At 39.6% G+C, this 144,179-nt stretch overlaps 1 protein-coding gene across 1 annotated transcript; it reads right to left on the bottom strand.

Annotated features, from left to right (window-relative positions):
* Positions 1-65,292: 65,292 nt before the first annotated feature.
* NAF1 (nuclear assembly factor 1 ribonucleoprotein) lies at positions 65,293-122,426 on the bottom strand. The gene is made up of 10 exons (XM_056119021.1): positions 122,415-122,426; positions 122,069-122,170; positions 111,577-112,241; positions 107,005-107,173; positions 90,135-90,228; positions 85,263-85,345; positions 77,228-77,388; positions 76,491-76,542; positions 73,661-73,763; positions 65,293-66,387 (listed from the first exon to the last, which is right to left on the bottom strand). Exons 1-10 carry the CDS (start codon positions 122,424-122,426, stop codon positions 65,924-65,926), a joined length of 1,905 nt encoding a protein of 634 aa, XP_055974996.1. The 3' UTR covers positions 65,293-65,923.
* Between the last annotated feature and the right edge of the window lie 21,753 nt (positions 122,427-144,179).

Below are 144,179 nucleotides of genomic sequence, written 5' to 3'. Positions count from 1 at the left end.
TGGGAATGCCGGCTGGTCCAACCCATTTGGAAAACAGTATGGACGACCCTCAAAAAATTAGAATTTGATCTGCCATTTGACCCAGCTATAGCACTCCTGGGAATATATCCCAGAGAGGCAAAAAGGTATAGTTGAAGTGACATCTGCAATTGTTTGTTCATTGCAGCACTCTTTACAATAGCCAGAATCTGGAAAAAACCCGAGTGCCCAAGAACAGATGACTGGTTAAAGAAACTTTGGTACATTTACACAATGGAGTACTATGTAGCTGTTAGAAAAGATGAAGTTATGAAATTTACATACAAGTGGTACTACATGGAAAGTATCATGTTAAGCGAAATGAGTCAGGAAAGAGCGGGATAGACACAGAAAGATTGCATTCATCTGGGGAACATAAAGCAACAAAAAGGGAGACTAACACCCAGGAATGGCTGAGATTAGTACCAGGAATTTTGCTCCATGAATGGAAGGCCAGCCACACGTTCTAGGTGAAAAGGAAGCTCAGATAGAGAAGAGAGCACCAAATGAAGGGTGTTGTGAGGACCCTCCCAGGGTGGGAGAAGCATGTTAAAAGTAGCCTATAGACCAAACATGATTGCCACTCAATGCCTCTCTTGCAAAACACAGTACCCAAAAGAAGAGAGAGAGAACAAGGGGGAATACCCTGCCACAGAGGCAGGATGGGACGGGGGGGATGGGGGTGGGGGGGGATGCTGGGACCCGTGGTGATGGATAACGGGCACTGGTGGAGGGATGGGCACTTGATCATTGTATAACTGAAACCCAAGCACAAAATTTGTAAGCCTATAACTGTACCTCATGGTGTTTCACTAATAAAAAAAAAATTTCAAAAAAATATTTTATCTAAAAATATTTTATTGTAGACATGACAAGGCAAATAGACAAGACAAAATATCAATTATGCCAGGTAGCAAGCTGGATTTAAAAATCACAGCTAATGTTGCTTTGGTCTCTTATGCTCTATACTCTTTGATAGCTACACAATAACTTTTTGTTACCGTTGAAACTGCACAGCGTTTTTTGAAGTCCCTTGCTTTCTTCTGGATGAATATTGTTGCTCTTTCCACTTAGGCTCTTTAAATGGACTCGAACCAAATAATTTCTAGAACATGCTGAACTGTAATTCTTCCTGTAGTTGCAGCCTTTTCATCTCTACTCTCATCTTCTATTCACCAACAAATGCTCTTAGACTGACTTTTTGCTTTGTGTTTCAAGTACACAAATGTATACTGAACATCTGCTCCACTCAAAAACTATTCACTGGTGATATGACAGCTTACAGAGTAACTACCGTTACTGAGCTTTCTGACAGCCGTTCAACAGAGTTCTTTCCATAGGCAGAATTATAAACTGTTGTTACGGTAAGATGCAATACTTCAGCAGATAGTCACGTGTTTCTATTGTATATTGCATTAGTAGCAAACATTCGCAGTATCTACATCAATGATATTTTTAAAGAGAAAATCAGGAGAAACATAACCCCAAAAATGTTTATCAGGGGATTCACCATATACACTATGCCCAGTATTATTTATATAATTAATGACAGGTAGGAACACAATTTTACTTTATATTTTCCTAAGAAATGTTTCATGCATGCAAAATAAATAATTTCTTATATTTCTGAGGTGAAACTATAACAAAGAAACAAGCAAACTAATAACAGCTTATTTTGTTCTCAAGTCTTTTTATTTGTTTTGTTTTGTTTTGAAGCCATATCCAGCAATGTTCAAGGGTTACTTCTAGCTCTGCATTCATGATATACAACTGGTGGTGCTCAGGAAAGCATATAGGATATCAGGGATCAAACCCAGGTTAGCCACATGCAAGACAAATGCCCTATCTTCTGCGCTATCTATCTAGCCTCTGTACACAAGTTTATATTGTGCTTTCATTTAGGCAGAGTATCATAATATAACATGTTGGATTTAAACACAAATAATCTTTTCCTGGAATATATGTTTTGTTAGATTGATAATAAAAGACTATAAAACAAAGCTCCCAGAAGTTTTGTTTCTGACCTCTTACAATCTAGCCCACTGACGTACCTAAAGCAGTACACATGTATTTGGTTTTAACATAGTTGCTTGTATGTACAAGCTTAACCTTCGTCCCTCTCAGAAAGCCCGGCAAGCTACAGAGAGTATCCCGCCTGCATGGCAGAACCTGGCAAGCTACTCGTGGTGTATTCAGTATGCCAAAAACAGTAATAATAACGAGCCTCATTCTCCTGACCCTGAAAGAGCCTCCAATACAGCAGCGTTGGGAAGGATGAGTAAGGAGGGGCTGCTAAAATCTCAGAACTGGGATGAATGGAAGCATTACTGTCACCCTCTCAAGCAAACCAATGAGCAATGGAACAACAATGATACAGTGATACAGTGATAATAAAAATATAAAAAATGTTTAAAGTAATTTTTCTAAAATAGCAATTTTTTTAAACACAAGAAAATAAAAGAGCTACTTCCCTCCAAAATCAAGATATACTAGCTCTTGTTTTCAATTTGATGAATCCTTAAATGACAATAATTAAAAATGAGAATAGAATAAATTTATAAATACGTTTCTCAAATTCTAATAAAAAGAATAGGATATCTTAATAAATAAGTTGCTCAGATACATCAAAGATGTATCTGAATATTAGCAATTTGTGTGTGTGTTTGTGTGTGTGCTAGTTTGATATAATGCTCAAACTGCTAAAGGAGCTTCATTAAAACCATGAGTCATTGAAAGTTTCAATTAAAGACTTCCTAAACTACTAATAGCATTCAAGTTGTCACACAAAATAGCTTGGAATGTCACCTATAATATATGATTATTTTAATAATACACATGGTTTTAACCCTTAACCCATTACAACTATATAAATTACCTTGAGGAGCCTACATGATTTCTCTGATTGAGAGTATCTTCAATTATAAAGTTCCAACACTATTTAGCACATTTGTGTTTAGTTCCTTATAGAAAGCATACATTAGCACATCCAAGGGAAGAAGATACACTTAAGAACCAAAAAAATAGCTCAGAGGGCTAGTGCATATAACTTGCACACAGAAGACCTGGGATCAGTTCCTGGTACTACATAGTCCTCTGAGCAATGTGCCAGGAGTAACCCCTGAGCAATTCTAGATGTGACCAAAAATAATAAAACAAAACACAAAGAAATAGTTTTGTCTTTTGTTACAAATTGTAAGAAAATATGTTGTCTTTGAATATTGCAAGGTGACTAGAAAAACACTCTTGGAAAGTATCAAAAGGAAAAGATGAGAATTATAAGAAAAGTAAACATACCCTGATATCATTAGAGTCAGGACCATTCACGTACTGATCATCAAATTAAATAGACTGTATTTTTGGTTTGTTGTAGTCCCAGTTTCTATGTATACCACTATAAAAGTTTGAAAATACCACCTAGTATAAGACTGCCTCAGGAAAGAGTAAAGCAATAAGGATATGCACTTTGAATAAACACTGAGCCTCCTCCTTAAATGTGTGAACTAATCTTCATGACTAAGTGATGCAACAGGGAAAAGGCAGGGCTTGGGAATGAGACAACAACTATTATTTAGCTTCTCTGCCCATATAGATCAACTGCCCCTTTCTATATAGATTATAATTCATTTTGTGATTATTATTTGAATGTAAACTAATTGCCATTTAACACTCATCGAAGATTGGTAAGGTTGTAAGGCATTTGATATAACTGAAAGTTGAGTAACCTCTTAATTATGCATCTTTTCAAATTCTATAATTTTACCCAGATTATCAATTGTTAATATTAATTATATACCTTTCACTTTGCACAAATATTTCATCAATTAATTAGACTATTAAGTACTGTGGACAAATACACATAATATATATTTATGGAGGAAAAGCCATTTAAAAGCTTACTTTATAAACTTTTTTATCATTCATGGGTAAATTCTTTCTTACCAGCTCCTAATTCTTAAATTCTTGTTAGCCTGAGTCATTTAATTAAATTTCAGAGATTGTAAACTCCTTGAATTGCTATAAAATATTGTTCTTTTTTTTAGATAAATTGGACATAGATATCTCATATTTTCCTTTTATTCCTCAGAGTACATAATATTTTAAAAGCATGATGACTCACTCTTCTACTTGGAAGTACTAGACTTAGATGAAAGGTTAGTATATTGTAAGCACAATTTGTCTCTAAAGAATATTCTCTGTGGTTCAATGCATACAGTCCCCCCTACATTCTTTCCACAATGAGAGAAATAGTAGTTTTCATGTTATGCATATGAGAATGTAGTGTTTAGGAGTGAGAAAAGGTTTGGATAGGAAGGAGCTTCTCCATTGATAATCATTACCTAGTAATTACAAGTCATTTTAGAATTCTGGGATTCTTGGCTTAGATAAATGCGCAAAAGATTGGGGAAAACACAGCTGGAATTGTGATTTGTTCCTCCTTCTTTTGGATCTTTTGTACATAATTACGTCCCAATTGATAATCATGAGTTAAGCTTCAGACTATATTCACACAGGTTGCCATTATACATCGGAATGCCCTCTGCATTTCAGAAAGATAAATGAAGAGAGCAGCGATTGTTCTTTGCCTTCACAATACATGGCACAGAATTTCCCACCATTTCCTACCTCAGTGTTCCAATTCAGCCTCCTATCTTTAACTAGAAATCTGGTGTTTACCTTCACAGCTAACCATTCATAGGTTAACAATCTAAGGGCTCACAACAGTATAGAACTTGCAGAGTGCTAAGGTAGATATTATTTTTTTAATTTTTTTATTTTTATTAGTGAGACACCATGAGGTACAGTTGTAGACTTACAAATTTTGTACTTGGGTTTCAATTATACAATGATCAAATACCCATCCCTCCACCAGTGCCCGTTTCCCACCACCACGGATCCCAGTATCTCTTCCATTCCCCATCCCCCCCCATCCCTCCCTGCCTCTGTGGCAGGGCATTCCCCTTTGTTCTCTCTCTCCTTTTGGGTGTTGTGGTTTGAGAAAGAAACATTGAGTGGCAATCATGTTTGGTCTATAGTCTACTTTCAGCATGCTTCTCCCATCGTGGGAGGATCCTCCCAACACCCTTTATTTGGTGCTCCCTTCTCTATCTGAGCTGCCTTTTCCCCTAGCATGTGTGACTGGACTCCAAGCCATGGAGCAAAATTCCTGGTACTAATCTCGGCCATTCTTGGGTGTTCGTCTCCTATTTTGTTACTTTATGTTCCCAGATGAATGCAATCTTTCTATGTCTATCCCTCTCTTTCTGACTGATTTCACTTAACATGATACTTTCCATGTAGGTACATATTATTTTTAAGAAAGGAAAAAGCAGGAGGATTTTTTATTTCACTTTTAAAATTTTATATTTTGATATAATTTGGATTTTAAACTGGATTTAAATATCCAATTGTTAATTGAATTCAGTTGGATGGCTGCTTTAATTTTCAATATTTTGTAGTTGACAGACAGCTAGATGAGATGTAAGTGTCATAATAAAGGGTTGTCTTTCACTCAAACATTAGTGGTGGTAGCAGAATGACACATATAAAGAGGTGTGAATCTAACTTCCAGGATTTGTAGAGCATTTTAAACAAATGAAATGAATAAACTGTTATTTAAAAATCAAGTTGCCAGGGCCAGAGATATAGTATGGTGGACAATGCAGTTGCTATGCACATAGATGACCTGGGCTTGATCCCTGACAACACATATGGTCCCCCCAGCATGTTTACGAGTGATCTCTGAACATTGAGCCAGGAATAAGCCTGATAACTATAAATAAATAAAGTTGCCATTATCTAGTACTATTGTCTATTTGCCATCACATGGAAAAGCTCAAAGATAAACTATTCCAAATCTTAAATCACAGCTTTTTGTTTGCTTGTTCATTTGTTTTTATAAAATCTCCAACATTTTATCAGCTTAAACCTCACAAGACAGGGTAGCTCATATCCTAGGTATTCTAAATGTTGTATGAGTGTGCCAATACTAAAATAAACTTGGAAAAAACATTGGCACCCTTGAAAGACTTTAACCATGCTCTAGAGTTTATTATCTACAAGTTAGATCATGCCACTTAACTTTATATTCATTTCATTATAATTTTGAATTTATTTTCTCAAACTACTGGTGTAATGTTCAAATTCTCAAGTTGCCTTCCAAATCCATGCCAAGCTTCCCAGAGGACTTATCCTTGTCCATGAATCATTCTCTGATACTAAAATAGTAGTAGAACAAAGGTTCTAAGTCCTAAGACAGTGTGTTCCGTACTATCACCCCACTCCACCCTAGTGGACAGGATATCCCTTGCCTCATTTTTTGTATGGTGGTGAGGTACCACTGTCACCACTGATGTTGTCAGTTAACAAGGAATACAGAGGGGCAATTTTACATAATATTCAGGCAAATATTCCCTGGTCTAAGATGCCATGGCCCCCTGCATATGCAGCTATAGTGCTTAGATATTTTGGCTGGGAAGGTAATAGAGGGGTTGAGGCACGTGCCTTGCATGAAACCAACCCAGGTTCAATTTCTGGCATTTCCTTTCATGTGAATCCTACCCTGAGTATACACGCTGAGAAGATATGAAGCTACTTCAGAATAAATTGCATTTATGATAAGTGCAATTTAGATGTCAGGTTTGACACATAAATTCAATCAATTCCCCTTTCATTCAAAAGAAGAAAGAAAAATACCCATGATTTCACTCATTTGTGGGATATGGAGAAGCACTGAATGGGAAGAAACAAAGCCAAATAAAAATAAACCTCTGTTCTCAAACTGCAGCACTGAGGTTATTAGAGCAGAAAGGTGGACCTGGCGTTGGGGGTGGGGAGGGGAACTTAAAGGAGTCGGTCTAATGACCTGTGGTGAAGATATATTTGGAGATGGTTGTGGTATAGTAATATATTTTAGACATGTGTGTAATTGTACTCCTAAAATATATAGTCTTTTCAACTACAATTTAAAAAATGGTTTTGTAATTTCTGTTTTTCATTACACTTTTCAGCATGCATTAATTGGAACTATTTCCACTGAAAGGATTCTGCTACATCTTTAAATTTTAGGGCAGAGGGTAATTCAAGGGCCAAACTCCAGTTTTGCTTTGATCCAAATTTGCATATTCAAATTAGTAAAGGGAGTTTAAATATTTTTTCTCTCTCAAACACAGCAAAGACAAGGGAAAGTGAAATATATTTATTCAAGGATGGAAATATCATTCATTGGCATTTCTGTGTAAGAGGAAGCACCACCAAAATATTGGAATATATCTGAATGAAAATTTTATATCTGTTCACAAATCTGGATATGCTATAAATAATGTTAATTTTTTATACTATTCAAATTAATTTATCTTTAAGCTTTATTCTGTTACAATGGTTTACACCAATTCCATTTCACTAATCCTTTCCTCCTTTGCTTCCAAAGCATATCTAAATTCTGGGGCATTGATAAAATGCTGGGAAATTAAACAGTACACACTTGTAACTCGGTATCATCTGTGCAAAACAAGCATCTGGAAAAACCATCTTCATGTCTAATCCAATAGTCCCTTAAATTAAGGGTGTCTACATTGCTCTTGTGCCCTATAGCCCTAAATAGAGTGATTCTGCTCTGATTCTGTTCTGATCCCAGGGAAATAATGGGTGCCCTAATCACGCCCTTAAAGCTCTGCCCTTCTTCAGTGACTAGCTGCACCTTGGAACTCTGACCACAATTCAGGCCCCTCTGCCACCAGGCTCTCCAAAACTCCAGAATCTTCTCCATTCCACTCTGGGGTCCTCTGACATTGATCCACCCTTGCTTAGTACTGTAGCACTGTCCTGTTGTTCATTGATTTGCTCAAGCGGGCACCATTAATGTCTCCATTGTGAAACTGTTACTGTTTTTGGCATATCGAATACATCACAGGAAGCTTGCCAGGCTTTGCCATGTGGGCAAAATACTCTTAGTAGCTTGCCGGGCTCTCTGAGAGGGGTGGAGGAATCGAACCTGGGTATCTGCTATGCTATCGCTCTGGCCCCTTGCTTGGTAAGAGGCTGTTAAATGGAAGGAAATGGAAAAGTAACTCTCAAAAAATCTGTATTACCTGTAGCATGCTGAAAATTTAATAAGGGTAGGGTTCTTAGAAACTCAAATATTTTCTTATCACAAAAATTTATTTTAAGAAAGCTACTCTGAATACTGAACTCCCTCAAAGGGAGTTGGTATGGAGCCTAAGGAACATCCTGGACCAGAGCCAGTTGCTTATTTTCCTGGTAAAAAATCTTTGTGTTACCGTTCCTGTTTCATCTGGCATATACACAACATAAAAAGAAACTTTCTTTCAATTGGGCTGATAAAGTGGATGAGCCATCGCTATTCAACCTTCTTTCCTTCTCTTTCTCATAAGATGTATCCTTTAATATTGAGCAGATGTTTGAAGAAGCGTCATGTTTTCTCTATATTTTCTCCACATGGCTCATCCTCTTTCCCTTTTAAAACTGCATCCCTAGACAACCAGAAGATTGTAAAATAGAAAAGGCCACAACATCTTTGAAGAAAGGGATGATGTACCAACAGTCAAAAAACTATAAACGCAAAGTCACTGGAGAGATAGAAGATTGAGTCACAGAGCACACCTGGGAATACTCCTACAGCCAAAACATCAGGCAGGGCACTAGTCATGGTGAATCCTGAGGGACCCTGTTAGTTACTTGAAACAAAAAGTATGGGATAGATTATTGATAGATGCTCTCTGTGAGTCCTTTCTCTAATCCTGCTGACACCATACTGAGGACAAATCAACCACCACTATGTTTAGAAATACATCCCAAATGGGCCCCAAAGCCCCAACAGGAGTGATTACTGAGTACAGAGCCAGGAGTAAGTCCAAAACAAAACAAAATGCCCCCCCACACACACACAAAGAAAACAGGAAAACAGTGCCCTGAAGTAAAATTCATAAATAAAACTATTCCTACTAACTCAAAATCAGTAATGAAAATTTGCATCAAAAAAGCAGGAGTTTAAGAAAGATGAGTTTAATGAAAATTAAAAATAAACTTATGAATAAATGAAAAATGGCATGGGGGTTTATGAAAGGAGTAGAAGAAAAGCAACACGCAACACAATAGGAATATTTTAAAAATTCAAGGAAACTTTCTAGGGTTATAGAGATAGTATAAGAGGTAAAAATATTTTCTTCACATGACCAATTCTGCTTAGATCCCTGTCACCATATTGGTCCCTAGAGCACTGTCAGGAGTGATCACTAAGCACAGAGATATGAGTAACTCTGAGTACTGCTAAGCATGCCCTGCTCCCCAATATAAGAGAGAGAGAGAGAGAACTTCCTTAAAACAAAAAATAATGCTTTTGACAATTTAGGTTAAACAGGACAGGGCTGGAGTGATAGCACAGTGGGTAGGACATTTGCCTTGCACATGGCCAACCCGGGTTCGATTCCCAGCATCCCATATAGTCCCCTCAGCAACGCCAGGGGTAATTCCTGAGTGCTTAGCCAGGAGAAACCCCTGTATATGGCAGGGTGTGAACCAAAAATGAGAAAAAAAAAACAGGGATACCAACTGGGGACATTGATGTAGGGAAGTGTACATTGGTAAAGGATTGGTGATTAAATGAAAAAGTTAAAACACACACACATACACAAAATAATAACATGTCAGAAAATACAGATACAGATTTCTAGGTCCTCTTTATGTACCAAAATTATTGACATTACAAGAAAAGGAAGCTTTGAAAAATCCAGAAAAAGGGCACTAGAGACAAAGAGAGGGAGAGAGAGAGAGAGAGAGAGAGAGAGTTCACTGCCCGAGCTGTCTTACTTAGACATCTAAAGCCACGCACACAAAAAAAGCATGAAATGTGACTACCCAGATCTTTCTATTAATAAAACATAGTAGAGGATAAACTAAAGTGACTGGAGAAATCATGTAACAAAATTACTGACAAAACACTGAGTACATACACACACACACGCACATATATATCTACATACATATATATGTATACATACATATATATGTATATATATACATATATAGATAGATATAGATATATATCTGGGGCCTGGAGAGATACTACAGTAGTAGGATACTTTTCTTACAAGCAGCCCTCCCAGGTTGGATCCCCAGCACCACTTATCCCTGAACACAGAGCCAGGAAAAAGCCCTAAGCACAGCCCAGGTATGGCCAAAAAGCAAAACAAACAGATATCATGTTTATACAGAAGTTCTTTTAAGTTAGAAACTTCAGCTCTGGAAATAGAAATTTTAACTGGTGAAAACTGGGATAACTAAGAATATTGTTATCTTTATCTTCCTTTGAGGGGGAACATTGTCCGGGGGTCATCCGCCGCCGTGCTTAGGAGTTACTCCTGGTGGTGCTTGGAGAACCATACACAGTGGTGATGATCAAACAGGAAACAACAGAATATAACGCATGTGCTCCAGTTCTCTGAGTTATCTCCCTGGACCTCTGTGTCTTTTGAAGCTTGAAAATAAAACATAGAGCTTGAAGCTGATAAAATGCATGAGACATATGCTCAAAGGTACAAAGATAGAATACAAACAAAAATCATTGGAATATTGTATGACTGAAAGTGAATTATGATGAGATTAAAAATTTTTAATGAAAAAAATACCATAAATTCATATACCAGATGTATAAACATCAACAATATAGTAGTGTTACCTTAATAAGAAGAAAAAGTAAAATCTGCAGATATACCCCTTGAACAAGTATCACAACTGAAAATCATTAACAATATAAAGTCAAGTAAAATGAGAACAAAAATAGACAATGGATGGAATAGAAGTAGGACATCAAATTGTGTCATCTTTTATTGCAGAGTTTATGACATCAATGGAAAAATAAGAACAAAAATTATAGAAAGTGGTAATGATAAAAGTAATTGCTTGATGAACTAAAAGTAAACTGAAAAAACTCAGAATATCAGAAGAATACATAGATCCAGAGAAAGAAAATACATACATGTTTTTCTCTCTATATTAATGAAAAATAAATAATTATATCATCAATGGAAAATATTGACTACTCGTGGAAAATACAAATAATTTCATAAAAATTATTTCATATAATTTCATATAATTATTTCATATATTTCATATAATAATATAATTGTAGTCACAAAAATTTTAATTATATGTGCCGGTTCATTAAGCTAGCTAAAAATAGATAACCTTTCTTGTATAATTTTAGGTAAATATTGGACAAGCATGATTCATATTAAATTGAGACAACAGAAGTGACGCAGTAATGATTACACTCTGGGACATGGAATACACTCTGGCCTTTTGGTGCATTTGCTCCTTACAGGAGGTTGCTGCTTTTCTATCTTGCTTTAAGGAGCCTCTGCCCAGCCTGTATCTCTTCTAGTACCACAGTAGTATCTCCTTCAGTTTCCCCAAGTGAAATAATAACTCTGAGTCTAGTGCAAAAAAAAACAATGGCAACTTCCTGCAGCATTTTCTGCCTGACATTAAAATACTGGAAGTGGTAAAAGGCAGGTTTAAGGTAAATATTCTCAAAATGTGTCATTGTCCCTCAAGAAAATCCAGAACTTTAACCAGTGTATATAGTCCCTGAGTCATTCCATTGAAAAGTATGCATGAGATCTTGTTTCCCTTGAAGAATAATAGCCCCCCTTCCCAGCTAAAAATTAATTCTGTAAATTGAAGCTCAACAACAACAATAACTAACTACAACTAACTCCCAAAACTTTTTTTAAAAATGGGAAGAGTAAATGAACAGACACTTCTCTGAAAGACAGACTGATGGTCAAGAGGCATACAAAAATGTGAGTGTCATCGCTTATTATGAGGGAAACCCAAATTAAGAAAATATTGAGCTATCTCACACCAATAAGAATATCAAAGTAGCACTGTTCATTGATTTGCTCGAGCGGGCACCAGTAATGTCTCACAACAAATTGTGAGACTTGTTACTGTGTTTGGCATATCGAATATGTCACGAGTAGCTTGCCAGGCTTTGTTAACTCAGCAGCTTGCTGGGTTCTCCTAGAGGGGTGGAGAAATTGAACCTGGGTCAGCCATGTCAGCCGCAAGCAAGACAAACACCTTACTTCCTGTGCTATCGCTCCAGCTAGTAAGAAACAACTGGGAGCAGTCTGTGTTGATGAGGATGTAGCAAAAAAAGGAACTCTCATACAATGCTAGTGGAATGTTGTCAGATTCAACCCCTGTGGAAAATAATACCGAGTTCCAGGTGATGTAGTCAAGCATATAGAGAAAGGAGCCCACAGCAATGTAATTCCTGTGAAGAAATAAAACTGATAGTGCTGAGACTGCCAAAAAGTCCACCTTGCCAACACAGGAACTAAGGCTTGAGACCCAGAGAAATCTGAACTCCCTCGGAAGATGAGGAAAAGCTCCAGCCGAAACAAAGACCAGGAAAGGAATTTCAAAGGGGATCATCCACTACTCGCAACTCTGCACCCCTGGCAACCACCCTGGGAACCAAACCCTTATCTAGTTAGAAAGCCCAAGATGGGCAGATTGGAGAAACCCTATAAAAGTCACCTTGAACAAAGGAAGCGCACACATATGCTGCCTGAGCCCATATGCTGCTTGTGGACATGGGGCCAAGCACATGTGGTGCCTGAGCACATGCATTGACTGTATCTCTCCTCTTGAAATGTGTACTGGGGCTCTCTACATCTCTGGAGAAGCCCACTGTTCTCCCTTTAGCATGTTACTCTCTCTCCCTTCACTCTTCCTGCTTCACCCTTCTTAAAAGCCGCCAAATAAAATCTGTTTTTACTTCACTGCTAATCTACGTCTGAAATTCCTTTCTGTAATACAGCATAAAGATCTGAAAATCCTGGGAAGACCTATGACTGACTTTCCTTTCCTGCAAAGAGCAATTCCTTGCTCCAGCCTGAGTCCATTTCTCCATGGGAGAAATCATGGCTCCCCAACTCCTGGGCTGAGAAGACCAAGCAGACATCAGGTGTGGACTGATGGGTCACTTGGTGGAACTGGCAGAGCTCTGGCCCATTCCTCACAGGGGCTCATCCACAGACTTTACGAGTCCTCGCATTCCCAACCAGTCCCAAGAGAGCAAAGGTAAATTGGGAGAAAGTGACCATCTCTCTCCTCTTCTCCTCACATAAGCTGCTTGTGAGGGTCCACCAATTTCACCAGAAAAGTAGGGACTGAGCTGCCATATGGTCTAGTAATCTCACTTCTGAGTATTTACACTTCAGACACAAAAACACTCATTAAAAAGAACATATGCACACCATTGTTCATTGTAGCACTTAGTATAATGCTAGTCTTGGGAATTAACGCAGGTGTCCGGCCACAGATGAGTGGATTATGACTATGTGGTATATAAAATACTAGGCTTCTCAAGCAATGCTGAAATCATGCAATTTGTAGCAAGCTCAACAGAATTAGAGAATAAAATGTTAGGTGAAGTAAGTCAGAAAAAGGTCAGGCACACAATTATCTCATCTATCTGTGGTATAGAGAATAACAGAATAAGATAATGCAATATATTAAAGGGGGTTACGTATCTCATCTGTGGCCCTAGAGTATATAAAGGAGAACTAGTAAGGAAAAAAATCAATATGGGAAGAAAGAAGAGGTAGATGGGAAGTAACATGGGCAGGGCTCAGGGACCCCTCAGTAGGCAGGTATGGTCTATCTATATATACGTAAACCACAGAGCCAATAATACTGAAAGCAGGAAATCTGAAAATGTGCCTGTCACAGAGATACATTGGAGGGTATGTGAGAACCTGGGGACATTAATGGAAGGAAGTTGACACTGGTGGCAGGATTGGTGCTGGAGCATTGTATACCTGAAACTTAACTGAATAACTTTGTGAATCACAGTTTCTTTACAACAAAATAATATTTTATGGAAAAGATAGAAACAAGGGAATAGACAGTAAATGATAAACCCTGTGGCCTGTATTACAAAATTGAGATTAGCAAGTAGAGAGGAATAAAAGGGTAGATTTACTAGAAATGACATAAGGACTTTGGTGGAAGGTAATGGGTTCTTTGGTGGTGATGCAGTTCAGTAACTATGCATCAATGCCATAAAGAACAGTATTCTAAACATTCCACCTAAACTATAATCATAAAATACAATGAATAACAAAAAGTTAATTTTCATTGTATACTAATACTTCACAATTCCTCCATGAAAAAATAATATAGTGTTTTGGTTACTTGCATACTGAGTAGGAATTAGTTGGAAAGGCAGGCCATATATTTAATACAATATAGCTCCTTCCAACCTCCATTGGGCTCCTAACATGTGAGCCATTGTTTAAACTCAGAGAAAAGGACAGTTAGGAAACACAACATTCAATAGGTAAAGAGCAGGGGCTGAGGAATTTCACATAGCCTTTCAGAAGGCACCTTAAAATATAAATTCCTGACAGTTTTCCTATTTCATTTTTTCCCATGCTGCTCTACATCTAAAAGACCCCAAGAAGTATTATTCTATGCTTGCCTTGTGTATACTTGCAGCTGGTATGTATCTGTCACTTATTCTATTTGTTTTTTTGCTATTCCATTCTTTTCTGGGTGCACACTTGCAAACTCTTTGCATTCTAAGACCTAAACTATTTTACTAGGGTCATATCCTATTCTTGAGGCGGTTCTGTTTGGGGGATGATAATTAATTTATTTATTTAGTCATACTTATCTTTATGTGCACAAATATATCTAGAATAATGTAATCAGTAACTGGTTTCTCTGAATTGCCAAATATGAAAATGTATTAATTACAAAGAAATTACATGAGATAGATGTCCCAAACTCTCTCACCCGTTTGTAGACTATGGTTTCATATTTTCCTGGGGTGTAAAGGTATTTTAAATCACGTTTGGTTGCTCATAAAGGAAATTTGTAAATGAATTATTGTTGAATTTGTGTGAACAGAGAGGAAAAATGGGTCCAGAATCAAGTGCCCTCTTGAACTGATGCTACTGAAATTAACATGTATAATTATAAAAACTTTTAAAGATAATTTTTTAATCAAGTACTGTAGTGCTGTAGCACTGTTCTCCCATTTTTCATTAATTTGCTTGAGTGGGCACCAGTAACTTCTCCATTGTGAGAGAAGTAAATAAAATAAAATCAAAAATTCAACAAAAAGACTCTTTGCTAGGCTGACTTGTACCCCCATAAAATTTATATGTAAAAAACCTAACTACAAATATCTCAGAACAGAACTTTATTTAAAGATAAGATTTTCAAAGAGGTAATTAAATAAGTGCAAATGAAGTTACTAAACAGTGTCTTAATTTTCTGTAACTGATTGCCTTAAAAGGAAATGAAACTAGGACACACACTGAGAGAAAAATATGTGAAGACATCCGAAGAAGACTGTTATCGAACCTAGCAGGAACTGTGTTCAGTGTAATAAGTCAAAGACAAACACAGTATGATTTCTCTCATATATGGTATATAAGGAAAACAAACTGATGAAATTTAAAAGACAAAAATGAGTTACTAGTCTATAATATCAATCAGTGGTAATAAAGGGAGAAGAAATGTGGGTAAATCAAGAAAAGGAAACAACTATTTGGTCAAGAAAGAAAGTCTTTTAGTTATTAATTAAATGTAATATATATGTTTGTTGGCCTTCACCAATGCACACCTAAATCTTGTATAGTTTCATAATGAAATGTATTTCAGAAAATTAAATAACTGTCAAAAATATTAAGGGGCCAGAGTCTTTAAGTAATGTGGGTAGAAATTGCCTTGAACACTGTCAATATGGGTTTGATCCCGAGCACCCATAAGTTGTCCCAAATTCTGCCAGGAGGGATCCCTGAGCACAAAGCCAGGAATAATCATTAAACACTGTCAGGTACGTCTCCTCATCAAAAAAAAAAAAAAAAAAAAATAGCCACATACAAACCAAGAAGCGAAGACTTAAAGTAACAAGACAGATATCTTGATCTTGGAATTTTAGTCTTCAAATTGTGAGACAAATTAATTTTTGCAATTTAGGTTACCATTCTGTGATATTTTATATGGCAGTTATAGCAAACTAATATACCTATTATCATTAAATCCATTCAACATGGCATTGAAAATCCTAATCTTTATAGTGATAGAAAAAAAGATAACAAAAATCATGGATAGTAAAGAAGTAATAATAAGCATAATTAAACACGTTAGTTTACACAATGAAAGGCAAAGGAATTGACAATTATGTTTAAAAATCTGATAAAACCTGATAACCCTCGGAGATTTTTTATATAGTTAGGAAAAACTATGCTTCTAATAAGAATACCACTATTGTAGCAAAAAAAAAGTAAATAAGGTACAAAAATAAATTTAAATACATTTACATAATAATCCCATTATAGAAAATAAATTTTTAAATACATGAAGGATATGAAAATATGCTAGGGAATTTAAATGGAGAGGAAAACAAAGAAGACTACCTTCAGAAGTGTGTCAACTTCTGTGATCAACCCACTTTAGTCACCCAGTAAAGTGTAGTTATTGGTTCAGTTGTCAAAGTCAGCTACATACACATGGCATGGACGGTAATGTCTCACCAACCCAAAGGGCAGCTGCCAAGTTGTACCTAAAGTCCACTTCATCTGCATGGTATATTTACAGGTTTTCTCACCACCTGAGTTCTCTGGGAGCCATAGAGGAAGGAGTGAGGAATTGCTTTTTCTCAGGAAAAGGCAAGTCAGTCCTCACCTTTGCCTGGGTTTTCCAAGATTATTATATTCCCTCACAGAAAAAAATTTCAGAAGGAAATAAAATGAGAATTATAATAATTTTATATAGAGAAATAGTGGAGGAGCAGAGTGGAAAGGAGAGAGAGAGAGGATAAGAGAGAAACAGAGATGTTCAAGAGTGAATGGCCATTTATAATTAAAACCCTCAACAAAATAGGGATAGAGAAAACTTCCTCAAGATAACACTAGAGAGTTACAACAAACCCACAATAAAAATTATTTTATTTTTTTAATCAAATTTTTAAAAAAATTTTCAAATTTTATATAGAGAAATAGGGGATTTTTTAATCAAATTTTATTCAAATTTTAATCAAATTTTATAGAGAGAAATAGGGGAGGAGCAGAGTGGAGAGGAGAGAGAGAGAAGATGAGAGAGAAACAGAGATGTTCGAGAGTGAACAGCCATTTATAATTAAAACCCTCAACAAAATAGTGATAGAGAAAACTTCCCCAAGATAACACTGGACAGTTACAACAAACCCACAATAAAAATTATTCACGACAGTGAAAAAAATAACAGCCTCTCTTCTAAAATCAGGCATAAATCAAGGTATTTATTTTTTCTACTATTATTCAATAAAGTATTGGAAGTCCTAGCTGTATCAGGTATGCAAGAAAAAAAAATCAAGGAAGTCCAACTTGAAAACAAAATAAGTCCATTGAAATCACATTCTTCACAGTTTTCAACATTCTCTAATAAAGTTTGTGTGGAATCATAAACACCCCTAATAGTCAAAGCCATTATGACAAATCAGAAATCATATTACCTGACTTAAAACTATACTAAAAGGCTAGAATAAAACAAAAACAAAACAAACCAGCATGGTACTGGAAAGACTCTCAGACCAACGGGCAGGAATTGAGAATTCAAAGGTGAACTCTCAGATATATGGATAACTTAATACCACAAAAAAGTTGGGTCCATGGAGTGGATTAAAAATAGATTTTCAACACGGCAGAGTCTGGCAAACTCCCCGTGGCGTACCCAATATGCCAAATACCAGTAACAATGATGGGTCTTATTCTCCTAAAGAGCCTTGAATATAATTTCAGGGCTAGGATGAAGGAGACGTTACTGGGGCCTGCTCGAGGCAATCGACGATTAACAGGATCATCTGTGATCTGATCTGGTGTTGGAAAAACTGAGTAAGTAGGTGATAAAAAAATAAAAAAGAAATTGGATCCATATCTCACACCTTACACAAAAGTCAACTCAAAATGGATCAAAGATCTTGAGATTAAACCAGAATCCATAAAATAAGTTAAGGAGAATATATGCAGAATGATCCAGGATTTGTAGCTCAAAGTTGTTTTCAATTGTATGATTCCATTGGCAAAGGTAACAGAAACAAAAATGAACAAATGGGACTACACTAAATTAAAACATTTCTGCATAGCAAAAGAAATGCAGGCTAGAATTAAAAGGCACCCTACAAAGTGGGAGAAAATATCTGCATGCAATATGTCAGAATAAGGGTTAATACCAAAAATATACAAAACACTCACCAAGATCAACAGAGGATCCGATAATCCCATCAAAAATGGGGAGAAGAAATGAACAGGCCTTTCTTTGAAAAAGACAAACAGATGGTCAGTAGGCGTATGGAAAAGTGTTCCTCATCATGTATTATCAGGGAAATCCAAATTAAGACAACGATGAGATATCACTTCACACCAGTTAGAATGGCATATAACAAAAACACTAGAAACAAGTTGTATTGGCAGAATGTGGCAAAAAAGAAACTCTCATGTACTGCTTGTGGGAATGTACTGCTGGTGGGAATGTTGTTTGGGTCAGTCCTGAGGGCTTAAGAGTCTTCAAATTACTAAGATTAGAACTCCCATAAGAGCTAGTCATCCCATTTCTCGGTGTCCATCCCCAAGATGCAAAAACATTCATTAGTAGCAATACATGCACACGTATGTCCATCTTAGTGCTTAGTACAATAGCCAGGATATGTAAACAGCCCAGGTGTCCAATGACAAAAAAGTGAATATTGGAAGTTGTGATACATACATATATATGTGCATGTATATATTTATATGTATATATATACAGACAAATACACATACATATATATGTATGTATCCATACATACTATATATAGTATATTGCATAATATACTATTGCATGGGCTGGAGCGATAGCACAGTGGGTAGGGCATTTGCCTTGCACGTGGTCGACCCGGCTGACCCAGTTCAATTCCTCTGCCCCTCTCGAAGAGCCTGGCAAGCTACCAAGAGTATTTTGCCCACACAGCAAAGCCTGGCAAACTACCCATGATGTATTCGAGATGCCAAACGCAGTAACAACAAGCCTCACAATGGAGACATTACTGGGCCTGCTCGAGCAAATCGATGAACAATGGAAGGACAGTGCTACAGTGCAGTGCTACTATTGCATATCTACATATATATGATAAAATGTTATCAACCAAAAGAAATGATAAACTGCAATTTGCTGAAAAATAAAATAAGACTGAAGGGTCTCATATTAAGTTAAATAAATCCGAAAAAACAAGGATAAACTCCAGATGTTCTCATTAACCTCAATCTATAGTATATAGAAAAGCATGTTTAGAGAATGGAAGTTGTCAAAGGTTCATAAATAATTGGCTCTCAATTACAGAAATAACAATGCCAGGTAAGAAATAAAACAGGGGCAAGTAAGAGTCTTGGGCTATCTGTGGTATCTGAATATCTAAACTAGACATAGCACTACTCTTGGCATGAGAACCAAAGTACAATAACAAAACTTAAAAATATGTCTGTTAAGAATCAAGCTGAGGGATGGGAAGGAATCTTGGGTCACTGGTGGAAAAATGCAGTCACTGGTGTGAGTCCGGAGTTTAGAACATTATATGCCTGAAAGTCTATATTGTCAACAACTCTGTAAGTCACAGTGTCCATATTTTGTATGCACACGCACACACACACATTTATATAAAATAAAAATAAAAACAATAAGTACTACCAGTAGAGTGGCAGACTACACAGAAATCTATTGAATTTCTATGTGAAAACAATGAAAAAGAAGTAGCCTTTGAAAAAATGCTACTAACAATTGAGTCCCTCCTACCCCTCTCCCAAAAATTTAGTACCTAGGAATCAACAAGGGAGATGAAAGACATACGAATAAATCTATAAATCTCTTTATTTAAATAAGTAGAAGAAAATACAAGGGAATGGAAACATAGTTCCTATTCATACATTGGAAGAATTATCATCATTAAAATGACTATACTACCCAAAACACTAATCAGTCAATGTATTTCCCATCAAAATTCCCATGGCATTTTTTTAGAGATCTGTATATGAAGTAATAAAACTCCCTGAATAGTCAAAGCAATTCTGAGAAGCAAGAAGCTTAGGGATTTTTCCTTTCCTGACTTTAAATCACACTATAAAGATATAGTAATCTAAGCTATGTGGCACAAAAATAAAGTAGACTCTCAGATTTGTGAAATAGAAGTGGGAGCCCAGTGAGAAAGCCTCACATAAATAAACAATTAATCCTCAATAAAGGATCTTTACACATATTGATGGAGCAAGGAATATCCATGAAAAACATGGTTTGGGGCCCAGTATTCTTCCTCCCCCAGGTCAGTCAGTATTTGAACCCGGGACTTGGCTTTCTCCACGTATGCACCCCAGGCGTCCTCTAGGACCCTGGGATGCTCATCATTCCTGAGCCTCTTCCGGTTCATCCCCAACGCTGTGCCCAGTCTTCTTCTTCCCCCAGGTTGTACCCCCCCCTACACACACCAGGTACCCAAAGGGGTCTGGCCTCTTCAGAAGTGGACATGGCCTCTGTAGAAGTGGGCGTGACCTAATTTTGGGCCGGCGGCAGGTAGTTTACTCATACCCAGCAATCTCGTGTAACATTTGCCAAAAAAATGCCTCTTTTGCAAACCACAGCACCCAAAAGGAGAGACAGAACAAAAGGGAATGCCCTGCCACAGAGGTGCGTGGGATGGGACGATGGGAGGGTGAGAGGGATACTGGGATCTTTGGTGGTGGAGAATGGGCACTGGTGGAGGGATGAGTACTCTATCATCGTATAACAAACCCAAGCACAAAAATTTGTAAGTCTACAACTGTACATCATGGTGCTTCACTAATAAATAAATAAATAAGATACAGATATAAAGATTTAAAAATAATTTGGGGAAAACTTCTTAATTATGTGCAAAAATAAAAAAATCAATTTGTACACTGTCTCTCACTGTACACAAAAGTTAACTGAAAATGGATTAAATACCTCAATATTAGACCAGAAGATGCATAAAATACAACAAAGAAAGTATCAGCAGAACTCTCTATGATATTGACTTTAGAGGCACTGCCAATGATTCCATTTCATTGGCTAAGGACTAAAGAAAAAAAATAAATGGGACTAAAAAAAAATGAAAAGATTTTTGTATTGATAAAAACCTCCTATTGAGTGAGAGAAAATGTTCACTTACCACTTTGCATGTGACAAAAGGGTAATAATCAAGATATACAAAGCACACACAAAGCTTAATATCAAGGAAAAATACTCTTCAGAAAATAGATAGTTCCTCATAGAAGACATGCAAATAGCCAATAGGTATGAATTAATGTTCTTTCTGCAAATCAGAATGACAGTAAGGTATTATCTCACACCAGTGAGAAATACACACATAAAGAACAGTAGAAACAACTGTATTGGCAGGGATGTGAGGAAAAAAAAACTCTCATTTACTATTACTAGAATGGCCTTCTAGTTTGGCTTCTATTGAATACAGTACTGAGATTTCTTAAAAAAAAAAAAGAAAGAAAAGTAAGACTAGAACTTCCACATAACTTGGTAATTCCATTTATGCTATTGACCCTAAGAACAAAAAAGTATTCAAAAAATATTCATCCAAAAAGATATTTGCACTATATTCATGGGAACCAAGATCTGGAAATATTGTAAGTGATCAAAAACACAAATGATTAAGAAAGTCATACATTGGGGCTGGAGAGATAACACAATGGGTAGGGTGCTTGCCTTGTACATGGCCAACCCTGGTTTTATCCCCAGCATCCTATATGTCCCCTTGAGTATCACTAGGAGTGATTCCTGAGAGCAGAACCAGGAGTCAGGAACCCCTTAACATCACCAGGTGTAACCCAAAAAGAAAAATAAAAGAAAAAGAATGTGGTACTCTGAGGGACAGGTCCAAAATGGACCACCGGAATTAATTTAGATTAGCTTAACACGAACCCACATTGCAAAATAACTTGTTTTTCTGCCCCTAGGCAAGGAACTCTGATACAGGTGCCCCGAGTTGCAAGTCACGAGAAGGATGGTAGTCATGCCTGATAACCAGATGTCTCTCACAAGACCCATGTCATGAGACCCATGACTGCCCTAAAAACCAGGACATTCCTAAGCACTGACGCAAATGCTGACCCTTAAACTATAGGCTATCGAGTGATGTACTTTTAAATGGATTGGTTAGGAAAATATGTGTTGTTAAAAATCTATTGGCGATGAAATGTGTGGGCTCTGCTGTAATGGCCGGTGAAGGCCTATATAAGATCTCCTTTGGAGAAGCTCGGGGTCTTACCCAACCTGCTGGACCTGTGTGTCCACATAGGCAGCTTGACCCTGGCAAGTGAATCTTACAATAAACCCTGCTTGCTGTTTGCAGTCTCTGGAGCATCTTTGTCATTAAAGGGAGATTTCGATTTGTGCCCTAACAGTACATAAACACAGTAGGATACTGTTCAGTTATTTAAAAAAGAAAAAGCCTGCAGTTCACTGCAACTTTGATAGAACTGCAGTTCCATGATGAACAAAGCAAGTTAAAGGCAGAAAGATAAATCCAAACAATCTCATTCATGTGAGTACACTGAAACTGCAAGAATGGCCAATGTAACAAAGCCCGAGAGTGTCTCCAGAACTGAGTTTTCTGGGGCTGGAGCGATAGCACAGCAGGTAGGGCATTTGCCTTGCACGCAGCCAACATGGCCGACACAGGTTCGATTCCCAGCATCATATATGGTCCCCCGAGCACCACCAGGAGCGATTCCTAAGTGCATGAGCCAGGAGTAACCCCTGAGCATCGCCGGGTGTGACCCAAAAAGCAAAAAAAAAAAAAAAAAAAAAAAAAAAAAAAGAACTGAGTTTTCTATCCCGGAAGGAGACAACAAAAGGAGATCTAGAGATGGTGTTGGAGAGATACTGACACTAATGGTGAGTGTTGTAGTGAAATGTTGTAGTCCTCAACAATATTAACTGTAAATCATGGTTCCTCAGAGACTGGCCCACATTCAAAAGAACAAAAGCAACCAATGCTGGCGTGGATGTGGCGAGAAAGGGACACTCCTTCACTGTTGGTGGGAATGTCCACTGGTTCAGCCCTTCTGGAAAACAGTATGGACGATTCTCAAAAAATTAGAAATTGAGCTCCCATTTGACCCAGCAATACCACTCCTGGGAATATATCCCAGAGAGGCAAAAATGTATAGTCGAAGTGACATCTGCACTTGTTTGTTCATTGCAGCACTCTTTACAATAGCCAGAAACTGGAAGAAACCTGAATGCCCAAGAACAGATGACTGGTTAAAGAAACTTTGGTACATCTACACAATGGAGTACTATGTAGCTGTTAGAAAAGATGAAGTCATGAAATTTCTATACAAGTGGTACAACATGGAAAGTATCATGCTAAGCGAAATGAGTCAGAAAGAGAGGGATAGACATAGAAAGATTGCATTCATCTGGGGGATATAAAGTAACAAAGTATGAGATTAATACCCAAGAATAGCTGAGATCAGCACCAGGAGGATTACTCCATAACTTAGAGGCCAGCCGGGTATCCTAGAGGAAAGGGCAGTTCAGATAGAGAAGGGAGCACCAAATAAAGGATGTTTGGAGGATCCTCCCAGGAGGGGAGATGCATGTCGAAAGTAGACTATGGACTGAACATGTTTGCCACTCAATGCCTCTTTTGCAGACCACAACACCCAAAAGGAGAGAGAGAACACAGAGGATTGCCCTGCCACAGAGACAGGGGGGATGGGGGGATGGAGGTGGGAGGGATATTATCCATGGTGGTGGAAAATGGGCACTGGTGGAGGGATGGGTATCTGATCATTGTATAATTGAAACCAAAGCACAAAAAATTGTAAATCTACAACTTTAAAAAAAATAAAATAAAATAAAGGGGAAAAAAAAAGAAAAAAAAAATCATGGTTCCTGATGTTTTGCTGTTTCATTTAGTTGTTGTTTAGGTTTGGTCGTGGACCACCTCTCGCAGTGTTCAGGACTACTTTAGTTTGTTGTTTAAAGGCCACTCCTGGGGATCATATATGGTGTCAGCGACCAAACTTGGGCCTCCTGCATGCACAGGTGTGCCCTAACCCGCTGAACTACCTGTGAAAGGAAAGGGGGGCAGGCCCATTCCAGACATTAATGCTTGGTACAAAGCTACAACAATAAAGAAAGTGGACTGTTGACCAGAGTGTCTGTTAGAGAGATCTTGAGAGTCAGCCAGCACACCCTTGCATAATTAATTAAAGCAAGGATTGCAAGTCAGTGAAAGAGAAAGTAGAACTTTAGGTGAAAGAATCCATATTAGGGCATCAAATTTTTGTGTACTTCAGCTAACTTGCAACATTGCTTTCTGTAAAACTGCTTGGCTGCTTTGCACCTGGGGGAGAGGGGACTTGGAAAGTGAACAGGGCATAACTTCTTTCTAAACCAAGTGTGACAGGATTCAGGTGTATTTACTGTTCCTGAAATGTATTGTCTCAGTAAAGCACCCTGCAGATTTGGGTAAAGGTAACTCAGGATGCGGGTGGTTGGGGGAAATTGCCCTTTCCTGGAGTGTATTGTCTCACTAAAGCACCCTGCAGACTTGGGTAACTCAAAATATGGATGGTCAAGGGAGATTACCTAAGGCTTAATGATTCAGGCTATAACCTTGCTTGTGCTGACAATCGATGTAAGTAAATGCTGATCTTTGAATCTATAGGCTAAGGAGTGAGGTACTTTTAAATGGATTGGTTAAGAAAGTATATGTTGTTACAAATCTATTGGCTATGAAATGTGCGGGCCTTGCTGTAACGGCCAGTGAAGGCCTATATAAGATCCCCTTTGAAGAAGCTCGGGGCTCTCAACCACTGCCCTCTCTGGGGTATGCTGTGGAGCCCCAGCATGCTGGTCTAAATAAACCCCGTTTTTACTCCTGCAGGAATTGTATCTATCTGATTTCTCCGCGCTTCCCAGGGCTAGGGAACTCCCGATCCCAACATAAGTAAATAATGTTGAGCAATTACATGCCTGTTCCATAAGAAGAAAAAAAAACACACTATTCAGTACATACACGAGAATCAGAGTCAAGTGAAAAATACAATCCTTTAGTTTAAATGGCTGTATTGGGGCTAGAGTCATGGCACAGCAGGTAGGGTGCTTGCACACAGCTTCCCTGGATTTGATCCTTGGCATCTCATACTGATGTAGGAAGGACAGAGAAGGTCCCTTCCCAAGGCAATAGCAAAAGCTGACTATGCAGGAAATAGAAAAAAAAAAAAAACAGGAACTAAGGCCTGATATCACCTATCTACAGCTACAGACCCAGAGAAGCTCCTGCAGGAACAAAAGGACCAGAAAGGAATTTCAAAGAAGACCATCACCTTTCCCAACCCCCGCACCCAACCCCCCTGGTAACCGCCTTAGCAACAGACTTTGACCTAAGTAGAAGCCCCATGTGGGGGCAGGTTGGAGAAACCCTATAAAGGACACCTTGAACAAAGGAAGGGCGCACATATGCTGCCCGAGCCCATGTGCTTCTTGCACTCTTGTGGCCGATTACATACGGTGTTTGAGCACATGTGTCACCAGCATCTCCCCTCTGGAGATGTGTATTTTCATGCTTTCATGTCTCATGCTGCGGTGTGTGTAAGGGCTCTCTCCGACCTTGGAGAATTCTGGGTTCTCTCTTGAGCATGTTACTCTCCACTCTCACTTTCTCTCCCTCCTTCCCTTCAAAACTTCCAAATAAAAACTGTAATTTCACTGCTCATCTACTCCAAAAATTCCTTTGTACGAGGCAAGACAAGAACCCAGTAATCCTGGGTTCCGGATGGCAGAGGAGGATTGTGAGACAGAGAACCGTTTTTCTCCTCCCTACTTCACATGAGCCACCCTTGGGGCCCACTGACATCAAGCCCTGCCAGGAGTGAACGATCCCTGAGCACAGAGCCAGGACTAAGCCCTGAGCATCACCAAATGTAGCCCCCAAATAAAAAAGATAAATTAATTACATTATTGTGACCACCTATAATTTCACTCTTGAGACAAATACAAAACATTTTTTTCTTCTAAGTCTAGAATCACTTCACAACCCTCAGGAATATTTAAATTTAAAGGGAAATCAGGTACGGAATATATTAAGATCTGTACTTGACTCTAGAAAATTTATGTATTAAGAGGGTTACCTCATAATTAAACATTCACTTAAAGAAAAACAAATGGCATTCAAAGAACTGGAATGTACAGACTGAGTATTTGGGGGAGTATCAGCAACTGTCATTTAAAAATTTTAACATCGTGGTAAGCAGAATTCTAAAATGATCTCCAGTGACCTTTGCTCTAGTATGATTTCCTCCCCTCTAAGTGTAGGAGGAATCTGTGAATAAGATGAAATATCACTCCTATGATTATGGTGCCAGTTACATAATAAAGCAGCTCATTCTTGACAAATATGCCAAGAAAAGCTCTCAGTAAAATTGCTGCTCTTTCCTTGCTAATAGATATGCATTCATCCAAACTCTAATCTCCATAGATTGCATTGATGTTAATTTGCAACTCAAAAGCCGGTGCATGCATCAGTGTGTTTGTGTGTGTGTGTGTGTGTCTGCTTCTGTGTGTCTGTGTGTGTCTGTGTGTGTGTGTGCATACTTTCAGAGCTTCAAAACAGCCTGAGATGAAGATCTTGTTTTTGATTTTGTCAGTGACACCAGGACCGTGGGTGTTGGTCCTGACACTGCACGACTTCAGGGTTTGCTGATGCAGAATTCCCCACAGGCAATGATCTCCTTCTTCCAGAAGAACAAAAGAGGAAAAAAGTATATGCTTTTTTGTTCAGAAGAAAAAAAAAAATTCTTCTTTATTTTCACTAATGCAAAGAATTTAACTGTTCACTCTATCTTTACAGATTCAGTGAAGTTAAAATTCCGAAACTAATGTTCTTTTGGTGTGTTCAGTAAATACGTCTACCACCTTTTTAGCCAGACGTTAATTAAAGCATAATCTGAAACTTTATGTTAGAAATATCTTGTTAAATTACTTTAAAACGTCTAACTTTAAAACTTTCTCAGGAATTCCCCAGAATTTTCACAGAAGAGGAGGGGGAATTCATTCATTCATTTGTTCATCATTCATCACTTTAGTTATCTGAAGGGAGATTGATGTCACGTGACATATACTTGACATATATATACTCTTTTTTTAAATTTTTTTTTAAATTTTATTAGTGAAACACCATGAGGTACAGTTGTAGACTTACAAATTTTTGTGTTTGGGTTTCAGTTATACAATGATCCAGCACCCATCGCTCGACATATATACTCATGCACAGTCTCTTACCAGTGTTATTAACTTGTTTGGTGACACGCAGATTTACCTTTACAATGCTTATGATAACTACAAACCTCAGGTCATTCAGTCTATAGTCCATCCTTCTTGACCCAGGCAGTATAAACGGAGTTAGCTTTGCAGAACCTCACTCCCATGCCTCCAACATTGTTTCAATTTTTTAGGCTACATCTGGCAGTGCTCAGGGATTACTCTCATACTCAGTGCTCAAAAATCACTCCTGGCAGTGCTCATACTAGGTACAGAGATCAAATCAGACTTTGGTGGGTGCAAGGCAAATGCCTTACCTCTGTGATATCTCTGGTCCCACCTCCTTCCTCAACATATAAGCATTCTTCCTTCCCTTGTGTTGTTTTATGAAAGCCAAGGGGGATACCCAGTCTCCTAGCAGAGCTCAGTGCCTGCACTGAGAGGCTCCAGGGGGCGCTTGAGGAACCATGTCATGGTCATGCAGGATTGAAGCCAGACTTCCTGCAGCCAGTTGAACTCTCATTTTCAGCTCCTACATATATGCACTCTCTCCCAGATGTAGCTGGGTTGATAGGTGTCATGTCTAAGATATCATTCAAGGAAAGGTAGTTTCCAGTCTCCTCTCTTTCCCTGGGCAGCCCTCTGGTTAGGGATACATCTATGGATCGGGAGAGAGACTCCTTCCCGAATACAGGTCACTTGGCTCCTTCTGGGACTGACCAAAGTGTTCAGAGTGATTTTCTCTGCCCAGTCCTGCTACTTTTCTCTGCCTGTCTATCCCAAGCCTGAGAGTACTCAGGCCAATTTCACACAAGCCAAGCGAGCACTTCCTTGCTGTTAGCTTCAAGAAAACCCTTGTCTGTGACTGCAGCAGTTTCTAATTGGGAAAAACGTATTTTGTCCTGGGATGCATGGTTTCGTAAGCCAGTTTAAAAGGTGAGAAATAAGGAAAGTAAACAATATATTAAGGCAAATTATCCAAATAGACTGTATACAAATGTATTTAGTTTGCATTTTAATTCATTCTAAGGCATTAATTGTTATAACTCTGTGTGTGTTCATGGGGGTGTGGGGAGGAGGGGGGAGGTGCGCACGTGTGCACTTTAAAGCAGGTTCTGGGTTATTTTTACTCTCCTTTCTTCATATTCTGGAAAGAAAGTGGAGAGAAAACCTTTATGTAACTAAGTTCCCAATGATTAAAACATACCTCCAAGTGATATTTCTACCTGGAATTTTCTTTTTTTTTAATCTTTTTCTATCATGACAATATTTTGTTTCTTTTCTAAAAACCTTATGCCATAAAGAAAATACTGCCATCAGAAAAGAGAGAAAATACAATCCATTTATGACATTTAAAAAATATTTCAAGTATACTTCAAACAAATTCATTTGTCTTTTTTGCTGAGAACTACAAAATACTAGACAAAAAAGGCTGATTTTTTAATTATGGGAAGCACTTATGTTATAAATAGATTATTACATCTTGCCCAGTACTTTTTAGCATTCAATATTCAAGTCCTAAAGAAAGTTTTGAGCATATAAATACTTAAAAGTATTTTTGAAGTAAATAACCAATCTCTGAAAGTATAAGTATACTCATAAAACTTGTAAGATTAGATTCTTTTCATCCTCATTTGAGGAATATTTGTTTTTCTCAACTCTAAAAATGAATATTATTCTTATCCTTATTTTTTTCTTATCATCAATGCAACTGACAATCTGTAATAATGATGCCATATTCCATCTGAAAAGCACATTTTCTTTCCTTTTTGTTAGAAGCAAAGCCAGGGATGAAATCAACCTAGAAAAAGACACCAAGGCTATCACCATCAAAATGAAATTTAGCACAGTTTTTGAGTCATTCATTTCCTTGGCACACGTTTGTATCCTAATTCTCCTACCTTTCAGTCTTTTATTATAATAACAGAAATAATAAAACAGATGGGAGAGATGAATTCTTCTATTATTAAAAATCTTAGAGTCAGACACTGAATGAATAAAGCCAGGCTTGAGAACTCTTGGTTTACAGATGAGAGATAGAACCAGCACAAGTGAAAAATACTGATAGGAACACAAGTAAGGCACAAGTCTACAGAGTCTTAAAGTGGAAGAAAGAGAGCAAGTATCCAGAAAAAAAGAAAAATGCTTCCCTAACGCTTCTGCAACTGCATCTTGCAGAATGAATTGAGGTCAAAATATGTTTGAGGTGAAAGTCAACATTTGGCTTATGAAAAAGAGAGGAGGGTATAAAAATGATTATAGCACTGACAAGGCGTAGATAGGAGAGATAGTTACTGGTGTCAACAAGACTTAGTGATGGTTTGTTTAAGAGGAGTGAGAAAAGTCAATGGGAGAAGAAAATAATTGTAAGGGAGAACAGCAATATAACAGCATAATACTTGCGGAGGTTTGAATCTCAGAGGGAGAACTGGCACTTTGAAGGAGGAAGGTTTCGCCTTATGACTCAAGCCAATTGCATATAATTATGATATGCTATTGAAAAAAGTCCTCAGTACAGTATGAGCATACAATTACACAGCAGTAGCTGGCATGATGAAGGCTCAGGAGTCAAATTGAAGTTCTAGAAATATCCTTTGCAATTGCAGAGAAAGCGAGTACATGGTTAGGGCATCTGCGGTTGATGCCCCCAACAGGAGTTCAATTCCTAGCACTATCATTCCTGCCCTGGAGACCCCCCGATCATGAACGGGTGTACGTCAGGTCCAAAAGAGCATCAGAACATGAGAGCCCAAGGCTCTTACATGGTGCCCCTTAAACAAATAATGTGGAGCTGTTTATTCACAGAGAAGGAGGAGTGACATTTCCTGAGTGAGAGGCCATGGCAGCACTTGCTAAGACCTAGGGGATATGTCAGAATCCCAGCTGCAGAATTCAGAAGCCTCTCATAATCACTTGATTTGAACCAAAGCAGTAGGACAGTGGGTAAGGCACTTGCCTTGCATGTTACTGGCCCAGGTTCAATCCCAGCATCCCATATGGTCCCCTGAGCACTGCCAGGAGTAATTCTTGAAAGGAGAACCAGGAGTAACACCCAAATATCTCTGGTGTGCCCCCCAAATAAAACAAACAAAAATATAACCCCATTTGATATTGAGATATACACCATATTTCAGAGGTTAGTTATCAAGATGACTCAGTTTTAATTTCAGTGGGGCTTCTGACAGTCAGCTCTTTATCTGGTTTTGCTGTTTAGAGTTCAGTTGAATGATTTTTGATTTTAGTGTCATGAAAAGTTCCTTCCTTCCTTCCTTCCTTCCTTCCTTCCTTCCTTCCTTCCTTCCTTCCTTCCTTCCTGGTGTTTTTGGGCCACAATCAGCTTTACTCCGCTGTTATCCTGGCAGTGCTCAGGGTACCAAATGCATTACCAGGGACCAATCCCAGTCAGCCACATGCAAAGCAAGCACCTTACCTGCTGTGCTATCTTCTGGTCCCAAAGGCTTTTTTCTCAACTCACCTTGAAATGGAAACTCTTTCCTTAGAGGGGACTTTCTTCAGAGATGATCTTCAGCGAGTCATAAACCAATTTCATGTATTATTATAGTATAGCTGTCTTTTGTTTCTCCATGATATGTTTCATATAAAAATTCCAAAACGTGTATTGTACCTTTCAGGATCAATATTGCAAACTACAACTTCCAAAAGGAGAGAGAGAGAGAGAGAGAGAGAGAGAGAGAGAGAGAGAGAGAGAGAGAGGTACCTGCCATAGATTCAGGCAATTGGTTGGGGGTGGGGTTGTGGGAGGAAATCTGGGGACACTAGTGCTGGGAAATGTATGCTGGTGGAGGGATGGGTGTTGGAACACTGTATGACTGAAATCTAATCATGAATAGCTTTGTAAGGGTCTATCTCACAGTGATTCAATAATTTTTTTTTTAAAGTGTGTAATGCAGAGTGTGGGGAAATGGGAGGAAAGGGTGAAATTGGGGATATAGATGACTTTCACTAAGAAGTATTTGGATTCTCACAGGAGTTCAATCCAATCTTAACACTTGAGAAAGCATCAGGTGCTACACGTTAAGCGCTCAGTCTCACAAGACTGACTCTCAACTCCCATTCACAAGTCAGTTGCAATGTCAAGTTGTCATCTGTGCTTCCAAATGGGAGTGCAACAAGCACCTCCATGGGTTCCATTCAGCTCACAGAACTCACTAGAGTTTCCCTACTAGATCTAACAGTTTGTTGTAAAAAAGCTACAATAAAAAAACATGAGACCCAAACTTTAATTACCAAAGTTAAAAGGTGTCTGTCAAGATGTTGTACTAACAGCACTATTCTCTCCCTCTCTCTCCAGACCCACATATAATCTGGCAGGTCTTCCATTCTTTCAGGTAATATTCAATATATGGCATGCTTGAGCACATCTCTAATACTACTTTAGCCGATCTCTAGCCTTTCTCTATGCTCTCTGGATACTGGGTGGGGTCAGATTCAATCCCCTTAAACATACCACAGACTTCCCTGGTGACCAGCTCCCTTCTTTAGGCGTTTTGCAAAAGTCACCTCATTAGAATAAACCCAGTTGTGGTGAAACAGACTTTTTACAAAGAGCAAGATATTCATTCACATGTAATGACAATGAAGCAATTTCAGGAATGGCAGAGGGGGAAAAAGGCCAAATATTATACCCATTGCATTTGTCACTCTGAAAATCATCCCCAAGGGCTTATGAACTTTATGCCCTGAGTGAATTGATGATGAAAAATATGCATATTAATTTTAATCACAGCATCACACTTCCTCTAAGCTATTTAAAGGAATTCTCATTATTTCTCATCTTTTTGCATCCTACTTCATAGACCAATTGCTAGTTCCATCCATTCGTCACCACTCTCCTTGACATTTGCTTATGTGATGAGATTTGTTTACTTAGAAGAAGAGAGGTACATAAAACCAAGTGATTAAACATGGGCACAATTTTCTCTTAGGAAGTGGTGTTGGTGTTCTCGTAAACTCTCCTGAGATAATACTAACTGGTAGCTGAGATTGAAAACTACTGTTTTAAAGGATTACTATATTTATAAGGAATAAAAATCTGGGAGAAATCCACAAAATCAGCAAGAAAAACTCCCAAAAGAAACACTGAGAAGAGCTAGAATTCTAACTGAATAAAAAGTTGAGAGATGGTATTATGGGAGTAGGGAGAAGTTTATAAACTTTTAAATTATTTAGAACTGTCAAAAGAGGATGTATACTGAATAACAGCACAATCCTCCCATTGTTCATCGATTTGCTCGAGTGAGCCCAGTAACGTCTTCATTTTGAGACTTGTTGTTACTGTGTTTGGCATTTTGAATACGTCACGGGTAGCTTGTCAGGCTTTGTTGTGCAGGCAAGATACTCTAGGTAGCTTGCCGCGCTCTCTGAGAGGGGCTGAGGAATCGAACTCGGCTCAGCCGTGCTGGCTGCATGCAAAGCAAATTCCCTACCACTGTGCTATGGCTCCAGCCTGTGTACTAAATATGTTGGAAAAAGGTAAAACAAAGAATTAATGATGTCATCCAGGTTTGGACTACTAGTGCTATAGTAAGGAGAAGGAAATGAGCAAACCCTTCACTTTGCCACATAGCTAGCTGCAATGCTCTGCTGAACATAAGCTATTGCAAGAACATCAATATCAGGTTTACCCTGTGATCATGATATGATAAGACAAAAGAAAGGCCCTCAGTAATCATGGTTGAACACAGGTAAAATACGCACACCTTGAAAAACTACAAAAAAATAACCAAAAACCCTCCTTTTCTGGACTACAAAGATAATACATTGGGTTAAAGCACTTGCCTTTCATGTGGCTGACCCAAGTTTGAACTCTAGATCACACATGGTCCCCCAGGCACCCCCAGCAGAGATTCCTGAGAGCAGAAGCAGAAGCCAGAGCTTAGGGCCAAAGCCTTATCACAGCAGGTAGGACATTTGCTTTCCATGAAGGTAACCCAGGTTCGATCACCTGCTTCTCATATGGTCCTCCCACCCCCCACCAAACCCACCAGGAGTAATTCCTGAGAAGCTCTGGGCATGGCCCCCAAAACAAAACAAAGAATAATCCTCTTTGAGCAGGCAAGTGATTGCTGCTTCTCTAAAAATCATAACATTTGCTTTTGCCCCTTTCTGATTGATTAAAAAATAAAAATAAAAAGTATTAAGATACCAAATTGCAAAATTTCTCCAATGAATAAACATGCAATTTGGAGTCAATCCACCTTGTACGAAATGTCAGTTCCCTCCTAGCACTCTCACTGGGCTGTTTTCATAATCCCTCTGTGAGAGGCCTTCTCTGCTACAGCAAAGAACAAACTCAAATTACATGACAACAGGTGTCTACTGGTCATCTTTGATGGCATTTCTGAGAAAAAAAATTGAGGATAGGATTGTTTGAGAGAGAGTTTTACTTTGTTCATTTGTTGATTGTGATCTAAAGAATGTTGGGAGAATTAGATGCATTGATCTGGAACTCAGAAAAGGAGCTTGTGCTGGGAAACAGAAATGAGTCACAGTCGATGGTAAGGAAACAAAGGGAGTGGGCCGCTGAGTGCATCCTGACAAAATCTGTATGGAGAGAACGAAGAGGCCCAACGAGCACTTTAGAAAAGGGCAGAGAAGAAAGCATTAAGAGGTGAATCCGGAATAAGCAAGGTCATAGGAGGCAGGTTCATCATTTCCAGTGATTTCATAGCAGACAAAGGGACTTTTCCAAGAAAGACAATTAATAAACTATGTTTGATGGACCTCTGAATCTTATGCTTTTATTGTTTTATCACCATCTACAGCTATCTTACCTTACCAATCTTTTCAGACTGTTTTATCATCAAAGTAATGTATGCCTCGGTGGGCAGAGTTACAACTGGAGTGACTCCAAGTCCCTTACATATTCCTTAGGAGATCGAAAAAATTATGCATACATTTTATGGACACAAATATGCATAAATTCTAATTTGTTATAAATGACATCTCCAAGGACTCCACACATACTTTAAGGGCAACTACTATTAACAATAACACATTTGGGCTGGAGAGATAGCTCAACAGACTAGGTATATGCTTCGCATGTGAGAGGCCTGGGTACAGCCCCTTGCACCCCATGGTTCTCCAAGCTAAGAGTGCCCTCCAGCAAACACTGAGTTGGGATTATTCCTCCTGGGTATCACTAAATGAGGTCTTTCCCCAAAATAAAAAATGCATATTTGGGAGGGTTTTTTATTTAATATATATTTTCTATGAATATGGAAACATATTTTTTATTTTTTGCTTTTTGGGTCACAACCGGCAATGCACAGGGGTCACTCCTGGCTCTCTACTCAGAAATTTCCCCTGGAGGTGCTCAGGGGACCATATGGGATGCTGGGAATCGAACCCAGGTCGACCGTGTCCAAGGCAAATGCCCTACGCACTAAGCTATCACTCCAGCCCCATATTTTTATTTTAGTATAATTAGAATCATATAGAAATTTTGTGCATTTTTACTAATAAAAATGTTAGTAATAAAAATATTGACCCAGTTAATTTGACTACATAAATATCATTCTCTTAAAAAATTGTTTGACACTCTAGTGTACAATATACCATATATTACCTTGTTACTTATAGCCAGCTGTGTACCATGATTATTTGCATTATTTTCAGTCTTATAAATAGAACTGCAGTGAATATCTTCCTACACAAAATATTTAACTTCTACTTCAAGTACATTTGAAAAATAAAATACCCAGGCTGTAATTTCTCGATTAATGGGTTTATTGGTTTATTTATCCAACTTTTAATGATTATTCACTTAAATGGGGTACTATGCCTAAAACAGCACATGAGTCATTATTCCCCAAGCATCTTCAAAGCGGTGATATACTTCCCCTTGCTTCAAAAAAAATGATTTCTTCTTTTGGTTCTCTCAAGTCTGACCCAGTACCTGCTGACGTAACAGTGTCCTGACCTCTCTGGATGCAATTTTGGTTCCCAAATAGTTCATCTTGCACGGACAGCCTGCTGAAATTGTGCCAAAAGTTCGGGAGTAGGAACATACTTCTGATGGCATTTGGCAATGTTATACCCAAAACTATAAAAATGTCTCCAACTTGTCAATCATTCCTCCATCTTCTTCTTTTCACAAGTTTCCCAAGGTACCGCTATAAAGGGAAACAAATTCCAAGGGGACACAAAGTTCTACTTTCATACCCTCGCAGCCAGAGACCAGCAACGTCAAAGACAAGTTTCTGGCAGTGTTTGTGACTTGACGCAAACATGGCACATTCCCACACTACCCCGATTCCACTCAGTCCTGGATTTTGTCCTGGATCACATGAAATAGTGAAAAACAGTGCTTCTTTGTCTATGATTTCTCGAACCAGTCGCATAAAATATAAAAATAATAGCAAAGAATTTATCGCTACAAACACATCTGTTTATTTCAAGGTCATCTCAGCTCTGTGGCAGGATTGTTTTTTGTTTGTTTCTGAGTCACACCCAGCAGAGGTTATTACACCTTCTGATGTTCAGGGGACCATAGTGGTGTCAGGGATCAACCAGTGTCAGCTGCATACTAGATAGCACCTTAACCTCAGTGCTCTCGCTCCAGTACCTGATGAAAGGATTGGTATGTTTGGGATTTATTTATGAGTGCATCAGTTTCTCTTTGTTAGACCAGCACAAAAAAAGGAAGTGGGAAAAACAAAGCAAAATTTTCCTCCCATAGCTTTGGAACACTGACCTAGAAGAAGAGTCACTTATGCCAGAGGAGAATGAACTTTCCTGCAATTGCCTCTTTGGAGGCAGGTTACAGGGAGAGCTCGAATAAAGGCATACTTATACAACCTCTCTTCATGACACGTTACTGTCATTGAAATGCAATTTATATTTGGTTTTACGGATATAAAAAGACAACATGATAAAATACTTGGATGAAAGCAAGCTTCACTACAATTTTAAGATTGAACGTTACCCTTTAAGACCAGTAAATACACTTGACTGCATAAATATGCTACTGGTTCCAATTTCTTACAGATTAGTCAGAAAAATTTTACGAAAGAGATAATTGCTGCTGTGCATAAAGTTAAGCTGAATATAACTAAAATAAAATGGAGTTGTAAAACCATTTTTCAAAAATCTTTGTAAAATTGCAGCCTGATGGAAGACTTGCTGATCTCTCTCTCTCTCCTTCCTCTCTCTCTCTCTCTCTCTCTCTCTCTCTCTCTCAATTTTTTTTGGTTTTTGTGCCACAACTGGTGATGCTCAGGTGTTCCTCCTGGCTCTGCACTCAGGAATAAATACTGGTTATACTGGGGGACTATATAGGATACAGGGATCAAAAGTGGTTTGGTCGCATGCAAGGTGAGTGCCTTTCTCTCTGTATCTCCGGCCCTTCTAATTAATATCTATATTATCCTTGAAAACTCCTACTCATCTGTCAATACATGGTCTGAATGTCACCTCCTCTGTGGTACTTTCTCCTCCATTCTCCTTTACTAACTGTGTCCCATAAATTATTTCTCCTATGAAATGAAGCTCACTGGGTAAGAATTGTTCTTATGGTTATATGTACTCCTTGTTAGAAGATGAGCTTCTTAAGTGTAACAGTTCTGGCCTTTGAGTACAGGGCAATGGTATAACACTTGCTTAGCATGTTTGAGTCTTAGTTTTGTGGTTTAGTCATTGTACATCATTATATTGTACAGTATTGTATCAATGCCTAGAGAAAGGGTATTCAAAAAATAGTTGTGTAATGTATACAAGATAATGTATCTTCTTAAGCTACTACTTCATTAATTGGACATAACAATGAAAAGGAAACTTACAGTAAGCAATGTTTTCTCTGTTACAGGAGAATGAATTATCCTGAAGTAGAGAACTCCAAAAGAGCCCAGAACAGAATAAAGAGCTCATCAAAATGTGAAACTTGATCTTCGTACTAAGCACTGCACTGTAGTATTTGTCCTCCCATTGTTCATCGATTCGTTCGCGTGGGTACCAGTAACAACTCCATTGTGAGACTTGTTACTGTTTTTGGAATATCGAATACACCACAAGGAGCTTGCTAGGCTCTGCCGTGATCTTCATATTAAAATTTCAATAATACTAACATTTGGGGAAACTCAGTAAGAACCCAGGAAAGGAATGATTTTGATCTTCTGGAGTCAATTGAGCAGAAGATTCAGTGCTTTTTAGTGAGCTTCAAGAATTTGTGAACAAGGTATAAAGTGTTATAACAATACTTTGTTCTTTTTGGTTTAACTATTCCTAGCATCAACACATGCTGATAAGCACTTTCACTTGCTTAATATGGGAGTGTCAAGAATCTAAGTAACAAAATGTATGTATTTCTTTCTTCTTGCTATGGTAAAATGGAATGAGTTGCATTATAGGTTCTACTTTGTCACATAAAATGGCATTTGTCCTTCTAAAATAATTTTCTTTCTCATCACAATTATAAAATGGATTACATAAATATGTTTCATATTACCTAACAAAGCTTGAATTTATTATTGAAAAATAGATTTAGGCACCAATAACTGCATTCACAGATTTGAAATCAAAGTTTTTGTTTTAAATTTTATTCAGTTGGAGTAATAGTATAATGAGTAGGGTGCTCTCGTGGCACCCCATATGATCCCCCAAGACTGCCAGGAGTGATCCTTGAGTACAGAGCCAGGGATAAGTCCTGAGAACCACTTGGTGAGTCCCAAAAAAGCACTCCCCCAAATTATCACACTAATAAAATCAGTAATTTATTTTAAAGAATTTACAAGGCTGGAGATATAGTACAGGGTTTAAGGTGCTAGCTTTGAATGACAACTACTCAGGTTCTAACCCCAGCACTGCATATGGTACCATGAGCACAGAGCCAAGAGTAATCCCTGGACTCTACTGGGTATGCTTATCAAACCAAAATGAGTAAAAGAATTTACACCTCATACATTTTTTTATAATGCACAAAAATAACTACAAGCTGGTAAACTTCTTATATTTTAGCCATAAACATAAGGAGGAGAAAAAGTCAGAAGAGATAATATGGAGAAAATACTGGGCATGGGGTGGGGGGGGCATATGAGAAATAAATGAAGTGATCGTATGTGTTTCAAACTTTAGGTATTTTGGGAAAGGAAATGGGAAGGAAAGGACAAGACAGAAACTCTCTCTCTCCCCCCCCCCCTCTCTCTCTGTCTCTCTCTCTCCCTCCCTCACACACACACACACACACATACACACACATGGAGAGAGCATGAGAGACAGAGACAGACAGACAAAGAGAGAGAGAGAGAGAGAGAGAGAGAGAGAGAGAGAGAGAGAAAGACAGAAAATATAAAACCAAGGAGAGAAGGATGGGAAGAGAAGTCAGCTACTCGTTACCCTTAGTTACCTGGTCACAGCCACATCAAAACAAACTTAGTAACACAATGCCATCAGCCAGACGGAATATGTAATGAACTGAACTGAACAGGTGTACCACCAAATTCACATGTTTTAGATCTAATCTCCAAAGTGATCACAGTTGGTGTTAGTATCTTTAACGCCTTAATTATAATTAAACAAAGCTATCAGCATGGGATCATCCAACAGGACTGGTGGTCGAATGAGAAGGAAAAATACCAGAGATCTCATTTTCTCACCAAGTGTGTTGTTTTGATTTGCATCTTCCTGATGATTGATATCAGAATAGAGACAAAGCCGCAGACCAATGGATAGAGTTGGATATATTGACAGACCCTCAAATATATGATCACTTAATCTTTGATAAAGAAGCAAGAGAATGTGAAGTGGAACAAGAAAGGCCTCTTCAACAAGTGGTTCTGTTCTGGGAAAACTAGACAGCTACAATGCAAAAAAAAAAAAAAGGAACTCAGACCTTTGTCTAACATTAGGCACAAAAGTGAGATCAAAATGGATAAAAGAACTCAGTGTCAGACATGAGTCCATAAGATGCATGGAGGAAAGCACAGGCAGAACCCTCCATGAAACTGAAGCTAAAGGCATCTTTACTGATGAAATATCACTGACCAAGTCAGTGGAAGCAAAGATAAACAAATGGGACTACACTAAGCTAAGAAGCTTCTGCACTCAAAAGAAATGGTGATCGAGATACAGAGACAGTCCACAGAATGGGAAAAATTATTTATTCAATATTCATCAGATAGGGGTTAATATTCAAGATATATAAGGCATTGGTAGAACTTTATAAGAAAATATCTCCAGTGTCCTCAAAAAATGGGGAGAACAAGTGAACAGAAACTTCTTCAAAGAAGAAATACAAATGTTCATTGTTCTTACCTCTCAGTTTGGTATTTGATTATGTAGCCTGGACTCACATAATGAGTGTCTTATGTCCAGTGTTATTGAGTCATCCAGTAGTAACTTTCAAGATATTTTAAGAAAAATTTTGCCTTGTGGAACTTTTGTCAAAAGTGTGTGCATAGGTTGGTACTAACTCTTGCCAAATTTTGTTTATTGCTCTCATTATTTATCATTTCCCTTCGAGCTTCAAAGGGACACTCAACTTCCATCAGATGCTTTACTTCTGAGATACCTTGAATTTAACAGTATCAAGTTCTAACATTTCATTTGGAGTACTCTCCAGGCTTTATTTCCTGCTGTGGGCTGTGACTTCAAACTCAGTTCCTTGGTCTTTCATCTATCGGAGCACCAATTACCAAAGGAAAAGAGGAAAGCAGCCCCTCTTTCTCCTTGTTTTTACCTCATTTTTACTTTGTACGTATGAGGCAAAATGAAAGGTTTGGGGAAAAAAGAAGAAAAGTTTAAAACTGTTTCTACTTTGAAAGATCAATAAGCTATAACCCTGATATCTCATAAATTAAACTGGACTCACAGACTTCCAGAATCTTCTTTTTTTTTTTTAATTGAATATGTCAGCTCTCTAGAGTCTTTACTAAGTATTCTGTTACTAAAACAATAACAGAAGCCTTGCTGATTTTGACATGGTCACACAAGTTGTGATTACCAAATTTAACATTGCTAATTTATTGACTTGGAGTTTCTTTTATTTCATCTTAGGCATTAAATCTAACTTGCAGAGTTGTAAGGGAATATATCCTCCATTTACTTCATCAAACTGCTTTATGTACAATGACACAAAGTGCATTTCAAAATGTAAATAAATGTATAGTTAAGATTACAGTTTGTATTAATGAAATTTGACTTACTTAGCATTTTAAAAATATTTTAATAGAGTTAAATATGCTTAGTAAAAAATAATTAAACACATATCTAAAAACATCATTAAATTGTATGGTTTTTTATATACTTCTCATATATAGCTTTTCATTATCATTTTAACTGGCCATAGCCAAACCCAGACACATGAAAATTTTAATATTTTTAAAATATTTTTTTCTAAAAATTTCACCTATATTACAGTGGCAAGAAGAAATAATATTTATTTTAAGGGACTATACATGTCTTAGATGCTAAGCTTTATTAATTTATTAACCAGTCTTGATAATAACTGAGAAATAATTCACAATATAATTCAAACAATACACTTTATTTTTTTAATAAGAACAAAGCAAGTGGTTATGTGCGAATATCTAAAGAGTGGTCTTCCCAAGTTCAGGTGAACAATTAAATCTTGAGAAATTCCTGGTGATTTAGTAGAAAGGATGAAGAAAGCTATTATTTGTGCTTAAGACATATCCAACTTAATTACAGTCAGAACTCAACTACTCAGTGCTTTTCATGCATCAGGAAATTTTTAGTCACAAAAAAACTAAAAATCAGCACTTGAAATTTTAATTATTAGGGTGAATAGAAATTTTGCTATAGCAATCTTGCTTTATATTTAATATTGTCAAAATTATACATATAGTCTTATACCAAGATATCAGCAACTTCCTGCTTTGTAGTCACTAGTTTGTAGAGTCCTTTTATTGTCACAAGTATGTGTTATTATATACCAGAAAATTCAAGAGACAGATAGTGCAGAGGTTAAGATGGAAACCTGCACTGAAGCAGGGCCCAGTGCAAAATTCAAGTCTTCAATTTGCTCTCTATAAGCCTTAGTAAATTAATCATCAGTAACTAGTTTATTCCCTGGTAAAATTCTGATAATAATAATGCTAATCTGACTAGGATAGAACATTATTATAGTAAAGCATTGCTATAAGCATTAAGTAGGATAACAACTATAAAATTAGCACCAGACGTAGTTCCGGGTGTATAATTTTAAACAATCATCACCATAATTAGACTGCAAACAGAAAACTGAAGGAAAAACATGGAAAATAACCACAAGCTTAAACTTACACTCTTGAACTTATTATTTATGATTTTTAACAAAAAATTTTCCCCTATTTAACAAATTAACACGAAAATTATCCCCATGCCATATGTAGACTTCAGAAGACTGTCTAATAATCACTGCAAAAGTCTGTTGGAAATGATAATCTTAAAAAACATTCTAGACAGCATTTTCATTATATTAAAAAGCAAACTTGATATCATCACAAAGTAAAAACTTAGTTAACTACTTAATCGTCTCTAACTTATACAGAAAGTAAAATTACCTACTTTACTGGGGCCAGAGTGATAGTACAGAGGATAGGGCACTGGCTTTCCACATGGCCAAAAGAGGTTCAATCCCCAGCACCTGATATGGTTCCACAAGCAGAAGTAATTCCTGAATGCAGTCAGGAGTATCCCCTGAACATAGCCAGGTGTGGTCCTTATATATGCTTTTAGAGACAAGCAGTACTGGCAAGGGTGTGAGGAGAAGTAAACTCTTCTACATTGTTGGTGTAAATACAAATTAGTACAGAAAAAATGAAAAACAGGAAGGAAATTCCTAAAAAAATTTCAAAATAGAACTACTAAATGCTCTAGTAATCTCAATACCATGTGTGTGTATAGCCAAAGGAATAAAAATAAGAAAAGTGAAAAGTATATTCCGGTGATCATTCCAGTTTCATTCACAATAACCAAGATTCAGAAATAACATGTATTATGAATGCATGGCTATAAAATATTTTACATATGTACATACATATAAATAATAATAATAATAATAAGGTCCTCCCGTTGATCGTCAATTTGCTCGAGCGGGCCCAGTAACGTCTCCATTGGAGACTTTGTTGTTACTGTGTCTGGCATATCAAATACTCTCGGTAGCTTGCCGGGCTCTCCGAGAGGGGCAGAGGAATCGAACTCGGGTCGGCCATGTTGGCCGCATGTAAGGCGAACGCCCTAACCACTGTGCTATCGTACATACATATATACACACATAATTCAGAGACACACATAACACACATATATTACATACATATACAATGCATCACTATTTAGCCGTAAGAAAGAGAATAATTCTACCACTTACAACAACTTACATGAATTCCCAAGACAATTTTATTATGTGAAGCAAGTCAGAAAAGACAAATCATATATAACACTTAAATGTGAAATCTGATAAAGCAAAACTCAGAGAAAGTCAGTTCAGTGTTGGTTCCTACGGCCTGGGTGGTGCAGTTATGGCAAAATAAGAGATAAAGTTTCAAAAGTACAAAACATCCTGTTCAAAGATTTATAAATGATCGGGTTAAATGTACAGCACAATTATAGTTAATAATGTCATATTCTCTATACAATAATTCTGTGATAGTTGTTATGGGTACTATGATATTCATTCTGATATATATGTATATATAAATGTAAGCATCTACAAAACCAATACATTGTATGCCTTAAGATCCAACAATGTTATGTGCCAATTACAACTCGAAACTTCATAGGAGGGCTAACAATATACTTGCCGTTGACCAAGCATACACAAGTCGTTTGGTTTCATCTTACATCTAACTCCACATATTTCTTGGAAAAGTGGTTAATATCTATATTCATGGGTGCGTCTTGCTAGCAGGGACCCTGGACCCTTTACTTCCCCTTTGTGAAGGTCTCTCTGTGCTTAGCGAGAGCAAGCAAAGGAGCCTGTTTCTTGTGTGCTCCAGGTACAACATTATCTCCTTGTGCAATTTTCTCCCCAGGACCCTAGACAATTCTTTTCTCTTTCCTGTTTCAAACTTAGGCAATCTCACAAGAGTAAACTGATTTCTGTTCAAATGAGAGTGCTCTCATTCTGTCCCAGATACAAACTCAATATACCTAATAAGATGTATTCCTAATTTCCATATACCTGATTATCTGGCACCTAAAATATTTTGTTCACCCTGGAAGTAAAGAAAGTCTTGTAAGGCTAATATTTGTTCCACAAGTACAATTTCTTAGCATTGTTTCTTTAGAATGTTGACAATGGAAAGTTGATTCTGGCTTGTAGAGTTTTACTCTTCCCATGCGAGCATGGGGTTTTTTTGATAATGAGTTTTTTTCCCTTATCACATTGTGCGTCCATGAGGTTTGCTGGTGAGTGTGTGTGTGTGTGTGTGTGTGTGTGTGTGTTATTCCAGAAGGAGTGTGGATACTATAGATGTGTCCAGCTTGCCAGTAACACTTCCTGCCTTGCAACCAGAGTTGCCTGGGTAGGTTCTGGCCACTGAGCCCTGCACTGGATTATGTTGGGAACTGAGCACATGAGTGAATGAATAATCATTGAATATTAGAAGTATTCTAAATGTTTATTTAAATGTGTGATACTACTTTTTTTATGGGGACACAGTAATAAGTCTGATGCTCAGGTGCTTGGGTCAAGAAGTGCTGCCCAAGTCCAACAATGCTGGAGAGCATGTGGTGCCAGGGGGTCAATATGTACACCGTTCCTTTGAGCTCTCTCCACTACCCCCAGTGACGCTTTCATGACCGGAAGTTGCTGTAATATAACTCGTTTATATTGTTTGTGATAAATTTGATTTCATTATATATTCTTGAAGTTTTAGCTCCCAACAACTTATTTATTTTAAATGAGAATTTACTTATTTTTAATAAGTTAGTTTATGAAAAGAATAGGGCTGGAGCGATAGCACGGCAGTAGGGCATTTGCTTTGCATGCAGCCACGTTTGATTCCTCTGCCCCTCTCGGAGAGCCGGGCAAGCTACTGAGAGTATCTCGCCTGCTTAGCAGAGCCTGGCAAGCTACCCGTGACATATTCAATATGCCAAGCACAGTAACAATTGTCACAATGGAGACATTACTGAGCCCGCTCGAGCAAATCGATGAATACCGGGACGACCATGAACATGACCATAAGAATAGCAAATAACGACACGTAGGGGGAAAGTATGGCGATAAGAAGATAATGATATAATCCTATAAGATAGCAGAAAAAGAAGTCATAACTTGACCATGCTTTCAATAATCAGAAGGAGATTCCACAACCTCCATGGGGAGCTAAACCCCCAAATTTGGACAGATTTTTCAGGATCACCTGTATTCTAGCATATGTTTGAAACCTATTGGCATATTCAATGAGTTTGAGAATGTCCTAAAAACAGAATCAGGTGAAACATGTATGCTCAATAAAAGTTTGATTTCTGATCTAGGTGAAATGAAAATGAAGTTACTTATCCAGAAATTGTGTTTATAATAGGCAGAAATGGATTCTTCACTTTTCTCTTATCTCTGTCATTTTTATTGCAAATGATATCTGAGGTGCCACTTGAACTATTAAGAGTCTAGATGTAAAGATCCCTAAGTCAGAGAGAAGTCATCTTTTCACTATTTAAGACAGAACATGAAGTACACGATACATCTGAGTTTCAAACAGGGTTTCCTTGAAAACTATCTTATTTGAGAGAATCCCTATCTAGTCTGGTAGATTTCTGTTACCAATAGTAGCCATGGGAAGGCTTACAAATCCATTATCCTAATCAGAGAGTAACTTGATTAGTAAAATTTTTAGGAGGAGTGGGGACTATTCCCATCTCTGTGCTTGGGGATTGTTGCTCTGGGAATATGAGGTCAGGGAAATATTATGCTTTTACATTTCAGTGCATTTCTACAGATTTCAAGCTGATTTTTATTTTTGCTTTGGAGTTTTCTATTTTTATTTCCTAAAAGTTAAATTATAAACTCTAGTGTGTGTGTGTGTGTATATATATATATATATATATACATATATATATATATATATATGTAGGGTGTTTGCCTTGCACGCAGCCAGCCCGGCAGAGCCGTGTTTGATTCCTCCGCCCCTCTCAGAGAGCCTGGCAAACTACCGAGAGTATTCAATATGCCAAACACAGTAACAAGAAGTCTCACAATGGAGACGTTACTGGGCCCGCTCGAGCAAAAATCGATGAACAATGGGAGGACAGTGTGTATATACATATAGTAAAACCACAATCAATGAGTACTAGACACTTGAAACATATTTATATTTATGAGCTCAGTTACTGGGAGCAGAATCTCTAAAAATTTTACTTGTATTTTGAAAAACAGATGAAAGACTTCAGAGAAAACTAATAGAGCTATCCAAGTTTGTTTCTTTCTTCTGCAATACCTAGAATTTGTGTTATTTTTCACATATCATAAATTAGAAACTGGATACTCTTTTCAAACACACCTAAGCTAACTGCTTATCTTGCAAAAATCTCTTTTTTTTTTTCTTTTGTGGACACTGGATGTGTCTCTTTGTTGTAAAAATGTTTTTCGGGGCTGGAGCAATAGCACAGAGGGTAGGGCGTTTGCCTTGCACGCAGCCAACCTGAGTTCGAGTCCCAGCATCCCATATAGTCCCCTGAGTACCGCCAGGAGTAATTCCTGAGTGCAGAGCCAGGAACAACCCCTGTGCATTGCCAGGTGTAACCCAAAAAGCAAAAAAAAAAAAAATGTTTTTCAAGGTAACCAGTTTTGAAAATACTTTCTTTCTAGTGGTAAACTAAAATATTAATTTGATGTTACACAGATGAATATAACATAACAGTCAAGGAAAATAGATGAAGTCCTTCAAAATGTTTCTCATTAGAATTGTTGAAATCACACCTTCATTGTACAACAAAGAAAATCTAATTTCTTTGTAGGAAATGCATGGATGATAAGCCTTACTGCATGTAGTCAGTTCATACACAAAAGACAGCTTCCAGGCGCATAGAAGATGACCATCTTATTCTCTGTAGTTCTTAGACTCCATTGAGTCCATTTCATTTTTTCTCTTTAGGTCTAGGACTTTAAACTTACTGTGGTTTTTGAAACTCAAGAGATTCCCTTGTGGCCACTGGTGAAATTTTAAGATATACACTGATACAGGACATTTTTAAAATTGCCTTGATAACCACAAGATTCTTATGTTACTTCCTTACTGGATTCAGTTAATCTTTTCGCAATAAGAAACTTACATTGAGGGCCACAGAGAAAGAGAGTGCAGAGGTTATGGTGCCTGTCTTAGTCATGACAATTCCTGTTTCCGTTCCCAGCACCTCATATGGTCCCCCAAGCTTAGCAGGAGTGATCCTTAAACACAGAGCTAGGAGGAATCCCTGAACACCAATGGGTGTAGCCCAATAAATAAATAATATTTAATTATTCCCACAATATTTATTCCCACAATAAATAAATTTGGATTGAAAGTTTCAATTCCCCCCGCCATAGGTCCCGTAAACTACTTAATCCAACTTAACTGTGATTCAACAAAACACTAAGCATTTTTTAAAAATGTATTCAACAGATCCAAGATTCATTCACCGCTAGAGACAACAAAAGGAAGGAAAGAACATGTATAACAGTTTTAACTAAGCCTTGGTCACTTAGAGCCTAGAACTATCGGAACTATTGAAACTTGTCACTAATAAGTGTTTTCCTTATTAAGATAAGACAGAACTTAGATACCATAGTACATTAGCCAAGAGACAAAAATTAAAAAAAACTCTAGAAGCCCCAAATCACTGCACACAAAACATGATGTGTTGGGGAACAGTTATTCCCAACATGCCCAGATATCTTTCACACTGGGTCTGGGTAGGAGCCTGGCCGTGGGGTGAAGGAGAACAAGCGTGTGGAGAAACCCCTCCAGGAGCAGTTGATCACAGCTCACTTTACACACATTTTTATAAAGAGTCTTGGCTTACAGGAGTTTCAATCACATAGAACTTAACACTCTTGGCCTATCATTTTTTTCCTTTCAGCTTTGCCCGAGGGCCAATCCCCTTCAAGGCTATATGTTGTGGTTAGGATGACTCACATAAGGTGATTGTGATGGTTTCTGCATTTTAGGCGTACATGACTAGGGAGGCTCAAGGCCAGACACATGATACAGGCGCCATGTTCTGCCATCTCTGCCCAGTTACTCCCTCTTATAAGGTTTCACTTCAGGGCCTCTTTGCAAGGTCGGGTTTTTCCTGCCCAGAGCCTATTGCCCTGCTCCACAATAATGCAGATGACACATAACATTAATCATCCAACCAGCCTCTCTGAAAGGCATGGGGTGGTAAGAGTCAGGACATTGGGTGGGTAGAAGAATTAAGTTTTTTCTAGCTAAAGAGAAATGAGTCAGAAAGAGAAAGACAGACATGGAATGACTGCACTCGTTTGTGGAAATAAATAGCACAATACAAGACTAGCAGCTAAGGACAGTAGAGATAAGGGCCAAGAGGGTCACTCCACGGTTTGGAAGCCAGTCTCATGTGCTAGAGGAAAAGGCAGTTAGGATAGAAAAGAAGCCACTAAGTAAATGATGGTTGGGGGAGATGTATGCTGAAAGTAGACTGAAGAACAAACATGATAGCCTCTTAGTATCTGTATTCCAAATAGTAATGCCCAAAATAAAAGAAAGAGTAAGAAGGACTGTACCTGCCACAGAGGCAAGGGGTGGGATAGGGTGAGGTGGTGGAAAGGACACTGGGAACAATGATGGTGGAAAATGTGCACTGGTGGAGGGATGGGTGCTCCATCATTCTATAACTGAAAGTCAATCATGAAAATTTGTAATAGTATCTCATGGCATTCCAATAAAAAATAAAAATAAATAAATAAAATGAAACAAATAAAAAAATTTTTTTTTTCTAGCTAAGGTTCACTTCGATCTCTAACACTGCTGACTCCACATCGCTCTGGTCGCCAGCAGAGATTCAGCTCGCTCTGTTTGTTAATGAGTTAAACCAGGACCCAACATGCTGGCGTTCACTTGAGATGCTAACCTGTTCCAACATTCCATAGACCTCACAATATGGTAAAGTATCTTTTCAATCAGAAGACTTTCCCAGGAAAATAACATATTCAGGTGGCCACACACAGACGGGATCCAGATAATCCTAAATTCACAGATCCAGGTAAAAATAGAAAATTATTCTCTCCCAAAGAGTGCTCACAGACTTGCCTGAAGTCCACAGGGAAATGGGATTCAACAGAGGTGAAGGGGGCTTCCGGGGTGTGCACCCCAAGGTGACTATTCCTGTTCACAAACACAGAAGTGGCCACACACACATGGTTGATCAACTTAGCCCCTCACCCCACACACTATCCCATTCTCTGACCCATCAGCAGCAGCTGGGAAAGAGGGAGCTGCCAGGTGCAAAGAAGGCAAAGAGAACCCCTATTGGCCAAGTGGATTAAGGTCTCTGAATCCAAAGTCATCTCACCAGCCAACTCCACTCTTAACTGGCTTCACCAAATTGTTACCATGAAGATTTCATTCTTCTGCTGCTGGTGGGCAAATAAAAAAAAAAAAGTTTATCTGGAACAACATGGGCAGTTTGGAAAGTGGTAGACTCATGCCCTCAAAAACAAGCATCTTCCCTCCCCGGTGACAGGAAGGGTTATTTTTGTTTTCGATAGAAAAAGAGAAGAAGGAAGCACAGTTTTAGGAAAGGTGAGTTACAGGCTGGTGGGTGTCATGGAGATCAATAAACTCACTCGGGGGCTGTTCCCTGGAGGCAGCCCTCTGCTGTGACTGCAAATAAAGAGTTCTGATTAAGCCTTCCATCCTCTTACCCGGAAGGAAGAGAAGAGGGCCTCGCTTGACATTTTCAACTATTCCCAACCAGACAGATTTTCTGGTCCCTAATATTAAATTCAAGTCCTAATTTCTTTGGGCCAGCTCCAAGCAGATTCGAAAAACAGGAAGGCATCAAGATCTGAGCCCTGTGGTTCTCCTCCATTAGGGGTCAGAGCAGTGAGAGCTAACCAGAACGAGTGACTGTGAGGCACAAGGACTCCAGGAGATGCTGTCTGAATTTATGTCTAGGTCACTGGCATCTCTTGGTATTGTGCAATAGGCATCTTACTGGAGAAAGCTTGATGACTGAGATAAAAATGTTATATATCTCATACGATAAAGGGACAGTTACTAAAAGTAGAAAGAAGTAAGGTGGATCAACTGTGGAAAGAAGTGGTATGTGGACAAAACTGAGATTCATTTGTGGCTCATTGGTAACTTGGTCAAAACCAGTTTTCACTGGTGAGAACGAGGACATGATTAGAATAAGATAAAGAGACTAGAAGATGAGGAATAGGAGAGTGGCATTGTTGATCACTTTTATTCATTTTTTGGACCACACCCAGCTTTACTTGTGACTCTGCTCAGGAATCACTCCTGGTGGGTTCAGGAGGCTATATGGGATGTTGGGTATTGAACCTAGGTTGATCATGTGCAAGGCAAGCGCCCTACTTACTGTACTATCTCTCTAGCCCCTATTGATCAATTTTAAAGTACCCTTTCTTTCTTCCAACTAAAGCAGTCACACTTATAAAGCTGACCAAATAATTTATTATGGGAGAAACAATTGCAATTTTTCCAGTATAAAAGGATCCATGATGTGAGAGTCCCAAAGAGGGATTTTCTAGAGTGGTCTTAAGAGTAAACAAATATGGTACACAAATTATTGAAGCATAACAAAAGTGTTATCAAATGAAGGTACAGAATACTTTAATGGAAATGGGTTGGTAAATGGACATGCAAGGGAAATCAAATGCTTTCCTGGGCATCAAACTGGGTTCTCTAGAAATACTTATAGGTAACTCTTGAACAATGATGGAGACAGAACTGACCTTGCAGTTGAAAAAGTAAAGTAACCTATAGTTCATCCTCTACAAACCCAAATTCTGCATCCAAGGATACAACCAATTGCCATTCATTATTGGTTGAAACTATAATATGGAATCAATGATTAGGAATAAATCTGAGTCTACATATACATGTTCACTTCAAAACCATGTTGCTCAAAGGCCAAATGTATTGAGGTGGAGATGAGAATGCTGAGTAATTTTTAGGGACTAACATCTATGGATGGCAGAGGGTTAGGGGGAAGAAAATTCTAATTATAATGAATGTCTGCCAAGATCTTAATCAACCCTAAGGAAATATGGATTTGACCCCCTGCATCTTTTTCCTATTATCTTTTCTTCCTTAAACAGGCACTGGATTTGGGTTTCCTCTGGAATAGTGTGATCTTGGGTTTGTTATGAATTGGGGATTTTTACAGGAATAAACCTGCTGATCATCTTCCAGCAGCTGAAGCGAAGGGAGAAAAACAGGATAATGGACTAATCTTTGAAGGAGGTGGTTGATAACACATCTTTATGCTGACCAGATACAATTATTTCCATTTTCTTACTACAAAGAAAGCAAACAAAGTTGAGATTTTGATGTGAGGAACAGTGGAAATAGGGATAAGGGACATGCAAATATTGAGGATAGAGGAGGGGTGTAAAATGGTCACCTAGGGGCTGGAGTGAGAGCACAGAGGGGAGGGCGTTTGCCTTGCACAAGGCCAACTCAGGTTCAATTTTCAGCATCCCATATGGTCCCCCAAGCACCACCAGGAGCAATTCCTGAGGGCAAAGCCAGGAATAATCTCTGTGCATTGCTGGGTGTGACCCAAAAAGCAAATAAATAAAATAAAATAAAATAAAATGGTCATGTAGATGGGCTGGAGCGATAGCACAGCGGGTAGGGCGTTTGCTTTGCATGCAGCCAACATGGCCGACCCGAGTTTGATTCCTCTGCCCCTCTCGGAGAGCCCGGCAAGCTACCTAGAGTATCTCGCCCGCACGGCAAAGCTGGCAAGCTACCCGTGACGTATTCGATATGCCAAACACAGTAACAACGAAATCTCCAATGGAGATGTTACTGGGCCCGCTCGAGCAAATCGATGAACAACAGGAGGACGGTGACAGTGACAGGTCATGTAGATGAATGATCAGTGAATGGACCAGTCAACGTGCAAGATAATTCAATTTGGTATGTCTGACCACAAAGAAGGCATGCAGAGGTTGAGGCAGGATGTATGGAAGGTTCCTTCTCTTTAGAAAACTACAGGGGTTAGAGTGGTAGTACAGCGGGTAGGGCACTTGCATTACATGCAGCTAAACTGGGTTTGATCCCCAGCATCCCAAATGGCCCCAGGGCACTGCCAGGAATTATTCCTGAGTGCAGGCAGGAGTAACCTCTTAGCATTGCCAGCTATGGCAAATACAGAAATTCAGGAATTAAATACACACACACATATGCACACATATATGTATGTATGTAATAACCTGCAATAAAGACAGGGCCAGTAGGGTGAAGAACTGGATGGAACCAGCAGCTAGGACCTAATCTCTGTAATCATCCTGAGATGAGAGTCTCCCTGGAGTGTTCACCTCTCCTTCACTTCCATTTGCCCAGTCTTACATGGGTGCCCCCACCACCAACTTTGTTCTTTCTGCTCTGAACTGCACCCAGTTTTGCTCAGGGCTTACTTCTATCTCTGCACTCAGGGATCATTCTTGATGGGGCTCAGGGGACCATGTGGGGAATTGAACCTGTGTCAGTCAAGTGCAAGGCCAGCATCTTATCCTCTGTACTATCTCCCTGGCCTCTATCATCCACTTTACTCCAGAACCATATTTTTAGGTTTACATAAGAGTGATTGTACTGCATGTTGTTTGTATGATGTTTGATTTTAACATATTACACCAACTCTGCATTTCTGAAACAAATCCTAATTTGCAGGGTTGTATACTAATTTTTATATCTGTTGAATAAATGCTGCTCATTCACTGTGAGTACTAGTAATTTTAGAAATGAGATCTGTCTGTAATTTTTCCTTTTTTATATCTTTGTCAGATTTTTCCAATAAGTTTATGCTTGTCTCATAGAACTAGGTCATACTTTTATCTATTTTCTGGTGAAATTGCATATTTTCCAAAAGCATCAGTAACAAAGTTTTCTTGGACTGGGGTATTCTCTGTGAAAAAATAATTTTCTTCTAATATGATTTCATGAAAAATTAAGAGGCTACTCTGATTTTTTTCTTATGTTCATTCTTATATTTCTTTAGAAATTTTGTGTCATCTTTTTTTTAATTGAATCACCATGACATAGTTACAAAGATTTTATGATGAAGTTTTAGTCATATAATGTTCTGACACCCATCTCTCCACCAACGTCCACCATATCCCTCCTGCAAACCCCCCATCCCCACCGACAGCCTGCCTCTATGGCAGGCACAGTTCTTCTTTTGTCTATCTCTCTCTGTGTGTGTGCATATCTCGTATCTCTGTCTCTCTGTCTGTCTCTCTCTCTCTCTGTTCTCTCTCTCTCTCTCTCTCTCTCTCTCTCTCTCTCTCTCTCTCTCTCCTTACGCAATTTGGGCATTATGGTTGCAATACAGCACACATCTCCCATCCCAAGCAATCTCTTCCAACCATCATTGTCCTAACGGTCCCTTCTCTATCTCAAGTGCCCTCTCCCCTACCCCTCGGGGCAGACTTCCAACCATGAGAAATTTTATGTAATCCTTTAAATATAATTTTGGTGTAAGTTTGTAATATCCTCCTTCTCCCTTAAAATTACCATTATGAATGTTTTAACATTTAGTATTGTAGGGCTGGAGCGATAGCAGAGAGGTAGGGCATTTGCCTTGCACGCAGCCAGCCCGGCCAAGCCGGTTTGATTCCTCCGCCCCTCTCGGAGAGCCTGGCAAGCTACTGAGAGTATCTCGCCCGCACAACAAAGCCTGGCAAGCTACCCATGACGTATTCGATATGCCAAACACAGTAACAACTCTCAAAATGGAGACATTATTGGGCCCGCTCGAGCAAATTGATGAGCAACGGGAGGACAGTGTTTGTTTGTTTGTATAGCACAGCGGTAGGGCGTTTGCCTTGCACGCAGCCAACATGGCTGACCCGGGTTCGATTCCTCCGTCCCTCTCAGAGAGCCCAGCAAGCTGCCGAGAGTATCTTGCCCGCACGGCAAAGCCTGGCAAACTACCCATGATGTATTCGATATGCCAAACACAGTAACAACAAGTCTCATGATAGACACGTTACTGGGCCAGCTCAGGCAAATTGATGAACAACGGGAGGACAGTGACAGTGATTATATTATTGTAAATAAATTACTTTAAATGTTCAAGCATATTTTCCTTATATCATTATAATAAATTTTAAAATGTGAAATGACTAATGGAAAGAACTGGACAATTTTTAAATTTCAATTTGTAATATTTTACATATTGGTGGCATTGGCACTATTGCAGCAAAATGGAAAGATGCCATCATTGATGACACTGATGAAGAATACAATCGACTGGTTCAGCACCTCCATGATTGTGTGTGAAACGCCAAGAGAGCAATCCACATAAAGATGCCTGTCTTTAAAAACTCTCAAGCTCATTTGCCAACATGGCTGGGGGCGAGCCTCAGACAACCACAACCTAACGTCTGAGCTCGCAAAGCAATGCAGAGAAATTATAAAGGAAGACCTTAAAGAGAGAAGAGCAGTAGTGCTGGCCCATGCGCAGAAGCCAGGAAAAGCATTTGTAACATCCGCCTGTCCTTTGCCAACCACAGACCAAGAGGACTGCCCTCCGACGTTCTGATGGGTCTATCACATCTTCCAGAAGGGCAATGAAGAAGATTATCCATGACTTCTACTCGGATCTCTTTGATAGCCACGTCCACCTGCCCACATACCAAATTCTGCAGGATGGTAGAAATTCTGCGTTCCCAATGTTCTCCCTTCTGAAATCCGAAATGCCATTTCGTCAGTAAAGAAGAGAACAGCACCCAGCCCAGACAAGATCAGACCCAAACACCTGCCGTCAGTACTCAGAAACACACTGGCTCAGCTCTTTTTTTTTTTTTAATTTTTATTAGTGAGACACCATGAGGTACAGTTGTAGACTTACAAATTTTTGTGCTTGGGTTTCAATATACAATGATCAAGTACCCATCCCTCCACCAGTGCCCGTTTCCCACCACCAACTGGCTCAAGATGCCACTGTCTAAAGTTCATTGATTTAAAGAAGGCCTTTGATTAGACTGAGATTGAAGTGGTCATCAAAGCCCTAGACAAACAGGGTGTTCAAACTCAATACATCAAGATCCTTCGTGAGCTGTATTATGGATTCACTACAAAGATCTCACCATTCTACAAGGAAGTGATCATCGACATCAAGAGAGGGGTTCGGCAGGGTGATAGCATTTCACCAAAACTCTTCAGTGCCACCCTCGAGAACGTCATGCAACAACTGGAATGGGAAGGAATGGGAGTGAAGATACACCACCTCCACTTCGCTGATAACATTGTTTTGATAACACCAAACATTAGCCAAGAGGCACAAATTCTGGCCAACTTCAACCGTGAGTGTGGAAAGGTTGGACTGCAGCTGAATCTCACGAAAACAATGTTTATGAGAAACAGACTCATTTCTGACATTCTATTTGCTCTCAACAGAACAAATATCTCCAAATGCAGCAGTTAAGTGTACTTTGGTCGAGATTTCAACATGACAAACAACCTGGCACCTGAGTTGCGCAAGAGGAAGGGTGTGACTTGGAATGCCTTCAAGAGCATGGAAGAGATAGTTAAGAGGAGGAAGAAACTCCAGCTCCAGGCATATCTCTCCAACTCCACCATTCTTTCTGCATTAACATATGCCTCAGAGACCTTGACCCTATGAAAACAGGATGAAAATGCTATTCAGGTCTCCCAAAGAGGAATTGAAAGAGCTATGCTTGGAGTATCACACTTCACTCAAGTGAGAGAAAGAATCCAGAGTTCCGACCTCCATTGACTATCTATAATCAGGGATGCTTTCTCATTTGCCAAGGCATAGAAAATCAGATGGGCTGGACATGTAATGCAATTTGGAGACGACTGCTGAACTAGAGCCATTACGGACTGGATTCTACGGGACTTCAAAAGATCACGTGGCCGCCCACCTACAAGATGATCAGACTTCTTCATCAAGACCCTGAACAAATGATTTGAAGCTCTTCATGTTCCTGGAGCGAGCAGATGCCATTGGGCTACACTAGCACGCAACAGGGACGAATAAAGATGCTTCTGGCACCCGCTCAAGCAAATCCATGAGTAACGGATATAAAGTGATCAAGTGATTGGTGGCATATAAATAATGCACATTTTTGTAGCCACTGACAATAAAAAAGATGCTTATTTTTTATCTCTTTTGCCAATTTGATATCCTGAAATAAAATTCTATGCTTGAGTTTTTTCAGTTTATTTGAAAGTTTAAAAGTTTTTTTTAATTAAGCATATAGATGTCTTCTTTTTATACCCCATGAGCTACATTTTAATTTAAAAGATTAAACAGGCAAAATATACAAATGGGGGAAAAAGTCAAGCTCTTTTAATATACTACCAGCTAAAGACTTTCTAATATAATGAGGTTCATTTACATTTTTTATTTTAAATACACATTTAAAACACTACATTCTATCTGCATTCTTATACTATATTATTATATCACACATTTAATATGTGTACATGTACAACAAAACTCAGCTTTTTTATCATCTATATTTGTGAAGATCTATTTCTACGCTTACTTTACAAGACTACATATGTGTTTGTCAAGTTATTGTGCAAATTAGTATGATCAGTAGACACAATTTCTTTGTAAACATAACTGCCTCTTTTATAACATAAAAATTAATGAACTATGAAAAAACAGATGCATTCAACAGATTTTAAAGTTGTGACTCAAAATATTAAAAATAAATTCCTTAAAATTCAAACAAAAGCAACAGATACATTACAGTTTTGTTATATTAACTTGTGTATATGTTAACAAAGTGAAAAAATGTATACTTACTTCAGAAACTATAATTTCTTACTGATGACGTGACATCAATTTTGAAACAAGTAATTTATAACTGGAAAAAAATTTAATTTCCAACTAAACAATAGGTTGCAGAATGTTATGAAGTTCTGAAATATATACCCAGGCAGAAAACATTCTTGGAAAGACCTTAGCTGAATTATGTAAACATAATAAGTGTTCTCACTTTAGCAGTCTTGTTACCCTTTCAGAACTGGCTTTCCACAATCTATTTCTATGTTCCATTTAGGCCACCCACTTTTGTCTTGGGTCTTGCAGATGGGAATTATGGTAGTAATTCTTAGTAATAATAGGTAGTAATCCTTAGACTTTGTGAACTTGATTGAATTCTACTCTTTATTACACCATCCCAATAATGAACTTTGTATAATGTTCAGAAAACTAAGTTTGTTAAACTTGAGATTAGTTTCCTTCCTTTTAAAAAAAAAAATCTGAATTTTAGGCCACACCCGGTGATCTTCAAGGATTATTCCTAGAGATTCTAAGGAAGCATACACCAGTGCTGGGAATGGAACCCAGTTGGCCACCTACAAGGCAAGTGCCTTACCTGCTGTGCTAGTTCTCTAGCCCTCTCTCTTCATGTAAACAATGTCCTGCTTATCATCATAGCTATAAACAAATTTCCTATCTGTCTAGCATGTGGCCAACCTGGGTTCGATTCCTCAGCCCCACTCGGAGAGCCCGGCAAGCTACTGAGAGTATCTCGCCTGCACAGCAAAGTCTGGCAAGTTACCTGTGACGTATCTGATATGCCTAAAACAGTAACATCAAGTCTCACAATTTGTACTGGTGCCTGCTCAAGCAAATCAATGAACAACAGGAGGACAGTGCTATAGTGGACAGAAACCTATATGCTGGGCATTTCTGAAATATTTAAGAAGTATAAATAGATGTTTTCTCTAACCTGGTAACAAACTTTCAAGTTTCCAATAGTCACTTGAAAACGACTAGTCTCAAAAAGTTGAATCTACAGATACATCTTGAAAAGTATAAAAATTCTGACAGAAATTGCAAAGATGCCTGGCATCCCATGGTCCCCATGCACTGCTGTATTATCTTCTAGGCACTACCAGTTGTGGCCCCAAAACAACAAAATTAATTGAAAAAGTAAAACAAATTAAGAAGGTGTCTTACTTTAGAGATAAAATTCTGGCTTCTTAACTCAGTGGATTCACAAACCCATTTGTGAATATGACTTAGGGATGGTTAAAAGTTTTTTCGGAGAATATCTGCATCATCAAATCTGAGAAACGTTTGTTTGCTACATCTGCTCCAAAAGTTGAAAACATTAGGGATTCTTTCACCAGCTCCTCTGCTTCTCTCTTCAGATACTTAAAAATATGAGTCATAGACCTTTTCCCCTAAAATAACTGTACATCTATTTTTCACTGGGCTCGAGAATACTGGGAAACAAAGCAAAAAACAATTCAGATTAAGAGCCAAAGTAGTTTCCAAACATAGTACAAAATGTTAGTATTTCTTCCAGATCCCATGATCTAGACTTCATTGAGCCATCTCTGAGAAATGTACACAAACATGTATTTCTGCCAGTTATTATCTACAATAGTTTTTCACGAAGTATATAAAGTAATGGTGCAGGGAGTTGTTCCATGAAGAAAAATATAAGAATTTGGGCCAGGGAGATAGTTCTGGGCTTAAGGTGCTGGTCTCATGCAGTACTAGTTGCAGTGCAATCTCTGAGAGTGAACCCTGAGCACAGAGCCAGGAGAAAGCCCTGAGCATAGCCAGGTGTGACCCCCCAAATCCTCTTCCAACTCCAAATAAGTGTAATGTATCTTAGAGTGCACATTTTAACATGTTACAATGAATCATACAGAACTGCATATAGACATTCTGACATGGTCTGAACAAACAGTAGTGAGTGTATTAATATAGTTGATACCCAGAGTTATTTTCTTCTGCCCTTAATATTTTTCTGCCCATAACCTTGATAAACAGAATAACTTCATTTGAATAAGGCTGCCAATAACAGTGATTATACTTGGTCAAAATTCAAACAGAGGCTGAAGAAACTTAATCATTTGCTTTGGATGTATCAGTAACAAGATAGTTTGCATAATTGAGTCAGAGAGTGCCAAATCATATCTGCGCAGAAACACTGCATGATACCTATTCAAAAGGATATTCACAAGACTGGTGGCTGCAGGGGAGAAAAAAAAATGTTCCCCGGTATTTTTCTGTGGCATGGAGCAAACAATGGAAGATTTAAAGAGCTAGAGCAACAAATCTACACATACTGTAGTGTAGCACTGTAGCCCTGTCCTCCCATTGTTCATCAATTTGCTCGAGTGGGCAGCAGTAACGTCTCCATTGTGAGACTTGTTACTGGTTTTGGCATAAAGAATATGCCATGGGGAGCTTGCCCTGCTCTGCTGTGTGGGCGGGATACTCTCCGTAGCTTGCCGGGCTCTGTGTGAGAGATGAGGAATCAAACTAGGGTCGGCCGCGTGCAAGGCAAATGCCCTGCCCACTGTGCTATTGCTCTGCCCTTATAGTGATCAGTAAGAAGAGTAATTTATTTTTATTATTTTGGGGTCACGATAGCACAACAGGTAGGGCATTTGTCTTGCATGCAGCCAACATGGCCAACCCCAGTTCGATTCTTCCTCTCCTCTCGGAGAGCCCGGCAAGCTACTGAGAGTATCTCACCCGCTTGGGGCAAAGCCTGGCAAGCTCCCTGTGATGTATTCGATATGCCAAACACAGTAACAAGTCTCACAATGTTACTGGGCCCGCTCCAGCAAATTGATGAACAAAGGGAAGTCAGTGACAGTGACAGATTTTGGGGTCACACAGGGCTTACACCTGGCTCTGTGCTCCAAGATCACCCCTTGCAGGGCTCAGGGCACCATATAGGGTGCTGAGGATCAAAGTTTTGCTGTATGCAAGGCAAGCACCTTACCCATTGTACTATCTCTTTGACTATTTTTAAAAGTTCCCTTCCACAACACTACAAATCACTGTCCTCTAGCTCATTACAGTGGGGATTCTCTGCTAAGACTCAATTCCTCTGCATTTGTAACATTACTGCTTGAACTCAATCTCTTGCTAGAAAGTACCTAGTTTCAACGTCAAAGAAAAGCCCTTATCACATAAGGTCTGTCCTGTTCAGGGCAGCGTTATGCAATCTTTTCTTCACTTGTGGACTAACACCTGTCCTGCATAATAGTTCTGCATACTCACAAGTATAATCAAAACAGCAGACCCACAATTTTTAACCTTTCTACCACCAGTGGACTGGCGCCACCCCTTAGACCTGTGGCTGAGACACACTGGTTCAAGGGATGTGGGTAGGCACTAAAAACAAAATAATCCAATGTAATGTTTCTCCCCGTTTCATCAACATTATGAGTCACTGTCCTCCTGTTGTTCATCGATTTGCTCGAGCGGGCCCAGTAACGTCTCCTTTGGAGACTTTGTTGTTACTGTGTTTGGCATATCTAATACATCGCGGGTAGCTTGCCAGGCTCTGCCGTGTGGGCGAGATACTCTCGGTAGCTTGCCGGGCTCTCCGAGAGGGGCGGAGGAATCGAACTCAGGTCGGCCATGTTGGCTGCATGCAAGGCAAACGCCCTACTGCTGTGCTATCGCTCCAGCCCAACATTATGAGTAGAAATAAAAAAAAACATATGAATGCATATTTTAATTAACCTTCCAATTCATGTCTATATATACCCACACACACATGTATTATTTATGCACATGTGTATACATGAACATACACACACACACATACACACGCATAAGCACACATATTATTGAAAGTGCAGATGAAAACTGTTATTTTTCTTCATTGGATGTTTTCACAGTGTAACTATATAACATAGAAATTTGTACCACCTTTCCAGGATATCAAGTAACTAGGCATGTCTAATCCGGCAATGATTAACAATTTATGTAGAGTGCACACGATTAAAAAATGAGATGTAATTTTACTGCTGCCAGTAGCTAAAAACAAGTACCTTTGTCTGATAGATGGTATTAAGAAGATATTTCCCAAGTTTAATTTCAAGCACACTATTGTAATTGCTTGGTTTCTGAAACATAATTGCTGCATAAATTTAGGATCGGATTAGGCAACAAAATGAGTCAAGAAAGGCTTTGGACTATTGGCAATTTATATACAGCAAACAAATGTGTTGTTTTTTCACCTTGAATGTGTTAGAATCTTTTTTTTTTTTGCTGTAACATTATCTGACAATGAATTCTCATTTTCTTTTTATTTCCCACCTTGCATTCTATTAAAAGAAACCATTTTTTATAGTGAGACCTCAAGCTTCTTATTGGTACCAATATAAAATGCCAATGATTTTATGAATGTACATTGAGAACACACACAAATCTGTCAGTTTCTCTTAAAAGGATCCAGAATTTAAAGCACACTAGTCTATTTTCCACAATGCTTCATTACAAAGAATATGACTGCATAGCTGAGGATGTAGTTCAGAGGCAGAACATATTCTCTAATGTGTAAAGCACTGGGTTCGGTCCCCAGAACCCACAATATAAGACATAAAGTATCTGACTTTTTAAATAGTTTGTGCAAACCATACTCTAAGAATACTATTCAGTTTAACTTAGGTACTTTAGCCAAACAGAAAATGTGAAATAAGACAAGATTTTTTAATACCTGCAGATTGAAAACATTTACAAAATTGTTTTAAATGATAAGAAAACTCAATTCGGATACTATTTGTGTCATTTATCAAATATTCTTAATTTTTTGACAGTCTTTACTGACTCTAAAGAATCAAACAACAAAAATAATGGGTGGGCCAGATACTGATAGTATAGTGGGGTGTTTGCCTTGCATGTGGCCGACCTGGGTTCGATCCCCGGCATCCTATATGGTCCCCTAAGCACTGCCAGGAATCATTCCTGAGTGCAGAACCAGGAGTAACTCCTGAGCATCACTGGGTGTGCCCCAAAAAGCAAAAAAAAAAAAAATTAATAATAATAATAAATAAAGTAGCTCAAGAGTGGGGATCTGGAGACAGAAAGGTAAAACAGTAGGGAGGGCACTTGCATCCCACAAGGCACTCCATAAGGGTTGAGCCCCTCCAGGAGTGATCCCAGAGTGCACAACTGGGTGTGGTCAAAATTCAAAAAAGATAAAAAAGAGCAGAGATTTATGGTGGGAAGTACCAACTCAAAAGGTGAGAAAAAACAAAGAGACAAAAAAAATCACCTTAAATTCCTCATGGTTTCAAATTAATGGTGACCTCTGCACCCAGGCCATTGTGTCATTGCTTATTATTTACTTCCCTCCTGTGTCCAATTACATAATATAGATATGGAAGTGCTATTAGGGCCTACTAAAGGGATGGGGACATATTGAATGGTATGACTTTATCACATGATTTTTATTTTTTAATTTTTATTAGTGAGACATCATGAGGTACAGTTACAGACTTACACATTTTTGTGCTTGGGTTTCAATTATACAATGATCAAATACCCATCCCTCCACCAGTGCCCATTCTCCACCACCAATGATCCCAGTATCCCTCCCACCCCTATCCCCCTCATTCCTCCCTGCCTCTGTGGCAGGGCATTCCCTTTTGTTCTCTCTCTCCTATTGGGTGATTGTGGTTTGCAAAAGAGGCAATGGGTGACAATCATGTCTGGTCTATAGTCTACTTTCAGCAGTCACATGATTTTTAAAGAAATGGCATTTTTTAAGTTCTGAAACTGCCCATTCTCTTCCACATCTCCAAAACCTCACCCTGTTCTTTTATTATCTATTTCCAATCAATGGACAAGAGATCCAATTATCAGATACTTTTATTATCTTATCTGTAAAAGGAAGAGGAGACAGTTATTCATCTTACTAAAACAAATCCATTAGTTTCAGATGGAATTTTCTCTTCATTTCACCATTTTTACAGCTGCAGATGTACAAAGGAATTATCCATAATCGTAAGAATGTCAAGTCTTATAATAGAACAAGTAATATAAATTTTTGAGTGGAATATTAAGTATTCACCTTTATACCAGCTCGCAGTTAAAAATGTAGGGCCCCACAATTTAAAAAAACCATTAAGGTGGGTAGTAAAAATGGTCAACGTTTCTCTCTTCCAAATAAGACAAATGAATTCCTCCTCTTAAACCCCTAAAAGAGACGTAGTTTGCAAAACACAGTTGAAAACCAAGAGAAACCAGATACAATTTAAATGGCTAGAGTTACAGTTCTCTGCTCCCTCTCAGCCCTCTAATCTTCACTCTTCTCAAATAAACTCCCAGAAATTCCAGAATGAATGACAAGAAATTGGGAGTATATCTACCTGAAATCTATCACGGTCACGGTCTTCCCGTTGTTCATCGATTTGCTTGAGTGGGTCCATTAATGTCTCCATTGTGAGACTTGTTACTGTGTTTGGCATATTGAATACGTCATGGGTAGCTTGCCAGGCTTTGCCATGCTGGCGAGATACTCTCGGTAGCTTGCTGGGCTCTCCAAGAGGGGTGGAGGAATCGAACCTGGCTCAGTCGGGCCGGCTGCATGCAAGGCAAATGCTACCGCTGTGCTATCACTTCAGCCCCATGTGAAATCTATATGAACTAAAAATACTTATTTAATTGCACTTAGCAAACTGAAAATCTGTAATAACCTTGTAAATGTAGTAATTACTTCCCAATATTGTTTGTAGTATTATAATTATTTCACTGAGATGTCACACTTATTTTGGGGGCTGGGGGGCCACACTTGGTGGTGCTCAGGGATGTTCCTGGAGGCATTCGAGGGATCAAACCGGGATGCCAGGATCAAACTGGAGTTGGCTGCATATCAGAAAAGGGCCTTAACTACTGCACTAACTCCCAACCCCGGTTTCAGATATGTATTCTGACTTCAGCTTTCTAGATCTTTATCTACTGAGTTGAAATCCTCTTATAAAATGCAAGAGTGCACATTTTTAAATAACCTTTGCAAAGTTTGGGCAATTATTATAGGTAATATTCTAGGCACCCTGACACTTCTAAACACCTGAATCAAATATAAATTGGAGTTAAGTATATAGCAACTTAGAGGGAGTTCAAATGCTACCATCCGTCACTTTCTGTAAACACCACTTACTGTCAAGCTACCCAGTTCTTAGGGCCCAGAGGTTGAAAAATAGAAATTTCTAAGTGTTCTCAAGTGATTCTAACAGCTTACTGATACCAGAATTGGATGGCAATATCATACTCACATATTTTGTGGGTGGAAAATCTCCCTGAGGGATGCTGAAAACCACCAGGGCTATCCCTAGTGATGCTCAGTAAGTAACACAGTGTTACACTGATGTAAGGTCAGGCTTTTTCGGTTATATACTCAGACCACTCCATGTTTTGCAAAGTGTTTTGTGTTTTAGGGCTTTTGATCTCATGTTCTTATGGCCACAATAAAATGTGCTTGTCTTATTTCTGGCTTCAGACCATACACTCTCTGTTAGCCCGAATCGCAATTATATTCTATTAGTGTGAAAATCAATGAGCATAAATTACAACATATGATGGTAACTTCTAGAAAGAAGTTACAAAAGCATATCGAGAAATAACACAAATGCAACATCAAGGAGTATCAGAATAGGAGCATCTCAACTTGTTCACTTGCAACATCTCAATTCATGGCAAGGTGAAAAGGATCTGAGAGATGCATGATCAGAACCTATAGGTTGGTAATGGTCTGCAGACAGGCCCACGGGAGGGTAGGAGGCTCCCAGGCAGTGCTCAGGGCACCCTTCCCAAGCTTCAGCAAACGGACCATGGTTGGATTTATGAGCCCGAAGATACTAGGGATTACCCAGGCTCCCCCAGTAATGCCTGGGGACCATGTGGTGCTGGGCACTGTATGAGGGGTCAGCAGCACACAGGTATGTGCCTCAGTCCTGTGCTATCTCCATAAAGGTAAAGGTAAAGGCCCTCCCGTTGATCGTCGATTTGCTCGAGCGGGCCCAGTAACGTCTCCATTGGAGACTTTGTTGTTACTGTGTCTGGCAAATCGAATACTCTCGGTAGCTTGCCGGGCTCTCCGAGAGGGGCGGAGGAATCGAACTCGGGTCGGCCATGTTGGCCGCTTGTAAGGCGAACGCCCTACCCGCTGTGCTATCGCTCCAGCCTGCTATCTCCATGGTGCCACAAAATTATTTTCCAGCACTGTCAAGAAATCAAAGATCTGGAGGCAGCAATTTAGGAGAAAGTGTGGATTAAAAGTATGAATTACGCTTGGCTTGCAACCTCGTTGAGCAGACTGACTTCACTGGAACGCTCTGGTTCCCCTGCATTAGTACGTGTGAACCAGCTGATGCTACTTCTGAAGTCTTCTATCTCAGAAGATCTGAATTTGCTTTATATTTACATTTCACTATGTAAAAGTTATTCTGGTCATTTAATTAAAAACAGTAAACTCAGTCATTCAAGATATACTTAAGGCCAGCGAGATAGTACAGTGGGCAAGGCCTTACACAGGGGTGCCTTACATGAGGCAGACCCCAGTTTGATGCCCAGCACCACATGATTCCCCAAGGACCACCACCAAAGATCCCTGAGCACAAGGCCAGGAAGGAGTATGCCCTGAGCACTGGTAGGTTTAGTTCCAAAATCACAGTGAAAGCAAACAAAAATCACCTTAGAAAACACCTAATCAAGTTAGGCATGAGGAAAACAGTTTCTCTCTTTGTATGAGGTTAAATATTTGTTTCGGTAAGCAACATTTTACTCGCAACCAATTCTTATATCCTCTTAAATGGTTAAATAGTAAAATCCTACTAAATAGAACACCAATAATAAAAACTTGTACTGTTAATGGGAAGTTTGCCTATGAATAATTAATATGTATTAACTTTATTGGAACTGTAACTTTTACAATGTTAAGACTTTTCCTCTCTGTACCCTTTCCTTATAAAAAAACAAACAAAAAAACAGTAATACCAGAGTGCAAACTTGGACGAAGTACATGCTCTGTATGTGGGAGACCTGGGTTCGAGCCCCTAGCACCTGGTTCTCCAAGTACCTTCAGAAGTGACCCCCTAGCACAGACACAGAAGTAACCCTTGAGTGCTGCCATATGTAGTTCCCAGTCAAAGCAAACAAAAATAGGGCATTTATATTCATGGACAAATCACATTTATTATCAAAATAATTTTCCAAAGTGTAAGTTTATAAAAATAAGTTTATTTGACTGTACATAGGATGCTGATATATTGTCACCCTACTTTAGAATGCCAAGAAGACAGTCAACGGACAGTATGTTTAAGAAGATATTATGTTTAACCCATGATAAAAGTTGCTCAATATCTTTGTATTATACCAATATATATTATTTCATCGAGGAGGGATGATTCACAGTTTTAAATATTACATAGTGGGATCTTTCCCTCTAGGAATTTAAAGTGAGATTTTTGTACAGATACAATTTCACAAATGTAACAAATATATACCAGTTTACATCTGAAGGAGTCTACCGTTCAGTCTTTTAAAAATCTAGCTCCATAATTCCTTTCTTAAAATAGAAAAAACAAAACAAAACAAGAAAAACCCTGTCCCAAATAATATAAAAAGCCTACATTTCTCTAGAAATGTATATATATACCTAATAGTAAGGCCCAAAATGACAATTGCTCTCCCCAGCAGATGGAGGCGGAGGCAGGGGTGGAGGGGGAGGCGGCGGGGGCAAGGAGTAAGGTAAGGGGAGTAGTGGATGGGTGGCCAGGTTAGGTGCCGGCCACACCATGTTTCCAGATGCAGGCGGGAAAGGGGGTGGGGGAGGGGGCGGTGGGGGGAAGGGAAACCTGTGCAGGTCAAACACAGGCAGGGGGAAGGGGTATTGTGGCAGAATGGGGTTCTCTTGACTCGGATTTGCAAACCCGGAAGTGTCCTGAGATACCATCTGCTCCGAGCTGTAAAACTGTTGAGTTGGGGGCCTGCCGTGGCAAGGTTGAGGGTATCTACCCTGGAAAAATCCTTGTGTGAAGTCTCGGTTGTGAAATCCTTTGGGGTGCTCTGCAGGCGAGCCACGAGCGTTCAAGTTCTGATGGACTTCTGAGTTGTCTTCACCTATGGCGGCAGGAGGGGGAAGGAGGTTGGGGGAGGATAGAGAGGAAATGCATTTAATACATCTAAAACTTTTGCTGCAAATTTCTATGATGACTATTTTTCAGCCTGAGTATAACTTATGACAGTTTAAAAAAAAAGTAAATGGCTAAAATTACTGCTTTTAAATGAATGAAACAGGCCACAGGATCAGGAAAGAGAAACCCATAATGGACAGAAAACTTCTAGACAGTAAACCACTGAACTCCTGCCAAACCGTTGACAGGGAAAAACAAGCACCATTCCAACTTCTCTAGAAAGCCGAGTAGGGGACCAGGAATTCCTCCCCTGACGGCAGTGATGAGCTGCCTCAGGCTAGTGTCAGAGCAGGTGGAACACAGAGTTAGCCACAAGGTGTTGCCACATGGGAAATCTCAACTTCTACTTCCACAGGGAAAGCTATTCCCCTCCGACAGTGACAGCGACCGTGACGGCGGGCGACACTGAGAGGCGCCCTAGGAGAGAGCCAGTACTTCATCTGTGCCCTCAGGTAAGGAGGCAGCATGCTTGTCGGGACAGCACTGACCTGGCAGTCTAAGCCTAGTGGCTTCAGCTACACAAAGGAGTCAAAAGCATTAGTGGAGGAAGGGAAAGACTCACCAGCAAACTGGTGACAAAATAACTTAGGAACATTCAAGGAGGAAATATGGACAAAGAAGCTGGGTGCAAGAAGCCTCTTCAACAAACAGTGAGGGAAAACTGAGTCCAAAGCTCACAACATCCATGAAATTTCATTCCAGTAGTGATCTAGAGATTAGACCAAAAACCATATAATATATTGAGGAAAACACAGGCAGAAATCTCCATGATGTGAACTTTTATGGTCATTCCACTGGTAGAGATAAAATGTGAATAAATAAGCAAGTAGGGCTTTCAAAAGTTAAAAAGCTCTTGCCTGGTAAAAGAAACATGAACTAAAATAAAAATATCCAACCGACTGGGAGAAGATCTTTCTCAACACAACAAATAAAGATCAAATACATCAAACAATTATCATTCAAAATCTATAAAGTGCTCTCAAAGATCAGCAACAGAAAAATCAGGAACTCTCATCAAAAGAGGGGGAAAAAGACAGAGACTTCCATGAAGAGGGCATATGCATGGCCAATAAGCATGTGGAAACTTGCTCTTCATCACTAGTATCAAGGAAACAAATCAAAAGGCAACAAGATGTCACCTCACACCAATGAGGATACATACTGGAAATAACCAGCATTTGCAGAGCTTGGCAAAAAAGAAACCCTCGTTCACCAATGCTGGAATGCCAACGGGTAGAGTCTCTAGGAAAAAATGTGGACTCAAAAATTAACAGGGGAGCTTCCATATGACTCAGCTACCCTATTTCTAAGCATTTAACCCCCCAAACAAAACCAACAAAAATCAATTTAAAAGACTGTTGATTTCAGGGATGGAGAGATAGCACAGCGGGTAGGGCATTTGCCTTGCACGCAGCTGACCTGGGTTCGATTCCCAGCATCCCATATGGTCCCCTGAGCACCGCCAGGAGTAACTCCTGAGTGCAGGCCAGGAGGAACCCCTGTGCATCACTAGGTCTGACCCAAAAAGCAAAATAAATAAATAAATAAATAACTGTTGATTTCATAAGGCACACTATGTTCATTCTGCAGCATTTGGTATACTAGCCAGGATATGGAAACAACCCAAAAGTCCAACAACAAATGAATGAAGAGTAAGTTGTGGTACATATACTTAATAAAATACTATGCAGCCACAAGAGGGTGGGAGGGAAAATGTAGAATACTTGCATGGAGCATACTGCGTTGACTGAAATAAGTCAGAATCAGAAGGGCAAATATCAGATGATCTCACTCATGTGCAGGGTATACAGGGAAACAAATCAAGGGTATGGACAATCACAACTAATCATCAACCCTGAGCACCGGATTATAGAACTGAGAATACCAGCTGGTGCTGAGGGGTCAGGGGAATGCTAGTGACTAAAAGTAGCACAAGAGCATACACATAGGGTGTAGGGCATGGTGCTGGTGGTAAAGTGAGGTATAACCCAAAACTCTGCCAATCAACAAATAGCTGGGGGGTAGCTGGAGGAAGAGAGAAATATCGGAGCAGAGTGCAACAGTCATGGGCACTTGGGTAGAAGTGATGTGCAATAACTATCTATCCATTAGTACTAAAAAGTTGAGCAATTACTGAACAAAAAAATAAAAGTAAAAGAAAATGGGTTGCTATCTCATACTATACATAAGTGAACTCAAAATACATTAAAGATCTAGCGAATCCAAAAGATACATGGGAGAAAAGATAGGCTGAACCCTCTATTATTCTCACTTTTAAGGTGTTTCCCAGAACTGCATCAAACTAAAGTTTCTTGTACTCAAAAATGCAAATCAAAAAGACAATTGAGGCATAACTTTACCAGATGAATGTTCTACGTCCAAACAGCCAGGACCAACAAGAGCGGGTAGGGATCCAGGGGGGAAAAGGAGTTTTCATTCACCACTGAGATTATAAACTAGTATAATCTCAAACAGTATCAAAAATTGTCAAGACGTTAATGATAGAACCATTATATGACCCAATATTCCACATCTTGTATCTACCCGAAGACTATGAGTAATCAGAAAAGGTACTTGTGTAACTGCGTAGACTGCAATGTTATTTACTACAACCAGCCAAAAAGAGGAGGTAAACTGCGGGAGGCCAATGACAGAATTCAGTGACAGGGCCCTTGCCTTGCACACAGCCAATCTAGGTTTGATCCCAGACACTCCATATAGTCCCTGGGTACCCCAGGAGTGATCCCTGTGCCCAGAACCAGGAGGAAGTTCTAACAAGCAAAACAAAACCCCTAAAAAAGAAATAAACAAACAAAAAACCCACAAATCTTAGACTGACTGCAGAGATGGTTTCAAGAGCTGGAATGTTAGCTCGCATGTGTGAAGGTTCTGATCCCTGGAACTGTAGAATCCCCTACCCCGAGCTGCTAGATGCAGCCCTGGTGGCCCACAGCATGCCCAGAACCCCAGAAGCAAGCATGATTGCGAGTGGCCCTAAGGCACTCCCAAACATTCCTCAGCAGGCCCCCAAAGTGAGGAAAAAAAAACTATGACCAATAGACTTTGTGAACATAAATGCAAAGGCCTTGTCAAAATAACAAGAGAATTCAGTTATATAAAAAACAAGCTTCACACTGTCACCAATTTGATTCATTCCACAGATATAAGGCTTATTCAATATTCTAAAACCAATGTAATCTACCCTATCAACAAACTCATAAAAACCATCTGATATTAAATAAAAAACATTAAAGCAATAATTCATCACTTAAAAGATTATACTTATCTTAAACTATAAACAGATAGGAATGTCCTCAACCAGACAAAAACTCTTATAAAAATGTATGCCTAATGGTAAAAGATGGCTTTCCCACACTGTCGGGAACAAACTACATTTACTGAATATAGTAGTTGAAATTATAACCAAAAAGAACGGGAGATTAAAAAGTCATCTAGACAGGAGGGGATGACTCATGGGGCCGGATAGGGGAGGAATAACACTGTCTTTAACTGTAATTAATGTAAGTGTCTAAGTACAAAATATTAGGGGAAAAACTCCTAGAATTCTAGTATCAGGGGAAAACAATCCTAGAACTATAGAGTTCAGCAAAATCTGAAGATCGAAACTAAGCACAGAAACATACATCTATCTCTATATTCTACCTCTGCATTCTAAAAATGAATGCAGAGACTTGGAATTGTAAATGTAGCATGATGTAAGAATGATTTTTTAGGATGAAATAATTAGATGTATAGCTAAAAAAAACTTGAAGGGCTGGTATACTGCAAACTACAAAATGCTTCTCAAAGAAATAAAAGCACTAAATTAGTGGCACTAGATACCACGCCTGTGAAGACTCAATATAGCTAAGATGCTAGTTATCTCCATATCAAACCGAATAAAGGCTTTTGGTTTGGGCTACACCCAAGGTGTTCAGGAAGTTACTTGCACAAATACTTTTGGTACCATGTGGTGCCAGGGAGAAATGCAGAGATTAGGGCTGAGAGAGAGAGTACAGTGTGTAAGGAGCTTGCCTTGCAGTCAACCCAGATTCAAACCCCAGTACCCCATATGGTTCCCTGACCCTCACCAGGAGTGATCACTGAATGCAGAACAGAGTAAGCCCTGAGCACTGCCAGGTATAGCACAAAAAGCAAGCATAAAATATATAACTTACTAAAAAATATATGTTATTAAAAATAAATAAAAGTAGACGTCAAGCCTGGGCTCCAGCATACAAAGCACATCCTGCACTCACCTGAGCTATCCTCCCAGCACCATAAAACACAAGGTTTAAGGCAATTCCTAAGAAAATTCAACAAGATTTTGTCAGTAAGATAAAGACTATTCTTAAAATATGAATAGGGAATTAGAGTAGCAAAATGGTTTTGAAAGCTTTAGAAAAAGAGAAGGGCAATCTTTGGGATGTAGACCTCGCCAAGAAATTCTCAGACTTCATCAAAGGAAAACTGATTTGGCTTTTGCAAAAGGCTCTCTTAACAGTATGAAAATATAAGCTACATACTGGAATAAATTATATGCACGCTCACATAATTCAAGAGGGAAAAAATAGAAATACAGTTAAGAAATGGGCATTTTTGTGCTTAGTGTGAGATCCACTGTCATTGCTTATGACTATTCAGTTTCCTGAGCACCCTCTGTTGAAGACTTTCCTTTCTCCATGTAATGCTCTTGACTCCTGTGTGATACTCTTAACTATCCATATCTGCAAGGAAAAGTGAGCTCTCAACTCCTTCACTTGTCTGAGAATGCATTCATTCGAACCCCTCACTGTTTAGGCTTCTACTGCCCATGGGATGCCTCCGTGGTTTCAGTCTTTTCACACCTGCCGACCAAAGCCAGTCTCTGAGACTATTACGGTTGAAAACCGCTGCCTGGCAGAGGCTGTGGTGGAATGTTTTAGGTATGAAACCCTATCAATAGCAGTTTTGTAAACCAAGGTGCCTGAAACAAAAATGTAAAAGTAAATATAAGAAAATAAATGAACTTGAGTAAGATAGGGAGAAGGGAAAAGGCCTGGTGAATGAGTTCTGCATGTGGGGGCCCTGGGTTTGAATCCTGACACCATATGCGCTGGCAAACATCACCAGTGAGGCACCAAAACAAAAACAAAGACTAATAAACTGAAAAAGAGAGTCTAGTGGTTCTCACACTATTTATATCTGCAGACTGGCACCAGCTGAAAATCACTGACTAGGAAAAGCTGGCTAAAGCCTGCCATCTTCTTACTCATGACTGCTTTAGTTATTTGGGGTCAGTTTTATGATGTTATTCCATAAGTATGATTTACTGAATTTTTATATATAAATTTGTACCATTTCCCTGAAGAATGCCATTTGAATTCTGACAGTAATTATACCAGATCTCTACAATGCTTTAGGTAGGATGATGCTCTAGGTTTTAACAATGATCAATCTTCAGAGCTACAAGTATGGAATATTGAGTTTTGCCAAACCAATAGCACAAAGCATCTTCTATTTGCCATCTTAAATATTCAGCTCCTTTGTCATAAATTAACTCAATAAACAAAGAGGACTTATTTCTGGGCTCAATTCTACACCATTCACCTGAATAGTCGTAACATTTATTCATAACCCAAAGCCACAGCAGCTTTACTACATACTACTATTTTGTAATCTAGTTGGAAGCTGAGAATCATGATGCCTCCATTTCACCGCTTTAAGCTCTGGCTACTTCAAGTTGCCTGCACTTCCATATAAAGTTCAGGTAGAAATAAACAACCACATAAAACTGAAAAGCTGTGCATGGCTACCCCTAAAACAAAGACATTCTCCCAAATGAGAAAAAATATTCTCATACCATACACCTGGCAAAGGGTTAATATCAATGAGGCATAAAGAACTTACAGAATTTAACAACAGAGTAACAACTTCATCCAAAACTGGGAAAACAAGAAGACTAAACAATTCACCAAGGAAGATTCACAAATGGCCAACGGGTACATACAAAAATGCTCACTTATCACTATATAAATAAGAAGATGCCTATAAAAACTATAACGAGGGCGCAGAAGGCACAGTACAGCAGGTAAGGTGCTTGCCTTACACACAGTTGACCAAGGTTCAATCTCTAGCACCCCATAAGGTCCCAACCCCCTCCAGCAGTGATCCTTCAGCACCACGGAGTGAAGCTCCAAAACCAGAGAGGGAGTTAAAAAAAAAAAAAAAGACTCATCTTTTGGGGTCATAGTACAGCAGGCAAGGCAGACAACTGCCTTTCCTATAGCTAACCAGTTTCGAACCCTGGCAGACCACAGGGTTTTCAAAGCCTTGCCAGGAGTGATTCCTGAGCACTGCCAGATACAGCCCCAAAACAAAACTCCCAGGGGCCATAGAGATAATGCAGTGGGTAGGGCTTGCCTTACACATGGCCAACCTGAGTTGGATCACTGGCCCCCCATATGGTTCCCCGAGCCTTGCCGGAAGTGATCCATGAGTGCAGAGAGAAAAATAAGTCCTAAGCACCACTGGGTGTGACCTCCAAACAACAAACACAAAACAATAACCAACAAAACAACACCCAACTACAATGAGGTAACAACTTATGCTTTGATAATCACCAACATTAAAAAAAAAATACTAAGTAGCATATAGAACAAAGGGAAATCTCATATACGGCAGGAATAGAAACTGCTCCAGTGTCTGGAAAACAGTACACAAGTATCTCAACATATTAAAAATGAAAAAATGGATCTGGCACATGATCAAACAACTGTATTGCTGAGGACCTAACCAGGGAACACAAAAGCATTAATCCTAAAAGATTGATGCACATTTATATTTACTGCAATGCAAGGGCACTAAAAAGGAGGAGGAGATTTCCCAGGGCAGTGGTACATCAGGGAGAAGAACACTGGTATCTAGGTGGCAGGCATAACATACTTTGTTTCACTTGAGGGCCACACCTATCTCTGCTCAGGAGTCACTCCTGGTGATGCTCTCAGGAGGCTACAGGCAGTGCCCAAGTTTGAACAAATGTTTGGTCACAGTACATTAACCTTTGTACTGTCTCCCAGGCACAAGAATCTATATTCACATAACAAGAAGCAATACTCCTAAAATAGTTTCATCAACCAACATAGGCTAAGTACTTTTTTTTCTATTTTAATTTAAAAACTCAACTATAATATCTAATTTGTTGTGTTCTATTTACTCACCTGATTCATTAAATTCCGTTCTGAATTTTTTCCTGCCTTGAACCTGAGATTTTTTCCTTTGTTTGGCTTCTTTCTCCTTTTCATCGTCACTAAAGTCTAAGGCCTTGCAGGGGGAAAGAAAACAAAGGTTTATGTCTCATGAATTTTCTAATTCAACAGTATATGTAGGTGGAGTGTGGGTAGAATAAGTATTATTTAACACTAACCTTGAAAATAAGCTACCTATTTCAATACTTAATATATTCCACTGACATCTGAGATATTAGAAGCATTTTCTGATAAATACCTCTAATGATTGGATCAATACAAGAGAATTATCTTGATTAGTAATCAAGATAAGCACTCAGGATTTTTGTCCATTTCTTTTTTAATTTATGGGAAAATTTCAGGTAAGTTATTTTAAAATGACAGTTTTAACAGTCTTCAAATATGAATATTCCCTAGTTAAGTGTCTCATTCCCAGTTTAAGTCAAGTTTTATCATGGTGCAGATACTGAAAAAAAATGCTTAAAGTTGGAACTAAGTAAAAAAGTAAATTATCAGATCTAATCCAGATATGGGCTGGAGTGATAGCATAGAGGGTAGGGCGTTTGTCTTGCACGCAGCCAACCCAGGTTCAATTCCTCCATCCCTCTCGGAGAGCCCAGCAAGCTACCGAGAGTATCCCACCAGCACCCCAAGCCTGGCAAGCTCCCCGTGGCATATTCGATATGCAAAAAACAGTAACAAGTCTCACAATAGAGACATTACTGGTGCCCATGTGAGCAAATCAGTGAACAATGGGAGGACAGTGCTACAGTGCTACAATACAGATATAAAATTTGTACTCTTCATTCAAACATACTTGTTAAATATTATATAGTATATCAATATATAGTATATCAAATATCTTGATATTTCAGATAGTTGGGTATTTAACAGATATTCAATTCTTTTAATAATAAAATAACAAATACAGTAAGCACTGTAATTTTTTTAAGGCAAAAAATGTAGATAATATTTAGGTAAAATTGAAAAAAAAAGCAGCTTTCATAAACATCTTCTATATACAAGATTCAATTGCTAAGAGCAAATCTAAATTACAAGAGGGAAGATCCACATGTAACAAGAGCCGCGATTCACTGCAATAACCCATCATAAAACTAAAACTAGTGGGGGAGGGGAGTGTGCATAAGCGCATACGAACACACAATTTCTCATAAGTCAAGCATGAAAACATTCTATTACCATCAAGTTAAATGTTATTTTCATAGAAAGCATATAAGAATAGGCCCAAGTATATGCACAAGAAGGAATAAAACATGTTGGACATTCTACACGTGGAATTTTTAATACAGTCTTGATGAAAGATATTCTAGTTTAATTCTTCCAGTCAACTTTTAAAGCACCAACATATTTTAGAGTTTTCAAAAACATAATATTTATCATTCATCTTCACACAATAAGATTTTAAAATTCCTGTTAAATCTGTTAACTGCCAGACGTCTATTAGGAAGTACTGAGGCAAAACAGAAAACTTTCTTTTCTCTAAAGTATTCAGTAAATGGAACACAAATAACTAAATCTATAAACAAGTGCTATGAGTTAGTGCTAAGAGTGTCAGGCTGAAGAAAAGAAACCAGGGCAAGATTTCTTGATCTAGAAAAAGAAATAAAATTATTAGGCACATTTTAAAGCTCATACAAATTTTTCTATTCGTACAAATTCATATTGCTTTCAATAAATGTACACTGTTATAGCTTCGCCCCTTCCCCCAACTTTGTGTTCCACACCCAGCCAGGGGGGCTCAAGTCTTCCTTCTGGCTCTGAGCTCAGGGATCACTCCTCAGGAGTGGGAGAGATGAAACCAGGGCTGGCCACACCCAAGGTAAATGTCCAACCAACCTGTTCCATGCTCCTATGTTTTAAGAGCTTGAAAATAAGCTGAAATATGTACATGAAAAGTTAAAGTAAATGCTCTGTAAAGCATTTCTCTACCACATCTTTGGAAGACTTTTATCAAGCTACTTTGGAATATAAAAGTAGTCCTGCTGGTATGGATTCATAAAAATATTTCAAAACTGCACTTTTTTGGAAGAAAATATTGTAGAAAATACAGAGATAGGTAAAACCCTGTGATGCTGCTTTGTCTCATGTCTTCAGATCACGAAAGATAAGTCTCCTAAGTTGAAAAACAAAATATTTATAAAATTAGGTCTTTAGATGTGTCAACTAAGTTGGTTTAAAAAACTGGGAGGGCTGGAGTGATAGCACAGCAGGTTAGGGGGTTTGCCTTGCACGCGGCCGACCCGGGTTCGATTCCCAGCATCCCATATGGTCCCCTGAGCCTGCAAGAGTAATTCCTGAGTGAAGAGCCAGGAGTAACCCCTGTGCATCGCTGGGTGTGACCCAAAAAGCAAAGAAAATAAAAAACTGGGAAATTACAAAGAAAATAGGGTGATTAAAATATGATGGAAATTATTTTTCTATCACAAAGATAGAACATCATTTTTCTATCACAAAGTGTCATGGAAAAACAATTCACTAACAGATGAATGGTATTTAATGTTCCATTTATGGTGTATGTGTACATGGTATGTGTGAATACACACAAACACATTCATTATTGCGATTAATTGTGCTCTGATAATAGAATACAGATGATATTCTCATAAAATAACATCAAAAAAAAGTTCAAGAAATACAATAATTTTCTAAGCGAGTTGGAGGAGAGTTCATAGGCTTGGTACTCTATGAAATAGTATTAAGAACAACCTTAAGGTTAAGTATAATTATAAGATTAAGTCCTGCAGTCCTATCTACAGTATTGTCTAACAAAGCTTAACCATACCTCTGGTGGTGGCTCCTGATCATTCTTCCACGATGCATCTGATCCTCTATCCCTAAGGAAAAAAAGATATATACATGCAGCCACTGAGATACACACTTAACAACAGTTTTTCATTTCGAATTCTTCAGATACAATGGAAGGGCTGCAAAGATAGTATAATAGGGACGGTGGTTATCTTGTAGGGACAGACCTGGATTAGACCACAAGCACCCCTCATGGTCCTCAGAACACTGCCACAAGTGGTCCCTGAGCACAGAAACAGGACTCAGCCCTGAGCATAGTTGGATAGGCCTCCAAAACCAAAGAGACACAAGGTATGCTAGCTTACTGTTTACTAGAGCTGCATACAAAACCTTCCAGGGACACATTTTAGTCCCTTCTATAAACTTACTAGCAAACAACCAACCTAAAACTTATTTTCTCTGTTATCTTGAGAATTATAAATTTTTATTAAACTGCTAAGCCTATGAGTGTAGTAATCCAAAGAAAAAGCAATGAAAGTCAACAGAGAAAATTTATAATCTCAAATGTGCTATTAGTTGATCATGTCATATTTAGAGAAAAGGTACAAATGATTTCTACCTATAAAATGTAAGAACAAATTTTAGCTTTCAGAGATATTTTATTACAAAAATAAATTATTTGGAAGAGAAATGCCATTTAACTATAATAACTACCACCACAAAATTCTTAAGTATAAATATTAGAGGAAATAAAAAGGTCAATAAAGTACTTACTGTTTAAGTTTTTCTGTGAATATATATTGAGTAAAATCTTTTGTTGATGGAGCAAAATACATAGTATCCTTTATTTTTATACCTTTACTCTCAATGTGCTCTGAAGAGTTAAACCGTAACACATAAAATGGATGTGCAACAGGACCAAATATCTCGAATATCTATAAAATAAAACATAAAGGCCTCTTAACATGTAAAACTGTTTGAAATGCATTAAGAAATATGGCAATTGTTTTAAAAGAACATTTTTTCAAGGTCAAACCAGTAAAGTTATTTATATTTAAGCAGTTTTTCACACTTATGTTCTTCTTATTATGAAAGAACTGGGTTATTCCAGACCACCTTTTTATGTATTTAAAATAACAAGTTTGGTTCCTTGCTAAAATTCTAATCATCTGAGGTATCAGTTATTCAAATTATGAAGCTTTGTTTTTACTAGTCATCATTAAAGTTTTATGATGTGAAGAATTAAAATTGGTAACTTTTGAGAAATAAAATGCTGTATTTCACTTAGAATCATGACAATTTTCTTTCAGTTTCTACTTCAATGGGTATTAGATCATTTCTGATATTTCCATTAAGTAGGTAACACTTTAATAAAATTAAATTTCAAGAGTAGATTTTTAACTTCAGGTTACTTATTTCTCAAAAATGAAAGATACCAGTCTTTAACTTTGAAGTGAAAGAAGTGATGTTAGGACACATAATTTCTAATAGTTTTAGTCATACTTCTCAAACTACATACCTAAATATTTAAAAACAATTTCTCTGATAACAAACATGCATATGGTGGGAACAGGATGAACAAATCAGCACGTTTTCCCAGTCTTTCCTGTTACTAAACATTCTCCTTCTCCTCAACACTGCACACAGTCTGAGACCGCTCGCCTCCATTCCTCCCAGGTCAGTGCTCGGATCTACCAGGGAACGTGATGCTGCCCACACAGGCCCAGCAGGGGGAGCTGCGGCTGCCAGAGCCCCCCTTAGGGGTGCTCCAGAACTGAACCTGGGCACCAAGTACCTCTGCTCTCAGACACTGCATTGCTCCCGCTGAAAACCTGAAGGGAGGGAGGGACTGAGGAGGAGAGGAGAGAGAGAGGAAGAAGGGGAGAGAAACGGAAAGGGAGAAGGAGAGGGACGGAGAGGAAGGAGGAGAGGAAGAGAGAGAGAGCGAGAGAGAGACAGAGACAGAGACAGAAACAGACAGAGACAGAGAAGAAAAGCACCTGCCACAGAGGCAGGCTGAGGGTGGGGTGAAAGTGATGGGATGGAAACTGGGGACACTGGTGCTGGGAAATGTACAGTGATGAAGGGATGGGGGTTGGAACACTGACTGAAGCCCAATGATGAACAGCTTTGTAAAGATATACCTCTCAGCGATTCAACAAAAACAAAACAAAACAAAAAATAAAAAAAGAGAAAGAGAAAAGAAAAAAAGAAAAAAGAATGCCCTTTTCTAGATCTACTCGGGTTTATTTCCAGACAGGGCCCTTCAGTGTCATCCGGGAATAAGCTAAAGGCTGCACACTCGCTGCAGACGCATTTTCAACCACCCAGCCAGCGGCAGCCCCACTGGCAAAGTCTGAAGGACTGTCTGAAGAACTGTCGCAGCACCAGGTCTGAGCTGGCACCATCACACTTGCCAGGCAAGGGAGCTTTAAGCCACTGAGCCATCAACCGGGACCCTGCACATTTCATTTACTTGTCTTAGGTTCTAGTTCATTTCACTCAATGAAAATGATACCATGATAACATCTATATATATTCTCCACGAAAACTGATTTGGAAAGGACGGAATTATTGAATCCAAGATGATGATACATAATACTATTATGATCACTGCAAATCACAAAGTAACTTTGCAAATAGCTTGGTCAGCATAAACAGAATCAAAAGTGTTTGTTTTATCACATCCTCAGCTGCTGACTTGTTAGAGTAAATGTTCTCATTTTAACATCTCTTATATTCCATTTGCTCTGGAGATTTGATTACGTTAAAACAATGGTCAAGGGGGGTATGGTGCCGCCAGCAGGTCAATCGTACCTGTGAGGCGAGTACATCAGCAGCCTGATGGCGCCTTCAGACTTCCAGATACCCCAAAATTGCTGCTGTGCCTTTGGCCAGACCCCAAAAACTTGGGGCAAAGTTTACCAAGAAAGTCACATGGCCAAAAGTTAGGTATGTGGTAAACACACCCACAAACCAATTATCCGGCTCAGCTACATAATTGGAGGCATGGCCTCTCTGGTTCCTGACTGAACTGCTTAATGGCCATGATCCCAGACACTCAGAAACAAATCTCGAAACTCAGCGGCTTTTGGCAGAAAGGCGTCTGGTCCCTGCAGTAGGTTACCGGTGCTGGGCCAATCCAGGTGGGAATAGGTTTCGTGCCTTGGCCTATTACTTCTGGCGGCCCGGTGGCCGCCATCCTCCAGAGGGCACTAGACAGTCAGGTTTGGGCCCACAGTAACGAGACACGCAGGGCCTCATGGGATGGGGGTGGAGCCGGTCCTGTCCTCCCCGTCCCAACAGACCCCAAGTCATCACCCACAAGCGGCCTCTCTGGCTCCTGATCAAGCTGCTTAATGGCCATGATCCCAGAGACTCAGAAACAAATCTCGAAACCCGGCGGCTTTTGGCAGAAATGTGTCCGGACCACGCAGTTGGTTACTGTCGCCAGACCACTCCAGGGGGTAAAGGGTGTTGTCCCTCTGCCTGCTTCCCCTTGGCGGCTCGGTCATCCTCCAGAGGCCATTGAACAGTCAGGTTTGGGCCCACAGTGACAAGACATGTTGGGCCTCATGGGATGGAGGTGGAGCTGGTCCTGTCCTCCCCACCACAACGAGACCCCAAGTCATTGACCACAAACAGCCTTTCTGGCTCCTGATCAAGCAGCTTAACGGTCATGATCCCAGAGACTCAGGAGCAAATCTCAGAACCCAGCAGGTTTTGGCAGAAATCCCTCCAGATTTAAGTGTTAAAATTTCAGAATTTCAAAATCACGCAGTCACTACTGCAGCCACGCGACATCATATGTTATTCATAACCAGCAATAGAAAACATTCTGTTGCCTTTTCAGCAGATCTGAGTGTTGGGGTAAATTCTCAAATAATAGTGGTGGATCTGGTGTCAAAATATTGAATGTGATCAAAGTAGAGAGAGAGAGTAATGTGGAAATCATCTGCCCCACAGGTAGGGGGAGGGTGTGGGATGGGGGTATACTGGGGTTGTTGGGGGTGAAGAATGGGCACTGGTGAAGGTACGGGTGTTTCACTGTATGACCAAGACTTAGACCCAAAAGCTGTGTAACTACTCTCATGGTGATTCAATAAATAAAATTATAAAAAATGAAAAAAAAAACAATGGTCAAAGTGATTAAAATGCTAATGTATTCTACAATAACACTAATAGCACCAAAAGTTAATGCTTTTTCCTAATTTTAAAAAGAAATCATTTTCAATAATAGCAAGAAGTTTTCTTTGAAAAGCCTTAGGTAAAAAAAACAAAACAGTAGGCCTCTTCTAATCAGAACTGCAAAGGCTAGAAGGAGGATAAAAGTGTGTGTGTGTGTGTGTGTGTGTGTGTGTGTGTGTGTGTGCGCGCGCGCGCACGCGCGCGCTGCAGCACTATGCTTGCCTTTTAATTCTAACTCACAGAGAGCAATAATTCACTTTTACTTTCTTTAAAAACAATGTGATTTTTTTCATTTCATTGATGAACACAGACAAATCTGGTTAAACTGGACAAATATAATAATCATTTTTTTAAAAGTTATATGAGGCCAGGGCGGTAGCTCAGTTAAAAGATACTTTCTTCCAACTGTGAGGCCCTGGGCTAGATTTTTCAATGCTGAACAATGGAGCTCTGTCTGAGCAAGCACTGCCAGTGGTCAAGAAACCAAGAAAGTAGGGGCTGAGACCAAGGAGTGTCTGTCCCTAAGAAACAAACCAAAAAATCAATTAAAGGAATAATTTAAAACATGTTAAAACCAAAGCAAAGACTTTTTCATTACTTAATAAGAAAGGATTCATTACAATAAGACCATTAGAATTTTTTAAATAAAAAAATACCACATATAGAGGAAACGAGAAGTGATGTTATGAAAATAGTTAAGTCCCATGTAACAATTGAGGTGTGAACTGAGTTCAGAAACCTTAACTGAGTTCACAAAAGCAAGTCAGCTGATCTGGCTATCAAAGAGGATTTAATAATAAACAAGTGTAACACTGTCCTATTGTTCACTGATCTGCTTGAGCGGGCACCAGTAACGGCTCCATTGTGAGACTTGTTACTGTGTTTGGCATATCGAATATGCCATGGGGAGCTTGCCAGGCTCTGCCATGTGGGCGGGATACTCTCAGTAGCTTGCCAGGCTCTCCGAGAGGGAAATAAACAGTTATTAATCTCAAATATAGATTTTATTTAAATAGGCTAATACCTAAGACCTATGTTAGTACAAAGTAAGGTTCGGCAGAGCCCTGACATCCCAAGTCTAATAAACATCCCTACCCCAGTATTGCACACAATTTGAGGGATTTTGCAATTTTCATTACCTCAAGAGAAAAGGAATTTACAGCAGTGAAGTCAGAGTAAGAACTGAAGAACAGTAAAAAGGTTTCTTTATACCTTAAACAATAGAATATATCATATAAAAATACTTGTATTAAAAAGTCCCAAAATTGTTTTATATTTGTGCTGCCATAGGAAAGGTGGTTTTTTTTTAATTTTTATTTGTGAAACACCATGAGGTACAGTTATAGACTTATAAACTTTTGTGTTTGGGTTTCAGTTATACAATGATTGAGTACCCATCCCTCCACCAGTGCCCATTCTCCATCACCACTGATCCCAGTATCCCTCCCACCCACCATCCTCCCCCCCCCCCCCCCCCCCGTGGGAGGGCATTCCCTTTTGTTCTCTCTCTGGAAAGGTGGTTTTTAAAGTGCCTCAGATGTAGCATAACATACGGACCACTTCTGATTCAAATGGCTCAGAGGGCTGGCGGGCTTTTTGAGGGTGGCACTGATTCCTCCCTCCCCGCCCCCCACCAGGTATGATGGACCCTGCCCCAATCCAAAAGATCCTGAGGGATTTTGCCACACACAGGAGTCACTGAACGCACACACTACCACCACAAAGGTCCACAGGGAGCAGGCAAGCAGACAAGGATCGGCTCAGTCCTCACGGCACTGGCTGGGCTTGTGTGTACCAACTATGCAGAAGTCCAAGCAACTGATAGCCCACCTGTGCCATCTGGCTGGGAGGCACAGAGTGGGCTCCAGGAGTGAGAACAAGCCCATCTCCAACCTTCTCCACATACACGTTATAGAGGGATTGTGAGGACCTCGCCAACTGCTCTTTGCTCTAGATTAGTAGTAAGAAAGGTCAAGGCTTCTCTAGACCCTCTAGGAAAACTGCCAGAGGACTACACCAGTGAAAGAGAAAGAGCTCAAGGCCATCACTGGGACAACAGCCTTGAAAGAAGGGCACCAGTCCCAGACCTTACCAACTGCCTCTCCCACTCGGTCAGCTTTCAGTTTAATGATCAAAATGGGAAGCGAAGAAATGAATCTCTATGGCCATCTGGAACCATGATCATCGATCACTTTCTGCTATGTGACTTCTAGGCAATGCAATACGGAAACTGAGCACTATGATTTACTGGTTAAGCCAAATGACCACTCAATCACTGATTTAGAACTATCTACGTGTTTCCGGGAGAGGAAAAACACACCATCAATCTAATAAGGAGCCATTGAGATAACCACAATATACAATCAACCAAAACGGCAATATAGTATTTTTTAAACACATCAGAAAATTCCTACCAAACTGTATTTGACAAGGAGATAAATCTCTCTATTACAGGCTGGAGCAATAGCACAGTGTCATGGTGTTAGCCTTGCACAGGACCGACCCACGTTCGATTCCTCCATCCCTCTCAGAGAGCCCGGCAAGCTACTGAGAGTATCCTGCCCGCACAGCAGAGCCTAGCAAGCTACCCATGATGCATTTGATATGCAAAACACAGGAACAACAAGTCTCACAATGGAGACGTTACTGGGTCCACTAGAGCAGATCGCTGAACAATGGGAGGACAGTGCTATAGTGCTACACTATGGTAAAACAATAAAGCAATATTAAGAACAAGACAATGCTCTAGTACTCAAAGGTAAAGGCAAAGCAAATAATCTTTTAAAAGTACAGGCTGGAGCGCCATTACAACATGTAGGGTGCTTTCCCCTGCACACAGTCAACCTGGGTTCAATCCCCAGCACCCTATAGGGTCCCCCAAGTACCTCTAGAAGTGATCCCTGACCACAGTTAGGAGTCCTGAGCACAAACAAGCAAATCAAAACAAAAATAGCAAATTTATGATTATGTTACAGGATGATACAAGACGTGTTTTTTTAATTCCCTGACATTAAGGATGAAAACATTAAAAATGAGATTTCATTCCTAATTTATCAAATGTAGTAAACATTTAGGATTAAGGGGCAAAGAATAAGAACATGAATCTGAGGTTACACTCCTTAAATTGATGAGGGAGGTGAGTGACTGCAGGGAAATACACCAAGCCTGTTCTACTTTGTGATTTATAAGTAAGTGGGACTATTATACTTCCTCACAGAGATCCTGTGAGGTTTGAAAGATACAAAATATGTATCTATGTGGCAGTTACCTACCTACTCACTAACCTACCGACATCTCTGAAGAAAACTGAAACCCAGAATTTGCTTCTCCTCAGACACCAGGCATTTTCTGATTTGTTTTCAAGTCCAGACACATTTATTTACCAATATAATTTACAGGACTATGTGAAGTGGGGAATACACAAGTAAACTGAACCTTGTCCCTTCTTCCAGAAAATGAAGACTGCCGGGTATTCCTAATGTTTCTCTCGCTGACTCATTGGAGTATTTCGTTCCTGCGTGAAAGAGGTGGTGTGCCATGTCAAGGACGGAAGATGCAAGGCTGTCCCATGAGTAAGACGGTAACAGGAGAACCAACCTAGGAGGCCTAGAGTGTCTCTGCAGTAGAGTTCCTCTCCTGCAGGCCTAGAGTGTCTCTGCAGTAGAGTTCCTCTCCTGCGAGCAGGAGGCTGTGGATTTAAATCCCAGAATGACCCACATAGGCTGAGGCTGAGTTCCTTCAGCTCTGGTACCGCCAACAGGATATGCCGTATCTTGGGCACAATCCAGGTACACGGAACAGCTAGCTAAAAACACATAGAAGTGGTGCTTGTACATCACTTTGCTCTGGTGCTCATAAGTAAGAACGTGAGCCCCAGAGCAAAGCCCAGCAAGCCAACAGTGCAAGCAGCACATGTGCAAACACCGCCTCTGAAGCTGGTGGGCTGCCTCCACCAGAGCCCATATCCACTAGAGTACACATGCTGAAATACCACTACCAGATGTGCAACCCTAGTGAGCATCACCACCAAGAGCGTGTACAATCCTCAGCTCTCATAATAACGAAGAAAAGGGGGGGGGGGGGGGGGAGGAGGAGTAAAAATAAAAGAGACCCAACCTTAGATGAATTTTCAAGTATACATACTCCTAGTTCTGCTAAATGTACACAGAAGGACACTTGATTGCTAAGATGGAATTTTGTTCCACCTAAGGAAATCAAAGTCTTAAAAATTCTTAAAGTCACTACTCAAACTTAGAAACCAAAAAATAAATAAATAAATAAATAAAAGAGGTTAAAATTACTACACTGTGGAAAGTCTCTTGCACTAACCTCTTAGGCAATGAAAAGGTAGAGAATTGTGTCTTATGCAGTACACTGCCCAGCAAAATACCTGACATTGGAAAAACTTCTATAAATGAATACCCAATGACTCAAGAAATAGGTGGAGCACAGCTTTGAACCAATTTACAGACTGACATGACATACCGAAGAAAACTAGAAATGCATTAAATTTTGAACCTGCTCATCTCCCAAACTTCATAATTTCTTTCATGACAAAGTCAGGGAAAACTAATTAAAGAAACAAACACAACAATGTGAAGAATTTGAATTTTTTACAAACCTTTCCTGCTGCCTGTCGATCACTTTTAAAAATTACAGTCTCCTCATTAACTGGAGGAAGGTTAGTCTTAGATTCAATTATTACTGAAAAACAAAACAAAATGTTATTTCAAGATTTAATCATCACAAGAATTTTAATAATAATTTGGGTTGTAATCACAACAATTTAAAACTTAAGGTAAAATAATATACATCGAATACTTTTCCCCCTGGATAAACAAAGTCTACTCATTACCAAGCAGTGTAAGAATTCTTTCTGTTTATTTTGGGGCCACACTCAGCAGTGGTTGGGGAGCACTCCAGGTTTTGTGCTTGGGGAATGCTTGAAGAGTGCTCAGGGGAATCATGTGATGTTAGGAACCAAACACAGGCCTCCTGCACGCAAACCATACCATCAACCCACTGTGCTCTCTGAACCCAAATTCTACATTTTCTTATAAAATGCTGTAATTCAATGAAAGAAACTTTTATGGATAACATCTCACAGAAAATATTTTAAATCACTCATTAAGAATTCATCAATAAGTTCATGCTACGTACATTTTGTCAAGTAATTCTTACTGCCAAAAATGCATAATCACAGTCACAAAATTACCAACCTAGAAATGTTTTTAGTCTAGAAATTCTTTTCTATGGAGCACTGATTATTTTCTCAAAGTTAATGCTAGCAAAGCATCTCTTCCGAAATAAAGACTAGAATTCATTTTAATTTTTATCACTTCCCTCCCCAAAAGATAGTACAGCATAGTGTCTAACCTCTTTTATTGTGATACCAATAGGAAACAACCAATCTACCACAACAAAGAAGGAAAATTTTGTAAAAATAGGTCCTTTGAAAATTAGAACACAAAACAGGACTATTTAGTCATATTACACAGACACCATGCCCATTTATGAAGTACACTAGATATCATTATCAAACTGATTTAAAAAATTAATTATATGGCAAGTAATTTTATTAATGAGTGCTCTAAATTTTGTATAAACATATACTGAGTACTGATAAACCTTTTGGGGAGGGGGATAGATGAATAAGAGACTGGTAACGATAGTGAGAAGTTAAAGAACTAATTCTCTATCGTCAAATTACATGAAAATTTAAATATCACCTAACATAGTATACTCAGTAGTATAAAGAGTTTCATACTAGCATATGGTGAATTCCAGACAGAGCTATCATCAAGAACAAGATCCCTGCTCCCATGTTTCCGGTAACAACGCAACTATTGCCTTTGCCCACAACCTGAAAGTGAGATTCTTTTATGATTTAATTCGAGGTGGCAGACATTTTGGGGAGTTTGGTAAACATCTGTACCACACACTGATTCAAAGAAACAAAATTACAAAAAGCTTTGATAGCACAGTGGTAGGGCGTCTGCCGGCACACAGCCAACATGGCCAACCCGAGTTCGATTCCTCCGCCCCTCTCAAAGAGCCCGGCAAGCTACGGAGAGTATCTCGCCCGCACGGCAGAGCCTGGCAAGCTCCCCGTGACGTATTCGATATGCCAGACACAGTAACAACAAAGTCTCCAATGGAGACGTTACTGGGCCCGCTTGAGCAAATCGATAATCAACGGGAGGACCGTGGTTCCGTGGTTCCATGACTATTCTGGAGCATACGCTGCCCAGCCCATGGCTGCCTGTGCCCAGGACTCATGTCACCCGCATCTCTCCACTTGAGAAGGACTCATGCCTTCATACTTTATCCCGGGATGTGCACTGGGGCGCTCTCCCCTCCCCCCTCCCCTCCCTTCCCCTCCCCTCCCCTCCCCTCCTCTCGGAGAAGCCCACAGTCTCTCTGGAGCACTGTGTCTCTCTATCTCCACCCCCACATCAAAAATTCTGGATAAAATCTGTTATACTTCAAAAGAAAAAAAAACCTTTACAAATAAAAGCCTTAATATTCTGAAATATTGTGTATATCCTGCAAATACGATATTTCACTGGACAGTATCTAGCAAGTCTCTTATATCCTCTGAATTTAAAAGAAAATGAAAACAGAGCACTTCTAAAAGAATCTCAGAATGTAAAATAGCTAAAGATCTTTTCACCTTTGGGTTCCTATTTGAAATCTCAGGACTGTTTCTGCCCAATGCACTATGCTTCTTGTATTTTCATTTTTTGCAATTTGGTCCAAACATCACTAGATTAAATTTTAGGTTTTCTAAACAGAATAGCCTGCAATAGTAGTATGCACTTATTTTGGTTCATTAAATTTCACCAGTTTGAGAATTTTGTTACTCTGTTAGGATAAAAGTAAGTAAAGTAAAGGCCCTCCCATTGATCATCGATTTGCTCAAGTGGGCCCAGTAACGTCTCCATTGGAGACTTTGTTGCTACTGTGTTTGGCATATCGAATACGTCACGGGGAGCTTGCCAGGCTCTGCCGTGCGGGCGAGGTCCTCTCGGTAGCTTGCCGGGCTCTCCGAGAGGGGCGGAGGAATCGAACTCGGGTCGGCCATGTTGGCTGCGTGCAAGGCAAACGCCCTACCGCTGTGCTATCGCTCCAGCCCAAAGCGGACGGCGGGAGAGTAGTCTGAATTGGGTTATGAGGCCCCCTCCGGGGTGCCTCACCGTAGCCATTGAACTCACTTCGCTGGCCGTGAGTCTGTTCCAAGCTCCGGCTAAGGAGGCATCCGCTAGGACTCCTTCCCTTGGGGAGAGGGGATCCATAGCATCTCCTGCCCAGTCTGCCCTCGCCAGAGGCCCATTCTCTGGGAACTCACCTCCCCGAACTCGGGGAGGGCCCTGTTAGGGCTGCTAATGGCCCTAGTCTCAGACCTTCCCAAGGGACATGGGATAGAGTGACGAGATGCACTCCGCGTGTAGCCCCACTGATGAGCTTCTCTCCGCCCTACTCTGTTAGGATATCCATCACAAAAAGCATTTTTAAAAAGTTATTCCACAAGTATTATATACTAGTTTTTTTTTTCCCCCCTTAAGTACAAGTACAAGCTGGAGTGATAGCACAGCAGTTAGGGAGTTTGCCTTGCATGCGGCCGACCAAGGTTTGATTCCTCCGTCTTGGAGAGCCTGGCAAGCTACTGAGAATATCACGACTGCACAGCACAATATGCCAAAAACAGTAACAAGTCTCACAATGGAGACTTACTGGTGCCCGCTCGAGCAAATCAATGAACAACAGAGGACAGTGCTACAGTGCTAAGTACAAGTAGAACCTAAATATACGAATCAAAACTAAAAAATGGCAAATCCATGCTATATAATCAGCAATAATCTGTTTGTTTATGCATATACACAGTAACTCAAAAATGTGTAATGATTAGTGAATCATCAAGCTTTAATAATTATGACTTTTGCAAAAAATTTCAGTTTAATTGGAATTTTCATCAACAAACCACGAAAGTACAAAGCTATGTATCTTTTAAAATATTATCATGGGTACTATTAGAAAAGGTCAAAAAAAACACATTTCTTTTTCTGAGTTGTTTATTGTCCATGCTTAATATTACACATCTCTGATGTCATAATTAAAATTATACAAATTTCTACTTCATGCTTATAAACAAATGAAAACCAAAGGTGTCCGGCAGAGAAATACTCCCCACCACCCTCCAAAGAGAATGTTTACATCCTAATCCCTAAATTACAAAGAAAAATGCTGAGCACATGTGATTAAGGATCTTGCATTAAGGAGAATATCATGCGTTTATGTATACAAGCAGGTCTAACCTAAGAAATGCAGAGACCTTAAAGCTGCCATCAGAAAGAGATGTGGTGGCAGAAAAATAATCCAAGAGAGACAAGAGAGACTACTTCCTCAGCTGAAGAGGAAAGGACAGAAATGAGAAACTGAGAGGGTTCGGAAGGGGGAGGGGGAAGAAAGGGAAGGGAAAAGGAGAAGGGGAGGGGGAGGGGAAAAGAAAGGGGGAGGGAAAGGGGAAGGAGAAGGGGACAGAGAAGGCAAAAGGATGGAGAAGGGCAAAGATAAAAAAGGGAAGGGAAAAGAAGGGGAGGAGGAGGGGAGAAAGAAGTAGGGGAACTAGTGAAGGGGGACTGGGAAGAAGAGAAAGGGGAAAAAGGGAAAGAGAAAAAAGAGGGAAAGGGGGGAAGGGAAAGGAGAGGAAAAGGGAAGAACAAGGGGGATAAGAGAAGGAGAAGGGGGAAGAGGAAAGAGGAGAAGAGAAAGGGGGAGTGGAAGGGGAAGGAAGGCAAAGGGAGAAGGAAGGGAGGAGGGGAAAGAAAATGGGGAAGAACTGTTGACAAGGGGAACTTGGGACACTGCTAGAGAGACTCTGGTGACGGGCCTGGTGCTGGAATGATGAGACCATGAATGGAATGAGCAACAGTACTGTAAATCCCGTTACCTCAATGAAAATGATTTTTTAAAAATACGGTCCTGATGTAACACTGATTTTAGCCCAGCGAGGCCCACATCAGAACTCTGGCCCACAGAATTATAAAATAAAGTTGTTGTTTTTTTTTTTCTGAGGCACAGTTGAGCAGTGCTCAGAGAATCATGCGTCAGGAGCCAAGCCAGGCCGCTGGCACACAAACCATGCCCTCAGTCCGCTGACCTACCGCTCCAGCCCAATCTGAATCATTTTATTAATTTGTAATTATTTATTTCACTAAATAGTAATTTTAACAGTAAAAGAAAATGAAAATATCAAATAAAGAAGATTCTGGAAAACATTCAGTTGAAACGCTTCACATTTTTGTTGATCCAATATATTTGATTGATTAAATAGGTAAAAACTTTATTTATATGTTCAATGTTCATAACTGTAAGTCAAGTTTACTATGGACTAAATTATATCACAGAAAATGTACTAGTCTTACTAAATCTGATTCCATTATCAATGCATGTTTGGATATGAAAGCTAATTTTTATTAAATTTTTTACATACCTAATTGTTCGATAATACTTGAAACCGTCCCAAGAGGCTGTAATTCAATGTCTTCAGGCAGTATAATAGTGAGCTCTTCAACAGAAGGTAGTTCCTGAAACATAAAATAGGATTATCTCCCAGCTAGTAAGTAGACTATACACCTCCAAAGGGCTGGAGCTATAGCACAGAGGTAGGACGTTTGCCTTTTGCACAGCCGGCCCGGCCGAGCTGGGTTCAATTCTTCTGCTCCTCTCAAAGAGCCCGGCAAGCTGCCAAGGGTATCTTGCCCACAGAGCAAAGCCTGGCAACCTCCCCATGACATATTCAATATGCATAAACAGTAACAAGTCTCACAATTTGTTGTGAAAAGTTACTGGTGCCCGCTCGAGCAAAGCGATGAACAAAGGGAGGACAGTGCTACAGTGATATTCTTCCTCTAGCTTCAACGACTTAATCTCAAATTAACTAAACAGTTAGGTACCATTCTAGATTTTTCTAACCACATTTGAACAAGACACACTCTACACTTAAGGAATGCAAGGTAAAAAGAAACTTCATATAACAGCTTCCAGAGACATTTCATACAAAGAGAAACAAATCTACCATGACTTGTCCACAGAAGAGGGTTGAGCAGTCTGGATTTTATTCATCAAATAACTGTGATCAGGTAACTGAATGAAGAAGCAGCACTCCTCTAGAACTGTGTTGAAAACGAGATGTCTCACAAAAAATCTAGAAAAAATTTTTCTCTTCAGGAAAAATGAGAAAATTCCTGAAAAGAGTTCATTGGTTTCTGTCCAGAAAAACTATAAAGGCATTACCTGGGTATCTTTCTTCTCCAGGCTAAAAACTAAATTTGTTTCTTTTTGTAATTAGAGAATCACCGGTGAGGTACAGTTACAAACTTGTGAACTTTCATGTTTGCATTACAGTCATACAATGATCCATTACCCATCCCTCCACCAGTGCCCATTCTCCCCTGCCAATGTTCCCAGCATCCCTCCCACCAGCCCCAAATCATCCCCCACCACCCAACCCCGACTAAGTGGCAGAGCATTCCCTTTTATTCTCTCTCCTTTTGGGTGTTGTAGTTTGCAATAGAGGTACTGAGTGGCCATAGTGTCCGGTCTATAATCTACTTTCTACACGCATCTTTCAACCAGAATGGATCCTGCCAATATCCTTTACTTGGTGTTCCCTTCTCTATCTGAGCTGCCTTTTCCCCCAGCATGGGAGGCCAGCTTCCAAGCCATGGAGCAGACCTCCTGGTCCGTATCTCTACTGCTCTTGGGTGTTAGTCTCCCATTCCGTTACTTTATATTCCACAGATGACTGCAATCTTTCTATGCCAGTCCCTCTCTTTCTGACTCATTTCACTTAACATGATACTTTCCATGTTGATCCACTTATATGCAAAGGTCATGATTTCATGTTTTCTAAGAGCTGCATAGTATTCCACCGTGTAGATGTACCAAAGATTCTTTATCCAGTCATCTATTCTCAGGCTCTAGGGTTTTTTTCCAGATTTTGGCTATTGTGACAGTGCAGCAATAAACATACAAATGCAGATGTCATTTCTACTATACTTTAAAAACTAAATTTCTTGGGGCCAGAAAGATTAGCTCTAAGGGTGGAGTAGTGTGCAGGTTCCCAGAGTTCAATCCTCATGCCTCCCCCTCACCCCCCTCCAACACACACACAACACACACATACACACAAACACAGGTATTGGGGCTGGACTGAGCTGTCAGGGTGAGCCCATGTAGACTGCACCACACAACGTGAAGGAACGAACATAGAGACCCATGAAAATGGGCAAGATTTCTCACGTGTCCTGACTAGTTTGGATGAGGCTAAACATTTTCCCTCTTAAAACCACCGTCAGTCATAGAAAGATTGCATTCATCTGGGGAACATAAAGTAATAAAATAGGACTAACACCCAAGAATAGCCGAGATTAAGTACCAGGAGGACTACTCCATGGCTTTGAGGCCAGCCACACATGCTAGAGGAAAAGGCAGCTCAGATAGAGAAGGGAACACCAAATAAAGGGTGTTGGGAGGTTCCTCTCAGGATAGGAGATGTGTGATGAGAGTAGACTATAGATAGACCATGATTGTTACTCAATGTCTCTTTTGCAAACCACATTCAAAAGGAGAGAGAGAACAAAAGGGAATGCCCTGCCACAGAGGTAGGGTGGGATGGGGGAGGGATGGAGGGATGGGGGGATGGGGGGATGGGGATGGGAGGGATACTGGGATCAGTGGTGGTGGAGAATGGGCACTGGTGGAGGGATGAGTATTCAATCATTGTATAACTGAAACCCAAGCAAAAAAATTTGTAAGTCTACAACTGTACCTCATGGTGTTTCACTAATAAAAATTTAAGGAAAAAAATAAAAATAAAATTATAAAAAATAATAAAAAAAAAAAACTGCTGTCAGTAAATAATTTCAGTATATTATAAGGGGCAGTTTTCCTTTTCTCACAGAAATCTGGCTGATCTTTGACATGTAGATCTCAGGTGCTAGCCAGGCCTGATCTTTGGGATGTAGATTCCAGGCTCTAGCCAGACTAGTCTTTGGGATGCAAATCTAAATACTTGTAGCCCAAGAAAGGTTTCAGTTTGGTTTTGTATCTTCTTTCTGGAGGCCAAAATTACTGGCCTGTAGATGCAAGGTAACAATGTATGTTTTGCTGCCTCAATATTCTTTCTGTAATTTCTTTTGATGATGTCATTGATCAATAAAAGGAGATGGGGGGTGGGGGCCTCTCTCTACCTTTGTCACAGGTCTGAGAGAACCTGGGCCCTCCATGAAATAAATTTCTTTCCTGTTCCTTGTCTCAGCGCCTCCAATTGAAAGAATATTCATGAAACACACAGGTGCAACTACCTCCCTTGGCTCCCCACCCCACCCCAAGGCCCAGGCAGCTCATCACTAGGCCTGAATCATCAGTCACCCTGCTGCTAGGCTGAGTACAGCCGGAAATGTCCCCAGGATTCCAGCATCATGAAGAAAGCCCTAAGAATATCACTGGAATAAGGCTTTACCTTAAGCAAAACTTCAGTAATAGTCTTTTGTAAAAGATCCCAATTAACTTTAGAAGGAAGTTTTAACTTAAGAAGGCTTCTGAATGCAAAGATCCTACTGATGGGGTGTTACAGTCATCAGTGAAGGAGAACTTGTGAAGAGGTTTTGGAATATATGGGAAAACCTCAATAATATATGTACTGCAGATGAGAATGTCGTAGGCAATAATGTTCTTCCTTGAAGTGTAACTTGCTTCCAGGAGATACTAATTTTAATCAAGGATAATTTATGAAGAATACCACTAACAGTTTCAACCAGCTCAATGCAGAAGAGTTAGCCTGAATGGTAGTGGAGGAAATGAGTTTTCCTTATGTCAAAATTTTTCTGAGTACTTTGAGGAAAAGACAATCACTTCATTTTATCACTTTAAATGGAAGGTCTTCTCTTAGACCATGGTTTAAAAGTGGTCCAGGTGTGAATCAGAATAAAGTTGTTAGAACAAACTGGTGAAGAACAAGGTATAGTACTGTTTAAGTCCATAACTCTATATATAGATGTACATTCAAAAAATAGGAATAGAAGTACCATATGATCCAGCAATATCACTTCTTAGCATCTACCCCAAAAACACAAAACATTAATTTGAAAGGATATAAGCACACCTATGCTCACTACTGCACTTAGCACAACAGTCAAGACATGGAAAACAATCCAAATGCCCAACACAGAGAGGAAAGGATCAAGTAGTTGTCATGTATATAAGCACAACAGAATACTATGCAGCTCTGAGAACAAAATCAAGTAACTTGAAGCAACATGGATGGAACTAGAGGATATCATGCTGAGTGCAATTAGTCTGAAAGAATGGAATAGAAACAAAACTGTCTTTATCATATACAGAACTTAACAAAGCAACATAACTGAAGAAGGATCCACTGATCCATAAATTGAGGAGGGTTTTTTGCGGGAAAGGGAAAGAATAGGAGGAGGACTAGAATCCTTGGGGGAGCAAGGTGGGCACATTGGTGATGGGTGTGGTATCGAAATTGTGTGCATTGAGAAGTAACCATTAAGAATACTGCGAATCACAGAATCTCATTTAAAAAAAAATCTCAAGTTCTACAGAAATCTCACCCAATAATAAAGACAGAGAGGCCTTAGTATCTTAGACAGGCCTTAGTATCCTAGAGGACAATTTTGATATAGTCCTCAAACTGACTTTGGTGGCAAGTGGCATTTTTTCTGTTCCCCTAATTAAATTTTGGTAAGATCTAGAGGGAAAATTTAAATTATTTTCAGACTGTGATAAATCCCACTCATAAATAAAGTAAAAAATATAGGGGTAGAAAAGGAAAAGAAAGTCTCCACAAATGAAATCACTTCTAAGGGCCAAAGTAATAATACAGCAGGTAAGGCATACGTCCTGCACACAGCTGACCTAGGTCCAATCTCTGGTACCATATGGTCTCCGAGCCTGTCAGAAAAAACTCCTGAATGGAGCGCCAGGATTAACCCCTAAGCACCACCAGGTGTGACCAAAAACTAAAACAAAATAACAACCAATAAATAAATAAATAAATAAATAAATCACTCCTAAAGTTTTTGTTTTCCTTTTTATAAAAACTTTTGAACTCACTGGGCTTTCTTTTTATGAAAGAAAATCTCTGATGGAAAAAAAACTCACGCTGCTTACTCATGGTATGTACAGACACAAAATCGAACTCTCAAATAAATGCCATTAAGTCACAAAGGTAAAAGGCTCAACGCATTAAGAGAAATATAGGCCAGCAATTATGTCTCATACTAATCTAAACTTTTTTTAAGTATGAAAGTGATACATGTTGCTTTTTTCAAAGGGAAAGAGATCAAGCAGTACTGCATACAAAACAAAAAAAAAAAAAACCTTATTCTATTCCTGTTTCACAACTCCATTCAAGCTGTTATTAGTAACTCTTGTTAATAATCTATCTCCCAAAGATATTTGCAAAGTATGTACTATGCCAAATTTCACATTTCACTTAAAATATCTACTTTGTAGTGTAAACATTCTTTTTGTGTTTTTTTCTGTCTCTTATACATCTTTCTACACCAAAAGGTAAAAGTAAAGGTAAAGGCCCTCCCGTTGATCGTCGATTTGCTCGAGCGGGCCCAGTAACGTCTCCATTGGAGACTTTGTTGTTATTGTGTCTGGCATATCGAATACTCTCGGTAGCTTGCCGGGCTCTCCGAGAGGGGCGGAGGAATCGAACTCGGGTCGGCCATGTTGGCTGCTTGTAAGGCGAACGCCCTACCCGCTGTGCTATCGCTCCAGACCAAAATGTATCTAATTTTAAAATCTATTATCCATTGTACAAACTAATACATGGTATACCAATGAATTCTGATGTACTTTCTACAACGTTACCAAAACACAGGATACAATGAGCATTGTTTTCTATACCCCAAAATTCTATGAAAAAACTCAAGTGTAACTACTAGATAATAAGGGCATGAACATTTATTTATTTACTTTTTGGTTTTCAGCCACACCCAGTGGTGCTCAAGGATTACTCCCAGCTCTGTGCTTGGGAACTATTCTTGGTAAAGTAAGTAAGTAAAAGCCCTCCAGTTGATCATCGATTTGCTCGAGCGGGCCCAGTAACGTCTCTATTGGAGACTTTGTTGTTACTGTGTCTGGCACATCCAATACGTCACGGGGAGCTTGCCAGGCTCTGTGGTGCAGGATTCAAATAATAAGGGATGCCACAGATTGAACCCAGGTTGGCTGCATACAAGGCAAACCCCCTACTTACTATACTACCAGTTATAAACATTTTCACTTGTGATGGAGAGTGCTAGTTACTTTTTCAAAACAGTTACAATTCACAATCTGTCGTGTATGAAATAACCTTGCCATCACTGAAAACTTTAAAATCTTTTTCAATCTGATGATTGTAGTGTTTGAGGGACCAGACAGATAGTTGAGTGGGTAGGGCATTCTCCTTAGACAATGCTAACCCAGATTCAATTCCTAGATGGTCCCCTTAGCCAGGGTGATCCCTGAGCACAGAGACTGGGATAAGCCCTGAGCACCAGTGGGTGGGGCTTCCAAAAGAAAGGAAAAAAAAGGTATCTCTGAATCTGAATGTCTTCATTAATGAGGAAGACAATATTCCTGCACATTTCCTGGCTATCCCTGTGTTTAAGAATTGATTGCATACTTTGCACTTTTTTCCTTTAAATTAATGTGAACTTTTGTTTTTTATAGCATTTATACTTTTACAGATAATGTATACTTATGTCCCAGCATGACCATTTTCTTTTGTTTGAAATGGTGAACATTTAAGTTGTTTAATAATCTGACAGTTGAGTTTTTATAGTCAAATACATTGATCTTTTTTTATCTCCAAAATCATCTCTAAAATTTGCAGATGTACTTTACAACTTCCCTAGTTTCATTTTAAATATTTTCCTAATTTAGCCTATTTGAGATGTTATTCTTGTGAAGAAAGGCAATACTTTGCTTTCTCTTCATTCAAATTATCAGTCAGTTATCCCAATATGCTGAATAATTCATCTTTTCAACAACTGATTTGGAAGGCAAATTTTAACATAAACGAATGTACTCAATATTGAAATGTCCTTTGACTGGACAAGTCAGACAGGAGAAAATGAGATCCCGTCTTGATGTTTGGATGGTAATGTCATTTTCTCTTCCTTAATTACTGAATTCAAAGTACTGGACTGCACTACCGCCAAGAGTAATCACTCTTCATCAAATTATCCTGCTGCTTTTCTTTCTTCTAAACACTGTATTATCGAACAAATATTTATTTACTGTGCCCCTACACAGACAATAATGTGGATGTATTGGTCTCGCTCACGACCACAGTACCCAAAACAGTGACAACTGTTTGATATATATTAATGTAATTGTATTATTATTTTATTAATATAATTATAATAATTATATTAATAATGCATCTAATAAGTTTATATACTTATTAAATAAATGGACCTATCTCATTCATCTAAGTTAACCAAAGCCTCATAAGGGGTCAGTCTTCTTCCACAAAAGCAAAAATCAAATAATAAAAATAAAATTTCTGAGGTTGCTTTGCATGCAAAAGCCTTTGATTCAAGCCTGGCACTGCATGCCCCCAACCCTGGGAACCAAACTGTTTCTGCAAAAAAAAAAAAAAATATACAATTCCAAAAATTCAAGAGACTCTTCAAAGATTTAAAAAAAAAATCACCTCAGCAAAACCTTAAAATTATAGTCACTATTGCTTTTCTAAAGGCAGGTTTCCAAGTGAGCTTTACAGCTTAGTACTGATGCACAGATAGGTCAGGTCAGCAGCAGCAAACATTATTATAATTATTAGATTAACCTCTGCTCCTGATAACACAGCAGCTGCCTCGTGGTAAAACAATGAATAAAAGCTCCTCAGTCTCATAATCTCTTTTAAGGACATAAAAATTAAAATCATTTTACCTTTCCATGAGCAAGGAAAAGATGTGGGGGGGGGGGAAGGGTAACAGGAACACATTAATACACTGCAAAACTGAAGGGGGGATGCAGAAAGGAAACTGAGGGATACTATTACTTTGCATTAGAATGTGAGTAATCAAAAGCACGAGATATAGTGATGAATTAAAACAGAGGAAAGATTATCAGGTAAAACTGGACTAGAAAGACCTTCGTCATAATATAATAAAGCAAAATCCAAGTATAATGAAAATAAAAGTACAGGAAGGCTATAAATTAGAAAAATAAATTTATGAGCGTGGATTACCTTATGTACCTATGGAAAGATGATAGAGGAGATAGAAAAAACACCTTCATTCTATTTTCCAATAACCAGACACAATGCATTTGGCTACTTAAAATGTAACTAAATTAAGGGGCCAGAGAGACAGTACATTCTTTGTCTGGCATGCAATAGACCCAGGTGTAATTCCTGGCACCACATATAATCCCCTAGTAATGCCAGAAGTGGTCCCTAAACTCTAGAGCCAGAAGCATGCTCTGGGCATTGCCCAGTGTGGTTCGAAAACCAAAACCAAAAATTAATAAATCAATTAAATTGAAAGTGCAGTCGTGAGTCACATTAGTCATATTCCAAATGCTCCACAGCATTAAGAAAGCATGAATACAGCACGTTTTCATCACTGCAGGAAAAGTTAATCTTCAGAACTGCTTTACATTCACAAACGTCCAAAGAGCCCTCCATTAGGGTATCAACCCAGATCACGACAGGGCTATTCTATTTTGGCTGTAAATAAAAATATAATTTTAAGTATACTCCACTTATAAAAAGGGAGCTATGTGATTAAGCTCTATTTTCATAATTGTTATTTCCCAAAATTAAAGTTTTTAGTTAGCACAGCTGGTAGGGCGTTCGCCTTACAAGCGGCCAACATGGCCGACCCAAGTTCGATTCCTCCGCCCCTCTCGGAGAGCCCGGCAAGCTGCCGAGAGTATTCGATATGCCAGACACAGTAACAACAAAGTCTCCAATGGAGACGTTACTGGGCCTGCTCGAGCAAATCGACGATCAACGGGAGGGCCTTTACCTTTTGGGCTGGAGCTATAGCATAGCGGGTAGGGCGTTCGCCTTACAAGCGGCCAACATGGCCGACCCGAGTTCGATTCCTCCGCCCCTCTCAGAGAGCCCGGCAAGCTACCGAGAGTATTCGATATGCCAGACACAGTAACAACAAAGTCTCCAATGGAGACGTTACTGGGCCCGCTCGAGCAAATCGACGATCAACGGGAGGGCCTTTTTACCTTTCCTAAAAATCAAACTAAAAACTTCCTTTGGATGCACAGTACCTGCAATCTAGGGATAAATTCTTATACAATCTTATACAATCATCTAAATAAAACTAATAATATTTATGGCTTGGAAAAGAAAAGACTAACAGTGGTATTTCTGGATACAATTATTTAACACTTCTGTATGTACTGGCAAAGAACGGGCAAATGTGAAAAGAAAAAATACTTAATCCACATCAGTAGAAGTCACACAGATATAAAAATCTCAAGACATCATAGTATTTGGCAAATAAATTAATGAGATTCAATTTCTTCACAAGAGAAATTCAGGTATCTCCGATAGTGTACAACTCCAAGTCACAGACTTTAAGAGGGAATAAGATTGGGGAAAAAAAAAAAAAAAACTATGGGTTTCTTTGTTTTCCCCAGCTTTTAGGCCACACCCGATAGTGCTCAGGACTTACTTCTAGTTCTATGCTCAGGTATCATATCTGGCAAGTCTTAGGGGACCATATGCAGTGCCTGGGATCCAACTTGGGTTTGCCATGTGCAAGACAAGCACCGTATGTACTGTATTATCTCTGGCCCAACACAATTCCTGAAAACATACATTAGATACCTTTCTCATGACAAAATAAGCTACTTGACTATTCAGAAGCCAAATTACCAGGCAGTTCAGAAGATCAAATTCCACTCTTGCTATAATATACACATCTCCACAAGCACTGAACATGTTATATTTTGTTAAATATAACAAAAATGAAATGGCTATATTCTTTAGAAAGAATCGTTAGCTACAATCTAAAGAGTAAAGCTGGCAATTGTTTTAAAATCTTCTCTTCCCCATTTATAATACCTAAGGTAAGTTACTTTCTGGGTTATTCATTTTTTGTCTGTAAGGAACTGAGCAAAAGTTCTAAATGGATCACACAAATGGCTAACGAGATCATCTTTAGTACATTTAAGTTCCTATAGTTAAAAAGAATAAATTATATGCAAAATTTGAAGATTACCATCACTCTGTTATAATAGACATTCAAAATTATGGCACTGAAGAAATGTCAGATCCTAATCTCTTTTCAGTCAGTCTCCTGCCCCTGCGCCTGGCTGTTCCTCGCCGGGGTCCCTTGGAGGGGAGCGGGTTGAGCTTTCCTCCCCACCCTGACCAGGGCTCCGGCAGCCGAAGACCTCCAGGACCAGCCACCACCATGCTGAGACCACTCTCCGCACACATGAAGGTACTGGCAGAGGGACAAAGCCACGCGGGTTCCGGGGCCGAGATCTCCAAGCCTACTCGAATTGGAGTCGAGCATCCTCCACCCAGATCCTCCAAATTCCAGTAGGCGGGGGGGGGGGGGGGGGGGGGGGGGGGGGGGGGGGTCACACCCACCACCTGGCCCCCAGGCGCCGTGTAATCCCATCAGCGGCCAAGACTCAGAGACTACAAAATGCAGCTGCCGGAACCCCGCGGCCGCATTCAAGGTGCGCGACATCTTATCTGAACATCTTTTTATGATATCTCATTATCTCTTTCCTACTCTGGACAAACTTGCAGGCTATCGAATATAGCCTGCCCACAGGGCAGAGTCTGGCAAACTCCCCGTGGCGCACCAAATATGCCAAATACCAGTAACAATGATGGGTCTCATTCTCCTAAAAAGCCTTGAATATAATCTCAAGGCTAGGATGAAAGAGACGTTACTGGGGCCTGCTCGAGGCAATCGATGATTAACAGGATGAATGATTATTAATGATTAATCTCTTTTCTGGACCAATCCTGGAGATACTCAGAAATTACTCCTGGTGGTGCTCAGGGAACCATATGTGATGTTGGGGATTGAATCCAGGTCAGCCACGTACATGCAAGGCAAGTGGCCTACTAGTTCTGTACTCTAGGCTCCAGCCCTTGAAAAAAGTAATTTTTGCCTTCCTGTGTTACATCTATTTTAATTAACTTCCCATTTAATTGAATTAACTTATTTACTTTAGTAATAGCCAGGCTATGTTCAGAGATTATTCCTGGCAATGCTGGGAGGCTATATGTGGTGCTGAGGATCAATCTCTGGTTGGCTGCAAATAACACAAGTATCCATCTTTTCAATGTACTATCTCCTCATCCGCACAAACTGTATTGATTCTCTAATACCCATATGGCCTACAAGGTTGCTCAGAAAAAACGTTCAAATAAATAACATAAGACTAAAAAAAAAATCACCCTATTAAAAATTAAATTAGACATAGCAGCCAAAAATGGATATCCAAGGCTTTCAGAATAAAAACCTTGAGGAACTAAGTCAAAAATGGCTCTCTGAAAAGATGGCATTGGTGCTTTACAATGGCACTGGCTTCTTGAGTTCTTGGAATGCTTACTAGTAAAACTTCAAATAAATAAATAAGTTGATGATTCTCTGAGTAAAAAATTACCAAAAGAAATTTGAATTGGATTTTCAATCAGAAATATAGAACAGAGCCCGGCAGAGGATGTGAAGGAAAGAATCAAATATTCCAAATGGAAATTAATCTTTCTTTGAAACAAATTTAGGGAAGAGGAGAATTTAAAAGGGAAAGTAGAGAGAAATTAACCACTTTCTTCATATTATCCAATTAATTATTGGCCAATTACCTGATGCTATTAGATGAGCCTTCACTCAAAAAGTTTGATATGGTTGGAAAGTCGGATCCAATCTCTGGAGTACTGAAAGTTATGACTGAATCATTTTTCCCCCCATATAGCTGGCAAAATGTTTTAGAAAAGATAATGAATTAGGTCTATATATGGTGTCAAGATAATATGCTTGCTCTGTCAGAAACATAGAGAATATTAATATACTCAGGCTAAGTACAAAGTGCATGAGTTCTGGAACATAGACAGTCTCCAAATTATCAAAAAAAATGTATCAACAATTACATAAAAGGTTTATTTTGGTGGCCTCAGAGAAAGTACTGCTGGCAAGGAGCTTGCTTGCACATAGCTGACTGGTTCAATCTCTGGCACCAAATAAGGTACCCTGAGCCCTGCCCAAAGTGATCCCTAAGCTCAGAGCCAGAAACCCTGAGCACCACCATGTGTGGCCTCATCCCACCCCCCACCCAAATTTTTTTCTCACACCTGGGGACCATGTGGCACCAGAGTGAATCCAGAGCTTCCATCCTCAGTGTTTTTACTTTCTCCATCAAGCTTTAATATGTGCAAATATGTACTTTATTATTCCAACTGCAGTATTATCAACTTATTATCCCCAGTAACATAACCATCATTTTCTAATACCATATAATACCTTTCAGGTTCTCAAATGAGAAGTATTTTAGTATCATTGTGAATGGTTTTATATTTCTAAATTTTTAATTACATCTTATTTAAGAGTTCAGGAAATAAACTGATCTTTTTCAAGAACTTGACTTTCCAATCCAGGAAAACAGTAAATAAATTCAATTTTAATAGCATTCTGAAGTTATAATATGCACACTGCATTACAACATTTACTGTGTAGGTTATATATAAATCTTCTTAGCATTAAAGGAGGTTTATGCTTAAAAGGATAATTCCACTTGGTTAAATTTAATGTCACACATTACATAATTGTGACATTATGAATAGAGCCAACTAACACTTTCCTTTTCAATGCCTCCATGGTTGACTAATCCCTCTTTTTTCCACTTAAAAAGAAAAAAATTCCTCACCTTTAAAAAATAAAAAAAAAAGTTATAACCAAATCCTGTCCTGTCACCCCAAGAAATAAGACTGGTGAGACAGAACAGGGGAAAGGCACTTGCCTTGCATGCAGCTGACCCTGTTCGATCCCAGGTGCTGGCATATGGTGCCCCATCCTGGCCGAGCTACGAGCACAGAGCCATGACTAAGCACAGCAGGATGTGTCCCACCTGCCCTCCAAACACAACCACAGCCGGTGGTTAACAACTAACTACTAGTTAGTAGTTATATCACAGGATATAAAACTTTTTTAACAAAGGATAAGATTGAAAAAGCTACACCCGGAGAGGCAATATTTCTATTTGACACACTATAATGACACTGAGCATGTCAGAAGGACAACAGAAAAATGTTTATAATGAGATGTTTTATAAAGGAGTATGATATAAATTCAGAAATTACTATCAACTGTTTGGCCCATTTAAAGTTACACCTTTTAGCAAAGGCAACTTGGAAGAACATTTCAGTATTTTTTTCAAAATTTCATTAGAAAATTAAGCTAATCAATCACATACTGCAAATTCATTATGCAACAAAGTTCCCTAAAAGTTCAAATCATATGTACGACCTAAACAACATATATAACACCTTATATGCCACCATATTAGTAATAACAAAAAAGGGATACTTCCCAAGAAGAATAAATGGCCACTCTCCAAAAATAAATAATATTAAGCTAAGTAACAGCAGTGTTCCAAAAGTAAAGAAATGTCTCACAATTAGCCAGTTCAGAGCCAAGATGAAGACAGATCTATACTAACTAGGTCCAAGGACACAGAAATCCACATAAAAACTGAAAATAAAAAGAAGAACCTAGGGAACCAGATAGCTCAAAGAGTGAGAGCAAGTTTTGCATGCTGGAGTGCTGAGTTCAATCCCCAGCACAAGTTTCCCTGAGAGAGAACAACCAACTGCAAGTAATAACCAACCAACCAGCTCGTGGCCCAAAAAACAAAAAAGAAAAAAAAATTTGAAAAAAAAGAGGTGAGGGGCCAGAGCTAGAATACAGCCAGTAGGACGTTTGACTTGCACAGACCCAACCTGGGTTTGATTCCCAACATCCCATATGGTCCCCTGAGCTCATCAGGAGTTATTCCTCAGTGCAGAGCCAGGAGTCATCCCTGAACATCATCGCTAGGTGACAACCAAAAAGGAAAACAAAACAAAACAAAACAAAAAAAAAAATGAAATAGGGTTACATAGTGGAAATCAGTCAATAAAAACAAACAAAAAATTTTGACACTTAGAAGTAATTTAACCCTCTTACAACTGCTGTGAACCACAGTAGTTCTCAGACTAGCAGCTGACTTAAGAGAACTATGAGAATATCCAAGAAAGCTTTAAACTATACCAACACCACCACGAGGAACAACTAGCAGCTGCCTTTGTTCCCAGGAGCATCCAATCCAAGGAGATTCCAGCAAATTCCCCTTCCCTTGCAGTCATTAAAGTCTGTTCCTCACAGCCACGAGACTCTAACTTAAGTCCTCCATGGTAACTCCTACCAAGTATTTTCCTTTTTCCCTCCAGAGTAACTATTATTACCCACTGAACAGCAGCTCCTTCTAAAACGGACACGAGCCTCCTTTTCCTGCCGCAGCGCCCCAGGCTCGTGGTTGGTGACGAGGCTGCGCCCACCTCCCCAGCCTCCTCAGAATACATGCACATTCACACTCCCTGTTCAGTGGCTCTTCCAGGCGTCCACCCTGATTCTCTCTCTCAAGTGCATATTTTCCTACATACCCTCCCACACAGAGAGGCATGACTAAGTGTCGCAGATCCGAGCAATTCAACTTACCCATTCAGATACCCATTCCACAAGCCACAACATTTATGCAAGGTTGTGTGCCAAGCCTCGGGCAATACAACAAATCCCGCCCGTGTTTTTAACACAGCAGCATCAGTGGCCAACCTCCTGCCCCACGGACAAACACCTGCGGAGATTTAAAAGTACTGAGAACTTGTAGCCACACGTGTCTGATAGTCAAGGCCAAGTATTTTCTTCCCTTAAACCTCCGACCTCCAAACGGAAGTCCGAGAAGTCCTACTAAACATGGAACTGTGCAGATGCAAGGTGGACTGGAGACTCACTCTTTTATCGCTAATAGCAGGCCAGTCTAGAGGACTAGGAATTTTATTTAAAATTTATTTATTTTTTATTAGTGAAACACCATGAGGTACAGTTGTAGACTTACAAGTTGTTGTGCTTGGGTTTCAGTTATGCTGACTTCCGAAAAGTGCACAAAGATAAAGCAAAATGAATAGCTGGTCAATCATTCAAACTTCAGCTGCAGCCTAGGGCATCTGCCTGGGGTCAGCAAACAGTACCACATGTCCTTGAGCATCATGAGGGGTGGGGTGGGGAGCCCTGGGTGGCACTGCAGGGACCCCAGCACTGAACCACCCAGCTGGTTGGCCAAGTCCCTTTAGGAGAGGCTCCCGAACCTGCTATGCAACTCCTGGGAGGTCTAACATTAAATTAAGGGTCTGGAGCGATAGCACAGTGGGCAGGGCATTTGCCATGCACCCAGCCAATGAGGATTCGATTCCCAGCATCCCACATGTTCCCCCAAGCACTGGCAGAAGTGATTCCTGAGTGCAGAGGCAGGAGTGACCCCTGAGCATCACTCGGTGTGACCCAAAAAGAAAACAAACCAAAAAAAGCAACAAAAAACCCATTACATTAAATATGACACTGGTATGCCAGGGGACAGCATCATGCCTGCTTTGCAAGTGGAAAGTTTCACGTCCAATCTGCAGTGCTGTCCACATTTACTGGGCACAGGCTGGGTGGCTCCAGTTTGGGACCACACCATCTCCCCCCATCAACAGAACAGGGTAATCTTCGAAGCACTGCAGGAGCTTCAACCCCAGAGTAGAAGCATATGAACTCTAACTGTAGATGTACAAACTCTCATCTAGGGGACACCGACGTGAGCACTGCTGCAACCCTGAGAAAGACCAAGAATCAAGGTGCACAAGCCCCAGGAAGTATGCACGTATGTGAGATATCAGCAGAGGAAGGAAAAGAAGACAAACTATTTAAAGGGGAAAAAACAGGGGCTATGGGGCTTTAGAGACAGTCCGAGATTAAGGTGCATCAATCATTGGCACCACATGGTCATGGGGCACAGCCGTGAAAACACTGAGCACTGTGGAAGGTGGGATGAGTATGTGTGTATATAAAAGAAAGAAAATGAATCTGTGACTCTGCAGGGCCTGAGCAGCACCATATCCTCAGACCCTAATGCTAACCCACCAGTTTGGAGGGGTACTGGGACTCCCCCAATAAAAAATAAAAACAATAAAGAATGCATCAAAGATGTGAGTTCACTCACTCATTGTGCAATGATCTATTACTATTGGTTGAGAACAGACTATCTATAAACATTCTACTAGTTATATATGGGCTACAAGGATCAGATTCAAACTCAGTCCTTAAGAAGATGGCATCACGCCTCTTTGTGGCCACAGGTCATTTCTAACTTCTAAGGAAAATATAAGCACCATGCAAATTTTGGATAACTAACATATAGTCGCTTAGCAGCTGTTTTTCAACCTATTAAATAAATGGCACTGGATATAACAGGGGCTCCTAAAGAAAGAACCCCAGGTTTTAGGGGTAAACATACACCAAAAGCATCAGGAGGTCCTTGTTGATTTTTATATCCTAAAAAAGACCTGAAGGAGAAAGGAGATCAAAGTAGATGGAAAAGAAAAACAAGCCTCTCAACACTTTAGTAGACTGTGATAAGGTGGGAAGAGTAATTGTACATAAATCCAGATTTTCAATTCCTGAAACATAAATGGGACATGAAATTTCTTAATATAAGCAAAGAATAAAAACAGTGGTAGTGAGTGGTTTGCTACCACATCTTAAATTTAGTTTATCCTACATTAAATTATTTCACTGATTTAAGTGTAAACTGCAACTAGTAACGGTTAACTCAAAGGGGAAGAAAAAAACTAATTCACTAAAGTCCATGTGGGGGTGGGGGAGAATATGTGGCAACAGAAGCCATAGTCTGAAATTGCATCGTGAGATCTGTCTAACCACCAACAGCCACTAGGGACTGCTGACAAGATTACGAGCAAAGAGTTAACTTTGCAAAACTCAACCTATCGCTTCCCAATGTATACACATATACAGTATCCTACTTTTTTGTTGCTATAAACATATTTTCTGCCAAGGCCTTGCAAGTGGCTAAGTGCTAAATTCCAACCCTGGCCCTGGATGGCCACCAAGTACCAGCTGGAATGGGCACTATCTAAAAACATAGCTGGCAATAGTTTCCAAATTTATGGGGTAAAAACAAAAAAGATAAATGCTAACACGGTAATACACTTCAGAACATGAGATCTTAAGTTAGCGCATCTAGGTACTTACATTAAGAAGTAACTCATCTTTTGTCTTTAGAGGAAAAGTCTTATTTTCCTTCTCAACTTGTAAGTCATCCTCTCCATCTGACAGCGCTAGCGGAAGTGACATGTGGGAGGAGGAAGATGACGAAGAGGAGGAGGAAGAGGAGGAGCTTGAGCTATCTGAATCTGTTTCACTGTAGGGAAAAAGGTGAAAAGTTAGTCAAGTATTATTCAGATGGCATGAAAATAAGAGTCTTCAAATGGCAAATATCTTTCACATTCTTCCTACTGTCTGTATGAATCTGTATGAAGTTAAGATTGGAAGCCGACAACGTATCTTTGATAGGATTCTGAAAACTAACTTTCAGGGGAGAGATAAGGGAGAGAAGTCCTCGATATGAATGAAATCTTTATATCCCACAGCAGTCAGAATTTTCTCTTTTTTTAGCCAGTGTTAAAAAGAACGGCACTCAAGGGCCTGCAGTAGCCTTTTACCTACTGATAACATTTTCAGAAACTGCACAACCCAAAGTTTGTTTGTTTTTTTTTGTGAATATTTTTACTGTGAAGAAATTCTTTGTTTTGGCTTTTGGGGTCACACCTAATGATGCTCAGGGGTTACTCCTGGCTCTGCACTCAAGAATCACTCCTGTCAGTGCTTGGGGGACTATATGGGATGCTGGGAATCAAACCCTGGTCTATCATGTACAAGCTCTACCCCAGTATCACTCCGGCCCCACAACCCAAAGTCTTATTATAACAGGTTTACCCATCACACATCCATCTTAAATAACCATGCAACAACAACAACAAAAATCACTGACTAAACAAAGCTCAAGATAGGGCAACTCTGATTAGTAATTGACAACAGGATCATTTCATTGCGAATAAAGAGCTTCGGTCGTTAGATACTTGCAAACTCCTGGAAGCCACCAACGGCACTGACCACCTCTGCCTTCTGGAAAGTCCCTTAGTGCTTATCTGTCCCTCCATTTCTCAAAGTCCTCCATCACCACAGCTCCAAGTCTAGGGGACACCTGTTACCATTTACACAGCATTTAACATGGTTTCCCATGCACTTTTTCAAAAACCTTTTATTTTCTGATATTCACTATACTATCAAGGTATTCCATCTCCAAGCAACAACTTCCGTCTACACTGATTTAAATATAACCTACATTTAAGAGCGATTAAAAAGAAGTATCTGGAAGCATTGTTTGAATCCTGTTTGATTTCTAAAGGCTTAAAACCTCCCTTGAAACAATGAGAAAGATCTGAATATAGAAAGGGCATAAATTTTTGACTCTGGAGATAGGGCAGCTGACAGGGCACATGAGTCCAGAGTTTGAGCCCGGGCACCACACGGGGTCCTCCCAGCCCCGCCAAGAGTGATCCTTGAGCACAGCGTCATGAGTAAGCCCTGTCACAGAGTGGTATGGTCCCCAAAACGGTGGAGGGGTGAGGGGGAGAGGGAAAGGAATAGGGAGAAGAGAGAAGCAGAGAAATTAGGGAACTAGAGACACACTAGAAATTATTAAATACTAAATATTAAATTATTAAGATATTAGGTAGAGAAACTAAGGGACTAGAGAAAACTAGGCTGAGAGGCTGAGCCATTTTCTATTCCTGGTACCATATGGTGAACCGCTCCGCCCCCCCCCCCCCCCAGCCCCTGCCAGGAGTACCCAAAGCACTGCCTGTGGATATGGCAATTTTTAAGAGAGAGAAAGGGGAGAGGGACGGAATCTGGTATAATTTTATTGTGCCTGGTATTAGCATGGTGGCTACAGAAAAAAGTTTTCAGTCTAATTATTAAAGGGAAAAAAACCTAGGGGAAAAAAAACCCTGCAAGTAGTATGTCTGATAAGGGATTGATATTAAATATATTAAGGACTCCTACAATTCAACTGCAAAATATAAACAAATCTCATCAACTAATCCAATTGAAAACAGGCAAAGGATCTAAAGAGGAAATTAAAATCCAAATGAGATACCACCACTCAGCATTTAAAAGGGTCACTATTAAAAAGACAAAAGCTGACCTGATGGCTGACCGGATGTGGTGGGAAGGAAACTCTTACGTACCTTGTCTGAGACCAAAAAGTGGTATAGCAGACAGTCTAGAAGTGATCCAAAACATTAAAAAAAAATTGAAATCCAACAACTCCACTTTGGAAAAAGATTAAAAAATAAATAAAAGGATTAAAATCAGTTACGAGGGTCTATGAACTATCTGAACTGGCATACTCTGCATTCTGGAACCCAGAGTTCCATCCCAGCACTTCCAGTTCTCCCCCAGAGCAGAGCTAGGTGAACTGGAAGAAGAAAGTACACAGGGAAACCTCTGGCTGCAAGACCAATAGGCATGTAATACACAAGACTACCAGAGTTTACAGCGTTGCCCCATGCATTGGTAAGTTACTGAAAAGTAGACTCTAAGAGTTCTCACCATAAGGCAAACTGAGTTCCTTCTCTTAGAGTACAATGATAAACCTAATGTAAACACTGGACAGTGCATGTAAAGGTAAAGGTAAAGGCCCTCCCGTTGATCGTCGATTTGCTCGAGCGGGCCCAGTAACGTCTCCATTGGAGACTTTGTTGTTACTGTGTCTGGCATATCGAATACTCTCGGTAGCTTGCCGGGCTCTCCGAGAGGGGCGGAGGAATCGAACTCGGGTCGGCCATGTTGGCCGCGTGTAAGGCGAACGCCCTACCCGCGGACAGTGCATGTAAATTAAACAATCATGTTACACACATGACACACAGGGATGTAAACTCTAAATAAAACTGAATTTTTCCAACTTCCCAACCCATCCCCACCAAAAAGTGCTTCATTTTATTAGAAATGTAAGGCAAAGAATTGACTGATAAGGGGGAATGCTGAGATTTGCATTTAAATTCTCAGGTTAATAAAAGAATGCTGGTTGGGGCTATAGTAACAGCACAGCAGGTAGGCCTGGCAGAATTCCATTCCTAGCACCACATGTGGTCTCCCAGACCCACCAAGAAAGATACCTGACTACAAAGCCAGGAGTGAGACAGTTTGAGCAAATGGTTTGTGTGAGATCCTGTGCCCCGCCCCCAACACCTCAGATAAAACAAGATTAGCGAGACATTAAAAATTAGACTTGGAGTTGAGTACACATGCAGTCATTATCTGCTCTACTTTTTTACAAGTATCTAAAGTAGCTTTATCCTGAACCTATTAACTGGAGCTAAAATCTCCATCTTGCCATCCTGATAGTACCTCGAAGTAGTACTGCAAGGACAAAATATATTGGGAGGATTGTTTTTTGTTTTTTTTTTAAAAAAAAGATAATTAAATTGTTTTTTTCAAGTTTTTTTTTTTAAAAAAAGATAAATTGTTTTTTTCAAGTTTATGTCTCCAGGCCAGAATTGTCATCTGAACTCTAATTATACTCATTATCCTACTGGCTCAGCTGGCACCTCTAACTGGCTAGCCGAGGAAATTAGTTCAATTGCAGCACTCTTAGGAGGCTTAGCCCCCACCCCTACCAAGGGACTCCCCTCCTCCCAGGAAGCCACATCCCTTAGCAAGAGCATTTCGCATCTGATTGCAAGCCTGTTGCTTTCCAGACCTAGGTGATAGAAATCCAGACGACTACTGTTACATATCAAGTACTACACATTCCAGTTGTTTCTAAGTAGCCCTGTGCCACTGGTTTTCTTGTTTCCACCCTTGAACTCTGTCCAACTCCTTCTCTTCAAAGGCAAAAAGCGTATTATTAGAACGTTATTTCTGGTCCTCCCCGATTCCCAGATTAAAATCCTTCAAAAGCGTCTCGAAGACTCAGAATTAAAACTCACAGAACAAACTGACTAGGGCTGTGCTCTGACTTTGTTGGCGCGTCATCTGTTCCTTAAGAGATCATTTTCACCAACTCAAATTATTTTTGTGTTTATTTATGTAACCTGGGATCCCTCTCCCTGGGACGGAGGGCCAGCATAAGCCATCTATAGAGCCACGCTCCTCCCACCAGAGACCTCATATGCAAAAGCAGCCCCCGCGTTTCGGAGGTAAAACTCTAAGAATCTCTGCAGAGCCTGCAGTAATAAATAAAACACCTGGCTCGAGGTATGTATCCTTTGGTGCGCACTAGGGCTTTCGGAGTTAACAAAATCGTCAGGAGGCAACTTAAAGACATTAAAAATAACAATAATAATAAAAAGTCCCGTGATTCTCCACCTACTAAAATACAAGACCACACAACAACTCAACTTCACGACAAGTCAGATCTGACACCAAACAGAAAAAAAAATCAGTATCTAACCACTAAACGCCCAGAGCAAACTGAGCAGTTAGGCTGAGATAGAGATGCTCGTATCCTCAGGTTTCCCAGGGTCTCACTGAACCGATTGCCCGGGATTCCGGGGCGTCCCGGCTCAGGGGTGCAGCGCGCTTGATGACCCAACTCCGATTCCCCCGCCGCGATTCGCAGGGAGCGAGGAAGGGGCGGTCCCAGCTCCGCGGCTCCTCCACGTGCGCCCCGACTTCTCCCGACCCACGCGCGCATCCGGGGTCTCCCCCCTCCCCGGGGTCCCGGCGCCCCAGTTGCCGGCTCGGTGCGCACCCGACCTGTCCGAGTCCGAATCCGAATCCGAGGTGTCCAAGGGCGCCGCGGGACGTGGCACTCGCGGGGAGCCAGGGTGGATGACGCAGGTCTCGCCGGGGACACCGGTGAGAGGCGCGAGCTGCGTGCACCCCGGGGCCTGCCCGGTGTCCAGCCCCTCCCCTGCGGCCTGCAGCTGCGGTGTGGGATCCGGGTCAGGAATCGGGTCCGGGGACGCCCCCGCCTGACCTTGGTCAGCCCCCACGCCGAGGCCGTTGCATGTCGGCAGGTCCGGCGGAGCCGCGGCGGCCTCCCCGACTTCCATGGGGTCACGCCGAAGGCCGGAAACAAATCTCGCCGGGTCACCGGGCCGGGGCCAGCGCGGGACGGGCACGGCCGCAGGCGCCACCGCTCTCGGGCCCAACTTGGCGCGTTCCTGAGGCCACTCCACGCGGACACACCTGCGGACACGCCCCCGCCGCTTGCTCGTTCGGCGGCGCTTCCGGGAGAGCGTCGGGCGCGCCGTGACGTCGGCGCGCCTGGGGGCGGGGCGAACCCACCCGCCGGTCCCCGGAGAACCCGGCCCCGCGCTGTCCTGGACGGTCAGTACCAGCGCGCTTGCGCCCAGAACTGTTTGGTTTTTTTTTTTTCCCCGGCCAAGGAAATAGAGGCAATGCCCGATTGTACGAGGCTTTGTGCATCAGAAACTTAAGCGAGAAACTTAAGCCAGAAAAGCTTTACCAGGCACTTCTAGAAACTTAACACGTTGACCATTCGTTTAAAACCAATCACCAGAAAGGACCTTTTCGTTTTTTCTTCTTACGTGCTTGGAATAAAGAGCAGTCACCGCAGATAGGATATTACTATTTATTGATGTTGTGATGCCCATACTGGAATTGACAATGCTATCAAAGACAGGCGGGATGAGCTCAACATGTAATAACTTAGTTTGGAAAACCATTGCTCTGGGTCAAGAACGTAAGACCGGCAAAAGTTTTTGTGGATTGAAGTAGACACCTGGATGTTCCGGCTTTCTGTTGTAACTAGTTTTGATGCATCAACCCTGGTTAATAATAAATAATAATGACTACTCGTTTATTAAGCAGCCGTACATGCCAGAGACGGTGCCAAGGGTTTTATAAATTGTTTACTCAGATTTTATTGTGTGGCCTGCACAGTAATAAATAGACCTTAATAAAGGCTTAAGATAAGAATAATGCATCTCTGGTGCTAAGGAGTTTTAAATCTCATTAGTGGAGTTTAAATATACATATATATAATATGTATGTAATTAAACCGTTGATGACTAGAAAGATAAAGAAATGTGGAGTAGAAGATACAAGTTCATCAGTACTTGGAAGTTAAGACTGGTGACTGCATCATGGAATCCCCAAAGATAAGCAGGAATTTGAACACATTAATCTTTAGTTCATGAGAGTTCAGTGTCCCCAATTAAGTAAACCATCTTCAAATCTCAGGTCTAGCATTTCCCTGTTATTATAGCTTTGACCTGGAACAAGTAGCCTTAAACAAATATCTTAATCTTATTTTCCTTTTCTGTAAAACAAGGAGATGAAATACTGCTTCACTTAAAAACTCTGAACTTTAACATACAAAAAGCAGTCAAAAGTTATACACAAAGTGAATGTGCAAAGCTATCTGATGGACTTAGCAATGCATGCATTATTAACAGAAGGATACTTCAGTGAGACAATTTTCTTGTAGCAATATGCAGTCTGAAGTTGAAGAAAAAAAATTTTAAGTCAGAAAAGCCCACCAGTGAGCCAAAAATCTGTTGGCTTTTTTCCAGGAATTATGATGAAAATTTGAAACAGGGATAGAATCAATTAAAATATAGAGTGAAATACAGAGTAAAGCATCAAAAATCAAAGTGCTATACAATATCTAATTAATGAAGCCAGAAATAAGATATTACCAAATAGAACAGAACAGTTGGAAAGACATGGTTTCTAATGGTGAATCTTAGGGTGGGGGAGCGGGGTAATTGGACAGTCAGCTTGTGTAGGATAACACTAGTTTGTCCTTTCAGCCCTGCTACAGGGAACTTAGGTTTATCGGATTACACCCATCACAGTGCTCCTGAATCACTCCCATTCCTTTGTTTATCTGTAAACTCTTCTCTGTGCTCTCCTCCCCAACCTGCTAATCACCTTTTTTCCTAATCAGATTCTTTAACTTGTAAGATCAGATCCTTCAAGGACACTGAACTTGCAAGTTATTTCTTTTGCATAGTTTACAGTAAAGCAATGTCCTTTTTGTATGGACACAGGAAGAGAGTATTATGCTTTTGTAACTTGGGAATTAATTGACTCCGAATAATATTCACTCCTGGACATCTGCTTTCTCGACTCAGTTGCCCTTTGTTTCTAATACCCCAAAAGCAGGGGCCCGATGAGGGACTGAATGGACCCGTGGCAAGCTTTGAGCTATCCTGGCATCGAAATGGGCCAGGCCAAGTGCCATAATACTTAATAGTTAAGAGCGTGTTCATGGATAAACTCTGTCATGACCCAAAAGAGGTAACTGGATAAAGCCCTCGCTGGGGTTAGGAAGACTAACCTGGCCTGAGGACTATGATCTAGAATATATAGTGAGATATCCTCAGGAAGAACCAAACTTTAAGTTTGATATATCTCTTACTGTGCTCATACAGAATGACATTGCTAGAAATATTAGAAGTAAAGTTACCACAACTATTTAAGTGGATTGCTAGCTGCGGAAAGAAGAAAGCAACACACTCTGGATGGAATCTCACCCTTCAGCCAATCCCCTAGTAACCTGGAGTAATCTCTTTAGATGAGATTTTATCCTTGTGTCAATCTCCTGGAGGAGTGGTTTATCTCTCTTTGTTGATTTGTTAATTTTCAACCCCACCCTTTGTATCACCACCCTATGTGATTACTATATAAACTAAGACTATAAGAGCAGAGGGGAATCCAGATCCCCTCAGGGGAAGCAGAGAAAGAGCCAGAAGCAGTCAGAGCCAGAACAGGGGTAAGAGAGCCAGAAGCCAAGAGAGTCAGAATCAGAGGAAAATCTAGAGAGACAAAGTCAGAAGGAGAGACGGTTACAGAGACAGTGGAGAGAGAGATAGAGGAGACAGATACAGCAGGAAGAAAGAATTGTGTGGTTAGAGACACAGAGAGAGGCAGAGAGAGGGCTGGAGAGAGCTGGGAGAGACAAGAGATTGAATAAACGCAACTAATTAGCAACCAGCTTGGTCTTTCCTTCACCTGCCCACCATAGCCGACAACCGTCCTGACCGGTGGAGAAGTGACTGGAGAGCACCGAATGCAGGTAGCGAGAGAGAGCTTCCTGGAGAGCCCCAGAACATCCTTTCACATGTAATCCCCGCCCAAGTGGGGCTGTTCACAGCACCGGGCAGCCCTATCTGGTGAATTTACACAAGATTGAAAATGCTAGTATCTTAAAACAAAAAACTGGAGTTTAGGGTGGAGAACTAGCACCATAGGAAAGTCATTTGCCTTGCATACAGCCTACCATTTGTTCTAGCACCACATATCTTCATCCTCAAGTACTGCCAGGAGTGATTCCTGAGCACAGTAAGTTCTGAACACAACCAGTATGGGCCCCCAAACAATCAAACAAACAAAAAGATAAACTAGAATTGATAGAAAGGCTAAGACCAGAAAGAGAGATTTAGGAACAGTTCAAATACTCATTGATCCGTTTAACCATCACAATAACACTTCCTATTGCTATGCATCACACAAGGAACTGGACCTTCAGAAACGAAAATACAACAGAGTCCACACCTGGTCTTAGGGAGTTAACAGTTTACTAGAAACAAAAAATTGTAAAGGGAGTGATAAATGTGCTGGTAGATGTTAGAGATGAAGTATGTGCTACAACTGAAACTATTCAAGAGCAGAAAAGTGCAGGGACCGGTAAGAATGACTTTACGATGATTAGATTTGAACTGGACCCAAGAGAATCATGAATAGGTTCATCTGAAAAAGAAGGAAAACTTCTTATAATAACCACTGTCACTGTACTCCCATTGTTCATAGATTTGCTTGAGCGGGCCCAGTAACATTGTGAGACTTGCTACTGTGTTTGGCATATTGAATACGTCACGGGTAGCTTGCCAGGCTCTGCCATGAGGGCGAGATACTCTCGGTAGGTTGATGGGCTCTCCAAGAGGGGCGGAGAAATTTCTAATAAATAATATAAAAATGGGCTGGAGCGGTAGCACAGCGGGTAGAGCGTTTGCCTTGCATGCGGCCGACCCGGGTTTGATTCCTCCATCCCTCTTGGAGAGCCTGGCAAGCTACCGAGAGTATCTCGACTGCAAGGCAAAGCCTGGCAAGCTCCCTGTGATGTATTTGATATGCCAAACACAGTAACAACAAGTCTCACAATGTTACTAGTCCCACTCAAGCAAGTCAATGAACAATGGGAGAACAGTGACAGTGACAATATAAAAATGCAATATAAAATATGATATTTTATGTAATAATAATAAAAATAATAAAGATCATTTCATATCCTGCCTAAAGTTCTACGTATTTTCAGTCATGCTTAGAATGACTTCAAGATTCCTCTATTGGTCTTCCAAACTCAGCCTGCTACCCACCTCTCCAGTTTCCAGCTCCTGTCACCTTCTTCTCCCTTTTACTTGCTTGCCTTTCAACATAAAGTTTGCTTCATCTTTACATATGCTCTTTGGGATAGCACGGAGGTACGATGCTGCCTTGCTCGCATCTAACCCAGGTTCTATCCCAAACACCCCAGGTGTTCCTCCTGAGCACTGCCAGGAGTGATCCCTGGGCTCAGAGCATCACAAGGTGTGATCCAACAACAACAACAACTACAGTTGATGCCTTACATGTGGACTTTTCACAGTGATAATTTCTCTCTGCTTTATATTCACTGTATCACTGTCAACCTGTTGTTCATTGATTTCCTTGAGCAGGCACAAGTAACGTCTCCATTCGTCCTAGCCCTGAGATTTTAGAAAGTGCCACATTGGAGGCTCCTTCAGGGTCAGGGGAATGAGACCCATCATTGTTACTGAGTTCTGGCATATCAAATACACCACGAGGAGCATGCCAGACTCTGCTGTGCAAGTCAGATACACTCAGTAGCCTGTCGGGTTCTCCAAAAGTGAGAAGTAGGCAATAAGAGGTTGTGGCCATGAGCTTAAGGGAGCTGGGTTTTACAGTTCCTGGGTCTTGGCCATTGATAGGATTACACAGTGCTGGGGGCAGTTGTTGGGTATAACGCCTAGCTACTGGAAGATGGGGGATCTGGGTGTAGGAGGCTCAGTTCTGATCCAAGCAGGCTTGGAGATCTCAGCCCTGGTCCCACACATCTGGGTTCCTCTGCCAGTTCCTTCACTCACGAGGCTCATCCGAACGTGTGGAGAGTGGTCTTAAACATGGCTGTGGCTGGAACCGGAGGTCTTCAGCTGCCAGGGCTCTGCTTTATATTAAAATAATTCATTTCTTTTTCTTTTTCTCATCACTACTCAGCAAAATAGGGATTTCCCACACCAGTGATTCTAGCTCATTCTTTTTTACTTAATTTTCTTTATTTTTAAACTTATCCACATATGGATTTTTCAAATTAATTACTTCTGTCTTGTCTCTAGTTTTCCAGAGATATAATTCTTATGATTCCAAGACTCTTGCCTAATTCATATCTATTCAAGATTGTCCAGAATGCTAACAAAACCTAACAAAGATATTTTTAAATGTACAGAGAGATAACAAATAATAAAGTTTTCTGAAACAATTACAGTAAAGAAATGATTTATAAAGTCAGGTACCTAAGCAAACATATCAGTGGAACCTAAATAATCCACTTAATTTAAATTAATACAATGTAATATAAGAAAGATTGCTTGTTTTTAGTAAAAATCTTTTTTTTTTCTAGGTAGAGTTGGTCTCTGTATTTCAGGATAAGATTAAATGTACCTCTGCCTAGCTCTAAACTAGGTCATTATTTTGCAATTGAAACTTTCTTTAAGTGCTTGAATGTTTTAAAATATCTTGAATTTGCTTCATTCCAGTACTTGCCTTTCAACTGCATCATTGCTAAAAGCTGCTAAACTTAGCCTGAAATATTTAACCTAAGGTTAAAAGCAAAAAAAAAAAGAAGAAGAAGAAGAAGAAAAGAAAAAATCCTTGAACAAATGAGTCATGTTTTGATCACACTTTACAATTTTTTCTTGAATTAAATTATTAATTAAAAATCATCTTATAGGGCAAGGATGTGATTCAATGGTAGAGTACTTGCCTCGCATGTATGTGGCCTGGATTCCAGTATGCTCCTGAGCACCTGTGGGGGAACTTCTGCTCAGGAACCTAAGCCCCAGCACAGCCAAGCATGACCCAAAACAAATAAAACAAACTAATAATATTGCATCTCAAAGAAAATATATAAAAATCCTCAACATAAAGTAAAAATAACAAAGTTGAGTTGTTTGCCTTGGATTTTTTCTTTGTTCAGAGGGGTGGGGTTTGGGGCCACACTTGGTTGTACTCAGAATTTATTCCTGCCTCTGAGATCAGGAATCGCTCCTGGTAGTACTCAGGGAACCATTTGCAGTGCCAAGGACTGAATCAAAGTCAGTTGCATGCAAGACACGTACCTAAAACGCTGTTCTCTCTCTTCTGTCTCTGTCTCTCTGTCTGTCTCTCTCTCTCTCTTCCCAAAGCAAAATTTATATTATTTGGGGGCTGAGTAATAGTACAGGAGGTAGGGCACACATGTTGCAAAGCTGGGTTCCATCCCCAGCACTCCATATGATCCCTGAGCACAGAGTCAGGAGTAAGCCCTGAGTAAGCGCAACTAGATGTGGCCAATAAATAAATAAATAAATAAATAAATCGATTTGTTGGACAATGAGGATGTCCTGAGGACTGAAGCGTGTGTTTTGCATATGGAGGCCAAGTTTCAATCATAGTATTACATGATACCCCAAGCACTATGGGTAGTGGTCCCCTCAGCACCTGTAAATGTGGCCCCAAAAGAAAGAAATCTTTTGGAAAAAAAATCTGAAAGTTCACTTGTCTCTACTTATGATAAATATTGTGAAATTTACAAAAAAAATAGTTACAGTATCATTTCCACTCCTTTGGTATGTCTTGCTACTCAAATTCCATGGTGAATGAACAGCTTAGAAACACAAGGAAATGTTTTTAAAAGGCAGAAGTTCAAACCTAAACTTATTCCTCAGAATCTGTGTTCTTACAAGATTCCTCAAATGATTTACAGCAGCATTATTATTTTTTAATTAATTTTATTGAATCGAGCGGGCCCAGTAACGTCTCCATTGGAGACTTTGTTGTTACTGTGTCTGGCATATCGAATACTCTCGGTAGCTTGCCGGGCTCTCCGAGAGGGGCGGAGGAATCGAACTCGGGTCGGCCATGTTGGCCGCTTGTAAGGCGAACACAAGCGGCCAACATGGCCGACCCGAGTTCGATTCCTCCACCCCTCTCGGAGAGCCCGGCAAGCTACCGAGAGTATTCGATATGCCAGACACAGTAACAACAAAGTCTCCAATGGAGACGTTACTGGGCCCGCTCGAGCAAATCGACGATCAACGGGAGGGCCTTTACTTTACTTACTTATTGAATCACCGTAAGATAGTTACAAGCTTTCATGTTTGGGTTATAATCACACAATCATCAAACACCCATCCCTCCACCAGAGCGCATTCCCCACGACCAATATCCCCGGTATAACCCCCCTTTCCCAGGCTCTCTCTGCATCCATAGCAGATATGATTCCCCATAATCTCTCTCTACTTTTGGGCATTATGGTTTGCAATACAGACCCTAAGAGATTACCATGTTTGGTCCTTTATCCACTTTCTGCACACATCTCCCATCCTGATCGATTCTTCCAGCCATCCTCTTCTTAGTGATCCCTTCTATATTCCAGCTGCCTTCTCCCCTTTGCTCATGAGACAGGCTCATAGCTATGGAGCAATCTATCTGTCCTGTGTGTATACTGTCCTTAGGAATCAGCCTCATGTTATGTTGTTTTATACTCCACAATGAGTGCAGTCCTTCTATATCTGTCCCTCTCTTTCTGACTCATTTCACTTAAGCTTGATACTATCCATGTCTATCCTTTTATAAGCAATGTTCATGACTTCATCTCTCCTGACAGTTTCATAGTATTCCACTGTGTAGATGTACCAAAATTTCTTTAACCAGTCATCTGTTCTAGGGCACTTGGGTTGTTTGCAGATTTTGGCTATTGTGAACAGTGCTTCAATGAACATATAGGTACAGATGTCATTTCTACTGTGCTTTTTTGCATCCTCGGGATATATTTCCAGAAGTGGTATTGCAGGGTCATATGGAAGCTCAATTTCTAGTTTTTGAAGGATGTCCATATTGTTTTCCAGAAAGGCTGGACTAGTGGGCAGTTCCACCAACAGTGAGTGTCCCTCCCCCCCCCACATCCACCTCAGCTTTTGTTCTTTTGAATGTGTGCCAGTCTCTGTGGTGTGAGATGATATCTCATTGTTGTTTTGATTTGCATCTCTCTGATGGCTAACGATGTGGAGCATCTTTTCATGTGCCTTTTATTTGTATTTCTTTTTTGAGGAAACTTCTGTTCATTTCTTCTTCCCATTTTTTGATGGGGTTGGAGGTTTTTTTTTCTTGTACAATTCTACTAGTGTCTTGTATATCCTTGGTATTAATCCCTTATCAGATGGGCATTGGGTAAATATTCTTTCCCATTCTGTGGGCTCTTTCTGTATTTTGGTCACTGTTTCTTTTTAAGTGCAGAAGCTTCTTAGTTTCATGTAGTCCCTTTTGTTGATGTTTGCTTCCACTTGTATGGTCAGTGTACAGCAGCATTATTGTTTAAGAAACTGCCCTAGGGCTGAACAGAATGATAGAACAGCAGGTAGGTATCTTGCCTTGCACATAGCTGTCCAGAGATGGTCCCCAACACACATGTGGTCCCTAGAACCCCAATAGCAGTGATCCCTAAGTGCAGAGTCTCAGAAGTAAGCCTTGAGCACTGCTGCATGTGTTGCAGAAACCAAAAAAGAAGAAAGTTCCTTAGTGAGGGTAAAAACATTTCCTGACTTAAAACTAAAATTTTTACTGCTTAAAAGGAAAATAAGGTAGGATAGCTCAGTGCTCAGTGGCTTGACAACATGCTTTGCAAGGGGGAGAGATGCCTTAGTTTGATCCCCAGCACCACAGACACGCAAGCATTCCAGGTATCTCTCCCAAATAAAAGTAAAATGAGTCAGAGCCTATTTTCAGAGTAGTTGAGGTGCTAGATTGTTTAGTCTAACCGTGTAGACTGAGTTGCTCTTGATTTATCAGTATCTCTAATTGAATGACCCACAAGTACTCAGTCTCTCACATTGAAAACTGGTCTGAGCATTCTTCCTTTCTCAACCTCTCTCCTCCTTCTCTCTCTCTTTCTCTCTCTCTCTCTCTCTCTCTCTCACACACACACACACACACACACACACAAACTACTCCTTTTTTTAATCTTCTATTCTTGATAACACTAGAATATCTACCCAGTCACTCACTATATACAAAATCTCAGTCTCACCAATTTTTCCTGTAGTCCTTAGTGCAAATTATTTACTTTTTTTTTTTCCTGTCTGATGTTTGTTCACCATATAGTAACAAATGTTCACCAGGCACCGAATTTATGTCTGATGTTGTGGTCAATACTGGGAATAAAGTGATAAGCAAAACAGGAAGGACCCTTAAAATCTTGGAACATATGATATAAAATTATCATTTTAAAAATGTATAAATAGCTCAAAGGGCTAGAGCACATACTTTGCACGTGAAAGGTCTGGGTTCAGCTCCCGGCACTGTGTGGTTCCCTGAGTATTCCCCAAGTATGAGTATTCCAAGAGGCAATAAAAGTGTGGGTTAAGCGATGGATGGACAGGTGTCATTACAGATCCCTTAAACATTTTGAATTTCTACTAAGATTTTTATATGAAGGAAGCATTTAGTAGCAAAAGAGAAGAAAAAAGCTCACCTAAACATTGAAGCCTCAGGCCTTTTTTAGGAATGTTATTTTGTATTGTCTTTATACTTCTCAAGTGTTATTGCATACTTATTATTTTAATAATACTTATTTTTATTATTATTATCATTCTCACTTTTCAGGAAAAGAAATAGGTTTAAAGAGGGTTAAGTGTTTTCGAAGATTATGTAACAGGTAAATGTTCCTATTTGTCCTTCCCAAGCCCTAAAGATTCCATCTAAGATAGTTACTGGCAGTTGAGTGTCTAGTCTCAAAGGTCCGTTATGGGTGCATGTGTGGGGGCGGGTCCTTCTCTTTGTATTTAGGCATCACTCTAGGTACTGCTCAGGGAATCATATGCAGAGGATCAACCAAAGTCAGCAATATGCAGGGCTGGTCCCAGGGTGCTCTCTGTTTTTCTGTCATCTGAAAATCATGGTGAGAAGTCAGCAGCTTACAAACAAAAAGGGCATTCTTTTAAGAATCTGGTCATGCTGATACCCCGATCTCATCCTTCAAGTCTCCAGAAATAAGGTCCTCTTGCTTATAAAGAAATCCCACAGCCTTTATTATAGCAGTCCTGTCTAAATCATCAACCAACACCTGTGGCAAAGTCGTCAAAGGATAATTAAATTGAATCTTTTGAATAGAATTGCTTCACTCAAGGAAGTGGTAGAATTTCAAAGGAGATAGCCAAGATTTATTATTATAAAAATCTAACTCCCATCAGTCACAAGCTTATCAGGAATATGAAAAAGCCAGATAGGCAGAGGATTATGAAGAAGGTTTTCAAAGAGAAAGCTGATAGATGGCTGTGATTCTCACTTCCTCCTTCAATCTGCCTTACTTCGCCTGCCATCTCTGATCAGCACAGGAAGAACCAAAAAAAAAAAAAAAAAACCTAGAATAAGAGTTGGAAAGGATAAACAGCAGGCCTGGAATAAAGAGCAAAGAACGATGCCCCTTACCACTTTTTGTAAGCGGCTCTGAGATTTCACCTACAGAAAAGCAAGATTTTTATTTTGAAACAAAATTGAGAGAATTAATTCTAGCCCAGACTGCATTTCTGAGTTGAAACTATATTCGCAATATTGAAAGATTTTCAAAAAATTCAAAGGATTGATTTTTTAGACAGACAGGAGGATTATTCTTCTATTATTTAACCAGTTGAAGATGGAAGGGAAGCTGTTTTTAGATTGTTGTGATCTGCCATGTTCAAAGCATCACTTTTGTAGTCACAGCCCCCAGAATTTTCTAGCCATCTGCCCAATGAAATCTGAAAAAAAAATCCCATTGCAGAGTATACTTTTGTAGCTAAGACCCAGACAGAACCCCTCAAGACTCACAAGAAAGAGAGCTTCTCTATAAGCTCAGGATCAATCAAAAACAGACTGAAGCAAAGTGGTAAGACTTGATTTCTTTTTTAAAAATTTTTTTTATTAATTTTTTATTTTATAAGGGATTTCACAATATTTGATGACATTTAATATTTAAACACCAATCCCACCACCATTACACCTTCCCACCACCATATTTGGGATGTTTCCATCCCAAGCTCCAATCCCTGTCACAAAGCACAACCGAAATAATATATTTTTATTGTTTGTTATGAAAATGCTACCAAAAAACTATCCACAGAGGAAACAGTGTGAAGATTGTTCTATGTTGGCGGAGGCCATTAAGTCCTTCTTTAGGATATCACTGACATGTTGTTAAACTTTGAGTGATGTGAACTTTCATATATCTATGCATATATATGTATATTTCCATCTATGATTGGTTACCTACTATTTTAACCCCTTCAAATGTGGTGTGGTGCTCTTGGAAAATGGGTATGGAGTGTCTTATTGAGTGTCGTGAGGCCATGAATGTGGCCACGTGGTCCAGGAATAGGTTCACTTGTGCATGGGGCTCAGCCCGAGCATGTGGGAAGCCACCATGAGCATGGAGGCAGTTGGGTTGTGAAGGTTTTTGGCTGCCAAGGCTAGGTCTCTTGGGGCAGGTAGGGCTCTCACCCACCCCCCTCTGGAGTGCCCCGAGTGAAATAGCCTGGTGCGGGGTCCAGTGGCATGGGTTCCGTGTGCATCATGCTGCTCCCTTCTGGGAGAGCTGTGATCGGGATTGTGGCCAATGACGAGATTATCTGGTGCTGGTAAGAGGTGGTTTATGGGCATGACTTCTGGGTCTCTGGAGACAAGGGGAAACAGGCAGGATCTCCACTCCTGGTCCCGTCAAATCCAGAAGACTTGGTTCTAAACTGATGCCATAGAACCAGTGTTCTCAACTTCAAGTTGAGAGATAAAATTTCCCTGCTTTGTTTATTTCTCTCCACTCTTAGTGAGGCCTAACATCTGGATGCACGCTCATTTCTCTGCCCAAAGTCAGAGTATACTTTAGCTTCAGTGCTTGTCTATACTAAGACTAGAGGGCATTGCAGGGGACTCAAAGCACATCCCACACCAAGAGCATCTGTGGTTAAGGTGGAGACAAGGAGGATTGTGCCATCTTGGTAATTCTCTATCCACAGTAATCTTGAAGTTCCCTTAAAATGGATCTCTGAACTTTATTGAACTGCTAGACCCATAGCATATTCTATCTTTAATTTTTCTTCTAGTACTTCTTTTAAAAAGTTTCCACAGTCACATTTGGCCAGCCATTGCACCTGTTGTAGTGGATCTACTTGTAACTTTGAGCCTCTAAGATGTTGTCTCTTCGTACCATCAACTAAGCTCAGCACCTGGATAATTCTGTCAGCTACTTGACTCTGCAGCAACTGAGTCCGGTCAGGTAAGATGAAGCAGTCCCAAAATGGTATCAGGAGGTCAGAGAATTAGTGCAACAGGTCAGGCACTTGCTTCACATGCAGCTGATACAGGATCTATCCCTGGCATCACATATAGTAACTTGAGCTCCACCAGGAGTGATCCCTGAGGACAGATCTAGCAGTATACCCTGAACACTGCTGGATGTGACCCCAAAACAAAAACAAACCAAAAAAGGCATCAAAACTTCAAATCAATTCTCAATAATAATTATGTTTCAACTAAGCTTAGCTTGAGAAATAGTAGAAAAGTGAAAAATAAGTATTTTTGTAACTGCTGCAAACTTTCCTGTTTATTTTCAGATGTTTTAATGCCAGGTTTTACATTCCCTTTTTCATACATTTTAATGTACAGGCCAATTTTGATTTTTTTTGCTTGCAACCTAGATTTTAGTCTTAAGGTTACTAAAATTGATTTTACTCTTTCAAGAAAAATGTCAAAATACTTCTTGTTTAATAAATCAAGATGAAAGCAAAATGGACATCTGTCAATAGTTATAGGGTTTCATAAACTCAACAATCAAAATATAGAACCTGTCATCATTTCCAATTTGGGGAAAAGCAACAAAATATGTTTTGTAGTTTTTTGATTTGTTTGCTGAGTTAAAGAAGTGTTTTATTTTTTTCCTTTACCCACTGACTTGTTGAGATTTACTCATTATTGAGGAAGCATTCAGAAAGGAAATGCTTTATTTTTTCACTAGATTCAAAATTCATGTGTCAGTCTTCTTCAGTTTTTGGAAATGAGCATTCAGATAATGATTGCAATCAGTGGGCTATTGTCTGCATTTACCATGGAAAAGGTGCTATTTAAATACTACACTCAGGGAAAGGTGCTTTGACCTAATTGATCCTGGAATCTTTTCATCAAAAACTCTTTGGTGCATTGGTGGAATTCAGCCAAGGCATCTCAGTATTTTTCAGTCATCCTGAGATTACCTCCCTTCATGCACTTCCAAATCAGACCTCAGGATAAATGTGGTGGCCCTAGTATCCATCCATTCCTCACCTTTGATCTAAGAAATGCCAAATTAGGATGTTTTCTTATTTACTTCTTTGTTGTGAGCAGCTTCATATAAATGTAATGAACTTCTTCAGGAGGTAGAAAGTTTAAAATTATGCTGTAATATTTTTTAAATTTTTTTTTCTTTTTGGGTCATACCCAGCGATGCTTAGGGGTCACTCCTGGCTCTGCACTCAGGAATTACCCCTGGCTGTGCTCTGGGGACCATATGGGATGCTGGGAATCAAGCCCCGGGTTGGCTGTGTACAAGGCAAACACCCTACCCACTGTGCTATTGCTCCAGCCCCCTCTACTGTAATATTTCAAGTAAGAGCTAAGTGAGTATCGACTCAAGTCTTAGAGTGGATTTACAGTTTGATCTGATGGATTATAACGTAGAGCTCTCCAAACTTGGAGAGATGACAACTTTTATTTAGAAATGTAGCTCCAAAAAACAATAGTTTATTAGATTCAAGGATCCTAGAATCATTAGACAGCATATAATGCAGAGGTCAACTGGAAAACCTTGCAGTGCTGGTTCCAAGGTGGGTGGGGGTGGGAGTAGCTGTGGGGGTGGGGGCGGGTTGTTAGGTACAGACTTTATTGAGGCATTTTTCTCTAGAGAAGACAAAGGTAGGTTGAAGAGTTGGAATTTGCTAGTTGTAATACTTTTGGCTATAAGAATACCTGGTTACCTGTCATCGTGAAGTGATAAAGACAGAAATAAAATATTGCTCACAGATCTATTAATTAGAGAAATAAAATTTGGGTTTTAATTGGATTGGTAACATAGCAAAGACACATTTTATTGGCCTTTCATTTTCAAGCTATGCTTGGAATATCACGTTTCACTCAAATGAGAGAAAGAATCCGGAGTTCCGACATCCATCGACGATCAAGAATCAGGGACGCTGTCTCATTTGCCAAGGTGTCAAAAATCAGATGGGCTGGTCACGTAATGAGATTTAATGGCGACCGCTGGACTAGAGCTGTTACCGACTGGATTCCACGGGATGTCAAAAGACCGCGTGGCCGCCCACCTACCAGATGGTCAGACTACTTCGTCAAGATCATGAACGATGGGTTTGAGGCTCTTCATGTTCCCAGAGCGAACAAATGCCATTGGGCTACACTAGCACGCGACAGGGAAAAATGGAGATGTTACTGGAGCCCGCTCGAGCAAATCAACGACTTAACGGGAAGTTAAGTGATTAAGTGATTAAGTGATTCATTTTCAAGAGTTACCAGGGGCCAGAGCCAGAGTACTGCAGGGAGGATGTTTGCCTTGCAGGTGGTCAACTTGGGTTAACTCCCAGGGACCCCATATGGTCTCATGAGCTCATTCAGGAGTGATCCCTGAGAGCAGAGCCAGGACTATGGCCTAAGCAGTGCCAGGTATGGCCCCCAAAAATAACAAAGAAGAGTTGACTAGATCATGTAGACACAGTATTTCCCCAGGCAAAAATGTTTTTTAAATACAAAATGATTATAATATACATGAATAATTTTTTTTTAATTTTGGGGCTACACCTGGCTTTACTCAGGGAATACTTCTGTCTCTGGGCTTAAGCATCACTCCTCGAGGGGCTTAGGAAACCATACAAAGAGCTTGAAATCAAACCTGGCTTGGACATGTGCACCCTACCCTTTGTTCTATACTTCCAGCGCAAAATCTAAAATATTTATAAAGCATCTTATCATAAAATGGTTTGGGAATAAGGGTCTCCCAAATACTCATGTTTATTTACTTTTAAATTGTATTACAGGAGTGGAGTTCATGCCCGATTCAATCAGCTAATCAGTGGCTGAATAAATAGCAGTACTCCTACATAAAAAATAAATAAATAAATATAAATAAATAAATAAATTGTATTACAGGAGCCGGGACGATAAGACAACAGATAGGGCATTTGCCTCATGTGCAGCCAACCAGGATTCTATCGCTGGCATCCCTTATGGAACACCGAGCACCACCAGGAGTAATTCCTAAGTGTAAAGCCAGAAGAGTAACCCCTGAACATCACCGGGTATGGACCAAAGAGAAAAATAAATGTATTATAAACTACCTTAGTGTTACATTTACCTGCATTTGAATTCACAACAAAAAGGGAATTAAAAATGACAAATTTTAAAGAAAACTCTTAATAAAATGCAATTAAAATATCTCAAACTTAAAAGCATTACATACTTTTAAGTTAATGGCACAAAAATACTTCTTGTGGGGCCAGAGAGATAGCTCAAAGGGCTGAGCACAAGCCGGGTAAATATTAGGCCTCCAAATCCAATGTCTGCACTATATGGTTACCTATGCACTACCAAATGTGGCCCCCAAACAAACAAGTAGGGACTGGAGAGACAGTAGAGTGAACAGAACCCTTGCCTTGCAAGCAGCTGTCCTGGGTTCAATCCCTGGCATCCCATGTGGTCCCCTGAACACCACCAGGAGTAATTCCTGATTGTAGAGCCAGGAATAACCCTTGAGTTTCTTCAGGTACGGCCTAATAAACAAAAGACAACCCCAACCCCTAGCCCTACACCCTCTGCAAAGAAAATCAAATAAAAATAGCTATTGTAGACTACATGCCAATTTCAAGAATAGTAATTCAGTAAAAACAATGTTATTCAATGCTTTATTATTTGAAAATAATCTGCTAATGCTGATATAAACAAAAGTAAAGTTTTAAATTAAGATTTTTGCCTTTCTAATATGGAAATTATTTTTGTAGTTTAAAAACTAGAGCTTAATCCCCAGCACTGCAATGGTCCCTGAAGCACTTCCAGGAGGACCCTCAAGCTCAGAGCCACCAAGAGTAGGCTGGGTCCCTTTTGTCCCTGCCAGCACTATTGGGCATAGCACCAAAACCCAAAATACAAACCAGCAAACAGAAGAGTGAGCAAATACTTGACTGAAGCTGTATTTTTATTTATTTATTATTATTATTAATTATTATTATCATTATTATTATTATTATTGTTCTGCCAATTTTGCCATAGCATGAAAACAGTCCTGGGGAAGACAAGCCAAGTGAATATGACTGTGTTCCAAGAAAACTCATCTGTGGACACTGAAACTTATATTTCATATACTTTTCTAGTATTGCAAAATACTATTCTTTTAATTTTGATTTCTCTCTAGTATTTGAAAAGGGCGGGGGGGGGGAGTCGTGCTTAAATCACAGTGCTTAAAAGGAGAGAGAGAGAGAGAGAGAGAGCAGAAATGGACAGGGACAGGGGGAGGTCCGTGAGGGAGGAAAACCGGAGACACTGGTGGTGGGAAGTGTGCACTGGTGAAGGTAAAGGTGTTGGAACATTGTATGAATGAAGCTCAATCATGAGTAAGGTTGTAACTGTGGTATCTCACAGTGATTCCATTTAAAAATAAATAAATAAATAAATAAATAAATAAAAGTATGCTTCAGTGACAGGTAGTGGTGGGCCAAGCCCTTTCACTGGAGGGCAGACCTAAAGGTGGAGCATAAGTCGGCTTTCCATTCTGCACACTTTCTGTCCCTGCATCCACGAACATGGGGTTGAGCCATGTAACTGCTGGTGTTGTCCAGATTTTTCCCGTCACCTCACTTAGTTGTTCTTTTCAGGTCTGGGATGTCCCTAATGGGACTCTGTGCCCCCTCCTGTCTTGACCTCTTCTCAGGGTTCCCTGTCTGACAGGTTCAACTAGCACCTACTTGCTCAAGTGTTAGAACAAGTGATTTCTTCCTTCCGTAAACTCTAACCCAATCACTCACTCACTATATGTCCATCCAACTAGCCTACCCTATGGAGGCCTCCTGTCCCTCATCCTTGCAAGTCCAAGCAAGCGGCTTCCTGCCTGGCCTTTTGCGACCATTGTCTACATGGGCTCCTACTTCTTTTTCACTCCCAAATCAACTCTCCACACAACAAAAAGGATCTTTCTCTTTCTTGAAATGTTTCAAGCACAGGAAAACCTCAAGATTAAGATCATGAGAACCCGAGCAACTTTGTCAACTAACAGTACATCATAAAGTTTTAAGCAGCTTTCTAAAAGAAATAAAATATTGTATGTATGGTTGAAGTCTCTTCAGAATCCTCCTGGTCCTGTTCTGCTCCCTCCCAACAGGTAATGACTCCCAAACTGGCATATGCTTGTGCTTGCCAACCTGGACCTGTAGCAGCACTATTACCTAGAAACTTCTGAGAAATGCAGATTCTTGAGTAAAAGACCTACTCAATTACAAACTCTTGAAGTCTTTTTTTTTTTTTGGTTTTAGGGTCACACCCAGCTATGCACAGGGGTCACTCCTGGCTCGTGCACTCAGGAATTACTCCTAGCGGTGCTCAGGGGATCACATGGGATGATGGGAATAGAAACCGGGTCAGCCGCGTGCAAGGCGAATGCTCTACCCGCTGTGCTATTGCTCCAACCACAAACTCTTGAAGTTTTTTTTAACAAGGCTTCTAGTTGATATTATTTTTGCTTTATGGGCCACCGATACACAGGGGTGATTCCTGGTTCTGCACTCAGGAATTACTCCTGGCTCTGCTCAGGGGACCATATAGGATGCTGGGAATCAAACCCTGGTTGGCCGCGTGCAAGGCCAATGCCTTATCTGCTGTGTGATCACTCCAACCCCGAAGCTGTATTTTTAAATACATTTTAATCATCATTTATTCATAGCAATTTTGGTGCCACATTTTCCAACTCCCCCAGACTGTAGCACTGTAGCACTGTCCTCCCATTGTTCATCGATTTGCTGGAGCAGGCCCAGTAACGTCTCCATTGTGAGACTTATTGTTATTGTGTTTGGCATAATGAATACATCATGAGTAGCTTGCCAGGCTTTGCCATGCTGGTGAAATACTCTTGGCAGCTTGCCAGGCTCTCTGAGAGGGGCGGAGGAATCAAACCTGGCTCAGCCAGGCCAGCCGCAGGAAAGGCAAACATGCTACCGCTGTGCTATTGCTCCAGCCCTCCCCCAGACTATTGATCTGATTATTTAGAAACAAATTCCAGATATTATTTAATTTATTTGTAAACATTTTAATATGTATTTAATATGTAAGATGCGTATTTTAAAAAATAAACCCTAACATCGCTAACACAAATAATTGGCGAAAATTACCAACATCATCAACTATCCAGATAATGCTTTCATTTTCGCTTTTCCCTTGAGCGTCAATTAAGCTGTAGCACTGTAGCACTGTCCTCCCGTTGTTCATCGATTTTCTCCAGCGGGCTCAGTAATGTCTCCCTTTTGAGACTCGTTGTTACTGTGTTTGGCATATTGAATACATCACGGTTAGCTTGCCAGGCTTTGCCATGCTGGCGAGATACTCTCAGTCAATTAAGCTAATGTTTATATTTGCTTTGTTACTGTAAGAGTTGGAAAAAATGTATCACAGAGACATAATATAAATATTACATTGTGAATGATAATGGATATAAAAGCATATTATTTTGAAATAGCAAGAATCTTCTTGACATTATAAACATTTCTTTGTTGTACTTGAGCTAACATGATGATAATACTGTTACTGTTTTTGCTACACAAAGCCATTGAACTACCAGCAAAATATCAAAAATCTTCTGCCTGTCTTCTAATCTGCCTCTTTTTAGTGGGCCCATCCCCTGCAATTCCCTTCCAGCACTGTTTAATAATCTTACTTCTGTAGTCAAAAATCCAAGGATTTGTTATGGAATCTAGTCGTTTCTTTTTTTTTTTTTTAATATATATACCACAGATGAGATAGGCCATCTGGTATTTGTCATTTTGAGCTTCTTTGGTCAAAGTTTCTTTTTTTTTTCATGTAGGAGTATTGCTATTTATTCAGCCATTGATTAAACTGATTGAACTAGGCATAAACTCCACATTACTTTTTAAAAAATTTTTGTAAATTGGATATCCGTGAAATAGACCATTACAAAGCTGTTCATAATTGGGTTTTAGTCATACAATGATCCATCACCCATCCCTCAACCAGTGTACATTTCCCACCACCAATGTCCCCCGTCTCCCCACCACCATCCCCCAATCCCCCACTCCCTATCCCCAGCCTCTCTCTATGGGAGGCACTTTCCTTCTTGATCTCTCCTTTTCCTTTTATGCATCATGGTTTGCAATACAGGTGCTAAGTGGTCATGGTGTTTGTTCAGGGAATTTGGTATTTTTATTGGGATGGTAAGGCTGGAGTAGTTTTTCAACTGGGTGGCAACTTTGGGGTATGGATGTGATTGTCAGTACTTCTGGAAGTACAGGAAGATGGAGGAAGGTAGCCCATCCCAACCAGAGAAAGGCTGGAGATTTCAGTCACAAAACCTTCATAGCAAAATTTTCAGCAGATTATATCTTGATGAGGTCTGTACTGAGATGGAGGAGTCAGACTGGGGATATGGGGGCAATTTTGGATTGTGGAAGCAAGTGATTGCTGGGGGTTCTGCTTGGGTGGGCCACCAGGCAAACCTGCCCCCTTCTGATTTACATCAGTCTGTTCAGCCAGATGCAGGTCCAAGATTAACTGTGACTTTTGATCTCTTTTGAGATTTATCTATGGGTCTCTGAAATAAGGCCAATAAATGAGCTTGTATAGCTGAGCCAGGGGTGGTTTGTGGGTATGGCTCCCACATACCTAACTTTTGTCTGTTTAATTTCTTGGTAAACTTGGTCCCAAGTAGTTGTGGTCTGATCAAAGGCATAGCAGTAATTTGGTGGTGTCAGAAAGTCTGAATGCACCATCAGGCTGCTGATGCACTCGCCCCACAGGTACAGGTTGACCTGTTGGCAGCACCATACTCTCTTTGGTCAAACTTTAAAGACCTGATTAGTTCCCAATTATTTTAAATCTTGCAATATACTTGACTTATGGAAAAAATTAATGAGATATAACGACATAGCTTTGTGTAAGTTTAAATTGTACAGTTGATGTTGATACAAAATATTGGTTTGCTATTACAACATGGTTATTATCATAGCATTAATTAACATCACCATCCTCTCACACAATTATCTTTTGTGTGTGTGAGAACATTTAAGATCTAGTCTCTTAGCAACTTTGAGCATATAATACAATATTGTTAACTATAAAAAGAACGCTTAAGAAACTGAATGTTCAGCTTGACTGTCATCATATTTTCTTGTTCTTTTAAACTAAAATTTCTATCAAGTCTAGGTTTTTTGGGAGAGATATTTGAAAACCATACTCACATATTATGAAAACTACTTCAGTTGAAATCATATATAATATAAAGTTGTATGTAAGTCATAAGTCTACTTAAATCATATTCAAATATCAATGTGTCAAGAAAAACTTCAGATAAGGTAATTGGAGTTCTTTTTATCAAGAACTTTGTACTGAGTAATCAGATTATTGCATTACACATATCCCCTTTTTATAGTAACTGTTTCTAATCTAAAGACAGAATAAGGACACCAATGTCAAGTCATGTATTTAATATTGATAGCGCTTCTATTCTCAAAATTCTTTTTTTTCTGAAAGATACCACGTTTCCACTTTATCATTTTTTTATTATTTTTTAAAAATTTTATTGAATCACCATGAGATAGTTACAAGCTTCTTGTTTGGGTTACAATCACACAATGATCAAACACCCATCCCTCCACCAGTGCACATTCCTCACTACCAATATCCCCAGTATTCCCCAAATTCTTCTGATCAAAAATGAAGAAAGTAAAAACAGCCAACAAAAACATGCGCCTCTATATACAAATAAACATAAAGTAGTTCTCAAGCTTTCTATTCTGCATTGTCAAGTGTACTTCTTAAAGTTGATAGGAAATTTAATGTTCTCTGAACTTTTGAATCTGTGATTAACTATCAGTACTTTTGGAAGTATCTTAGTCATTACATTATTACTTTAAATATTTTATCAGCTTTTTTCTTCATTTGGAATTTTTGTTATATCATGTTACACTATTTGAAGTTGTCTCGTTCCACTTTGTATTTCATATGGGAAATTTATAATTAATTTACTTCAAGCTCATGCCCAGTATACTGATAAACCATCAAAGATTTTTCTGTTAGATTTTGTTTTTATTTTTAGCGTATACTTTTTAGTTTTCCTCTCTCTGTTCATATACTCAGATATCTATTTTTGCACATTGTTTTTTCCATTAGAGCGTTTACCATATTAGTCCCAACATTTTAAATTCCCATGTCACTGCTTCAACATCTGTGCTATGTAAGCCTGGTTTTGCATCTTATTTTTGTCTTTTTAATCTTATTTATTTCTTTTTAACATGCCATTATTTTGTAAATAAAAACTGAAGGTGAGGGTCCAGGAAAATAACTCAGTACGAATGCAACTTTGCATGCAGGAGACTCTGAAGTTCGGTCCTCAGCACTGCATAAACAAGTACCACCAAGAGTGACTCTTGAGCAATGAGTCAGGAGTAGTTGCAGAAACAAAATCCCCCCAGAAAACCTGATACAACAGAAAACTGGTCATAATATAAGTGGTATATATGGTACACGAGGCAATTAGATAACTAAGTTCACATCTGTGTGAGGTTTTGTACTAGTCTGGTTATGAATACATTTTTGGTTCATATCTTTTTCTTAAGTACTTAACTAAGGCTTTCAGTTCCTCTAGTACCTTGTCCCCTTTAGGGTTGGTTTTGTCTGTGGACTCCTCTTTAGAGAACCTGTGTTATAGCACTTTCTGCTACATTCAACTGCCACACTAGAAAGTGTGTTGATGAGTTATAACCTTTTATAGTTTTATGAAATAAATTTGGGTGTTTTAGAAAATCCGTGTCTATCACTGAGCCAGACAAAGTCTCCAATGGAGACGTTACTGGGCCCGCTCGAGCAAATCGAGCAAATCACTGAGCCAGATTACTGGCCCCTGTATATTTCTAACTTCCTCGCCATTTCCCTCTTCCAATGTGAAAGAGTACAGTCAGGTGAGAAGAGAAGCCTTTCCTCTGCTTGGGAGAAGACTCTGCTAAAGACTTTTCCCTTAGATTCTAGTTACCGTGAACAACCTGAGTACCCCAGAACAGAAGACTGGTTAAAGAAACTTTGGTACATCTACACAATGGAATGCTACGCAGCTGTTAGGAAAGATGAAGTCATGAAATTTGCTTATAAGTGACATGGAGAGTATCATGCTAAGTGAAATGAGTCAGAAAGAGAGGGACAGACATAGAATGACTGGGCTCATTTGTGGAATATAAAACAACTTAATATGAGACTGACACCCAAGGACTGTAGACACAAGAAGATTACTCCCTGGTTGGAGGCCTGCCTTTTAATACTCATAAGTGGAGAGAGAGAGAGAGAGAGAGAGAGAGAGAGAGAGAGAGAGAGAGAGAGTAAAAGGGCAATTGTCTGCCATAGAGGCAGGGGAGGGGTGAGACTGGGGACATTGATGGTGGAAAATATACACTGGTGAAGGGATGGGTGTTCCATCATTCTATGACTGAAACTTAAATATGAAAGTTTTGTAACTGTAGCTTATGGTGATTCAAAAATAATAAATAAATAAATAAATAAATAAACTTTTCCCCTGGAGAATCAGTTCTTGTTATGCAGCATGTCGTTGGTATTGCTGGTAGAATGATGCTTTCCTTCTGCCATGAGAACATCGTTGAGATTTTCCTCAGGTCTTGATTATGAGAACCAGTTCTGAAAACTCTCTCAGGTGTTATCCGTTGAAATATTATAGTTGTCCTAATGGCTTCTCCCCTCTTCCTGGGACTCCAGTTTCACATGCAATAGCCCAATTTTGGTGCTTGGTGCTTTTTTTTTCCTGCTTTTAAGGGCCACATCTGACCATGCTCAGGGGTGTCTTCTGACTCGGTGCTCATGGATCCCTCCTAGTAGTACCTCCGGGACCATGCAGTGCAGGAGATCAAACCTAGGTGTCTTACATACAAAGCTTGAGCACTAGCCCTTTGAGCTATCTTTCTAATGTTCTTGTGATTTTTTTTTATCTTTTTGTCTCTCATACTTCAGTTTGGACTTTTTCCTGGACAATTTTACTTATTCTCTTTTAATTCAGTTATACTCGGTGACTTTCTTCTTTCAATATTAGATATACATGAAAAAGTATAGGTAGTTGGATCTCTAGATATTTTCCTTTATATACACAAAATAATTTTTTTCTCTGAATGAAGTGCAAGGTATCTCAGGTCTACTTGATATAATCATAGGCTAAATGGTTCTAATTTCAGCTTTCTTTCTGAGTCACCCTTGATTTCCAGGATGGGATTTTCCAGAGCCCTAGTATAAAACTATGTGAACAATATTTTTTTTCCAGAATTAATCTTGCTTTAGGTACTTATTAGCCCCCCTACTGAGCTTAGGGGCTGGAGCGATAGCACAGTGGGTAGGGCGTTTGCCTTGCACTAGGCCAACCTGGGTTCAATTCCTCCACCCCTTTCGGCAAGCTACTTAGAGTATCCGCCCCCATGGCAGAGCCTGGCAAGCTCCCTGTTGCGTAATCAATATGCCAAACACAGTAACAACAAGTCTCACAATGGAGACGTTACTGGTGCCCGTTCAAGCAAATTGATGAACAACGGGAGGACAAGTGCTACAGTGCTATGCTTCCCCCTTCTTCATAGTCCCAAAGCCCTCCTCCTTCCCTTCTTCTTGTTTTAGGACTACCTGACTACCTGATGATGCTCAGGGGGGCTTACTCCAGACTCTGCACTCCTGTGGGCTTCAGGAAAACATGAGGTGTTATAGAGCAAACCTGGGTCAGCCATGTGTATGGCAAGAGCCTTTTCCACTGTACTAGCTCTCTGGCTCCCAAACTTCAATCTTTTTCACTGAAGGTTTGAGGGCCAGGGAGATAGTCCAGCTTCATAAAGCTGTAAAAGTCTTTGTGTTGCTTTGTTTCATCCAACCAGTAATGACATTTGGAATTGACACCCTGAATTCATATCTCTGAATTTTCATTCTCTTTGGGATCTCGGTCTCATACACTTTTTGCTATTTGGCAACTTTCCTGTGACTTTAAATAGATGTTGTTTTGTTTTGCTTTATTTTTGACTAGGACTTCTGGTTCTTAGGGTTGGAATTATAGTAATACTTGTAGTTAAAAAAGACCATAAAGCGCAAAAATACTTGTTTTGTCTATACATTTTATTGAGCTGAAATGTTGGCCCCATAACAATTACTGCACCAAATAAGACCTGATGCTAAAATGGTATGTGCTGTTTTGTTTCCACAACACAAATCAACTAGCTTTAATAATTACATTACTTAAAGTTTCACCAAAAATACATCGTAGATGTACTATATATGAAGACTAATTTTTGTAGCTTTCCTTGCAAACACTAGTTCCAGATAAGGGAACAAAATTTTGTGCCAGATAGCAAATTGCCAACTAGCCTGTGGAGTTAAATACAGCTGTCTGGAAATTGCGTAGTTAAGCAGGGTCTGTAGCTGACAATTTTCTCCTGAGGATTCTATAGCTAGTTTGTTCCAGGTCATGATTACACAGAACTTAATAATAGCTTTAATTATTTTTCACATATTCTAAAGGTCATCCATAAGAAAATCTGAACATTTTCAAAGATGATTGCATAGATTACAAATTTCTTTCTTTTTAAAAATATTGGTCTTTGCACCATATCTGATGTTCTCAGGGCTTACTTACCCCTGGCTCAGCACTCAGGGATCACTCCTGGTGGTGCTCTGGAGTATGGGGATAGAACCTGGGTTGGCCACATACAGTGCGAGCAAACAACCTGCTGTGCTTCAGCCCTGCAGATTAAAAAAAGTTTCTAAAATAACATGGCTTCCCACATTGGCTAGCGACTTTTATACATCCCAAACTGCATGAGTTCTTAATAAGTATTTGATATATGCATGAGGGAAAAAGAAAGTGAAAACAATCTTTGCATTTTTTATGATGTCTTAAGGATAAGAAACTTCAAACTGAATACAATATTCTATCTTACAAAAATAAAGGGGAACAACTCACTTAAAACCTGGAGTACTTTTAGTTAGAAGAATACTAACAAAATCAGTGTTGACACTACAAATAATACAGTAGTTTATTTAGAAAAGAATTTTTAATACAGTGGCTTATTTAGAAAAAATTTTTATTTATTCAGGTAATTATGTGAATTCATGTTTTAAAATAGTTTCAAAGGTCAGCATATTTTAAATCTGCACCAAATTAAATTTATACCATTTTCTTTGAAAATTCCTTTCTCTGAAATTATGATAATTATTATCTTTCTATACTGTATGGAACTATGAAAAACACACAGAAAATAGATAAAATGAGAAAAGCAGAAATTTGCAAATACTTTCATGTCTTCTTCAACTTGTCAAAACTTTTCATTAGTCAATTTCATATACAAAGAATCTCTTGTTTCTTTGTATATCAAATATATTTTATTTGAATGCCTACATTAAATTTTTCTAAAAGTGATAAATTATGAATAACTTAAAAGAATGTACTCTTTAATAAATAATACTTTAAGTGACTGATGGATTATGTCCGCATTTAGTGTTTCTTTTATTTTATTTATCTATTTATTTATTTATTTATGCTTTTTGGGTCACACCCAGTGATGCACAGGGGTTACTCCTGGTTCATGCACTCAGTAATTATTCCAGACTGTGCCTGGGGGACCAAATGGGATGCTGGGAATCGAACCTGGGTCGGGTCGCATGCAAGGCAAACGCCCTACTCACTGTGCTATCACTCCAGCCCCTTAGGGTTTATCTTAAAGCAATTTTTCCTATTTTGTTTCATAAACTGTTTGAATTCGACATAAATAGAAAGTATTAGAAAATAGTAATTTTTTTTAGTATAACAGTTGTGGTTCTATCCCTATCTAAAAAATAAGTTGTCAAATTAGATATTCTCTAAACAACATTTAATATTAATAGGTATATTTAAGTAAATCATTAAAGGTACTATATTTTTAATAGTGGATATGAGTTCTTTGGGCATTCTCAGACAATTTATATGCAAAAAGTTCAGAAATTTATTTAATTTTGCATTAAATTTATAGTATTAAAACACTGACACATTCTAAAGCACTAATATTTATCTCAGTTTATTATCCAGTTTTGATGTTAGCAATTTTAATTACCACATTTAAGAGATCTTTGAATAGTTAGGTTTGTTTAAACATTTAAATACATTGCACGCTTTAAATTACACTTATCAGCTTATTGTACATAATTTTCTTCTTTTTGTACATAATTTTCTTCTTTCTTAGTCTTCAAATAGATTTTGCTTGATTTCTTGTAACTCACATATCTAATAAAAAATCTAAATACTGGAAACCTAAAGTGTCCTTAAATAGTCATAAACTCAGCGATATTTAATTTTTTAATTCTCTCTCATTTATTTATAATTGTTTTACAATACTTCAGTTTCAAGGGTAATAATTAATACTTCTCTGTGTATAGGACTCACTTCACTCACACAAAAGTTTCAGTGTCATTCTACCACCAAAAAAACTCAATTCATTCTATTCCCACTCTACTGTTTTATTTTTCTCTAACTTCCTCAACATGTGTTCTTTTTTAGGGTTATTTTTTCTGCTTTTATTAGAAGGCCACACTCAGCAGTACTCCTGGGAAGGTTCTGGGTGCTGTTACTTGCGGTGGTATTGGGAGACCGCATGGTACTGGGGACCACGTAGCACAGGTATCAAACATGGGCTTCCTGCATGCAAAAACCAGACACTAATATTTTAAATTATCTCTCTAGTCCTATTTTTGCAATGACTTTTAGTAATTTGATTATGAGTTGTCTCAGGGTAGTTTATTTTGAATTCAGCCATTTGGGTATTCTTTGATTCCTGGACATCTATGTATTTTTTTCCTTTCATTTGGCTTGGGAAGTTCTCAGTACTATTTCTTTTAATATGGTCTTTTCTCCACTCTATTTCAACCATCAGAAATTCTCATTACCTTATTATTTAGTTTTCTAATAGACTCTGATATGTCATATTTACTTTCATTTTTCCCTCTAAATCTTCTGTTCTATTTGAGTCACCCTGGTAGTTTTATCCTTAATTTCTGATATTCTTTTTCCTGTGAGATCGAGTCTGCTGATCGTACTTTGTATGTTAGATTGGATTTAATTTGATGTAACTTTCATATCCAGTATCTCTGATATTTGGAATTTTGTTTAATATCTTCAGTGTCTTTAACAACAACAACAACAATAATAATAGTAATAATTTCTTGATCACTTATAGGTATTTTGGATGTTGGCTATCTGTATTTGGTTGAGATTTATTTTTTTTAGGGTCTTTTTTCAAAAATATTTTGGGAGTGTTTCCTAAGCAGTAGTTAGGAGGCCCAGGGGCCCCTCCTGGTGATTCTCAGCCAACCATGTTAGAGATCAATTCAGGAGCCAAAAGATGGTGTCTTGCTCTGCCCTGCAGGAGCAGATATTAATTGGACCACGCTCGTAGTGTCTCTTTTTTGGGCTCACTCAGCAGTGCTCCATGGATCATGTGGTGCAGGGGATTAGACCGGGCCTGGCTGCATGCGAAACAGGTGACTTAACACCTCTAATGTTTTGTCTGTTACTTCCTACATTTCCAATCTTCTGCAATTACAGCTGGAGACCCATCATTCTCTTTGATGAATGCCTTTTAATTTTCTAGGAGTTTACTTTGGATTTGTTTTCTACTTACACATCTGAGTTCGTTTCTTTTTTTCCCCTGCAGACGGTAGTACGGCTTTACTTTGGGAATTCTTTGTATCTATGGCCATCAGCGAGAGAGGGAGATGATGGTGATGAGATGAAAAACTTCTTTAGGTAGGGAGAACAGTCTGGAATGAGGGCAGGAGACTTCCATGCTACCCCTCCTCTTTGTCTAATCACAATGCTTATTGATGCCAAATGACAGTGTTAAGGTTTTTCATCTCTGAATCATGGCCAGTTATTGTGCTAATTTCTCAAGGGGAAAGTTTGCCAGCTGGTCTAGCAGCTGCTGGCCTGAAAACCAGAGACTCTGTTGAATTGCTAAAACCCAGAGCTAGGTTTCTACCTGCAGTGGTCTGTCACCACATCTTGATGGTTCCTGCTTTCATGGAATATTCTTTCTGTCTCCCAGTAGGGTGTGATTAGTCAACACAATGGCAGCTGCTGTGCCCTGCAGCACAATGTAGAAGCCTTCATTGAATGTGTCCACAATCATGCTTACAAATCTTCCCTGCTTGCAGTTCTCTGCTCAGAGCACTCGCCTGCAGAGACATTTGGATCCCAGGAAAATCAGGCTGCAAGCTGATGTGGATAGTGTGTGTGTGTGTGTGTGTGTGTGTGTGTGTGTGTGTGTGTGTGGTGCATAGGTAATTTCTAGCTGAACTTCAGCAGAGAGCTTGATTTGTTAGTATCTTTTACCATTTGTGGAAGTCTACATACAATTAGCAATATTGCTACTTAAACTCTATCAGTCTAGGGCCAGAGATATAACTCAGCATTAGAGCACTTCTTTTGAATCTGTGAGACCCAGAAATAAAAAAAAAACAAACAAAAATTGGTGCCTTTAAAAAATACAGAAATATCAGATATCTGAGAATGCAAAACAAAAATCTTGTGTTCTATGGAACAGCCTCATTAAAAACAGTATGATTTTTTTTAGAAAAATAAGAACATAATCATCATATACTGAAGCAAGTGCAAATATGGGTCTTGTCCAGAGCAATTAAAAACATGATTTTAAGAAATAGCTGCATTCTCATGTACTGTACCACTGTAGCACTGTCCTCCCGTTGTTCATTGATTTCCTCAAGTGGGCCCCGAAGTAGCATTATTCAAAGTAACTAAGACACATAAGCAACCTAAATGCACAATGATCAATAAGTGAGCAAAATGATCAGTACTAAAAAAAACAAGGAAAATCTGATCTATGTCATTCATGGATCAAGATCAAGAATGTTATGCAAAATGGAATAAGGAGGTGACAAAAAGGACAAATAGAGATATAAAGATATAAAGAAACTTAAAGTAGTCAAAATCACAGTGTTTGAAAGTAGAATGAGTGATTTCCAGAGGCTTGGGGGTTTGTGGGGGGAATGGGAAAATTTGCTTAATGGCTATAGCAGTTTTGCAGTTAGTTTTAGAGATAGATGCATCACGATGTTTGCACAATACCAATATACTTACAGTGGACACAATTAAAATTTGCTGGCACCGTTCTATTTATTTTGCAATTTATTCAGTTATCAATCCAATTAGCATATTTTATTTTTAGAATCTTTTATGAGTCAGATTTTCCCTTAAGTAATGGAGATGCAAAACTGAATAAAATAGTCCCCACCCACTGGATCAGAACAGTATAGAGGAAGAAACAGATGCAAAAATAGGTCATTTGAAACAATGTGATGTCAACTAACAGAATAAGCAGAAAGGATGGAGAGTCTGAATAAATAAATAATGCAATGAGTAAATGAATTTAGCTATCTTTTCCCAGATAAGACACAATCAAAAGCAAGTAATTCAACTGCAACTTTGCTGTTTACTGTATGTGGTGGAAGAGGAGGGAGATGTATTACAAAGATTATGGTACTTGCTTTGTATACAGTCAACTCTGGTTGGCTCTCCAGAATCACCATCACCAATGTTCCCCAAGTATTGCTAGGTGTGATGCCCAAGCACAGAGCTATGAGTAGCCCCTAATCTCTGCTGAATGTGCCTGCTACACACACACACACACCACACCACACACATACACACACACACACACATACACACACCACACACAAAACCAAGCTAACCACATCTTAGAAAACTCGGATGTAGAATAGAAAGGGGCAAATCTGCATTTCACATTAAAGTGCACTGCTAATGCCAATCTGTCGCTGGTGAGAAATGTGGGGAGTCAGGGAGTGGGGGTGACAATAGGGATAACATGACTCCCCTCTTCCCTGACTCACCATATCCGCACGAGTGAGGTTATAAGGGTTGTTGGGAAGATCTGCTCAGACGCAGTGCTAACCTCTGCCCAGGCTCCCCAGGTATGTCTTTTATTTTCTCAGAAAAGAAGTTTAGTAGAAGGTAACTGGTAGAGAAGTCTCTTTACTTAGGCAATATGAGAGACAATATCTGAGGGGAGAGAAAAGGGAACCACCTAAAGTCAATGAAATGAATTCTGCATCCTAAACTGGGATGTAGACAAGTCTATGATTAGAGTGTGCACTGCTTACTTTTGCGAATTTGTTTTATGGGTTTCTTTTTTCTTCCCCTTGTTATACTGACCAGAGGCTTTTGAATAGAGAATTTGTTGCTAGGGTATTGTCAGGGGATAAGACTTCGAATTTTTTGTGACTTTGTTTTTGTTTTGAGTCATGCGTCAAGTGCTTGGGGGCTACTCCAAACTCAGTACCCTGGATAACTCCTCAAAATGCTTGAGGTTGAGGTGTGAGGTGCTGGGAATCAAACCTGAGTCCCACTCTGCAAGGCTGGAGACGTTACTGGGCCTGCTCGAGAAAATCGATGAACAACGGGAGTACAGGGAAAAAAAGGAATTTAATGTAGGAGTATACTGCTATTTAGTCAGCCATTGATTAAGCTGATTGAATTGGGCATGAACTCCACCTCTTTTCATCCTTATCAGGGTCTTTCTTTTCTGGGACCTGGTGGATTTGAGCCAACCATGGCTGTTGCTAGGGCTTATTCCCATCTCTGCATTCAGGGATCATTCCTGCGGATGGACCCGGGGACCAAATGGGGTGGCAAGTTTGAACTGGAGTCAGTTGTGCCCAAGGCAAATGCCTCAACCACTGTATTATCTCTGCAGCTTTTGTTTCTATTGAAGTTCCCCCCTTTGCTGGAGGGCATGCGACCTTCTCCATTTAGGGTATATCATTATGAGTCTCACTTTTTTTTGGGGGGGTCACACCCTGCGATGCACAGGGGTTACTTCTGGCTCTGCACTCAGTAATTACTCCTGGAAGTGCTATGGGGGACCATGTGGGATGCTGGTAACTGAACCCGAGTGGACCGCATGCAAACCAAACTCCCCACCTGCTGTGCTATTGCTCCAGCTCCCATTAAGAGTCTTAATGGAACTCTATTCTTCCAATCGACCTCCAAAGGCTGCCTAGTCTTCCTGACTTTTGGAGTAGGGGGGAAAGGTCCAAGATAGAATGATTTCTAATTACATCTGTTTTTTTATTTCGCTCCCAAAGTCCTTGCCAAAGGTTCTCACTACCAACTTGTCAGTCTGCCTACCAGCTTGCCTCAAATCTAAATTGTGTCACAAAGTGATTTCAGCTTTCCTAATTTAAAATTTTAAGTGGTGCTGCATTTGTACGCTTAGAGACTATTAACTCACTGAAGAACCCTTCAGTTCTCCTACCTCCACTTCAGTATGTGAATTGTTTCAAGTAGACTGAAGGAGGAAGTTGCAGGAACTAAAAACTTCTCTCTCTCAGACTGGAGAGAAAACAAAAGCCTGCAGGTTTGGCAAGGAGCTGGCCCAGAGAGAGGACAGGACTTTTCCAGGAAATAGCTACTTAGTGTCCTATCACTTGGGGGTAGGGGTGAGGGGGCAGGCTTTTGCTCTTCCTTGAATGTATAGGCCAAATTTCCATCTAAAGAGTCTGACCTTACTCTTTCCTTCTTTTTGTCTGGAAAGTGCTTCTTTTTTTTTTTTTCTTCGTCAGGTAAATTCTTTGTTCAAACTGAATACTGTTTTAGTGACAACTTCTGTGGCACTGTGTTCGTCCAAAAGATGACTTGATCACTTGACATCCTGTTATTCATCGATTTGCTCTAGCGGGCGCCAGTAAGGTCTCCATTTGTCCCTGTCACGTGCTAGTGTAGCCCAATGGCATCTGCTCGTTCTAGGAACACA

The sequence above is a fragment of the Sorex fumeus genome, unplaced genomic scaffold, assembly GCF_029834395.1.
Source record: "Sorex fumeus unplaced genomic scaffold, SorFum_2.1 ptg000039l, whole genome shotgun sequence".
NCBI lineage: Eukaryota > Metazoa > Chordata > Mammalia > Eulipotyphla > Soricidae > Sorex > Sorex fumeus.
The sequence above is the reverse complement of the archived record's forward strand: the minus strand, read 5'-3'. Positions and strand labels throughout refer to the sequence as shown.

Excerpts from the sequence above, each read along its gene's own strand:
- NAF1 (XM_056119021.1), bottom strand. Across the intron at positions 112,242-122,068 it reads ACTTGAAGGATGAGATCGGG|CCTCGTACAATCGGGCATTG; the intron begins GTATCAGCATGA and ends TGATGCACAAAG. Across the intron at positions 77,389-85,262 it reads ATCGACAGGCAGCAGGAAAG|ATATTCGAGATATTTGGTCC; the intron begins GTTTGTAAAAAA and ends TTTATTTTATAG.